The following is a 144,179-nucleotide window of genomic DNA, read 5'->3' on the forward strand; positions in this document are numbered from 1 at the left end:
CTGTATATACTGTTCTATACCATCTACTGCATCTTGCCTATGCCTATCATTCCTCACTTTAAATTACGGCACTTTAATAATGTTTACATATCCTACATTACTTATCTCATATGTATATACTTGTCACGTTCCTGACCTGTTTTCTGTTGTTTGGTATGTGTTTATTGGTCAGGGCGTGAGTTTTGGGTGGGCAGTCTATGTTTTCTGTTTCTATGTTGGTTTTGGGGTTGCCTGGTATGGCTCTCAATTAGAGGCAGGTGTTTGACGTTTCCTCTGATTGAGAGTCATATTAAGGTAGGTTGTTCTCACTGTTTGTTTGTGGGTGATTGTTTCCTGTGTCAGTGTTTGTTGCACCATACGGGACTGTATCGTGAGTTCGTTTTGTTTGTATTCAGTACTTGTTCGTTCGTTCTTCGTTGTATATAAGTTCGTAGTCCAGGTCTGTCTACTTCGTTTGTTGTTTTGTAAAAGTATCAAGTGTTCTTCGTGTGTTTAGTTTCGTCTTGTTAATAAAGTTCATTATGTATTCACAACCCGCTGCACGTTGGTCAAATCCTTGCTACTCCTCTTCGGATGAAGAGAAGGAGGAAGCCCGTTACAATACTGCTCTATACCATCTACTACATCTTGCCTATGCCGCATGGCCATCGCTCATCCATATATTTATATGTACATATTCTTATTCATCCCTTACATTTGTGTGTATAAGGTAGTTGTTGTGAAATTGTTAGATTACTTGTTATTACTGCATTGTCGGAACTAGAAGTACAAGCATTTCGCTACTCTCGCATTAACATCTGCTAACCATGTTTATGTGACCAATAACATTTTATTTGTTTTGAAAGTTTGGTGGAGGAGGAATAATAGTCTGGTTCGGGCTAGGACCCTTAGTTCCATTGAAGGGAAATCTTAATGCTACAGCATACAATGACATTCTAGAACATTGTGCTTCCAACTTTGTGGCAACAGTTTGGGGAAGACCCTTTCCTGTTTTAGCATGTCAATGCCCCCTTGCACAAAGTGAGGTCCATACAGAAATGGTGTGTGTGGAAGAACTTGACTGGCCTGCACAGAGCCCTGACCTCAACTCCAGTGAACGCCTTTAGGATTAATTGGAAAGCCGACTGCGAGCCAGGACTAACCACCCAACATCAGTGCCCGACCTCACTAATGCTCTTGTGGCTGAATGCAAGCAAGTCCCCGCAGCAATGTTCCAACATCTAGTGGAAAGCTTTTCCAAAACAGTGGAGGCTGTTATAGCAGCGAAGGAGGGACCAACTCCTTAGTAATACCCATGATTTTGGAATGAGATGTTGGACGAGCAGGTTTCCACATACTTTTGATCATGTAGTGTACACTATGATCTTGGTTTACATGTGGTACAAGATGAGGGAGCCTTTACAATGTGTCAATGCATGTGTGTCCCAAATTATACCCTATTCCCTATGTAGTGCACTACTTTTGACCAGCGCCCTGATCAAAAGTAGTGCACTACATAGTGAATAGGGTGCCATTTGAGATGCAAAACCTGTCATCTACAAAATTCCTAAACTACTGTATCTAGAATGTGTTTTGTCAGGACAAAGATGAAACGGAGCAGAGGGAGGAATGTGCAGGCAGGAGAAAGGATGACTAGTTTGAAAGATGACAGCTGCAATGATGCCTTAGAAGGAGAAGAAGAGGAAGATATGAATGACAGTGAAGGACTGCTTCTATTAATAAGTAAGCTGCAAAATTGAATTTCACCTTGGTAAATACATATATAATTTTGGTATTGTATGAAGTGTTTGATTTGGTCTGTGTTGGTCCTGTAGACCTGTCTAAGGCAGACAGCCAGGCTCTGACTAACTACGGCAGCAGAGAGGACGAGAATGAGGAAGATGAAGACTTCAGGCTGAGCCTGATGACATCCAGACCTCTCTCCAAGCCAGTAACGACTCTCTCCAAGCCAGTAACGACTCTCTCCAAGCCAGTAACGACTCTCTCCAAGCCAGTAAAGACTCTCTCCAAGCCAGTAACGACTCTCTCCATGCCAGTAAAGACTCTCTCCAAGCCAGTAACGATTCTCTCCATGCCAGTAGACTCTCTCCAAGCCAGTAACGACTCTCTCCATGCCAGTAAAGACTCTCTCCAAGCCAGTAAAGACTCTCTCCAAGCCAGTAAAGACTCTCTCCAAGCCAGTAAAGACTCTCTCCAAGCCAGTAAAGACTCTCTCCAAGCCAGTAAAGACTCTCTCCAAGCCAGGAAAGACTCTCTCCAAGCCAGGAAAGACTCTCTCCAAGCCAGTAACGACTCTCTCCAAGCCAGTAACGACTCTCTCCAAGCCAGTAACGACTCTCTCCAAGCCAGTAACGACTCTCTCCAAGCCAGTAACGACTCTCTCCAAGCCAGTAACGACTCTCTCCAAGCCAGTAACGACTCTCTCCAAGCCAGTAAAGATTCTCCAAGCCAGTAAAGACTCTCTCCAAGCCAGTAAAGACTCTCTCCAAGCCAGTAACGACTCTCTCCAAGCCAGTAACGACTCTCTCCAAGCCAGTAACGACTCTTTCCATGCCAGTAGACTCTCTCCAAGCCAGTAACGACTCTCTCCATGCCAGTAACGACTCTCTCCATGCCAGTAACGACTCTCTCCATGCCAGTAACGACTCTCTCCATGCCAGTAACGACTCTCTCCAAGCCAGGAAAGACTCTCTCCAAGCCAGGAAAGACTCTCTCCTAAAGACTCTCTCCAAGCCAGTAACGACTCTCTCCATGCCAGTAACGACTCTCTCCATGCCAGTAAAGACTCTCTCCATGCCAGTAAAGACTCTCTCCAAGCCAGTAACGACTCTCTCCAAGCCAGTAACGACTCTCTCCAAGCCAGTAAAGACTCTCTCCAAGCCAGTAAAGACTCTCTCTTTAAGCCAGGAAAGACTCTCTCCAAGCCAGTAACGACTCTCTCCAAGCCAGTAACGACTCTCTCCAAGCCAGTAACGACTCTCTCCATGCCAGTAGACTCTCTCCAAGCCAGTAACGACTCTCTCCAAGCCAGTAAAGACTCTCTCCTAAAGACTCTCTCCAAGCCAGTAACGACTCTCTCCAAGCCAGTAACGACTCTCTCCAAGCCAGTAACGACTCTCTCCAAGCCAGTAACGACTCTCTCCAAGCCAGTAACGACTCCCTCCAAGCCAGTAACGACTCTCTCCAAGCCAGTAGACTCTCTCCTAAAGACTCTCTCCAAGACAGCAATGATTCGGCTCTAGAGCTTGAGCAGGGACAGGTACTGTATGGCTTCTGTATACCTGCCCTACACAGGGAAATAGAGCTACCCTTCAGAAGACTTCCTCTTACTTACCTTTTGGCCTCTTCCTGAGATATCCTCTTTTCCTGTGTTGTAGGGAAGTGATATTCTCTTTTCTTGTGTTGTTGGGAAGTGATATCCTAGAATGTGAGCCCACAGTCTTTTCACAGAGGGAAAGCCATGAGACAGCAGCTGCTTCCTCTCCTCTACCTCTCCGTTCAGAAACCATGGAATGTGGGACAGCCACACCCCCTACCTCCGCCCTACAGAGCCCTCTGACCTGCTGCATCCCAGACTCAGACTCCCCTGTCATGGTCAGCGCATAGGTGAGTTATCCTGTAGTGTCTGTCCCGAATGGCACCCTATTCCCTATATAGTATACTACTTTTGACCAGGACCCATACTCCCCTCCTCCCGAGTTGTCAACCCCTGAGTAACCATAATGTGGTCACATGTATTAATTTATCCTTTACAAGAGGGAGGGTCAGGAAATGTAAGTCAAAAGTCAGATGAGGATGTTTTTGTCAAAGTGGAAGATATACCACGCCGCAACATCCTGAAGTAAATGAGGTATTAGCTGATGATGCAAATCACAAATATAGTGTGAATATATTAGCAATGTGACTGACTACTGATGAAGATGGTAATTAACATCGTTGTTGCTTTTTTCATAAAGGAAGAGATTCAAAAATGTGAATCTGAAGATCAGAAAAGCACTTTGTCTAAGATAGTTGATGGAAAAAATGGTATCAACAAGAAATCTCAAGCGTGACTCTGACGGTACAGGACAAATTCACAACAGTTGAATCAATTATTAAAGAAAACAACAATTCTGAAACTGTTAAATCTCTTAAAACTAAATACTAAATACACTTTTTTGAATATTCTTCTTCCCTTGTGAGACAAACGTAGAATGTGATATATTAAACAAACCTGGTATAGTGATAGTAAGACACTTTCATCCATGGGAGTGTCCCTGGCCTGGAGGCATGCCGTTGTCTCAGTCTTATCTTAACTTATGGTTCACAGCATGCATCGGCAAGGAACGTGTTTCCATATCAAAAACAAATCAATACATGATCAAATGTGAAACCTAGTGATTTGTCAGGGGATGGCTGTTTGTTAGAGATAAGGGTGGGTTTGGGACAGACTCTCCCTATATCTCTTCTGTGTCTGCTTTCACATCCACTGTAACCAAGAAGAAAGAACAACTGATTACTCAACCATGTTTCTCATTCAGACACTCAGGGATCAGTTTCTATGGCTACATGAATTCTGATACAGTTAGATATCTTTATCTTAACTAACCATGTTATTTTATGGTGAACTAAATGTATGTAGGCTGCATTGGGATTTAAGTTCACAACATAAGGAAACATTTCCTTCCATGTTTCCTCTGACAGTGCCTGTTTCAAATAATAATAACAATAATAATAACAGAGCCTGTTTCTAGTTCCCAAGTGCCAACTCTGTCTGTTGATGTTGAACTTATTACCTCTATAGGCAATCACTTGTTCAGCAGCCCAGCAACATATGTCATGTGAAGTGGGGCTAGATGGGGGAGAGGGTCCATGTGAAGTGGGGCTAGATGGGGGAGAGGGTCCATGTGAAGTGGGGCTAGATGGGGGAGAGGGTCCATGTGAAGTGGGGCTAGATGGGGGAGAGGGTCCATGTGAAGTGGGGCTAGATGGGGGAGAGGGTCCATGTGAAGTGGGGCTAGATGGGGGAGAGGGTCCATGTGAAGTGGGGCTAGATGGGGGAGAGGGTCCATGTGAAGTGGGGCTAGATGGGGGAGAGGGTCCAGGATGTTTTTCAGTACCTGATAATGTTCACTGCCTGCTGTTGTATTGGGCTGGTGATTGTGAAAGCACTGAGTCAGCCTTTATGGACCTCGAGGACATACTGTCCTGAACCTCTGGTTTAAAATGAACAGCTTTTTAGGACGATATGCATCATTCCCTTAGTTATTCAGCTATACAATTATAAAAGAGCTGTCTCTCACTGGGCTTAGTGAATAATTTATTATTAAATGTATTCTTTTCCCCAAAATGTTCCCCCTTAACTTTGTTTAGTCTATAGTAGACAGAATATGTGCAGTAAAAGAGATGACTCATCCTGATTACTCAGGAAAGTGTAGTCTTGCCCATGTTTAAATGCTATTTTCTTTTTCTTTAACAAGCTTAAATATGTCATACAAAAAGCATTGACATAGCAAACATTAAATAAAACAGTTTTCCTTGTGTGAAGAGAATGTGTAGGAACATACTGTTCTGACGCTTGGTCTTGATGGGCGCTGAATAAGTAGACAACTGCTTCAACAGGGGGCGGCAGGTAGCCTAGTGGTTAGAGCGTTGGACTAGTAACCGAAAGGCTGCCCCTAAACAAGGCAGTTAACCCACTGTACCTAGGCCGTCATTGAAAATAAGAATTTGTTCTTAACTGACTTGCCTAGTTAAATAAAGGTAAAAAAATAAAAATTAAACACTGCAACAGAAATGGTCAGACTAGTCATTTATCTGTCCATAACACCTCTGCCTGCCTTTCTGTTGACTCACAACATAATAATTAATGGTTGCCAGAGGAGAGCGTACAGTAGCAGACAGTACTGTGTTCCAATGTTGGGCTAGTGTGGTGTATTTGATGAATTCCGTCAAGTTTTGCATACTGTCTTGTCTGTATCTAGTTTGTTCACTAGATGTATCTCCATGTCTAATGATTTTCTAGTAGACCAGCCTGTTTCCAATAGTGTTCCAACTGTTTTGGCCTCATCACTTATGAACTCTTCTACTGTAGTTTTCTGGATCGACTCTGTTAATAAAAATGACTGTGCTTAGACTATAAAATGCAATTAACCTGAACAGAAGTGGAATTGGTGCCACTATGTGTTTTTACTGTATACATCATTCAGAACTGTACTCTTTCTTCACCAGACTGAAATAGACACCCCTGCTCTTTGGTCTTTGAATAATTCAAACCTCACCATCCATGAACTGCAAGTTTTGTGAGTCAGAAAAGTGGTTATCGAGTTGTTTTTAGGAGTAACTTGTGATGAGTTGTTTTGCTGAAATGCTTGAGGGAACACATAGACTGGCTGAGATTAAATCAGTGACACAGAGACGCCTCTGATTTTCCTGTTGCTTTGAACAACTGCCTTTAAAGCAATTTATTGGGGTGATAGCCTACCCCAGTCAAACTTAGTACATTTTGAAGTGTACAGTAATGAACTGTACCTGAGACCAAAAACCTACCACAATCCAGAAACAGAATTACTTTCACATTTATGTGAGTTCATTCAATGAGACTCGTGCTTGATAAACCTAAGTAGAGGAAGATATGCAGAAGTTGGAATGTCACATTTCACCACAACAAGAACTCTTATGGAGCTAGATCTGTTAGTTACCTGGCATCACTTCCTTGTTTTGTAAACCGTCTTACATTGTTTCTCCAACAGCTCTGAGACACAGTTTCTCTCCTAGGAATAAAAGGGATGTTATCACTTAGCACCAAGGACTTTGTGTGCGTCTCAAATGTCACCCTATTCCCTATTTACTGCACTACTTTTGACCAGGGCCCTTGCACTCTAGGGAATAGGCTGCCATGTGGGATGCACTTGGATTTATGTTCCTAATAACCAGAGAATCAGCATTAAAGAACAACTGCCTTAAAAAAAAATCACAAATCCCTTTGAAAACAGCCTACAGTGCTTTTGGAAAGTATTCAGACTTTCCAATTAAATTGATTGGACATGATTTGGAAAGGCACACACCTTTCTATATAAAGTCCCACAGTTGACAGTGCATGTCAGAGCAAAAACCAAGCCATGAAGTCAAAGGAATTGTCCGTAGAGCTCCGAGACAGGATTGTGTCGAGGAGGAGATCTGGGGAAGGGTACCAAAAAATGTCTGCAGCATTGAAGGTCCCCAAGAACACAGTGGCCTCTAAGAACACATTGGCCTCCATTAATTTTAAATGGAAGAAGTCTGGATGTCACGATCGTCTTGCTGAGAGAGAGTGGACCAAGGCGCAGCGTGTGCAAAATACATTCTCTTTATTTCGAGAAGGGAAAAACACGCAACGAACACTATAACAAAACGAAACAAAACAACAAACGATCGTGAAGCTATAAACGTAAGTGCACACACAAGCTACAAACGTACAACATAGACAATTACCCACAAAACCCAAATGCCTATGGCTGCCTTAAATATGGCTCTCAATCAGAGACAATAAACCACAGCTGCCTCTAATTGAGAACCAATCTAGGCAGCCATAGACATACAAACACCTAGACAAGACACTGACCCATTAAACGTACAAACCCCTAGACAAACCAAAACACATACATTCCCCATGTCACACCCTGACCTAACTAAAATAATAATGAAAACAAAGATAACTAAGGCCAGGGTGTGACACAGGAACCATCAAGACTCTTCCTCGAGCTGGCCGCCCGTCCAAACTGAGCAATCGGGGGAGAAGGGCCTTGGTCAGGGAGGTGACCAAGAACCCGATGGTCACTCTGACAGAGCTCCAGAGTTCCTATGTGGAGATAGGATAACCTTCCAGAAGGACAACCATCTCTACAGCACCATCAATCAGGCATTTATGGTAGAATGGCCACACGGAAGCCACTCCTCAGTAAAAGGCACATGACAGCCCGCTTGGAGTTTGCCAAAAGGCACCTATAGGACTCTCAGACCATGAGAAACAAGATTCTCTGTGCTGATGAAACCAAGATTGAGGTCTTTAGCCTGAATGTCAAGCGTCACGTCTGGAGGAAACCAGGCACCGATCATCACTTGGCCAATACCATCCCTACAGTGAAGCATGGTGGTGGCAGCTTCATGCTGTGGAGATGTTTTTCAGTGGCAGAGACTGGGAGACTAGTCAGGATCGAGGGAAAGATGAACAGAGCAAAGCACAAAAGGATCCTTGATGAAAACCTGCTCCAGAGCACTCAGGACCTCAGACTGGCGCGAAGGTTCACCTTCCAACAGGACAACGACCCGAAGCACACAGCCAAGACAACGCAAGAGTGGCTTCGGGAAAAGTCTCTGAATGTCCTTGAGTGGCCCAGACAGATTCCGGACTGATTGAACATCTCTGGAGAGACCTGAAAATAGCTGTGCAGCGACGCTCCCCATCCAACCTGACAGAGCTTGAGAGGATCTGTAGAGAAGATTGGGAGAAACTCCCAAAATACAGGCGTGCCAAGCTTGTAGCATCATACCCAAGAAGACTCTAGGCTGTAATCGCTGCCAAAGGTGCTTCAACAAAGTACTGAGTAGAAAAGTGTCTGAATACTTATGTAAATGTGATATTTCTGGAGGGGGGGGGGTTTATACATTTGCAGAAATTTCTAAAAACCTGTTTTTGCTTTGTCATTAGGAGCTATTGTGCGTAGATTTACAAGGGGAAAAAACTATTTGATCCATTTTAGAATAAGGCTGTAACAATGTGTAAAAAGTGAAGGGGTCTGAATACTTTCTGAATGCACTATATGTGGCATCGATATGCGTCAGAAACAATTATTCTCGTGTCAAAATTTACTACAAAGTGTAAATAGGATAATTTTGGTCATAGTCAGTCTCGTCTAAAACGGAGTTTGGAACATCCGTGCATCACAACGGGTAAATGAAGGTTGGGTTTTGATTTGACAATGTCCATTTGCCCACTAACATGGGGTGAACAGCTGCGGTGATTGCTCTCTATCCGATAGCATAGACCAGGAGTCACCAACTGGTCGAAGTCCAAGGCATTCCTAGTCCATCACCAAACATTTCTTTAAAAAACCCAACGATAAAGCCTTGCAATCCTATTTCTTTATTAGTTCCGCACTGTTTGTGGTAGGTGCACTTGATTCAGCTGCCCTAGTGCCGGGAAGGCAGTGTTCCCATTTTCAACAATTTAATGTGTCTGAAGGTAGAACTCCGCCTACCTGGCAGGCCCAGAGAGCTAATACAGATAGCTCAGATCACCATGTCTGCACAGTTTCCTCAAGCTATTGACTGTAAAAAGAAGCCTCGAACTCACAGCAAAGTTGATACTGTGAGATTTAAAATGTTTAAAACCATGAATAGAGAGATACTCAGCGAATACAGCAAAGAGCGGCTGTTTTTATGTGTAAGTTTATGTTTAAGTTGTTATTCAGCACTGTCAACACTTTGTTCAACACTTTTATAAGCCATAAAATGTGTGTTCTCCCTACTTCCACTCACCCTACAACCAGCACTGCAGCTGCAATGAAAGACTACAGCAAAGTGTTCCGATAAGCTTGCGTTGTTATTATTAGCGGCTTGTCTTTTTTAGGAATATTTCATCTTCTCTGGTCATAGGAGTAACAACATGAATTGGTGCATGAGGCAGTGCGACTTGAGTTTCGCCGTCAGCTGGAAGACTGCGTCCCCTTTTCTCAGCAGAGGGAGTGAGAGGCAGCCTCACCGCTTCTCCCTCCCTCCTCTCAAACTGACCATCAGATGCAGGCCATCAGTCCAGTAATACAAAAAATAAGCAAATTATTACGCTCACTCAGCTGTGCCTCACAAGCAATACAACAAATTATATATTATATACCCACATTTTTTCTATATAATTTCAAAATGGTCTGAGAAGAATAACATTGGCATGGCAATTCAAGCATAGCAAATATGCAGTGATGTATTGGGCCAATAGCCTACTGCACAAACCTCATTGCTACAAACTATTTTTAGTTGGACAATGTTGCATAGGCTTACGTTTTTTAAGTAATGTTTAAAAAAAATCTGAGTGTTAGATCTCAGCTTGCATTTTGACTCAAAGTGATCTTGACACAGAAAAGGTTGGTGACCACTGGCATAAGACAGCAGCTCCAACTTTGTTTGCATAAGACAAAACGCCGCACATTTTTTTACTTGAGAAATACTGCACCAAACACCTTAGATGTAGAATTATGCAACTAAAACATAATTTTAGGGGTTTTGAAGAAGTGAAATAGGCTTCCGCGTCTACGGTGTCTTATGGGGGACAAACATCATTAACCAAACGCGGAATCAGTCAGGAAACACTTCCAAGACTGAAATCACATGCGCCAATCGGTGTGTTTAGTGGCTCTTTAATCTCTCACACTCAGATGTTGTTATTAAAGCGGTCACCTGCGGTGTGGAAGTTCATGTTTAAGTTAAAAAACCTCCACAAGTCTAAGAACCTCCATCAATTAGATGTCTCTCAGAACTTGGCTGTGACCGACAGAACTGATCTCCACAGTAGAGTATTTTATTCAACAGACTGAACAACTATTTTCTCATAAAAGTCTTTGGAAGTTCACTTCACTCAGCAAGAACCCTCGCCACCTTGTTCCATATTTACCTCTGGGAGTCTAACTCTAATGTGAGTTTGCAGTGTACTGTGCTTCTACACCTGCATTTCTTGCTGTTTGGGGTTTTAGGCTGGGTTTTTGTACAGCACTTTGAGATATCAGCTGATGTACGAAGGGCTATATAAATAAATTTGATTTGGATTGCTTGATGGAGGGTGTGTCTGTCACTCCAGGCCATCCAGTTACCACGCTGTACAACCCATCTGCTCCTCATTGTTCATTCATAACATGTTTTCTTTCTGTTCTCATTGAAGGATATTGCTGAACACTTGTCAACATTTGATGAGACTAACCATACAAATTCAGCTAAAATGTCAAACATGTATTCTCCCAGGCGGCTCACAGAGTTAACTGAAGAACAGTGGAACATGTTCTGATCTATGTTCTGATCTACTGGCCTCTCTTTAATCCAGGGATAGAGCGCTGGTATAGAGCCCTGTGAACAGCTAGGAGAGATGTCCAGCTGGCCTTTACCGGCCCAAAGCTCGTTAGACTAAGACCCTTTAACCAGCTCAGAAGATGATTTGCGGCTTAGGATAATTACAAACAGGACTAAGAGGTGACTTATTAAAACAATGTCACATGGCATTAGGAGAAAATAGAATTAGATGGTCCCAGGGGGAAGCCCTAATCTTATTTGGATTCCAGTATACCAAGTTAAATCCCACACACAAGTCTGTCACAAGCCATTTACGCTCAGTTGTTCCCTCATTTCAACGTTTTGTCATGACAGGCGTAAGATTCTCTGTGAGAGGGAGGGCATTGAAAGTCAAAGACAGCATGTCTGTGGTTGTCAGTGCATCCAGGGAGAAAGGGAGGACATCTGCTGTCATTCCACGGCTATGAGCCTCATGTTGTGAAGAAGTAGGGGTGGTGACTACAGTAGTGGCCACATAAAGATGGCCTCGCTATAGAAGTGGGCAGCTCAGATACCCCACAGTTCCCAGGAGATGTGGAGAGCACAAAGCTCAATGGAGCTGAAGATGGGAAGTCATCAAACCAGGCCTCATGCCAGCCCATCAGCCCACTCAGAACAGTGTCATAGAGGGGAAGAGGCAGCAATCTGAACAGGATCGTCTGACTGCCTGGAGGGAGCAGCATAATGGACTGTGACTTCGGCGCCCAGGGTTTCTGAGATTGATGTAGGCATATAAAAGTTTGAAATACTTTTGAGAGATACTTTTTCATAATAACAGTATATTGAAGACCGGTTAGCCGTATAACAATTAGTGTTTATTGTGCTTTCATTATGCTTTCATTTTATTAAGTTCATTATGCTTCAATGTGTTTTTTACATTTTTATTCAGTAATGTGGATATGATTCTGAAGTCTACATAAATATACTGTATTTGTATTTATTATGGATCCCCATTAGCTGCTGCCAAGGCAGCTGCTACTCTTCCTGGGGTCCAGCAAAATTAAGGCAGTTATACAACTGTAAGTGATGTTGTTGTTGTTCTCTTAGCCAGGCTTCTTTAACTACAACTTGGTGATTTGCAAAACGTTCCAAAATGATGGGGTAATATGTATCAGCCAGCACTGAGATGCAGAGAGGTTGCAGGCACAGGTGTAGCAGCAATATTGATGTTACTCATATTGATATTACACAGGAAACAGAAACCGCTTGTTTACTACTTGATGTACTGTAGCTACTTGACAACATGCTCAGTAAGGTTCTCCTAACTATATATCTTTGTCTGTCATGACAACAACACAAAGCATATTGAAACAACAGGCTACTGTACAGAATGGTGTATTTCTTCATCATATTCATTAGCCTTTGAGGCAGTAAATGAGGTCTTGTGAGCCCTGCCTGGACACGTCTCTCCTCTGACAGAATTCTCTACCACCTGTCTCTCCACCTTCCCTCTTTGATGGGTGTCTCAGCAATAATAGATACAACATTCTTTCAGATTACATTCTGTGTTCCAGACCTAGGATACTATTCCGTAAGAATGGGTCAATGAGACACCTAGAGGGGAAAAACATATTCTGGTGTGGATTTCAGTTTTCAGTGTGAAAGATAGCATTGCCTAAAGCCCAGAGCATCCTTACCTGGGTCCCCTGGAATGGGTTGGGCTGATATTGCCTTGAACTGCTGTGTGTCTGTCACTCATGGAGTAAGATATGTCCACAGAACTCCCTCTCATGTGAGGTGCCATTGTGTTTTTACAAGGACAGCAGATATAGTCTAGTACCTGGCTATCATACATACTTCTCACTGGAGGGACTGAGAATGACTTTCTTCAGAGAAAGAAGTATCACATTATTATTTTTTCAGCCCATCTTCCTGTGAAAAAAAATGTGGATAGACTGTATGAGGCAATATTGTCATTTAATAAATAATCCTAATTTCATCAGAAGAGCAAAACTTTCCCACGGGAATTATTTAAAATATGTATCATGCTTTTCATGAAGGGAGGTGATACATGACAGCTCTAACACATCCAGAGGTAATTATTCAGGAGAAGAGATAACACAATTTGCATGACCTATTTGGGCTATTGCTTCTGACTAAAAGTTGCAATCGAAAATGTATTCTAAAAGGATAAACATGGGATATCACTTTGTAATTTCATATTAATGAATTGAACATTTGTTCTCATGTTAGAATTGTATTCTTGATTTGAGCAATGCAAAGGGAAACGCCACTACAACATACTGTACTGTGCTGTACTACCACATACTGTACTGTACTACTACATACTGTGCTGTACTACCACATACTGTACTGTACTACTACATACTGTGCTGTACTACTACATACTGTACTACCACATACTGTACTGTACTACTACATACTGTGCTGTACTACTACATACTGTACTACCACATACTGTACTGCACTACTACATACTGTGCTGTACTACCACATACTGTACTGTACTACTACATACTGTGCTGTACTACTACATACTGTACTACCACATACTGTACTGTACTACTACATACTGTGCTGTACTACTACATACTGTACTACCACATACTGTACTGTACTACCACATACTGTACTGTACTACCACATACTGTACTACCACATACTGTACTGCACTACTACATACTGTGCTGTACTACTGCATACTGTACTACCACATACTGTACTACCACATACTGTACTGCACTACCACATAGTGTCCTGTACTACTACGTACTGTACTGTACTACTACATACTGTACTACAACATACTGTACTGTACTACAACATACTGTACTGCACTACCACATACTGTACTGTACTACAACATACTGTACTGCACTACCACATACTGTACTGTACTACAACATACTGTACTGTACTACTACATACTGTACTACAACATACTGTACTGTACTACCACATACTGTACTGCACTACCACATACTGTACTGTACTACAACATACTGTACTACCACATGCTGTACTGTACAACCACATACTGTACTGTACTACCACATAATATACTGTACTACTACATAAATCAAATCAAATTTGATTTGTCACATACACATGGTTAGCAGATGTTAATGCGAGTGTAGCGAAATGCTTGTGCTTCTAGTTCCGACCGTGCAGTAATAACCAACGAGTAATCTAACCTAACAATTTCACAACAGCTACCTTATACACACAAGTGTAAAGGGATGAAGAATATGTACATAAAGATATATGAATGAGTGATGGTACAGAACGGCATAGGCAAGATGCAGTAGTTGGTATCGAGTACTGTATATACATATGAGATGAGTAATGTAGGGTATGTAAACAAAGTGGCATAGTTTAAAGTGGCTAGTGATACATGTATTACATAAAGATGCAGTAGATGATTGAGAGTACAGTATATACATATACATATGAGATGAGTAATGTAGGGTATGTAAACATTATATTAAGTAGCATTGTTTAAAGTGGCTAATGATATATTTTTACATCTATTTCCATCAATTTCCATTATAAAAGTGGCTGGAGTTGAGTCAGTATGTTGGCAGCAGCCACTGAATGTTAGTGGTGGCTGTTTAACAGTCTGATGGCCTTGAGATAGAAGATGTTTTTCAGTCTCTCGGTCCCTGCTTTGATGCACCTGTACTGACCTCGCCTTCTGGATGATAGCGGGGTGAACAGGCAGTGGCTCGGGTGGTTGTTGTCCTTGATGATCTTTATGGCCTTCCTGTGACATCGGGTGGTGTAGGTGTCCTGGAGGGCAGGTAGTTTGCCCCCGGTGATGCGTTGTGCAGACCTCACTACCCTCTGGAGAGCCTTACGGTTGTGGGCGGAGCAGTTGCCGTACCAGGCGGTGATACAGCCCGACAGGATGCTCTTGATTGTGCATCTGTAGAAGTTTGTGAGTGTTTTTGGTGACAAGCCGAATTTCTTCAGCCTCCTGAGGTTGAAGAGGCGCTGCTGCGCCTTCTTCACAACGCTGTCTGTGTGGGTGGACCAATTCAGTTTGTCCGTAATGTGTACGCCGAGGAACTTAAAACTTACTACCCTCTCCACTACTGTCCCGTCGATGTGGATAGGGGGGTGCTCCCTCTGCTGTTTCCTGAAGTCCACAATCATCTCCTTTGTTTTGTTGACGTTGAGTGTGAGGTTATTTTCCTGACACCACACTCCGAGGGCCCTCACCTCCTCCCTGTAGGCCGTCTCGTCGTTGTTGGTAATCAAGCCTACCACTGTAGTGTCGTCCGCAAACTTGATGATTGAGTTGGAGGCGTGCATGGCCACGCAGTCGTGGGTGAACAGGGAGTACAGGAGAGGGCTCAGAACGCACCCTTGTGGGGCCCCAGTGTTGAGGATCAGCGGGGTGGAGATGTTGTTACCTACCCTCACCACCTGGGGGTGGCCCGTCAGGAAGTCCAGTACACAGTTGCACAGGGCGGGGTCGAGACCCAGGGTCTCGAGCTTGATGACGAGTTTGGAGGGTACTATGGTGTTAAATGCTGAGCTGTAGTCGATGAACAGCATTCTCACATAGGTATTCCTCTTGTCTAGATGGGTTAGGGCAGTGTGCAGTGTGGTTGCGATTGCGTCGTCTGTGGACCTATTTGGGCGGTAAGCAAATTGGAGTGGGTCTAGGGTGTCAGGTAGGGTGGAGGTAATATGGTCCTTGACTAGTCTCTCAAAGCACTTCATGATGACGGAAGTGAGTGCTACGGGGCGGTAGTCATTTAGTTCAGTTACCTTAGCTTTCTTGGGAACAGGGACAATGGTGGCCTTCTTGAAGCATGTGGGAACAGCAGACTGGGATAAGGATTGATTGAATATATCCGTAAACACACCAGCCAGCTGGTCTGCGCATGCTCTGAGGACGCGGCTGGGGATGCCGTCTGGGCCTGCAGCCTTGCGAGGGTTAACACGTTTAAATGTTTTACTCATGTCGGCTGCAGTGAAGGAGTCCGCAGGTTTTGGTAGCGGGCCGTGTCAGTGGCACTGTATTGTCCTCAAAGCGGGCAAAAAAGTTATTTAGTCTGTCTGGGAGCAAGACATCCTGGTCCGTGACGGGGCTGGTTTTCTTTTTGTAATCCGTGATTGACTGTAGACCCTGCCACATACCTCTTGTGTCTGAGCCGTTGAATTGCGACTCTACTTTGTCTCTATACTGACGCTTAGCTTGTTTGATTGCCTTGCGGAGGGAATAGCTACACTGTTTGTATTCGGTCATGTTTCCGGTCACCTTGCCCTGGTTAAAAGCAGTGGTTCGCGCTTTCAGTTTGCGCGAATGCTGCCATCAATCCACGGTTTGTGGATACATACTGTACTGTACTACAACAAACTGTACTGCACTACCACATACTGCACTACCACATACTGTACTGTACTACTACATACTGTGCTGTACTACTACATACTGTACTACCACATACTGTGCTGTACTACTACATACTGTACTACCACATACTGTACTGTACTACTACATACTGTGCTGTACTACTACATACTGTACTACCACATACTGTGCTGTACTACTACATACTGTACTACCACATACTGTACTGTACTACTACATACTGTGTTGTACTACTACATACTGTACTACTACATGCTGTGCTGTACTACTACATACTGTACTACCACATACTGTACTACTACATACTGTGCTGTACTACTACATACTGTACTACCACATACTGTACTGTACTACCACATACTGTACTGTACTACCACATACTGTACTGTACTACTACATGCTGTACTGTACTACCACATACTGTAATGTACTACTACATACTGTGCTGTACTACTACATACTGTACTACCACATACTGTACTACCACGTACTGCACTACCACATACTGTACTGTACTACTACATACTGTACTGCACTACCACATGCTGTACTGTACTACAACATACTGTACTACTACATATTGTACTGTACTACAACATACTGTACTGTACTACATCATACTGTACTGTACTACTACATACTGTACTACACCATACTGTACTGCACTACCACATACTGCACTGTACTACAACATGCTGTACTACCACATGCTGTACTGTACTACCACATAATGCACTACTATATACTGTACTGTACTACTACATAATGGACTGTACTACAACATACTGTACTGCACTACCACATACTGTACTGTACTACAACATACTGTACTACCACATGCTGTACTGTACTACCACATACTGTACTGTACTACCACATACTGTACTACCACATACTGTACTATACTACTACATAATGTGTAAACTTACTTACTTACTTCCAAAAGAGCTTTATCCAGGGGATCACACAGATCAAGGCATGACACAGCCTAATTATATTAGTACATGTTTAACCACATTCTATAAGTCACTGTCCAAAATTACAACAAATTATATCTGACAGTCAGGGATCATCATTAACCTTCCTTAGATGTGGGCCAAATAGACACAAATTGTATGTGTTGATGAAGAACAGTTCAATCTGAGACCAAACGTTGTGAGGATATAGTAGACTAAGTCCTTTATGGTGTACTATACAGTTCTCACCAAGATCCTCATTAGAAATTGTCTTGAGGTTGGAGGAGATTGACAGCATGCATTCATCTCCCTTTGAAAAGCTTCCTATTTTATTGCTCTTATATACAGCATCAGCTATGGCTATTTTATTCATAATACCTGATACAATATTTTACTTTTTACTGAAAATCAGTTAATTGTGGTAAAAAATCTTATTTTTGTGGGTATTTTTTATGCAAAAAACACAAATGGGTGTCTGCCGTTCGCCTTGACACCGATAAAATACAAAGGAAGGGAAAGTCGAACCTGGCTGGCCGTCTGTAAATATCAAATAGCTTGATAACATTACCAGTGCACGCTCATAGGTGGGTGTCGGGCAAGATTTCATTTTCAAAAGTTCTGTGCTGTATTGCCAACTCCATCCATTGTCTGACATTCGTATTACATCACTGCTGTAAGGATTCTTTTCAGACAGGAACGAGCGCTCGAGTTTGAAATACGTCACTTCTTTCAGTGCACGCGTATCCCACTCTGCCGCTGCGCTCGAGCCGCTCATTCAGAGTGAGGAGCCAACAATTGGATTGTAATCTCTGACTCATTAACGACTTCGAAATACACTCTTCCTTTAGATATCAAAGAATAAAACATGACTTCAGATAAATTCAGTTTGCAGTATCCCTGTTCAAAATCGTCTTGTTTTGGCAACAAGGAATATTGGCAACTACTTGAGTAGCAGAAAGTTGTGAGAAGGTGAGTTTCCATGTAGGGCTGTCTGTAGGCTAATTACCCAGCAATCGTTTTCAGAGTATTGATGTTAATTTGCACATTCTGTTATAAATTATGCATTTGCTTAAAAATCTTACTTGAGAAGTGAATTAATTGAATAAGCCTATTGACAATAATTTACAGTAGGCTATTTATAGTCTTCCTCTCAAATGATTGCAAGTGTAGCTTGCAACAGGACAATTATAGTTTACTTGTTTTATGCCTGTTAGAGTGCCTGCGTGTGAGAGTGCTCTATTATCCTACATTTTGACATTTTTGCCATTTAGCAGACGGATCTTACGCAGAGCGATTTACAGTCGGCCGTGGGATTTATTTAAGATACTCTTGAAATGTTTAATTGGATTTTGGGATTTGGTTTAAGTTGGCAGCATACCTAAGCATAGTAGTTCTCAAAACATACATCCAACTGCAATTTATTCACACTTGAGTCATTATTTTTTATTTTTTCAGGAACTATGTTGATATACGATGCCAACATGGGAAAGCTCTTCACAGCAATTGTTATGCAGATCTTATGGAGTTGCTCAGGACTACCTGGACAGCAGACATCACCATTTCAATTTACACAAACAGTATACAATACCACTATATATGAAAACTCAGCTGCTAAAAGCTATGTAGAATGCCCAATTAAAATGGGAATATACATCACAGACCCATCCTGGGACATTCAATACAAAATAGAATCTGGAGATGGAGAGGTTTTATTCAAGGCTGAAGAATATGTACTGGGAGACTTCAGTTTCCTGCGAATTAGGACCAAAGGAGGCAGCTCTGCTATACTCAACAGGGAAGTGAAGGAGCTCTACTCACTGAGAGTCAAAGCACTAAAATGGAGCACCAACGCTGTCGCTCAAACAAGAGTTCAAGTGCGAGTTCTGGACACCAATGATCTCCGGCCTCTTTTCTCACCAACCTCCTACACTGTTTCCGTGCCTGAAAACGCTGCCATCAGAACTAGCATCGTGAGAGTCACCGCCACCGATGCCGACGTCGGCTCAAATGCAGAGTACTATTTCAGCTTGGGAGGAGAACACACCGATATGTTTGCCATTCATCCCACCAGTGGGGTGATTACTCTCATGGCCAGGCTGGATTACGCTGAGCGGAGGCTGTTTGAGATGGATGTCTTGGCTGTAGATCGGGGCATGAAACTCTATGGGAGCAGTGGCTTCAGCAGCACAGCCAAGCTGACGGTCAGGGTACTGCAGGCCAATGAGCACGCTCCCGTCCTCACAGCTGTTCTCTTAGCTCCATCAGCTACAGACACTGACCCTACATATGCTCTAGTAACTGTGGAAGACAATGATCAAGGGCTTAATGGTGAGATAGCATCACTGAGTATAGTCGCTGGGGACCCACTCCAGCAGTTTAGGGCAGTGAAAACGAGTCCTGGTGGAAAAGAATACAGGGTCAAAGCCATTAAGGATGTGGACTGGGATAGTTGTCAGTTTGGATGCAATCTTACACTACAGGCCGAGGATAAAGGTAGCCCACCACAGTTCTCCTCCGCTGAAGTCATTAGAGTGAGATCCCCACGTGTTGATGTAAGGGCTCCTACATTTGAAAAAAACATTTACAGAGTCAACCTGACAGAATTTGCCCCGCCCAACACTTCTGTTGTAATGGTGAGAGCTATGCCAAATCACCCCATGTTGAAATACTCCATCAAATACCCCAAGATCCAACAGATCACTCATCCTTTCACTATTAATTCAAACACAGGCTTGATAACAACAACTGCAGGTATCCAAGCCGACCGTGCCAGCAAGTATGACTTTGAGGTGATTATTAATAACCAAGAACAAGCATCAACCAGGGTGGTCATCAACGTGATTGATGTGAATAATAACGCACCAGTTTTTCAGCAACTGTCCTACAAAGGCAATGTCAATGAAAATGTACCAGTGGGGACCAGCATCCTCACGGTCAGTGCCAGCGACATGGATGAAGGAGAGAATGGTTACGTTACTTACACCATCGCCAATGTAAACCCACCACAGCCTTTTACCATAGATTACTTCACAGGTGTCATCAGCACTGCCAGGGAATTGGACTATGAAAAGATGCCAAGGGTTTACAACCTCCGAGTCAGAGCTTCAGATTGGGGCTCTCCTTTCCGTCGTGAAGTGGAGACTCCAATTTCTATTACACTCAACAACCTTAATGACAATGAGCCCTTATTTGAGAAGGTTGACTGTGAAGTGAGCTTACCAAGATACTACAGGGTGGGTGAGCAGATAGTCGCGGTGTCTGCTATCGATGCAGATGACATGGAAGGGGTTCAGCATGTAGTCATAGATGGTAACAGCCTTGGTCTTTTTGACTTGACACCAGACACTGGGCTGTTATCACTCAAGTTGCCCTTAAATGACGGCGAGGCTGCAAGGTTGTCCTTCCACTCCTTACAAATTAGTGCCAACGATGGGGAGACATCAAGTAAGCCAATGTTTGTGAACATCACAGTCCTGTCTGGTTCAGGAGCCGTCTTCGAAAAGTGTGTGGATACAGGAGTGGTTGGGCGTATGGCTGAGAAGCTGCTTCTTGGCACCATGCCCCACTCTCAAAGGGAAGATCATTTTGAGGACATTCATTCAATCAATAATTATTCTCCTCACTTTGTGGACTCTACTCCTAAGGTCATTGAGGTTAAAGAGGACCTACAAGTTGGGATGAGCATAGCTCATCTAAGTGCCATAGACGCAGACAGTGGCTTCAGTGGAACATTGATGTTTGTGATATCTGGAGGAGATGTTGAGAGTCGTTTCATGATTGAAATGGACACTGGTTGGCTAAAGATTATGGAGCCGTTAGACAGAGAAATAACGGATCAATATACTCTCAACATCACTGTGTATGATCTGGGAATACCACAGCGGTCAGCGTCACATGTCTTACAGATCAATGTCCTGGATTCAAATGACAACAGCCCAAACTTCCTCCAGAATAGCTACTCTGTATCGATAAGGGAGGATACAGACGTAGGAACAGCTGTCATTCAGGTTGATGCCACAGATAAAGATTCAGGGGCCAACAGAATCATCAGGTATTCATTGATGGCTGAGTCCGATCACTTTGTCATAGATGACCAGACGGGAGTGGTGAAGGTTAAAAGTCCATTGGACCGGGAGCTACACCCAACTATTATCCTAAAAGTTGTGGCCTGTGATCAGGCAGTTGATGAACCTCAGATGATTTCTACAGTATCTCTGAAGATAGTGTTAGAGGATGTCAATGACAACCCTCCTAGGTTTTTCCCCCTCCACCAGCGCGTGAAGGTGCGGGAGGACCTCCCGCTAGCGGCGGTGGTGATCTGGCTACAGGCCCATGACCCTGACCAAGGTCAGTCTGGACAGGTCCGTTTCAGCCTGCTGGACAATGGAGATGGAGACTTTGATGTTGATAAAACAAACGGTGCTGTTCGTATATTAAGGACCCTGGACTTTGAGAGGAGACAGGTGTATAACCTGACAGCCAGAGCCAAGGATAAAGGGAAACCTGAGTCGTTGTCCTGCACATGTTTTATTGAAGTCTACGTAGTAGATGTGGATGAGAATCTGCACCAGCCTCGGTTTGCCTCTTTTGTGGATAAGGGAAGTGTGAGAGAAGATGCTCCTATTGGCACAAATATAATGACAGTTACAGCACAAGACAATGACCACGGTAGAGATGGAGAAATACGCTATTCTATAAGGGACGGATCAGGCCTCGGAGTATTCACCATAGATGAAGAGAGTGGTAAGAGATTTCTTCTTTTTATAATGATTTTCCCACAAAAATGATAACCTTTAACCCTAACCCTGCTATAGCATTGAAATGTACTATATATTGCATGTTGTAACCAGGTGGATTGCAAAATGGTCTTCATATATTTTCTTGTTTGGCCAAAACATTTGTCCCTTTAGGCCAACACAACCCTTTATCACTGAGGTATTTAAAACCTGGTTATTCTTGAACGTACTTTGCATTTTCAATTATGTTTTTGTCTTATATCTGGACTTTCAGCCTGTAATGTTTGCTATGTAAAGTAGAGAGCACAGAGCTGGGATCTCGAGCCATGTGAGAGACCAGAGTTCCGTGATGCCTTGCTCAGTGGAAGCTCAGCCCAAACTGTGACTGACATGAAACATGCTTCTTCTCTTTCTCCTCACAGGTGTCATACAGACACAGGAGCTTTTAGACCATGAGACCACCAATCGTTACTGGCTGACTATCTATGGCACCGACCTAGCTGTGGTGCCTCAGTCGTCCTTTATGGAGGTCTACATTGAGGTTAGTTTATTGTTGGATTGTTATTTTTTGTCCATGTCCCTCTTTTTATTTATCTTAATGCACATGTAGCACTTTGCGATTGTTTTTCAATGACATCTGTGTTCCAAATCAAATGTATGATTATTTATTATTCAGGTTGAAGATGTCAACGACAACGCACCACAGACCTCCGAGCCAGTTTATTACCCTGAGGTCATGGAGAATTCCCCCAAGGATGTATCTGTTTTCCAGGTCCATACTTCTAGACGTACTTTTAAAGAAGCACTTTTATAAACTTCCACTGTCCTCCGAGAGTTGCTGAGTGTTCTCTCCCCTTCTGTTATCCAGGTGGAGGCGGTGGACCCTGACTCTGGAAACAGTGACCAGTTCTACTATAAGATAACCAGCGGGAACCCACAGGGATTCTTCAGCATCGACCACCAGACAGGTGCAATCCTAAACACTATTCATGCATTTTTACAGTGGTTCTTCTTTTAAAAGTTGCGGCGTACTACAGCACAGATAGCGGAGTGCCGCAGAATTCTGTGCCTCAGAGTTCACGTTATTTAAGTGTCAGCCATTGTTGCCAGAATGACGCAATTTACCACAATCTGCCACCATCTACCACAAACGGTCGTGGCATAAGCTCAAAACTTTTAAAGGAAGATCCTCACTATGCTTTGTATTGTTACACACTGAACTTTGTGTGGGACTGTCCTATTGCGTCATCATGTTTAACTGATTTTAGAAAAGTGTTGTACTTTTTGTAATACTGTAAACCATTTGATGTCATAACAAGCACAACATCCCTGAAAAGTTTTGCACAGTACGCTAATTTAAACATGAACATTTTCAGTTTGCATAGACATCACACTCAGTACGAACTCTTCTCATGGAAGCGCTCCTGTTATGCAAAGTTTTATGGCAGCACTCCCTGTAAAGTAAATCTAACATTGCTAGTCCAGTGTAGAGATAGTGTTGCTGCCTGTCCAGCATATATCTCTGTGTTTCATGTCAGTGTCATCTGGGTGAGCCTGGTCCCATATCTGTATGTGCTTGTTTAGCCAAGTCCTTGTAATGTCATGAAACAGTCAGAGGACTTGGCTAATGCAAATACAGATCTGGGATCAGGCTAGAGCTTGATGGCCACACCATGTCATTTAGTTTATTTCTAACACTAGACTGTTTTCTGTTGTGTCCATGAGAAAGCCTCTGTGCACCCAGCCAACAGGGTTTACTGACCATGAAAAAGCCTGTGTGCACCCAGCCAATAGGGTTTACTGACTATGAGAAAGCCCTTGTGCACCCAGCCAACAGGGTTTACTGACCATGAAAAAGCCTGTGTGCACCCAGCCAATAGGGTTTACTGACTATGAGAAAGCCCTTGTGCACCCAGCCAACAGGGTTTACTGACCATGAAAAAGCCCTTGTGCACCCAGCCAACAGGGTTTACTGACCATGAAAAAGCCCTTGTGCACCCAGCCAACAGGGTTTACTGACCATGAAAAAGCCTGTGTGCACCCAGCCAATAGGGTTTACTGACTATGAGAAAGCCCTTGTGCACCCAGCCAACAGGGTTTACTGACCATGAAAAAGCCTGTGTGCACCCAGCCAATAGGGTTTACTGACTATGAGAAAGCCCTTGTGCACCCAGCCAACAGGGTTTACTGACCATGAAAAAGCCCTTGTGCACCCAGCCAACAGGGTTTACTGACCATGAAAAAGCCCTTGTGCACCCAGCCAACAGGGTTTACTGACCATGAAAAAGCCTGTGTGCACCCAGCCAATAGGGTTTACTGACTATTTGAAAGCCCTTGTGCACCCAGCCAACAGGGTTTACTGACCATGAAAAAGCCTGTGTGCACCCAGCCAATAGGGTTTACTGACTATGAGAAAGCCCTTGTGCACCCAGCCAACAGGGTTTACTGACCATGAAAAAGCCCTTGTGCACCCAGCCAACAGGGTTTACTGACCATGAAAAAGCCCTTGTGCACCCAGCCAACAGGGTTTACTGACCATGAAAAAGCCCTTGTGCACCCAGCCAATAGGGTTTACTGACCATGAAAAAGCCCTTGTGCACCCAGCCAATAGGGTTTACTGACCATGAGAAAGCCCTTGTGTACCCAGCCAACAGGGTTTACTGACCATGAAAAAGCCCTTGTGCACCCAGCCAACAGGTTTTACTGACCATGAAAAAGCCCTTGTGCACCCAGCCAACAGGGTTTACTGATCATGAAAAAGCCCTTGTGCACCCAGCCAACAGGGTTTACTGACCATGAAAAAGCCCTTGTGCACCCAGCCAATAGGGTTTACTGACTATGAGAAAGCCCTTGTGCATCCAGCCAGCAGGGTTTACTGTCCATGAGAAAGCCCTTTCACTGTAAATCAACCAACTTCATACCGCTGCACACACTTCCAGTGTCTGCATCGCCAATGTCACCCTATTCCCTATATCGTGCACTTACTTTTGGCCAGAGCTCTGATCAAAAGGAGTGCACTATGTAGGTAATAGGGTGCCATTTGGGACAGGGACTATATCAGGTTTTAGCTACCAATTCTCTGAAGAGAACAATGTCGGCGTTTTTACAAAAAAAGACCCTGTGGAGAACAGATCCAGCCAAGTAGGAAATGGATTCCTTCTCTAACAACTTCCAGACATTGCTACTGTAGTCTGTAGACCTATAACAGGTTACCTATCCTTAGCTACAGTATTAGAATATATTTTCCCTCTGATACAGTAAATCTTGGCTTGTTTCTTTATACTATAACTGTTGAGAAGAATAAGTTACTTCCATTATGTCATTCTTTAGTTACTTCATTGTTAATTCAAGTAGCAATCAAGAACCTTCCCAGCCCTATGTTGTGGTGGACTTTCCCCCTGCATAACTAACATAATGCTATGCTATCAACAGGCTTGGCTTACAATATATATTTTTTTCCACTGCTAATCATACATAGCACACAAAACAGCCATTGTTTATGTGGTTTCAATGGGCAAGTGGACTCCACATTTAACCTAACAAGCATCCCGTTAAGTCTTGGGAAAAAATAGTTTTCCTTTCCTCAGAATATGGCACAAACTTGTTGTAATGGAAGTGGTTAATTTCTTTGGGCTTATGTGCATGAATTTGTGTATAAAACCTGTGTTTATGGCCCAGTGTTTAAGGACCATATATAAAGTAGAACATGTCTGAAGGTCTATTCCAGCTCCTCAGAGCTGGGTGGAGCTACATGTACTGGGTACAAGACAGAAACATTCTACAGTATGCCTCTGAAACATACCCATGTTAATTTGCCTTTGAATAACATTAACCCACATTATCAGTGATGCAAATGGGAGTTTTGCAAGAACACAGGAGTATCTTACATGTAGATCCTGACTGTATTAATACAGTCTGTGTTTGATGTCTGACCTGACAGGTTTGGTGACAACCACTTCCAGAAAACTGGACAGAGAGCAGCAAGAGGAACATACACTGGAGGTGAACCATCTTTTATACGTAGGGTCATCCTATTGGACGTTCTGGAAATCAATATCCAATTAATCAAAATATGAATATCTAACAAACTGTAAAAGTGACACCTAATGCTTGCTTGACCCTTCCCCTCCTTCCTCACTCCCAGATCACAGTAACAGACAAGGGCGTCCCAGCCAGGTCCACAGCTGTCCGGGTGGTGGTGAGGGTGCAGGATGAGAACGACAACACCCCACAGTTCCTGGAGAAGATCTATAAGGTCCAGCTCCCAGAGAGGGACAGGGACAGGTCAGAGAGGGACAGGGACAGGTCAGATGGAGACAGGGAGAGACCAACAGAGAGGAGGGGGGTTGCTAAGAGAGAGCCCATCTACAGAGTGATCGCCTCTGACAGAGACACGGGCCCCAACGCTGAGGTGTCCTACAGCATCGAGGGGGGAGACGAGCAGGGGAGGTTCTTCATCGAACCCCAAACTGGCCATGTGTTCTCCAGAGAGGCTGTCTCGGCAGGACAGCATGCCATCCTTACAGTAAGTCTGTACAGCTTGTTGCAGTAGCTACTGTGGTATTACATCTGTTTAGCAATGAAATGTATTCAGTTATCTATCATATCTATATATCCATTCAGCACCAGCCTGCAGCTTCAAACTTTGTGTTTAAATATGAACTAGTTAAAGACATGCAATATGTCTGCTCAACATGTGTATTAAGTCTGCTCAGCATGCTACTGATGTATAACATGTGTATTAAGTCTGCCAACATGCTACTGATGTATAACGTGTATTAAGTCTGCTCAACATGCTACTGATGTATAACGTGTATTAAGTCTGCTCAACATGCTACTGATGTATAACGTGTGTTAAGTCTGCCAAGATGCTACTGATGTACAGTATAACATGTATTAAGTCTGCTCAGCATGCTACTGATGAATAACATGTGTACTAAGTCTGCTCAACATGCTACTGATGAATAACATGTGTACTAAGTCTGCTCAACATGCTACTGATGAATAACATGTGTACTAAGTCTGCTCAACATGCTACTGATGTATAACATGTGTACTAAGTCTGCTCACCATGCTACTGATGTATAACATGTGTATTAAGTCTGCTCAACATGCTTCTGATGTACTGTATAACGTGTATTAAGTCTGCTCAGCATGCTACTGATGTATAACATGTGTATTAAGTCTGCTCAACATGCTACTGATGTACAGTATAACGTGTATTAAGTCTGCTCAACATGCTACTGATGTATAACATGTGTACTAAGTCTGCTCACCATGCTACTGATGTATAACATGTGTATTAAGTCTGCTCAACATGCTTCTGATGTACTGTATAACGTGTATTAAGTCTGCTCAGCATGCTACTGATGTATAACATGTGTATTCAGTCTGCTCAGCATGCTACTGATGTATAACATGTGTATTAAGTCTGCTCAACATGCTACTGATGTATAACGTGTATTAAGTCTGCCAACATGCTACTGATGTATAACATGTGTATTAAGTCTGCCAACATGCTACTGATGTATAATGTGTATTAAAGTCTGCCAACATGCTACTGATGTACAGTATAATGTGTATTAAGTCTGCTCAGCATGCTACTGATATATAACATGTGTACTAAGTCTGCTCACCATGCTACTGATGAATAACATGTGTACTAAGTCTGCTCAACATGCTACTGATATATAACATGTGTACTAAGTCTGCTCACCATGCTACTGATGTATAACATGTGTATTAAGTCTGCTCAACATGCTTCTGATGTACTGTATAACGTGTATTAAGTCTGCTCACCATGCTACTGATGTATAACATGTGTATTAAGTCTGCTCAACATGCTTCTGATGTACAGTATAACATGTATTAAGTCTGCTCAGCATGCTACTGATGTATAACATGTGTATTAAGTCTGCTCAACATGCTTCTGATGTACTGTATAACGTGTATTAAGTCTGCTCAGCATGCTACTGATGTATAACGTGTATTAAGTCTGCCAACATGCTACTGATGTATAACATGTGTATTAAGTCTGCCAACATGCTACTGATGTATAATGTGTATTAAAGTCTGCCAACATGCTACTGATGTACAGTATAACGTGTATTCAGTCTGCTCAGCATGCTACTTATGAATAACATGTGTATTAAGTCTGCCAACATGCTACTGATGTATAACATGTGTATTCAGTCTGCCAACATGCTACTGATGTATAACATGTGTATTCAGTCTGCTCAGCATGCTACTGATGAATAACATGTGTATTAAGTCTGCTCAGCATGCTACTGATGTATAACATGTGTATTAAGTCTGCCAACATGCTACTGATGTATAACGTGTATTAAGTCTGCCAACATGCTACTGATGTACAGTATAACATGTATTAAGTCTGCTCAGCATGCTACTGATGAATAACATGTGTATTAAGTCTGCTCAACATGCTACTGATGTATAACATGTGTATTACGTCTGCTCACCATGCTACTGATGTATAACATGTGTATTAAGTCTGCTCACCATGCTACTGATGTATAACATGTGTATTAAGTCTGCCAACATGCTACTGATGTATAACGTGTATTAAGTCTGCCAACATGCTACTGATGTACAGTATAACATGTATTAAGTCTGCTCAGCATGCTACTGATGAATAACATGTGTATTAAGTCTGCTCAACATGCTACTGATGTATAACATGTGTATTACGTCTGCTCACCATGCTACTGATGTATAACATGTGTATTAAGTCTGCTCACCATGCTACTGATGTATAACATGTGTATTAAGTCTGCTCAACATGCTACTGATGTATAACATGTGTATTAAGTCTGCTCACCATGCTACTGATGTATAACATGTGTATTAAGTCTGCTCACCATGCTACTGATGTATAACATGTGTATTAATTCTGCTCAACGTGCTACTGATGTATAACGTGTATTAAGTCCATTTAGCACAAGGCAGCACCTTAAGTATTTCTGTTAATAACCCAGTTATTATCCCTTGCTCTCCCATGTTGTGCCGTTGCCCAGATTAAAGTGGTGGACAACGGGAGACCCCAAAGGTCCTCTACCTGTCGGCTGCACATTGAGTGGATCGTGAGGCCTGAGCCCTCCTCTGAGCCCTTGGTGTTTGAAGAGACCTCCCTCGTCTTCTCTGTCATGGAGACTGACCCAGTGGCTCACATGGTGGGGGTCATCTCCACCCAACCCATAGACGCACCTGTCTGGTTCCAAATTACAGGTAACCAGTAACACACATTTGTTTTTCCAGACTCACCTGTCTGCATCGAAATTACAGGAACCCAGCACATTAATCCTTTCCCTGGCAGAAAATGTGTGAATGTGGGTTACTATTGTTATCACCATTATTCTGTAAAAACTTGAGCTGCTATGTTGAAGTCTTTAGGCTAAATTTCACAGCCCCTGTCAGAAATAAGGCTTGCTAGATAACAACCCCTGTTAAACGTAAGGCTTGCTAGGTAACAACCCCTGTTAGACGTCGTTCACTTTTCTTTCTCTTTACCTCTTCTCCTGCACTAATTAACTGTCCTACAACTGACAACTTGATCTCTCTTCTGTTCTGCTCCTCCGTTCCAACTCTTTCTCTCACCCTCTGCGGATTTCTCTTTAATTGGCAAGGAGACATGCACGCTAAAGAAGTGTTTCACATCGCTCAAATGGCTTGCGACTTGACGTGTACTACAGAAGGTATCTGCTGCAGAGATTACCCAGATCTTGTTATCTACCTCCTGTTCTTTGTTAGGCTTTGTGATGCTTTCTCAGAATGCCCAACTTGTACAGATTTCATAGAAAAATGTAACATCGTTGATTAAATCAAATTGTGTATGTCTATTTTTGACATTTTTCCACTCTTGTGGTGTTGTTATCAAATAGAATAAGATTAAATAGGATTATATGGGTTTACTCTTAAGCATAGAAGACAATGCATCCAAAAAAAGCTCTATGTCTCCTGTTGAGAGAAAGGGAAACGTTAATTTAATCCACTGTCACTTCTCATTACGCTGATAACAGGTGGCAACGCTGACAGCCGCTTCGATGTAGGCAAGGGCAGTGGAACCGTCATTTTAGCCAAACCCCTCCATGCAGAACCAAAATCAAATTACAGCCTGACAGTGGAGGCAACAGATGGAAACAGATACATCAGCACCCAGGTAATTCACGACACTGAAAAACACAGGACTGAATAGATTTTTTTCCAGATAACTCCTGCCATATGGGTGCCATGCTAGCATCCAGGGAATGCCGTTGTCTTGTCACACTGCCGAATGACAAATGAGTTGGCTGTTGGATTTTTATGTACATCTTCCAACGTATTTTAAATGATTCAGAGATATTGTAAAGCAGGGGTTGGCAACAGGCCCGTAAAGGGATTATTTAGGGGAAATGTTTTTAGTAAAATATTTATTTAGAAAAAAAGTATTCCAATGAATAAATAAAGAGAGGTGATCGTGTTTAATGTAATTAAGGTATGAAATGATTATTTTCAAATAAAAACTATTTTTGGGCTTAGTTGTGGTCAATTTGCAGTGTACAAATTATTATAATTATGTTGCGTCCCCCCGACCATCTGCCCACGGCTGAGTCTATACAAAAATACACTGCTCAAAAAAATAAAGGGAACACTAAAATAACACATCCTAGATCTGAATGAATGAAATATTCTTATTAAATACTTTTTTCTTTACATAGTTGAATGTGCTGACAACAAAATCACACAAAAATTATCAATGGAAATCAAATTTATCAACCCATGGAGGTCTGGATTTGGAGTCACACTCAAAATTAAAGTGGAAAACCACACTACAGGCTGATCCAACTTTGATGTAATGTCCTTAAAACAAGTCAAAATGAGGCTCAGTAGTGTGCGTGGCCTCCACGTGCCTGTATGACCTCCCTACAACGCCTGGGCATGCTCCTGATGAGGTGGCGGATGGTCTCCTGAGGGATCTCCTCCCAGACCTGGACTAAAGCATCCGCCAACTCCTGGACAGTCTGTGGTGCAACGTGGCGTTGGTGGATGGAGCGAGACATGATGTCCCAGATGTGCTCAATTGGATTCAGGTCTGGGGAACTGGCGGGCCAGTCCATAGCATCAATGCCTTCCTCTTGCAGGAACTGCTGACACACTCCAGCCACATGAGGTCTAGCATTGTCTTGCATTAGGAGGAACCCAGGGCCAACCGCACCAGCATATGGTCTCACAAGGGGTCTGAGGATCTCATCTCGGTACCTAATGGCAGTCAGGCTACCTCTGGCGAGCACATGGCCCCCCAAAGAAATGCCACCCCACACCATGACTGACCCACCGCCAAACCGGTCATGCTGGAGGATGTTGCAGGCAGCAGAACGTTCTCCACGGCGTCTCCAGACTCTGTCACGTCTGTCACGTCTGTCACGTGCTCAGTGTGAACCTGCTTTCATCTGTGAAGAGCACAGGGCACCAGTGGCGAATTTGCCAATCTTGGTGTTCTCTGGCAAATGCCAAACGTCCTGCACGGTGTCCCCACCTGTGGACGTCGGGCCCTCATACCACCCTCATGGAGTCTGTTTCTGACCGTTTGAGCAGACACATGCACAGTTGTGGCCTGCTGGAGGTCATTTTGCAGGGCTCTGGCAGTGCTCCTCCTGCTCCTCCTTGCACAAAGGCGGAGGTAGCGGTCCTGCTGCTGGGTTGTTGCCCTCCTACGGCCTCCTCCACGTCTCCTAATGTACTGGCCTGTCTCCTGGTAGCGCCTCCATGCTCTGGACACTACGCTGACAGACACAGCAAACCTTCTTGCCACAGCTCGCATTGATGTGCCATCCTGGATGAGCTGCACTACCTGAGCCACTTGTGTGGGTTGTAGACTCCGTCTCATGCTACCACTAGAGTGAAAGCACCGCCAGCATTCAAAAGTGACCAAAACATCAGCCAGGAAGCATAGGAACTGAGAAGTGGTCTGTGGTCACCCCTGCAGAACCACTCCTTTATTGGGGGTGTCTTGCTAATTGCCTATAATTTCCACCTGTTGTCTATTCCATTTGCACAACAGCATGTGAAATTTATTGTCAATCAGTGTTGCTTCCTAAGTGGACAGTTTTGATTTCACAGAAGTGTGATTGACTTGGAGTTACATTGTGTTGTTTAAGTGTTCCCTTTATTTTTTTGAGCAGTGTATAAACGCAGCAGGCAACAATTTCAAATATTTTACTGAGTTATCAGTCAATTCAAATAAATTCATTAGGTCCTAATCTATGGATTTCACTTGACTAGGCAGGGGTGCAGCCATTGGTAGGCCTGGGAGGGCATAGGCCCACCTACTTGGGTCCGGGTGCCTGGTCTCAGACGATCCCGCAGGTGAAGCCGGATGTGGAGGTCCTGGGCTGGCGTGGTTCCGTGTGGTTGTGAGGCCGGGTGTACATACTGCCAAATTCTCTAAAATTACATTGGGAGGCGGCTTATGGTAGAGAAATTAACATTACATTCTCTGGCAACAGCTCTGGTGGACATTCCTGCATTCAGCATGCCAATTGCACGCTCCTTCAAACCTTGAGTCATTGATGGCATTGTGTTGTGTGACAAAACTGAACATTTTAGAGTGGCCTTTTATTGTCCCCAGCGTAAGGTGCACCTGTATAATGATCATGCTGTTTAATCAGCTTCTTGATATGCCACACCTGTCAGGTGGATGGATTATCTTGGCAAAGGAGAAATTCTCACAAACAGGGATGTAAACAAATTTGTGCGCAAAATGTTAGAGAAATAAGCTTTTTGTGCATAGGAACATTTCTGGGATCTTTTATTTCAGCTAATGAAACATGGGACCAACACTACATGTTGCGTTTATATTTTTGTTCAGGATAGTTGTAAAATGTTAAATGCAATACATCGGTGATGACTGACATTAGGGAATCAAAAAGAAGAAGCACTAGCTATAATGTTGTGGGCCTTAGGCTGCGACCTTGTAAGACATTTCATATACTGCACACATTACCTTGAGACCAAGGCAATTTTATCTAGGTATAGTTTGTGTTGAGTGATCTGCACCAAATACATATACCTCCTTGTTCCTATAGCCACAACATCCTCAGGCCGTCCATGTGTGCTTGTTGTTGGTGGAGGATTTGTAGGTGTGTGTGCACATAAATGGCATGCATCACCATGACCAACTGCCTGGGGTGAAGCGATTGGTTAGACAGGGAATGACATTCACTGTTTTGTTATGGTTCAGTTTCAGTCTCAGTTTCAGTGTCTCTGGTTCCAGAGAAATTCCACCATGAAATGATAATCATGAGCTGTATACTAAATCGAACCCTATTCCTTATATAGTAGTGCACTACATTAGGGATAGGCTGTCATCTGGGACGCACCCATGGCCTTCATATGGTTTTAAAGGTCCAGGTTTAGAGAATTGTTTACCCAAGCTGTTTTATTGCCATCTAGACATCTGCCGAACACCCAATCATTTTCTTCATTTGTTTGTTTGTAGCAACTTTTTCTCTAAAAAGCACATTTATTTATGGCAATTTCTACCTCAGTATAACACTACCATATGTTCCTGCACATAATGCTGTTGAGTCACATCTCTTTCCCCTCTTATGTGGGTTTATGAAGTATGGAACTAATGTTGAAAATAGCTACAGTACCAAAATATTGGACATTCAAACAGGATCTTAGAAGTGAACACTTTTAGTGCTGATTCCACTCAGGAAACAAGGGAAGACTATGTTAAATATAAAAGTGTAATGCATGACAGCAATGAAGATGTCCGCACTTAAAGCTTACAGTTAAGTTCATTTGCAAGATATTGGAAATCGGTGCAACAAATACTTACACAGCAATGCATGACAGCAATTAATATGCAATGCATACTGTTATTTTCATTTGCATACTGTTGTAACTAAATGCATTTTGAAACAAACAGCCTCTTTTCAATTTGCAGTATGTTGGAAATTGGTGCAACAAATACACAGCCTCTGTCTTCATTTACCTAGGTGTTCATCAAAGTGATTGACACCAACAACCACCAGCCCCAGTTCTCTCAGCCCCAGTATGAGATCAGCATCCCAGAGGACACAGCACCAGAAACAGGCATTCTGCAGCTCAGTGCCACAGACAGAGACCAGAGGACCAAGCTAACCTTCACTCTGCTGAGCAGCACTGATCTCTTCAGCCAGAGGAGGTTCAGGCTGGACCCTGGGACGGGACAGCTCTACACCACAGAACCGCTGGACCACGAGGTCATGAACAAACACACCCTCACTGTCATGGTAAGACGACATGAGGGATCTACCGCCACACCCTCACTGTCATGGTAAGACGACATGAGGGATCTACCGCCACACCCTCACTGTCATGGTAAGACGACATGAGGGATCTACCGCCACGCCCTCACTGTCATGGTAAGACAACATGAGGGATCTACCGCCACACCCTCACTGTCATGGTAAGACAACATGAGGGATCTACCGCCACACCCTCACTGTCATGGTAAGACGACATGAGGGATCTACCACCACGCCCTCACTGTCATGGTAAGACAACACTAGGTATTTAACGTGGCTGTGTACCAGATGGCACCCTATTCCCTTTATAGTGCACTACTTTTGACCATGGCCCACAAAAGTTGTGCACTATATAGGGAGGAGGGTGCTATTATTTGGAACGCACAATGAGTCATGTATCACTCATAACACGCAAATCAAGCTGATAAACAAGCCTTTCCAATCAGATCAAATCAAGATGACAAACAAGCCTTTCAAATCAGATCAAATCAAGCTGATAAACAAGCCTTTCAAATCAGATCAAATCAAGATGACAAACAAGCCTTTCAAATCAGATCAAATCAAGATGACAAACAAGCCTTTCAAATCAGATCAAATCAAGATGACAAACAAGCCTTTCAAATCAGATCAAATCAAGCTGCTAAACAAGCCTTTCAAATCAGATCAAATCAAGATGACAAACAAGCCTTTCAGATAAAATCAAGCGTATAAACAAAACTTTCAATTCAAGCGGATTAACAGGCCTTTCTTTGTCTGTGTGGATGTCTTGGTTGATGTTTTGTTTGAGAAACAGGCCTGTAGGAATAACTGGTACAGTGTAGCACCTACCCATGTGTGATATAATGTCTTATATGAGTACTGTGATCCATGTGTTTTCCAGGTGTGTGATGATTGTGTGCCTGTAAAGCGTAACCTGGTCAGAGTGATAGTTAACGTGGAGGACACCAATGATAACACCCCCTGGTTCACCAGCCCCCGGTACTCAGGCCAGGTGTTTGAGTCAGCTGCTGTGGGATCGGCTGTACTTCAAGTTACGGCTCAGGACCGAGACAGAGGAAGCAATGCAGAGATCAGCTACATCATAGAGTCAGGTACAGTACTGTTCCTACCACACTGTTGAAACCATGACTCTCTGTGTACCATGACTTTTTAGTCTTTGACTATTAATTAATAACTACAGTACACCAGACTGTAGAATAACAATCCATGCTGTTACTAATATCTTTGGTTTTTACTCTCTTTTGCTGTTTTCCCTTCAAGGGAACGAGGACAACTCGTTTGCTATCGACCTAGTCCTGGGGACCATTACAGTGGCTAAGGAGCTAGATCGTGACGACAAGAGTCAGTTTGAGCTGGCTGTAAAGGCGTCAGACAGAGGAGCGCCTCCACTGAGTGCGGTGACAACAGTACGTATAGCTGTCACTGTGCCGGATAACGCCAGGCCCAGGTTCCCTGAGGAGGAGATCTCAGCTGTTATCAGTGAGACAGCCCCTGTAGGGAGCTTAGTTACTCTGGTCTCTGCCTCCAGTCACTCTTCTGTCCTCTACCAGATCAGAGAGGGAAATGTCAACAACGCCTTTGATATCAATCCAACCTCTGGGGTTGTTGTCACTCAGAGGCTGTTGGACTATGAGAGTGTGTCTTCATATAGACTGACAGTGCAGGCCACCAACATGGCAGAGATGGTGAACTATGTTACAGTCCTTATTCACCTCAGAGATGAGAATGACAACAGTCCAGTGTTCACACAGACAGAGTTCAGAGGAGTTGTCAGTGAGTCCGCCCCTGTTAACAGTGTGGTGCTAACCAATGGAAAGTCTCCTCTGGTTATCCAAGCCACTGATGCTGACAGTGATCTGAATGGCAGGCTGGTCTACCAGATTGTAGAGCCCTATGCCCTTGAATACTTCGCCATTGACTCCAGCACCGGAGCCATTCGCACTGTCACTGGCCTGGATTATGAGCAGAGGTCAGAGTTCAACTTCACTGTGCAGGTCCATGACAGTGGAAAGCCACAACTTTTCTCTGAGATCATAGCCTATGTCACCATCCACATCACTGATGTCAATGATTGCCCCCCAACATTCAGCCAAGACGTGTTTGAGACGTCTGTCATAGTGCCAACCTACAGTGGAGTGAAGGTGATTTCTATAAACGCCACTGATCTGGATTCAGGAGCTGGTTCCAAACTACTGTTCTCTATCTCAGATGGAAACATAGGAGGTCAATTCATGATTGATCCCAAGTCAGGCGTTATTTCTGTTTTGAATCCAGCCCAGTTACGAAATGGGTACGAGTTGACAGTCAGAGTGTCTGATGGGAAGTTCACCAAGACTGCCATGGTCAAAATTAACATAAGAGAGAATCAGAACAAAGATCTGGCATTTGCCAAGGACCTGTATACTGTCTCTCTACCAGAGAACTCATCTGAGAGGAAAACTCTGGCTGTGGTGACTGCTGCGAGAAAAAGGTTAAACGAACCTCTGTTTTACACCATCCTGAACCCACAGGGGAGGTTTGAAATTGGACACACCTCTGGTGTGCTGTTTACGACTGGAGTACCTTTCGATCGAGAGGAACAGGATACATTTAAGATCGTTGTGGAGGTGACGAAGGAACACAGATCCTCAGGGGTGGCTCATGCTCTTGTGGTGGTGACCATTGAAGATGTAAATGACAATGAGCCTGTGTTCGTGGGACTCCCCTACTCAGCCCTGGTGCAGTTAGATTCAGCAGTGGGTCAGGTTGTCAGGCAGATAACCACAGTGGATAAAGACATTGGTAGGAATGCTGAGATCAAATACCAGCTGAAAGAAGACTGGGGATATTTTCAGATCAGCCCCTCAGGGGAAATCTCACTCAAAAGGACCATTCACCCAAAAGACGTTGACACTAAGTTTGCAATCAGCGTCATCGCTAAAGACAGAGGGGACCCATCTCACTCGGCAACAGTGGAGGTGGCGGTGGCAGTGGTGAGCAAAGCCGTACCTGTGTTTGAAAAATCATCCTATGACATAGTTATACCAGAGGATGTTCCATTAGACACCTCCATTGTAAAGATCCAGGCCAATGCTTCAGAGGGACCAAGGACTGTCTATAGCATATCAAAGGGAGACCCTTTAGGTCAGTTCTCCATTAGTTTCATCACTGGTGTCTTGCATGTTGTACAGCCGTTGGACTACGAGACCCACCCAGCATACAGACTTAGTATCCGAGCCTCAGACTCACTTACAGGGGCTCACTCTGAGGTTTTCCTTGACATTATCTTGGAGGACGTCAATGATAATGCTCCGACTTTCAAAGAGAGGTTATATGAGGCTAGTGTGTCTGAGTTGGCTGACATTGACTCGTCAGTGTTACAGGTGTCTGCCACAGACTCAGACTCGGGCAACAACAAAGTGCTGTTTTACCAGTTAGTGGAGGAGGGGGGTGGCTCAGATTACTTCACCATTGACCAAGACAGTGGGGTGATCATGACCTCTGGCCTGTTAGACTTTGAGGTGGGACCACAACATAGGTTGGTGGTCAGAGCTGTGGATGGGGGTGTCCCTGCCCAATCCAGTGAGGTCCCAGTCATCATCTCAGTGACAGACATCAATGACAACCCACCAGTCTTCACACAGCATCTGTATAAGGCTATGGTTAGCCAGCTGGCCCAAAGGGGTCATTTTGTAGCCTGTGTGAGGACCTCTGATGCTGACCTGTCAGACAGTGACTGCCTGGAGTACTCCCTACTCTCTGGCAATGAGGACTCCAGCTTCACCATAGACGGAAGGAGTGGAGAGATTGTCATATCGAAATACCGCAAGCTGAACAGGGAGACACTCTATAACCTCAGTGTGTCTGTGTCTGATGGGCTTTATAGTAGTGTATGTAACGTACAGGTCACAGTGGTCACTTCTAACCTCCACAGCCCCTCTTTCTCCCACACTGACTCTGTTGTAGAGCTGTTGGAGAACTCACCTGTTGGCACGTTGGTCACTCAAGTCACAGCTACCGATAAAGATCTTGGAGTGTATGGCAAGGTGACATATTACATAGTGAATGATGTCGCAAAGGACAAATTCACTATCAATGAAAATGGGGAGATTTTTACTGTGGAAAGCTTAGACAGAGAGAATGTAATCAGTAACCTAATCTCTATTAGTCTGATGGCTAAAGATGGAGGGGGAAAGCTAGGCTTCACCTCTGTCAACGTGATCCTGACTGATGTTAACGATAACGCTCCTCAGTTCAGGGCAGCAGAATACAAAGCCAATATTCCCAGGGATGTCTCTGAAGGAACTGTCATAGTCAGAGTTACTGCTGTGGACGCAGATGAAGGCAGCAATGCTGACATCACTTACATTGTACAATCTGAGGTGGGAGGTTTTGACATACATCCTCTCAATGGTGATATAATTGCCAAAAACAATTTTACAGCTTATAAAAATGACCTCTTTTCCTTTTATGTGAGTGCTAAAGACGCTGGAGATCCACCGAAAAAAACTTTGGTGCCAGTATACATCAGACTACTGCCCAAGGAGGTGACCGTGCCAAAACTAGTTGAGTTACAGAAGAGATGGTCAGTCAGTGAGGGTCTTCCTATAGGTTCTGAGATTGATGTCATCCAAGAGAGTGAGCAGCTTTTGATATACAACCTTGTTAAAGGCAGCACCCCTGAGAGCAACCAAGACCAAGTCTTCGTTGTCAACACAGACACAGGGAAGCTCAAACTAGCCAAACGTCTTGACTTTGAAACCACTAAATGGTACCTGCTGACTCTGCAGGCACAGGGCGACCTAGAGGACATTGATGTGATTACTACTGCCCAACTCCATATTCAGGTACAGGACGTCAACGATAACAGTCCACAGTTTGAATCGGACTCTTACAGATCATTTGTTGTTGAGAACCTACCTAAAGGGACCTCAGTGATTCAGGTGAAAGCTACTGATCTAGACTCAGGAGTGAACGGCCAGGTTACCTACAGTCTGGACCAGTATCAAAACTCTGTAGAGGTCCTGGGGATGTTTGCTGTGGATGGAGAGTCAGGGTGGGTCACAACCCTGAAGGAGCTGGACCGGGAGCAGCAGGATTGGTACTCAGTAGCAGTACTAGCTACAGACAGAGGGCATGACGGGAGGCTGAATACCGCTGCCACAGTGGAGGTGACGGTGGTAGATGTGAATGACAATCCTATGCGCTTCATGGCGGAGGTGTTCAGGGCCAGCGTCAGTGAGGACATCCCCGTTCCTAGCAGGGCCATAGCAGTCCTGAGGACCACCGACAGAGACTCTGAAGACCTCAACAAGCCAATCTGCTGTTTCATCACAGGTACTCTAGCTGGCTTGAGTAAACAGATTGTCTTTGAATTACAGAATGTTATAGGGATGTTTCAGTTGCTTTGGATAATTTTGCAAGATTGTTTGTTACCCTGAATGTGAAATGTATTTTGCCTTTCCCAGGAGGTGATCCACGGGCTCAGTTTGACCTGGAGCACTCTCAGGGGGAGTGGAGGGTGGTGGTGAGGAGAGCTCTGGACAGGGAGGAGAGGGACAGTTACCTCCTGAACGTCACTGCTTCCGACGGAACGTCTGTGACCACAGCCACTGTGGAGATCAGTGTCCTCGACGCAAACGACAACAGTCCTGTCTGTGAGAGGGTAAGGGTTGGGCAGTACAAAACGACAACAGTCCTGTCTGTGAGAGGGTAAGGGTTGGGCAGTACAAAACGACAACAGTCCTGTCTGTGAGAGGGTACGGTTTGGGCAGTGCAAAACGACAACAGTCCTGTCTGTGAGAGGGTACGGGTTGGGCAGTGCAAAACGACAACAGTCCTGTCTGTGAGAGGGTAAGGGTTGGGCAGTACAAAACGACAACAGTCCTGTCTGTGAGAGGGTACGGTTTGGGCAGTGCAAAACGACAACAGTCCTGTCTGTGAGAGGGTACCGGTTGGGCAGTGCAAAACGACAACAGCCCTGTCTGTGAGAGGGTACGGGTTGGGCAGTGCAAAACGACAACAGTCCTGTCTGTGAGAGGGTACGGGTTGGGCAGTGCAAAACGACAACAGTATTGTCTGTGAGAGGGTACGGGTTGGGCAGTGCAAAACGACAACAGTCCTGTCTGTGAGAGGGTAAGGGTTGGGCAGTGCAAAACGACAACAGTCCTGTCTGTGAGAGGGTAAGGGTTGGACAGTACAAAGGCACTTAGAGAACATACTGTAACAGAGTGAAAGTACTTTTAAACAAAATGACCCTACGAAGTTTCTATGTAATATGAAGTCCTATGAAGTTTCTTTATAATATGACGTTTCTATGTAATACGAAGTCCAAAAGTTTCTATTTATTTTGTTGAGTTTCTTACAGAGTTGTTTACGTCATGTAACGTCCATGACTCCTCTACAGGCTCTCTATGCCCAGACAGTCCCTGAGGACACTCCTGAAGGGAGGCTGGTCCTGCAAGTCTCTGCCATTGATGCAGACATCCAATCCAACGCTCAGATCTCATACACTCTCTCTGGAGATGGAGCTGATTACTTTAGCATTGAATCAGACACAGGTACTGTATATCAATCAAACATATAATCATCATGTTTGGTGAAAATTGTTCACCAAATGTTACTAGTAAATGTTCTAGGAGTGGAGCCTGTAGAACCTAAGACGTAGTTGTCTGTGCTGTGTGTTTTCTGAAGGCCGGCTGAGAACCCTGTTGCCGTTGGACCGTGAGGAGAGGGATGTGTACAGTCTATTGGTGCAAGCGGAGGACGGAGGACAGCGTTACTGCCAGGCTAATGTGGTGATAACAGTGGGAGATGTCAACGATAACGCTCCTGAGTTCACAGCTGACCCCTACCCTGTCACTGTCTTTGAGAACACTGAGATAAACGCGTATGTGGCACGGCTACAGGCCACTGATCTGGATGCAGGTAAGAGGCATTAACTTGCCAAAAAGTATTCATGTTATGATAAGATATATCCTGTTATTAGACAGAGCTAATGTAATAAATGTGCGGCAATATCACGATTTACGGATCAATTAGAATAGATATGCTGATGTAATGAATAAAGAGCCTTGAGAAAAGTCCTAATTCACATTCATAATAAATGGTTGGTGTGGTATACCTTTTGAAGTTAGCCTTGCAGAAGTTTCCAAAGTCATAATGAAAGTGTAAGCAAGCGCTGGTTGCTCTTTGTTGCAAGTAATCAATTATGTAGTAAGACAGAGATATGAGGTCTGTGCTTTATCCTGGTATTAACGGAAGACACACACACATAGAAACACAAATTAACACGACCCAGGCTGATCGAAATATTCAACTGGAAAAAGATTGCTTTGATGATAAACTGACAATGTTATTTAGTCTGTTATTGACAGTAGTCCTTTCCTCTTAACAGTTAACAGTCAAGCCCAAATATTCCTCGAAATCCAATTAAACACTGGCAAGCTGTGTAAATAATATTTCCTCTCCAACCAACCAAGCAACAGGAAAACGACACAAAAGAATGAAAGACTTCCTCTATATGGACTTAATGCAGTGAGTGATTGATACGGACAGTGCTTTTGTCCATTGGTCCTCAGCAATACGAGTATAAAGAGATGGTATCCACTATACATTAGGTAGTTTGCTTCAGTCAACAGCCCTAACCAGGGTGAAAACACACTCACACATGGTCAATATATATATATACAGTATATATTTTGAAACACTTGCTAGTATGAAATTACAAGTGCATCTACTTTGCTGATTACTACTTTGAGGGAAAATGTACTTACTATGACTGTGAAATGTGGTTCTCTCACCTAGCTATCTTAAGATGAATGCACTGACTTAAGTCACGCTGGATATGACACTCTGTTTATTCCCTATTTAGTTCACTACTTTTGACCAGGGCCCATAAGGGTTTGGCCAAAAGTAGAGTATTATGTAGTAGGGAGTATGCCATTTGGGACGCAGGTTCTGTTCCCAGTAGAAAGAGTTTACTGTATGAGGATGTAGTTGGGCAACAACAGTGTTGTTGTGTGGATTTACAACACATTGTAGCTGTTTGTTCCAATATACCTCTAATTGACCTCTTACTGGTGCTTTTCAGCACTTCATATTGAGAAAATATTGCTTTCCTTGGAGCCATTTTTTATTTCGCCTAGATATTTCTCCTTGGACTCCTACCTTGGACTTTCCGTATCTCCACTGGTGCCTGCTGTGATAGAGAGCCAGACAGACTTTAATCTGTGATAAGAGTTGAGTTATGCAGCATACTCCTCTCTTTCTTTGGTTGCATCATAAATGGTCCTTGGGTTTAATTTGAGTTGGGTTTAATTTGTGATGCCTGCCTGGCTGTATTCATTAGGGTCTGTTGTTGTGAGGCAGTCGTGTCGTGCCCCAGCTGGGCCTCTATCATAAACAACCCTAATGTGTACACTAATCACAGACCTAAACACAGACCTGCCCAGAGGATGTCCATGTCATCACAGACAGACTCACTCTCCCTGGCCTCAATAACGTGCATCGTTCAGGATCAGTTAATGAAATGCCTTGTCATCTGATGGCCGGAGGTCGTTGAGATCATGGAGAGATTTGGCCCCAATTCACTCAGCTGCCGTGCAGTTATCCTAACAAATGACTGTGGTCAGATATAGTATGCTGGATATGCTTGGGCTGGGCAAGCTCTGGTCAAAACGCCATTGACCTCCCATTTCATCTGGATTGTTCATGTAGGATAGAGTGGAGATGGCTGTGCGTTTATGGGTTAAACTCTCTGTCCCTCTCTCTAGGAAACAACAGCAGGATCCTGTATTCCTTTGAGGACTCAGCCGATGGCCGGTTCTCCATCCAGCAGCATTCAGGGCTGGTCCGTGTGGAGCGACCCCTGGTGAGGACCCAGGCTGGGTACACGCTGCGTGTCCGGGCCACAGACCAGGGCTCACCCAGAAGACTGTCCTCTGTCTGCTCCGTGCTGGTCTCTGTGCTCAGCGTCAACGACAGACCCCCGGCCTTCCAAAACAGGGACTATGGCGTCACGGTGTCAGAGGACGTCACCTTGGGGACCCAGGTGGTCAGGGTGTTTGCAGCTAGCGGAGACCCCAAGGCCACCGCTGACATCACCTACTCCATCGTCAATGGCAACGAGCATGGGATGTTCAGCATGGACTCACACACCGGTAGCTATACTATAAATGTGAACTTTATTGTTTATGACATAAAATGAGGATTGCCATTGAAAAGGCTGTCCTAGTCATGTGAGTTTAGTGTCCCTTTACTGAGCGTATGTATGTGTGTCTACAGGTGACATATTTGTGACCAAGGCTCTGGATTATGAAGCGTCCCATGAGCACTATTTGACAGTACAGGCCTCGGACAAAGGCAGGACGAGCCAAGGTGACATTGCCACGGTAACCATCTACTTGACAGATGTCAATGACAACTCTCCTGTCTTCAGCCAGGAGGTGTACTCTGCTGTGATCAGTGAAGATACCGACATGGGCCTGACCATGTTGACGGTGAGTGTCCAGTGGTATGAAGACTCCAATCACTATAAATGAAACATTTTCAAGCTTTGATTTGTACTCAAATGCTCTGTAGAAAGAAAGGGAAATCCTGCAGTGTCATTTTACTAGAAAACGTCTGATGCACTATTGTTACTATTGTTAACATGTCCATTCATGCACTCTGTTCTTTGTTGTTAAGGTGATGGCTGATGACATCGATGGTCCCTCCAACAATCACATCCACTTTTCAATCGTCAAGGGCAACCAAGCCGGGCCCTTCACCATAGACACGGTCAGCGGTGAGGTGAAGGTTGTTTGCCCCTTAGACCGAGAAAAGGTAGCGAACTAACTTTCCACATTCTTCCCATGTTCCTCTCATTCAACAGAGCAAAATTAACACTCCAATTGTCACAGTTTGAAGCAGACAAGTATTGGCAATGTTACAAGCCTCAATTGTTTTTAATTGCTCACAAAGTCTAGAGCTGATTTTTTCCCCCACCCCTTTACTCTGTGTTAAACTAGGTGCCTGCGTACACTCTGACGGTACTGGCATCAGACAGTGGGAGTCCATCCAGATCCAGCAGTGCCCTGGTCAACATTGACGTGTCGGATGTGAATGATAATGCGCCCGTGTTCTCTGAGGCTGACTACAGCCTTGTCATCCAGGTAAGACAGACAGGTCAGAGGTAGACATGCCACAGAGATGAGATAGAGATTAAATCCAACAACACTGACTACACTTCTTAAATGAAGTGAGGTTTACCTGGAGGGTGCAAGTTAACTGAAGTTAAGACGCCTCAGAAACGTTATTGGGTGCCATAGAGTTGCACTTGAAGCAGATGAGTGTAAGGAATAGTGTGAGGTACAGATACAGGATGTATAGCTGAGAATAGAAAGGATAAACGAGGGAGCTTCATTAAGCCTCTGAACAGTAGCTCCTGAATCAACATCGAAAGGCATGGATATGGAATCTCTCTCCCTCTCTCTCTCCCCCTCCCTCTGTCTCTCTCTCCCTCGCTCTCCCTCCCTCTTTCTCTCCCCCCCCCCCCCCCCCCCCCCCTCTGTCCCCCTCCCTCTGTCTCGCTCTCCCTCCCTCTTTCTTCCCCCCCCCCTCTCTACCCCAGGAGAGTGTCCCAGTAGGGAGCAGTGTTCTCAAGCTGACTGTAACAGATAGGGATGCCTCCCACAACGGCCCCCCATTCTCCTTCATCATCCTTGGGGGAGATGAGGGAGGCTCCTTCCTAATAGACCCCCAGGGAACCCTCAGGACCACCACACTGCTGGACCGCACAGTAAAGGACCACTACATACTACATGCTCAGGTTGGACTACATTCACAAAATGCTAATTAGGCTAACAGTAGTATTACACTTTTCTGAAATGTGTTTTGTACTTGATACAGTAAATGAATAGTAATAGATCAACCATTGAGGTGACTGAAGGGTGGTATATCTGCTGTCTGTATCAGGGAGCACCAGTAGGTTCACTGGACACGGCCATAAGCAAACAGGGAAACGCTCATCCTAGTGGCCGGGGACTTTAATGCAGGGAAACTTAAATCAGTTTTACCTCGGCCAGGTCGCAGTTGCAAATGAGAACTTGTTCTCAACTAGCCTACCTGGTTAAATAAAGGTGAAATAAAATACAATTTCTACCAGCATGTTAAATGTGCAACCAGAGGGAAAAAAACTTGAGACCACCTTTACTCCACACACAGAGATGCGTACAAAGATCTCCCTCGCCCTCCATTTGGCAAATCTGACCGTAATTCTATCCTCCTGCCCAGTGAGACGAGCCTACCAGACGAGCTAAATTACTTTTATGCTCGCTTCGAAGCAAGTAACACTGAAACATGCATGAGAGCATCAGCTGTTCCGGACGACTGTGTGATCACGCTCTCCATAGCCTATGTGAGTAAGACCTTTAAACAGGTCAACATTGACAAGGCCGCAGGGCCAGATGGATTTCCAGGATGTGTACTACGAGCATGCGCTGACCAACTGGCAAGTGTCTTCACTGACATTTTCAACATGTCCCTGACTGAGTCTGTAATACCTAATACCTAATGTTTGAAGCACACAACCATAGTCCCTGTGCCCAAAAACACAAAGGTAACCTGACTAAATGACTACCGACCCGTAGCACACACGTCTGTAGCCATGAAGTGCTTTGAAAGGCTGGTCATGGCTCACATCAACATCATTATCCCAGAAACCCTTGACCCACTCCAATTTGCATACTGCTTCAACAGATCCACAGATGATGCAATCTCTATTGCACTCAACACTGCCATTTCCCACCTGGACAAAAGGAACACCAACGTGAGAATGCTATTCATCAATTACAGCTCAGTGTCCAACACCATAGTGTCCTCAAAGCTCATCACTAAGCTAAGGACCCTGGGACTAAACACCTCCCTCTGCAACTGGATCCTGGACTTCCTGACAGGCCACCCCCAGGTGGTAAGGGTAGGTAACAACAGATCTGCCATGCTGATCCTCAACACGGGGGCCCCTCAGGGGCTGCGTGCTTAGTCCCCTCCTGTACTTCCTGTTCACTACAGGAAAAGGAGGACCGAGCACTGCCCCATTCTCATTGACAGGGCTGTAGTGGAGCAGGTTGAGAGCTGCAAGTTCCTTGGTGTCCACATCAACAACAAACTATCATATACCAAACACACCAAGACGTCGTGAAGAGGGCACAACAATGCCTATTCCCCCTCAGGAGACTGAAAAGATTTGGCATGGGTTCTCAGATCCTCAAAGTTATACAGCTGCACCATTGAGAGCATCCTGACTGCATCCCTGCCTGGTATGGCAATTGCTCGGCCTCCGACCGCAAGGCACTACAGAGGGTAGTCCGTACGGCCCAGTACATCACTGGGGCCAAGCTTCCTGCCATCCAGGACCTCTATACCAGGCGGTGTCAGAGGAAGGACCTAAAAATGGTCAAATACATCCTAGTCATAGACTGTTCTCTCTGCTACCGCACGGCAAGCGGTACCGGAGCGCCAAGTCTAGGCCCAAAAGGCTTCTTAACAGCTTCTACCCCCAAGCCATAAGACTCCTGAACAGCTAATCAAATGGCTCCCCATGTTCACTGGAAACACAGGAATGGTTGAAGGGTTGTATACCTGCTGTCTGTATCAGGGAGCACCAGTAGGTTCACCGGAAATACAGGAATGGTTGAAAGGGAAAGGGTGATACCTAGTCAGCTGTACAACTGAATGCATTCAACTGAAATGTGTCTTCCGCATTTAACCCAACCCCTCTGAATCAGAGAGTTGCGGGGGGCTGCCTTAATCGACATCCACTTAATCGGCACCCAGGGAATAGTGGAAGGGTAGTATACCTGCTGTCTGTATCAGGGAGCACCAGTAGGTTCACTGGAGACACAGGAATGATTGTAAACTTATGTGATCATAACAGAGTTTGTACAGATTGCTCTAATTCCAGTATTGATTCTCTCCTTTAATCCCAGAGTTTGTACAAGTTGCCCTCATTCCAGTATTGATTCCCTCCTTTAATATCAGAGTAGGTACAGATTGCCCTCATTCCAGTATTGATTCCCTCCTTTAATATCAGAGTAGGTACAGATTGCCCTCATTCCAGTATTGATTTTCTCCTTTAATCCCAGAGTTTGTACAGATTGCCCTCATTCCAGTATTGATTCTGTCCTTTATCCCAGAAGCAGCAGTGACCACCAGTCCACCAACACCAAATCAATGGCACTTACAAGCCTGTTATTTTATCCTCTTAACCTGAAGTGAGGAATTCAAGCACTGGGTAGTGATTATAGTGATAGGTTGTAATAATGATGTAATGGTTGTGGTTCTGTTGTGTTATGTTTCCTCAGGTGCTAGACAGTGGCAGACCACCAATCCTGGCCTCCACAGTGATCAATATCAGGGTGATCCAAGAGAGCCTCCACCCCCCTGCTATCCTCCCCCTGGAGGTACTCATCTCCACCCCAGGAGAGGCCTATCCGGGCGGGGTGCTGGGTCAGATCCGAGCCACTGACCAGGACCTCTATGACTCCCTGACCTACAACCTCCAGCCCAATTTAGCCAATACGCTACTGTTCTCCCTGTCCCCTTCAGATGGCCGTCTGGTGACCCGGCCGGGTCACGTCCTCAAGCTGGGCCACTACCTGCTCAACGTCACCGTTACTGACGGACGCTTCACCACGGCAACCGGTGTCAGTGTGCACGTCCACCAGGTGACCAAGCGCATGCTGGAGAGCTCCGTGGCCGTCCGTCTGGCTGGGGTGGGCCCCGAGGAGTTCGTAGGGGAGCACTGGAGGGGCTTCCTGAGGGCGCTGCGCATGGTGGCAGGGATCAAGAGGAGTGATGTCCAGCTGGTCAGTCTGCAGCCCTGTGAGCCCCCTGGTAGCCTGGATGTCCTGCTGGCTCTGGAGCGGTCACCTCCCGGTAGCCCCCTGACCACTACCAAGGACGGGATCCTCCTTCGTAAGCTCAATGCCTCTGTGGGTGCAATCCAGGAGGTTACAGGCCTCCGCGTGGTCAGGGTGTTCAGGAAGCTATGTGCAGGCTTGGACTGTCCTGCCATGCTCTGTAGTGAGGTGGTCACCCTGGACCAGAACTTCCTGACCACCTACAGCACGGCTAGACTCAGCCTCATCACCCCGCCACATCACAGATCTGCTGTGTGCCTCTGTAAAGGTACATCACGCATCACACGCATCACACACAACACCACACATCACACCTCACACCTCACACCTCACACACCACACACCACACACAACCACACATCACACACCACACCACCACACACACAACCACACCACCACACCTCACACACCACCACACCACCACACACCACATAACACACCAAACATCACACACCACCACACATCACACACCACCACACATCACACACCACATAACACATCACACACCACATAACACATCACATAACACATCACACACCACATAACACATCACACACCACATCACACACCACATCACACACTACCACAACACACCACACACCAACACACATCACATATCGTCAAGTTATTGATAAAACAATAGAAGTCGTCCAATACACTACATTTCGGCCGCATCCCAAATGGCACTTTTTTCCCTACAAAAAGTAGTGCATTGTATAGGGAATGGAGTGCCGTTTAGGATGTGTCCTCTCCCTCATTGTAATGATTTGATATGTTCGGTACTAGGTGGTGAGTGTCCTGTGTTGAAGCTCTGTGAGGAGAAGCCCTGTCCTGAGGGATGTGTGTCCAACCAAAGAGAGGGACCATACAGCTGTGTCTGTCCACCTGACCAACAGGGAGGCTGCTCAGGTACTGTCTGTCACTCAAACAACCAAACAGATCATCAACCAAGATAGTGTTTCAATGACTGTTTCTTTAGTCTAACTTTGCTAGACATTATTCTCACATTCAAGATGAATAGAATGGCTCCTGTTTCTTCAGATCCGATATAACCATTACTTCAGTCACCAGCAAAACCGATATTAGTAACAGAGATGGAAGATGTCACATAACTGATCCGTCTACATGTTATTTTTAAACCACAGGAGGTCAGTCTCTATGGTTCAGTGGGAAGGGTTACATCAGGTACCGTCTGATGGAGAACCGCTATAGAGAGGAGATGAAACTGTCTCTCAGACTGAGAACCTTGTCCCACCATGCCACTCTCCTGTTTGCCAGAGGAACAGACTACTGCATTCTAGAGGTAGGTCTATAGATAAGTCCCAGATGGCACCTATTCCCTATATAGGGCTCTGGTCAATAGTAGTGCACTATAAAGTAGTAGGGGATAGGTCACAAGTTGCTGTTGGTTGTTCAGTTAGGAAAATCAATAATTACATTTTAATAAAACAGGCCATAAACTCAGGATTTAAACTTTGAGAAGAAATGACAGTGAATACAGTCACTACAACACTATACTGTACACATGTAGAGACACTCACATGCTTCATTGGAAAATAGTATGTGTTTAGTCAGTATTCTCTAACATCACATTGTCTTGTGTTCAAAATGGCACCCTACTCCATCTACACAATTGATTAGGTACACCAATCTAGTACCGGGTCGGACCCCCTGTGTCCATGAAGGGGTGCACCTGGTCAGCAACAATGTTCAGTTACGCTGTGTAGTTCAAATGTTGCTCAATTGGTATGAAGGGACCTAACGTGTGCCAGGAAAACATTCCCTACGCCATTACACCACTGCCACCAGCCTGCACCGTTGACACCAGGCAGGATGGGGCCATGAACTAATGCTGCTTACGCCAAATCCTGACTCTGCCGTCAGCATGACGCAACAGGAACCGGGATTCGTCAGACCAGGCAACGTTCTTCCACTCCTCAGTTGTCCAGTGCTGGTGAGGGCGTGCTTCTTCTTGTTTTTAGCTGATAGGAGTGGAACCCGCTGTGGTCGTCTGCTGCAATAGTACGTCTGTGACAAAGACTGACGAGTTGTGCATTCTGAGATGCCGTTCTACACACCACTGTGGTAATGCGCTGTTATTTGTCCACCTGTTAGCTTGCACAATACTTACTATTCTCCTTCAACCTCTCTCATCAACAAGCTGTTTTCGCCCACAGGACTGCCGCTGAATGGATGTTTTTTGTTTGTCGCACCATTGTCAGTAAACCCTAGAAACCATTTTCGTGAATGGGGTGGTGTACCTAATAAACTGGCCCCTGAGTGCACTATATAGGGAATAGGGTGCAATTTGAGACATACCCATTTGTGATGAGTAAAAACTTAATCCAATATATCATATAGTTTTGACAATATTGAAAAAAAAAAAATTGCTGCTCTAGTTGACTGTACCTGTTCCAAAGTTCCAGTATTTTTCCTTCATAGCTTCTTCTCCATCTTCTTTTTAAATAGGGAGGCAATTTCTTTTCAGCACTTTTATGTCTGATCAAAACTTGTTTTCGCATGGCTTTCTTGTCCCTCTGCAACAGAGATATGGTGCGCAGTATGTGTGGAACATCGAATCGCAAAAAAATCACAGTATCGAATTTCAATATACACTACATCACCAAAAGTATGTGGACACCTGCTCGTCGAACATCTCATTCCAAAATCACGGGCATTAATATGGAGTTGGTCCCCCTTTGCTGCTATAACAGCCTCCACTCTTCTGGGAATGCGTTCCATTTGATGTTGGAACATTGCTGCAGGGACTTGCTTCCATTCAGCCACAAGAGCATTAGTGAGGTTGGGGACAGATGTTGGGTAATTAGGCCTGGCTCGCAGTCTGCGTTCCAATTCATCCCAAAGGTGTTCGATGGGGTTGAGGTCGGGGCTCTATGCAGACCAGTCAAGTTCTTCCACACCGATCTCGACAAACCATTTCTGTATGAACCTCGCTTTGTGCACAGAGGCATTGTCATGCTGAAACAAGAAAGGGCCTTCCCCAAACTGCTGCCACAAAGTTGGAAGCACAGAATCGTCTAGAATGTCATTGTATGCTGTAGCATTAAGATTTCCCTTCACTGGAACTAAGGGGCCTAGCCCAAACCATGAAAAACATTCCTCCTCCACCAAACTTTACAGTTGGCACTGTGCATTCGGGCAGGTGGTTCTCCTGGTATCCGCCAAACACAGATTTGTCCGTCAGACTGCCAGATGGTGAAGCGCAAATCATCACTCCAGAGAATGCGTTTCCACTGCTCCAGAGTCCAATGGCGGCAAGCTTTACACCACTCTAGCCAACGTTTTGCGTTGCGCATGGTTATCTTAGGATTGTGTGCGGTTGCTTAGTAATGGAAACCCATTTCATGAAGTTCCCGGTGAACAGTTCTTGTGCTGACGTTTCTTCCAGAGGCAGTTTGGAACTCGGAAGTGAGTGTTGCAACTAAGGACAGAAGATTTTTACGTGCTATGCACTTCAGCACTCGGCGGTCCTGTTCTGTGAGCTTGTGTGGCCTACCACTTCACGGCTGAGCTGTGTTGCTCCTAGACGTTTCCACTTCTCAATAACAGCACATACAGTTGACCGGGACTGACTTGTTGGAAAAGTGCCATTCTATGACGGTGCCATGTTGAAAAGTCTCTTAGCTTTTCAGTAAGGCCATTCTACTGCCAATGTTTGTATATGGAGATTACATGGCTGTGTGCTCAATTTTATACACTTGTCAGCAACGGGTGTGGCTGAAATAGCCGAATCCACTAATTTGAAGGGTTGTCCACATACTTTTGTATATATAGTGTATATAGAATAGTGAGAATCGCAATACATATCGAATCGGTACCAAAGTATCGTGATAATATCGTATCGTGAGGTCCCTGGCAATTCCCAGGCCTAACAGCCATTTCCTATCTTTATGTACCCACTCCTGCCCCCAGATAGTGGACGGTAGGCTGCAGTACCAGTTTGACTGCGGCAGTGGCCCAGGCATCGTCTCTATCCACAGTGCCCAGGTCAGTGATGGCCAGTGGCACACCGTATCCCTTGAGGTAAACGGCAACCACGCCATGCTGGTTCTGGATCAGCTCTACACGGCCTCGGGCACGGCACCAGGCACACTCCGCTCCCTCAACCTGGACGGAAGCCTGTTCCTGGGTGGTGTTTCTGAATCCGACCAGCAGAGGGCAGCAAAGACAGCCTCACAGCGTTTGCCAGTCTCTCACAGTCGTGATCTACAGGGTTGTATGGAGGCAGTCAGGTATTTGATGTTTCCCTCCCTTTTATCAACCTTTTTGTTAAAAAATATATTTTTGTAACGTGATTTGTGACAAACTTGCTTGTGAAATGACTAAATAACTGTTGATTTTATTTTGTCAGGTTTAATGGCTATGATCTGAACCTGGACAGTGAGGCCCAGGCCCATGTTCTAGTAGAGAAGGTGGTGGGGGTGACACCAGGCTGTGGGGCCCTCCCTGTCCCAGACTGCTCCTCTCAGCCCTGTGTGAATGGAGGAACCTGCTCCACTCTGCCTCATGGAGGTAGGAGACAGACACCATTTATTGACATAGATAAATCACCATACAGTCCTATTCACAGTCTATACAGAACATATTGGTCTCAAACATCTTGTTATCCTATATATATTATTTTGTACATTATACACTTGTTTCTATTGCAGGTTACTTCTGTAAATGCAGTGACTTGTTCATGGGGTCTCACTGTGAGGTGACAGCTAGCCCCTGTTCCTCCAACCCCTGTCTGTATGGAGGAACCTGTGTGCTGGACAACCAGGACTTTTACTGCCAGTGTAGAGGACAGTACTCAGGACCACGGTACATAGAGCAGTTACCCATTATGAACTGAAATTTGGAATAATGTGTCCCAATTGGCACCCTATTCCTTTGTAGTGCACTACTTTTGACCAGGACCCTTAGGGTTCTGGTTGAAAGTAGTGCACTGTATAGGGAACAGGGTGACAGTTGGGACATAACCAATCGTGACCTTGAGATTCTATTTGACATCTTGGTAAAAAATTAGTTATTCACATAGAGTTGCTCATTAGGTGGTCCTTTACATGTGAGATCTGTCAGATTTGTTCTAAAGTAAATTTACAATGAAAAAAAATGAAAAATCTGAATGTTCTTTGTGCGCAAACACCTTTTAACTTGATGCCTTAAGGTTATATCTGCAATCCAATCACATAATGTTGGGCTGCCAATCAAAATTAACTGTATGTAAGGTCATATACTTATTGAGTCATGAAAGAGGAAGACATCACAAAATAGTTCTGGGACTTGAAAAATACTCATTAACTCCGTACTATACATTTTACAGGTAGAACCTTGTAGTTCCAAGTTCTTGATTATTCATATCATGGGTTCTAGTCCCAGGTCTTCGATTATTCATATCATGGGTTCTAGTCCCAAGTCCTTGTTTATTCATATCATAGGTTCTGGTCCTCTTTTTCCCAGCACTTAATACATACAGGTGCCTTAGGGCATGTTTAAGGCCCTTAGGAGAGGCATTGCTGCTTTTGTCTTGTTCTATATCAATACGAAAACCTCCAAGGAAGAGGTATTTCACAAAAATGTCAAACTTGCCACATTTGATTTATAACTAGCAAGTAGTTTACTGACTTTGGGTGTCAGAGACCAGACACACATATCAGTTTACTCATCCAGAGCTAAGCTTTAGCAATGCTGCTAGTTATCCATAGGATATAGTGTATTTGTCATTTTCGAGAGCTATCGCTTTAAGAAATGTGTGATGAACATGAATTAATATATTTGATGTGATTAGAAAGAAGGAAGGCTATTCTCTTTATTTAATCATTAAATGTCTGTACTTCTCTATGGAAATGTGAATTATTTTAACATTCCGTGCCAGATATAACCTTCCCTCTGGGCACAGACCTCAGTTCAACACAGAAATATCTCATTTACATAAGTATTCACACCCCTGAGTCAATACTTTGTAGAAGCCCCTTTGGCAGCGATTACAGCTGTGAATTTTTCTTGGTAAGTCTTTCCACACCGGAATTGTACAACATTTTGCCATTTATTCATTTCAACATTCTTCAAACTGTCACATTGGTAGTTGATATTTTTATTTATTTTTATTTCACCTTTATTTAACCAAGTAGGACAATTGAGACCTAGTTCTCATTTACAACTGCGACCTGGTCAAGAAAAAGCAAAGCAGTGCGACACAAACAACAACACAGAGTTACACATGGAATAAACAAACGTACAGTCAATAACACAATAGAAAAAATCTATATACAGTGTGGGAAAATGAGGTAAGATTAGGGAGGTAAGGCAATACATAGGCCGTAGTGGCGAAGTAATTACAATTTAGCAATTAACACTGGAGCGATAGGTGTGCAGAAGATGAATGTGCAAGTCGAGATACTGGGGTGCAAAGGAGCAAAAAAATTCAAAACAATATGGGGATGAGGTAGTTGGATGGGCTATTTACAGATGCAATGATCTGTGTGCTGCTCTGACAGCTGATGCTTTAAGTTAGAGAGGGAGATATGGGTCTCCAGCTTCAGTGATTTTTGCAATTCGTTCCAGTCATTGGCAGCAGAGAACTGAAAGGAAAGGCCAAAGAAGGAATTGGCTTTGGGGGTGACCAGTGAAATATACCTGCTGGAGCGCATGCTACGGGTGGGTGCTGCTATGGTGACCAGTGAGCTGAGATAAGGCGTAGCTTTACCTAGTAAAGACTTATAGATGACCTGGAGCCAGTGGGTTTGGCGACGAATATGAAGCGAGGGCCAGCCAACGAGAGCATACAGGTCGCAGTGGTGGGTAGTATATGGGGCTTTGGTGACAAAACGGATGGCACTGTGATAGACTGCATCCAATTTGCTGAGTAGAGTGCTGGAGGCTATTTTGTAAATGGCATCGCCGAAGTCGGGGATCGGTAAGATAGTCAGTTTTACGAGGATATGTTTGGCAGCATGAGTGAGGGATGCTTTGTTGTGAAATAGGAAGCCCTTTCTAGATTTAATTTTGGATTGGAGATGCTTAATGTGAGTCTGGAAGGAGAGTTTACAGTCTAACCAGACACCTAGGTATTTGTAGTTGTCCACATATTCTAAGTCAGAACCGTCCAGAGTAGTGTTGCTAGATGGGCGGGCAGGTGCGGGCAGCGATCGGTTGAAGAGCATGCATTTAGTTTTACTTGCATTTAAGAGCAGTTGGAGGCCACAGAAGGAGAGTTGTATGGCATTGAAGCTTGTCTGGAGGTTAGTTAACACAGTGTCCAAAGAAGGGCCAGAAGTATACAGAATGGTGTCGTCTGCGTAGAGGTGGATCAGAGAATCACCAGCAGCAAGAGCGACATCATTGATGTATACAGAGAAAAGAGTTGGCCCGAGAATTGAACCCTGTGGCACCTCCATAGAGACTGCCAGAGGTCCGGACAACAATTGCTGAACATACATTTTCAGTCTTGCCATACAAGTATATTTAAGTCAAAACTGTAACTAGGCCACTCAGGAACATTCACTGTCTTCTTGGTAAACAACTCCAATGTAGATTTGGCCTTGTGTTTTAGGTTATTGTCCTGCTGAAAGGTGATTGCACACAGAGTGAGCCCATGCAACTTGTTATGTGACTTGTTAAGCACATTTTTACTCCTGAACTTATTTAGGCTTGCAATAACAAAGGGGTTAAATACTTATTGACTCAAGATATTTCAGCTTTTCATTTTTCGAAAAACATAATTCCACGTTATGGGGTATTGTACACTGCTCAAAAAAATAAAGGGAACACTTAAACAACACAATGTAACTCCAAGTCAATCACACTTCTGTGAAATCAAACTGTCCACTTAGGAAGCAACACTGATTGACAATAAATTTCACATGCTGTTGTGCAAATGGAATAGACAAAAGGTGGAAATTATAGGCAATTAGTAAGACACCCCCAATAAAGGAATGGTTCTGCAGGTGGTGACCACAGACCACTTCTCAGTTCCTATGCTTCCTGGCTGATGTTTTGGTCACTTTTGAATGCTGGCGGTGCTTTCACTCTAGTGGTAGCATGAGACGGAGTCTACAACCCACACAAGTGGCTCAGGTAGTGCAGTTCATCCAGGATGGCACATCAATGCGAGCTGTGGCAAAAAGGTTTGCTGTGTCTGTCAGCGTAGTGTCCAGAGCATGGAGGCGCTACCAGGAGACAGGCCAGTACATCAGGAGACGTGGAGGAGGCCGTAGGAGGGCAACAACCCAGCAGCAGGACCGCTACCTCCGCCTTTGTGCAAGGAGGTGCACTGCCAGAGCCCTGCAAAATGACCTCCAGCGGGCCACAAATGTGCATGTGTCAGCATATGGTCTCACAAAGGGGTCTGAGGATCTCATCTCGGTACCTAATGGCAGTCAGGCTACCTCTGGCGAGCACATGGAGGGCTGTGCGGCCCCACAAAGAAATGCCACCCCACACCATGACTGACCCACCGCCAAACCGGTCATGCTGGAGGATGTTGCAGGCAGCAGAACGTTCTCCACGGCGTCTCCAGACTCTATCACGTCTGTCACATGTGCTCATGTGCTCAGTGTGAACCTGCTTTCATCTGTGAAGAGCACAGGGCGCCAGTGGCGAATTTGCCAATCTTGGTGTTCTCTGGCAAATGCCAAACGTCCTGCACGGTGTTGGGCTGTAAGCACAACCCCCACCTGTGGAAGTCGGGCCCTCATACCACCCTCATGGAGTCTGTTTCTGACCGTTTGAGCAGACACATGCACATTTGTGGCCTGCTGGAGGTCATTTTGCAGGGCTTTGGCAGTGCACCTCCTTGCACAAAGGCGGAGGTAGCGGTCCTGCTGCTGGGTTGTTGCCCTCCTACGGCCTCCTCCACGTCTCCTGATGTACTGGCCTGTCTCCTGGTAGCGCCTCCATGCTCTGGACACTACGCTGACAGACACAGCAAACCTTTTTGCCACAGCTCGCATTGATGTGCCATCCTGGATGAACTGCACTACCTGAGCCACTTGTGTGGGTTGTAGACTCCGTCTCATGCTACCACTAGAGTGAAAGCACCGCCAGCATTCAAAAGTGAACAAAACATCAGCCAGGAAGCATAGGAACTGAGAAGTGGTCTGTGGTCACCACCTGCAGAACCATTCCTTTATTGGGGGTGTCTTGCTAATTGCCTATAATTTCCACCTTTTGTCTATTCCATTTGCACAACAGCATGTGAAATTTATTGTCAATCAGTGTTGCTTCCTAAGTGGACAGTTTGATTTCACAGAAGTGTGATTGACTTGGAGTTACATTGTGTTGTTTAAGTGTTCCCTTTATTTTTTTGAGCAGTGTATATAGGCCAGTGGTTCAAATATGGCTGTAACACAACAATATGTGTAAAAAGTCAAGGGGTGTGAATACTTTCTGAAAGCACTGTACCTTTATGGTGAGGACCTTAATGGGTTATGAAAGAAGAAATCACTACAAAACAGTTCTGAGACTTTAATGCTCATTTTCTCTGAACTATGCTTTGCGCAGATAGAACCTTATAGTGTTAGTCACATGTCTGCTATCCCGTGGGGTTGGACGTTTCTCATAGCATTGTTGTTGTTGGTGAAAAATTGAAGAAAATAGATGATGTATGGGAAGTTAAAAAGCGTGTTTATGTTCCAGGTGTGCGGTTGGTCCGTACTGCAAAGATAACCCCTGCAGAAACAGTGGACATTGTATCGACAGTCTGGATGGGGCTGTGTGTGAGTGTGAGCCGGGTTTTCAGGGAGAACGGTAAGCAGAAACATCCATTACTCTCACTAACCCGCTTTCTTCCACTCCGGGTTTGGTTTGACACATCCATGATGTCACACTGTGCCAGAGCTGCAATATATACTGTATATAGGTTCTGGATATATGCATCCCAAATGGCACCCTATTCCCTACATAGTGCACTACAGAGCTCTGGTCAAAAGTAGTGCACTATATTGGGACCATTTGGAACACACTCCATATAGATGCTGTATGTGAATGTGACTCTGGACGGTGTTCTTCTGCCCAGGTGCCTTGGGGATGTAAATGAGTGTATGCAGACAGAGAGCCTCTGCTCTAACGGAGGTGTGTGTGTAAACACCTACGGCTCCTTCAACTGTAGCTGCGTGGTGGGGTTCGCTGGGCGGCAGTGTGAGCTCGAGGTGTTGGTCAGGAACGAGCTGCTGTTCACCAGCTGGTCCATCGGCCTGGAGGAACTCCTGGGACTGGCCTTGTTCCTGGTCACCATCTTCGGCCTGTCTCTGCTCTTTGTAGCCGTCCGGAAGAGGGCCAAACAGGACGGATCTAAGGAATATGAGGTATCATATCTGTTGTCAGTAAGTGATTGATTGTATTTTTGAATATATGACAAATAATTGTGACGTTCGAAATTTGAACCTTAAGGATGAAGATGGTAAAGAGTTCTTTGGGAGAGCTTACCTGGAGGTCAAGTCCAGCCGGGGAGTCCCAGTCTACTTGGACGTTCCACCACAGATCCCAGTTAGACCCATCTCCTACACCCCTAGTTACCCCAGCAACTCACGCCACAACCTGAACAAGGGTTCCTGCGAAGGCCTTGGGTTGGTGGAACCCACAGAGCACAGCACCCCTGACCCAGACCCCGTGCACATGCTGAGGAGAGGGGTGGCAGTGTGCAGTGTGGCTCCCACCCTGCCACGCCGCCTGCATTCCAACACCCCTTCAGAGACGGAGTCCATCCAGAAACCCTGCTGGGACTACCATTATGATGGTGAGAGAGCAGATGACTGGAGGCTGGGAGCAGGAAATGAGAAGACACTGTTTTGTCATTCATAGTTTTCACATTTTGACCTATCAGCTTTACTTTGATAACGTGCATGTATTTTTATTGTAAACAACAAAATTAAATTGCACATTTGATGTGGCTTTACATATAGTACAGTATGATAGCTTTGTGTTTATGGTGAATCAAACAATCTTGTCTTCATTAGCAAGGTCATAAGGATGAATAAGTGATTTGTATCTTTGTCTCCCCCAGAAGAGGTAGTGGAGCTGGATCCGGTCTCCACTCAGAGATCTAGGAAAGACCTGGAAAACCGTGGCAGTGCCTCAGAGTCACTCTGTTCCTACCAGTCAGGATCAGGAGATGAGAACGGTAGGTTTCGTTACTCGTCCAAGATGACAGGGTGAGACATCAGTGTAAGTGCTGGAATCCAGGCTAATGCATGTTATTAGGCAACACCTTCTACCTGTAATGATACCTCCGAATGAGTGTTCTCTCTTATGTCACTTGTCCTTCTTCCTCTCCTTTTCTCTAGTCTCAACTCCAGTTTGGATTAAATCTATGCACAGCCCCAGGTCAGGGTTTAACAGGGGACACAGTGTAAGTTGTCATTTACATTGACGTTGTGGGAAGTAGCCCAATAGTCTCCTGATAGTCTTACAATCTCTTGGTAGTCTCCTGATAGTCTGGCAATCTACATGTACAGTACTGATAGTTTGACAGTCTCCTGATAGTCTCCTGATGTAAGTGTAATATCACATCCTTGTGTTGTCTTGAACTCTTGTGTTAAGTGTAGTTTGTGGCTTCTGTGGTTCCAATCCATACCATTAGCATTTGTTTATTCTGAAACATATGGTTAAATTCCCATCTATTTATTTCCACCTCCATTACTCAATGGAGTATTAACCCTATGTAGTTTTTGGTACATTTATTGTGTGCTAATGTTAGATTTCTCTTGTTACTCCCTCCTTAGCCCTCATAGGACTTCAATCACACAGTATTTACTGTGGAAAATAAGGTATCATTCCTATCTTATACTACACTAGTTGTTTCAGGAGATAGTTGTGTTCAGGGAGGCAGGAGATAGTTGTGTTCAGGGAGGCAGGAGATACAATGCCTTGCAAAAGTATTCATCCCCCTTTGCGTTTTTTCCTATTTTGTTGCATTACAACCTGTAATTTAAATTGATTTTTATTTGGATTTCATGTAATTGACATACACAAAATAGGCCAAATTGGTGAAGTGAAATATATATATATTTTTTTAAACGGAAAAGGGGTGCATGCATATGTAATCACCCCCTTTACTGTGAAGCCACCAAATAAGATCTGGTGCAACCAATTACCTTCAGAAGTCACATAATTAGTTAAATAAAGTCCACCTGTGTGCAATCTAAGTGTCACATGATCTCAGTACGTATTCACCTGTTCCGAACGGCCCCAGAGTCTGCAACACCACTAAGCAAGGCGCACCACCAAGCAAGCAGCACCATGAAGTCCATGGAGCTCTCCAAACAGGTCAGGGAGAAAGTTGTGGATAAGTACAGATCAGGGTTGGGTTATAAAAAAATATCCAAAACTTTGAACATCCCACGGAGCACCATTAAATTCATTATTAAAAAATATAAATAATGTGGCACCACAACAAACCTGTCAAGAGAGGGCTGCCCACCAAAACTCACGGACCAGGCAAGGAGGGCATTAATCAGAGAGGCAACAAAGAGACCAAAGATAACCCTGAAGGAGCTGCAAAGCTCCACACCGGAGATTGGAGTATATGTCCATAGGACCACTTTAAGCCATACACTCCACAGAGCTGGGCTTTATGGAAGAGTGGCCATAAAAAAAGTAATTGCTGAAAGAAAAAAATAAGCAAACATGTTTGCTGTTCGCCAAAAGGCATGTGGGAGACTCCCCAAACATATGGAAGAAGGTACTCTGGGTCAGATGAGACTAAAATTGAGCTTTTTGGCCGTCGAGGAAAACACTGTCTGGAGCAAATCCAACACCTCTCATCACCCCGAGAATACCATCCCCACAGTGAAGCATGGTGGTGGCAGCATCATGCTGTGGGTATGTTTTTCATCGGCAGGGACTGGGAAACTGGTCAGAATTGAAGGAATGCTGGATGGCGCTAAATACAAGGAAATTCTTGAGGGAAACCTGTTTCAGTCTTCCAGAGATTTGGACGGAGGTTCACCTTCCAGCAGGACAATGACCCACTGAGACAACACAGTGTAAGTGCTGGAATCCAGGCTAATGCATGTTATTAGGAAACACCTTCTACCTGTCTTCCAGAGATTTGAGATTGGGACGGAGGTTCACCTTCCAGCAGGACAATGACCCAAAGTATATTGCTAAAGCAACACTCCAGTGGTTTAAGGGGAAACATTTAAATGTCTTGGAATGGCCTAGTCAAAGCCCAGACCTCAATCCAATTGAGAACCTGTGGTATGACTTAAAGATTGCTGTACACCAGCGGAACCCATCCAACTTGAAGGAGCTGGAGCAGTTTTGCCTTGAAGAATGGGCAACAATCCCAGTGGCTAGATGTGCCAAGCTTATAGAGACGTACCCCAAGAGACTTGCAGCTGTAATTGCTACAAGGTATTGACTTTGATGGGGTGAATAGTTATGCACGCTCAAGTTATGTTTTTTTGTGTTATTTGTTTGTTTCACAATAAAACACATTTTGCATCTTCAAAGTGGTAGGCATGTTGTGTAAATCAAATGATACAAACCCCCAAAAAATCCAGATTGTAAGGCAACAAAATCAGAAAAGTGCCAAGGGGGTGAATACTTTTGCAAGCCACTGCAGTTGTGTTTAGGGAGTCAGTAGATGAGGTAATGTTGGCTGTAATTGGTTCTGGCTCGAGGTCCCAGTGGTTCTGGCTCGAGGTCCCAGTGGTTCTGGCTCGAGGTCCCAGTGGGTCTGGCTCGAGGTCCCAGTGGTTCTGACTAGGTCTCAGTGGTTCTGTCTATATCCTTACATGCAGTATATGCTCTTCAGTAGGCATCAGTCCAATACACTGACTACCATGGGTGTTAATTTGGCTCTTTGTAGTATAAACTCTTGATTTTAAACTTGAAATATTTTATTTCTCTCTCAGCTGTCATTACTAGGCTTGTGATCTTCAAAACACCAGAGGTGATGTGCTTGTCTTCTCTCCTCTCATGCTCTGTTAGCTTACCGTAGCGAATGCAGAATGGTACTCCGAAAGGACCGTTTAACAATGTGCTGGCTTGTAAATAAACCCTCTATAACATCTTACCGTTGAATGTGCTGCTGAAGGCCTGCGGGTGTCTAATCTGATTTAATACAGAGGAGATTTCACAATGATGTTGTGAAATCACTAATTATTAGGTGTCCGCCCACTCTGCACAGAGTGGGTGAAAACGTGTTTGGTGATGGAATTTCACCAAGACAAATATGATTGTTCATGTTCTGAATCACTCCGTGAGGTCTTTCTCTAACATATCATTAACATTGTATCCTAAAAGTTGGATTTTGTAACGTAATACATCCAATAATACGTACCAAGAGCTTCTCACAGTGACTTTTGAGGATTTTATATGCTGTGGTTGTCTGCAAAGTTTTTTCTGTGGGTCGCTTAATTATACAACGGGTGGGTCTAATACTTGATGCTGATTGGTTAAAAATGCATTCCAGACAGTGTCTATTCCACAAGTTACCATCGGCTAAATCTATGACGTTAAAATGCCTATTTACTCTGTTCCGTCTGACTGCGCAATCCACAGTCTCATCAGCTAAGACAGGCATTTTATATACTAGATCTACATTCTAAAAAGTATCTAGACATTATCTCCCATTTCTTTTAGACTCGCATTTGTTTTTCAACCGCGGAGATGTGTAATAACCTTGCTGTTTGTTTCAATATTGAAATTCAGTCTCCAGCTGTTCTATGGTAATGAATGTGGTGCCGCGACGAAACAGACAGGCTGGCAGCTTTTCTCAGCCAGTCGAAATCATGAATCAGCATTTTATGGATATATACAAAGAAATGTCAATAGAAAAACACAAAATGCAGCTAGTTTGTTGTCATTCCAACTTCAGTTTGAAATAAATCAAATCAAATTTTATTTGTCACATACACATGGTTAGCAGATGTTAATGCGAGTGTAGTGAAATGCTTGTGCTTCTAGTTCCGACAATGCAGTAATAACCAATGAGTAATCTAACCTAACAATTCCACAACTACTACCTTATACACACAAGTGTAAAGGGATAAAGAATATGTACATAAAGATATATGAATGAGTGATGGTACAGAACGGCATAGGCAAGATGCAGTAGATGGTATAGAGTACAGTATATACATATGAGATGAGTAATGTAGGGTATATAAACATAAAGTGGCATAGTTTAAAGTGGCTAGTGATACATGTATTACATAAGATGGCAAGATGCAGTAGATTATATAGAGTACAGTATATACATATACATATGAGATGAGTAATGTAGGGTATGTAAACATTATATTAAGTGGCATTGTTTAAAGTGGCTAGTGATACATTTTTACATAAATTTCCATCAATTCCCATTATTAAAGTGGCTGGAGTTGAGTCAGTATGTTGGCAGCAGCCACTAAATGTTAGTGGTGGCTGTTTAACAGTCTGATGGCCTTGAGATAGAAGCTGTTTTTCAGTCTCTCGGTCCCTGCTTTGATGCACCTGTACTGACCTCGCCTTCTGGATGATAGCGGGGTGAACAGGCAGTGGCTCGGGTGGTTGTTGTCCTTGATGATCTTTATGGCCTTCCTGTGACATCGGGTGGTGTAGGTGTCCTGGAGGGCACTACCCTCTGGAGAGCCTTACGGTTGTGGGCGGAGCAGTTGCCGTACCAGGCGGTGATACAGCCCGACAGGATGCTCTCGATTGTGCATCTGTAGAAGTTTGTGAGTGCTTTTGGTGACAAGCCGAATTTCTTCAGCCTCCTGAGGTTGAAGAGGCGCTACTGCGCCTTCTTCACCACGCTGTCTGTGTGGGTGGACCAATTCAGTTTGTCCGTGATGTGTACACCGAGGAACTTAAAACTTACTACCCTCTCCACTACTGTCCCGTCGATGTGGATAGGGGGGTGCTCCCTCTGCTGTTTCCTGAAGTCCACAATCATCTCCTTTTGTTTTGTTGACATTGAAATAATGTTTTTAATGAAATTGTCTATCAATCATTATTTGAATATGTTGGAAATTAAATGAAATGTAAAAGACTTTGAAAATAAATAGCTTGCGGTACGCTCAGTGCTTCGTTGACATTTCATAGAGATACACTTGTTTTTTTGAGAAATGTATCATTAATAGCGTATACTAAAAAAAGCGTATATTAAAATGTCATGTCTCAAAATGTATATCTACAGTGGAAGTCGGAAGTTTACATACACTTATGTTGGAGTCATTAAAACTCGTTTTTCAACCACTCCACAAATTTCTTGTTAACCTTTCTAGCGCAGGCGTTCCGCTAGCGGAACCCCTCGACAACATTCCGCTGAAAAGGCAGCGCGCGAAATTCAAAAATATTTTTTATAAATATGTAACTTTCACACATTAACAAGTCCAATACAGCAAATGAAAGAAACTTATTGTTAATCTACCCATCTGTCCGATTTCAAAAAGGCTTTACAGCTAAAGCACAACATATGATTATGTTAGGTCAGAGCCAAGTCAAAAAAACACACAGCCATTTTTCCAGCCAAAGATAGGAGTCACAAAAAGCAGAAATATAGATAAAATTAATCACTAACCTTTGATGAGCTTCATCAGATGACACTCATAGAACAACATGTTACACAATACATGTATGTTTTGTTCGATAATGTGCATATTTGTATCCAAAAATCTGTTTACATTGGCGCGTTACGTGCAGTAATGTTTTGATTCCAAAACATCAGGTGATTTTGCAGATAGCCACATCAAATCCCAGAAATACCCCATAATAAACATTGATAAAAGATACAAGTGTTATTCACAGAATTAAAGATAGACTTCTCCTTAACGCAACCGCTGTGTCAGATGTTTAAAAAAAATAATTGCGGAAAAGGCATAATCTGAGTATGGCGCTCAATCCAGCCAAAGAAATATCCGCCATGTTGGAGTCAACAGAAGTTAGAAATAACATTATAAATATTCACTAGGATTAAATGTCAGGAATTGTGAAAAACTGAGTTTAAATGTATTTGGCTAAGGTGTATGTAAACGTCCGACTTCAACTGTGTCTTACCTCTATGTTGTTTTATGTCCTACTGATTGGAGAAGACAGATGATGAGTTTAGTTACTGTGACCCTAATCTTGGCCATCCTACAAGGGTAAACTTTTTAACAGATTATGATGGAGACATTGGTTTTCTTAGTGGAGAGTCTACACATTATTTTACCTATTGTTTTTTAGATTGGACACCCTATAATTATCCACAGTTTATATTCTCCAAACCTCTTATCAGACTATTCTCCAACAATGGTCACAGTAACAGACTACTGAGATGATCTATGCATGTCTGTATTTGTGTGTAAGGGGAGACAGACACTTTGAGAGAATCTAATTGTGTACTAATTATAAAGCTAAATCACATCTCATTCACAGCGAAGCACAGCTTATTTGTGCCAAAATATGAACCATTGTTACATAGTTGTGATGCTTGTTTTTCACTGATAACATTTTCGCCCTGAATAGGCTATCACTGGGACACATCTGATTGGATGCCGAGTGCTCAGCGTCCCGTAGACCAGGAACTGTTGCAGTGTATATGTATAGAAAAGCCTGCCCCCTCCTGCACTGACTCTGACCCTGAGCTCCTCAACCTTGACTGCTATGTAGGAGGTATAGACATTGAGAGTGACTCCACCAACTGATTTCCTTTCTCTGGATCTGGATGATGTCCACCTACCTGTTAGGCCTCAGGGCCAGTTATGATGACTCCATCCAGACACATACTTCACCTGTAGCCAGCAGGGGGAAAGCATTTACCAGCACCAGCAGCACCACCTCTACCCTACAGACCCCACTATATAGGGACACAAAGTGACCCCTTGGACATGAGCTGTGGATAGGAGCTCAGCGGCAGTGTGCCCGTCTCCCATGCCTCCAGCTCTGACCTGTCAGGCTTGGGTGAAGGGTCAGAGTGACCAGCAGGCATGTTTGGTTATCTCACACCCTAACCTCTGGACACAAGGCCTCTGACAGGCGACTAAAACTATAAACTTAATTTAGAGAATTCAGAGATAGACCCTGATGATCAGAGCGTTAGCGCTCTATTGGAAATATGTCTTGGTAGTCTTAATCAAATCTACTTGAAACAAAAGTATACATCTCATACACATGGTTATGGGCTTTAAAAAAAGAAGACACCTTTACCATGTCAGATATAGAGTTAAAATGTATTACACTTTGAGTTTGCATCCCAATATTATACTTTATATACTTCACAGAAGACTGAAATATAACATAACCGTGAGATTTTTGGTGTGTTGTAAAATAATGTTTATTAGTTATGAAATTCTAAAAAATATTAATAACATTCCACCCATGAGGCCACTAGAGGGCAATTTGGTCATTTGACTGCAGGAAAGGTGTAGTGAATGTTATGTAATTTTAGAAGAAAAAGCTCACACCTTACGTCCATCTGTAATGGCTAATACTGTAAATACCATACATGTCTGCATATTCTCATCAGTGACATTGCATTGCATGAAGCTTATGTTAGGTTTATACTGATTATATATTAATTAGCTATTTAATTGTACTGTACAATAAACATTTATATGAATGATTCTGTCATTGAATCATTGCTGTTACGTTTGTTTTAATAAATGAATACAGATCAGTCAGCAGAAGGGACAGCAAAACAGTTTTAGCATTAGCTATCCTGTTGTCCTGCCATACCCTGCTATCATCAGTAAGGAAAGAGGAAGAGGATGAGAGGAAAGTCCTCTCTTCAACCTCAAGCTCATTCTTTTAAAAAGGGGGTAACAGTTTCTAACTTCTACTTCGGACTGATATGTTTAAAGTTGGACTGAATAGGACTTTCACCAAAGAATGAAGAATTTTACTTTGGAACACTTTCAAAAAACGTAATTTACTCCAGTTTAACTTGTGAGATGTAAAAGAGCTGTGTTCTTCCCAAATGGCACCCTATTCCCTATGTAGTGCACTACTTTTGACCAAATCCCATACGGGTGTAATGCACCATGTAGGGAATAGGGTGCCATTTGGGATGCATTCTTGGGCTTCAAAGGAAGACTGCTGCTCGTCCCCTCACCAGATGCACTTGACTTGGTGGTCATCTAGCCTGTTGATAGTACGGTCACCTCTACTTCTTATGCAGTTTCCATTGGAGGAAAATCATTTTAGAAGCTGTTGTTTATGTTTCATGTTTCTCAAGGAAAATATAGCTCTTTTCACAAGGTTAACCCTCTGTGAGAAATAGAATGGCAGATACTTCTGTTTCCATAGGATCTTATCACACTACAGCAAGTCAGAGATACACAACAAATATATTGTATCCATTCTGTTCAGTCCTGTATACATGAGCTCAATATGATGTAAAACAAAAGATATACAGTACCAGTCAAAAGTTTGGACACACCTACTCATTCCTGGGTTTTTCTTTATTTTTACTATTTTCTACAATGTAGAATAATAGTGAAGACATCAAAACTATGAAATAACACATATGGAGTCATGTAGTAACCATAAAAGTATTAAACAAGACTAAATGTATTTTATATTTGAGATTCTTCAAAGTAGCCATCCTTTGCCTTGATGACAACTTTGCACACTCTTAGCATTGTAATGGTTGATGTTGATGTAGTTAGATTTTTTTGAGCACATGTCAAACTCTAGGCCTATTTACTCAAACCATCCAGCCCGCGGGTGGTTTGAGTAAAATGTCCTAAAAAAAGAATAGAGCAAAAACTCAATTGACATTGAAATGACTGAAACCATTTTCGAAAACGGTGTAGAAATGATAATGGACCTATATTTATAGTCTCTTCACTCTGTCCAGCTTGCTAACAGTTTTCGAAAGGAAAGCTAGACAGTCAGGAAGCATTGAAAATTCCAAACGCGATGGATAAATAATTTTTTTGCAAATTTTGACAGCTAGGATTAATAATCTATTTTAAGTGCGGCCCTCCAGACCTCGTGAAGATGGAATGCGGCCCACAGGGAAAGTGAGTTTGACGCCCCTGTTTTAGAGTAGGTTCTTTATAGTGAGAGCTAAAGATGTTCATTGCATAGCACAAGATGGCAGTATAACCCCAGAAAGCTTTTCTTGAATGGTGTGGATTAGACACCATAAGTAACCTGGATTCATGTGGTCTAGCTCAGATGTCAATGTTACTCTGAATGGATGTGTCAGACTTCATCACATTATCAAACCAGAAAGGAGGGAGGGCATTACCAACTACAGGATGGTATTATTAAGCAATAATACACGAGGGGGTGTGGTATTTGGCCAATACACCACAGCCCTTAGCCGGGTATATTGATCATATACCACAAACCCCTGAGGTGCCTTATTGTTATTATAAACTGGTTACCAACATAATTAGAGCAGTAAAAATAAATGTCATACCCGTGGTATACGGTCTGATATACCACGGCTGTCAGCCAATCAGCATTCAGGGCTGGAACCACCCAGTTTATAATTTGGATTAAACAGGTCTACTTCTGGCCTACATGTAGCACAAATCTTTGTCAGACAGTGACAAATTCTGTGACATGTAGTGGGTGGGCCTTAGGGGAGAGGAGCAGAGCCTTGTGTGTAACGTGATGTGGCAGCCTGCTTCACCTTGACTGACTGACTGACAAACAGGAACATGTGACACAGGCACACACACATGTAAATCCCTGGGCAGAACACATGCATGCACACACACACAAACACACAGTTATTCTCACACACAATGACCCAAATACTCCCCACCACACACACACTCTCTCACATGCACACAGACTCAGAAACACTCTTCTCGCCACACACACACACACACTTTCTCTCACACACAAATAAATAAACAAAAATGTATTCATGTTAATGAGGAGCCCAGGTGGTAATAACCATATTTAACATATTAATTGTCCCTTGCAGTCTCCTCACACCTGGCCTCATAGAGCAGAAAACCAATGCTGTGTCCCCAGGTCAGCCCTGGCCCAGTCATAGAGAGGTAAACTAACACTGTCCCCAGGTCAGCCCTGGCCCAGTCATAGAGAGGTAAACTAACACTGTCCCCAGGTCAGCCCTGGCCCAGTCATAGAGAGGTAAACCAACACTGTGTCCCCAGGTCAACCCTGACCCAGTCAGAGCAGTAAACCAACGCTGTGTCCCCAGGTCAACCCTGGCCCAGTCATAGAGAGGTAAACCAACGCTGTGTCCCCAGGTCAGCCCTGGCCCAGTCATAGAGAGGTAAACCAACGCTGTGTCCCCAGGTCAGCCCTGGCCCAGTCATAGAGAGGTAAACCAACACTGTGTCCCCAGGTCAGCCCTGGCCCAGTCATAGAGAGGTAAACCAACGCTGTGTCCCCAGGTCAGCCTTGGCCCAGTCATAGAGAGGTAAACCAACGCTGTGTCCCCAGGTCAGCCCTGGCCCAGTCATAGAGAGGTAAACCAACACTGTGTCCCCAGGTCAGCCCTGGCCCAGTCATAGAGAGGTAAACCAACGCTGTGTCCCCAGGTCAGCCCTGGCCCAGTCATAGAGAGGTAAACCAACACTGTGTCCCCAGGTCAGCCCTGGCCCAGTCATAGAGAGGTAAACTAACACTGTCCCCAGGTCAGCCCTGGCCCAGTCATAGAGAGGTAAACTAACACTGTCCCCAGGTCAGCCCTGGCCCAGTCATAGAGAGGTAAACCAACACTGTGTCCCCAGGTCAACCCTGACCCAGTCAGAGCAGTAAACCAACGCTGTGTCCCCAGGTCAACCCTGGCCCAGTCATAGAGAGGTAAACCAACGCTGTGTCCCCAGGTCAGCCCTGGCCCAGTCATAGAGAGGTAAACCAACGCTGTGTCCCCAGGTCAGCCCTGGCCCAGTCATAGAGAGGTAAACCAACACTGTGTCCCCAGGTCAGCCCTGGCCCAGTCATAGAGAGGTAAACCAACGCTGTGTCCCCAGGTCAGCCTTGGCCCAGTCATAGAGAGGTAAACCAACACTGTGTCCCCAGGTCAGCCCTGGCCCAGTCATAGAGAGGTAAACCAACACTGTGTCCCCAGGTCAGCCCTGGCCCAGTCATAGAGAGGTAAACCAACGCTGTGTCCCCAGGTCAGCCCTGGCCCAGTCATAGAGAGGTAAACCAACACTGTGTCCCCAGGTCAGCCCTGGCCCAGTCATAGAGAGGTAAACCAACACTGTGTCCCCAGGTCAGCCCTGGCCCAGTCATAGAGAGGTAAACCAACACTGTGTCCCCAGGTCAGCCCTGGCCCAGTCATAGAGAGGTAAACCAACGCTGTGTCCCCAGGTCAGCCCTGGCCCAGTCATAGAGAGGTAAACCAACGCTGTGTCCCCAGGTCAGCCCTGGCCCAGTCATAGAGAGGTAAACCAACACTGTGTCCCCAGGTCAGCCCTGGCCCAGTCATAGAGAGGTAAACCAACGCTGTGTCCCCAGGTCAGCCCTGGCCCAGTCATAGAGAGGTAAACCAACACTGTGTCCCCAGGTCAGCCCTGGCCCAGTCATAGAGAGGTAAACCAACGCTGTGTCCCCAGGTCAGCCCTGGCCCAGTCATAGAGAGGTAAACTAACACTGTCCCCAGGTCAGCCCTGGCCCAGTCATAGAGAGGTAAACCAACGCTGTGTCCCCAGGTCAGCCCTGGCCCAGTCATAGAGAGGTAAACCAACGCTGTGTCCCCAGGTCAGCCCTGGCCCAGTCATAGAGAGGTAAACCAACACTGTGTCCCCAGGTCAGCCCTGGCCCAGTCATAGAGAGGTAAACCAACGCTGTGTCCCCAGGTCAGCCCTGGCCCAGTCATAGAGAGGTAAACCAACGCTGTGTCCCCAGGTCAGCCCTGGCCCAGTCATAGAGAGGTAAACCAACACTGTGTCCTCAGGTCAACCCTGACCCAGTCAGAGCAGTAAACCAACGCTATGTCCCCAGGTCAGCCCTGACCCAGTCATAGTAAACCAACGCTGTGTCCCCAGGTCAGCCCTGGCCCAGTCATAGAGAGGTAAACCAACGCTGTGTCCCCAGGTCAGCCCTGGCCCAGTCATAGAGAGGTAAACTAACACTGTCCCCAGGTCAGCCCTGGCCCAGTCATAGAGAGGTAAACCAACACTGTGTCCCCAGGTCAACCCTGACCCAGTCAGAACAGTAAACCAACGCTGTGTCCCCAGGTCAACCCTGGCCCAGTCAGAGCAGTAAACCAACGCTGTCTCCCCAGGTCAACCCTGACCCAGTCACTTTAGCAGACCGTTTCACAACAATCACATGGATGCCTAACTCTCACAAAAACTCTTCTTAGCTTACTCCCCGCACTGAGTGCTTATTGTCCATTCAGAAGAGACCGCATTCATTCATTCATTCATTCATGGTTTGTACCATTGCCTATACAAATTTTAAAGGGGATGTTTAGGTGAATAAAAGAGAAGAGCAGATATAGTCAATCGTAAATCAACAGGGTGACACAGAACAGAAACAAACCTCTTGGAGACGTGCCCTTTATATTCTAATCAGACTGTACCAAACGTTCTCTGAACATCAGCTCAAGAGGCTTGTAGGAAGTCACAACATCAGCTGGTACAGAGTCAAACAGGTTCACAGATACATTATAAGTGTGTCTCCGGCACAGAATAGAGCCAAACTTTAACCATACCATTCAACACTGGCAGACATTTGATACTGGCAGTTTCACAGGTCAAAGGTAGGAACATAAGTAATTAGTATGAGTGTCACAAATAGTACACTGGAAATCATGTGTATTACAGAAACTGAAAACATCAATATGCTATGCATTGTGTTAATCACTGGAAAACTTTATTCATCTTAGATTTCCCCATTACACACATGCATTTGTGTCACAAAATAATATAGATATTTTACTCACGGCATAATCTGGCAATGAACAGAGATATTGTAGGTGCAACAGCGCCTCTTCTCCCTCAGGAGGCTGAAGAGATTTGGCATAGCCTCAGATCCTCAAGAACTTCTACAGATGCATTATTGAGAGCACTGCCCTCGGCCCCAAGGCTCTACAGAGGGTGGTGCAGACGGTCAAGTACATCACAGGGGGCGAGCTCCCAGCCACCCAGGATATTTATACCAGGCGGTGTCTGAGGAAAATTGCCAAAGATTTATGCCACCCCACCCATGGACTGTTATCTCCACCACCGTCTGGCAAGCGCTACCAGAGCATCAGGTCTCAGACTAACAGGCTCAGAGGCAGCTTCTAAACTCAGCAAGTTTATTTTCAGCAAACTTATTTTCAGCAATCTTAACATGTGTAAATATTTGTATGAACATAAGATTCAACAACTGAGACATAAACTGAACAAGTTCCACAGACATGTGACTAACAGAAATGTGTCCCTGAACAAAGGGGGGGGTCAAAATCAAAAGTAACAGTCAGTATCTGGTATGGCCACCAGCTGCATTAAGTACTGCAGTGCATCTCCTCTGGACTGCACCTTATTTGACAGTTATTGCTGTGAGATGTCACCCCACTCTTCCACCAAGGCACATGCAAGTTCCTGGACATTTCTGGGGTGAATGGCCCTAGCCCTCACCCTCCGATCCAACAGGTCTTAGACGTACTCAATGGGATTGAGATCCAGGCTCTTCGCTGGCCATGGCAGAACACTGACATTCCTGTCTTGCAGGAAATCACGCACAGAACGAGCAGTATGGCTGGTGGCATTGTCATGCTGGAGGGTCATGTCAGGATGTGCCTGCAGGAAGGGTACCACATGAGGGAGGAGGATATCTTCCCTGTAACGCACAGCGTTGAGATTGCCTGCAATGACAACAAGCTCAGTCCGATGATGTTGTGACACACCGCCACAGACCATGACGGACCCTCCAACTCCAAATCGATCCCGCTCCAGAGTACAGGCCTCGGTGTAACGCTCATTCCTTCGACGATAAACGCGAGTCCGACCATCACCCCTGGTGAGACAAAACCGCGACTTGTCAGTGAAGAGCACTTTTTGCCAGTCCTGTTTGGTCCAGCGACGGTGGGTTTGTGCCCATAGGCGACGTCGTTGCCGGTGATGCTGGTGAGGACCTGCCTTACGACAGGCCTACAAGCCCTCAGTCCAGCCTCTCTCAGCCTATTGTGGACAGTTTGAGCACTGATGGAGGGATTGTGCGTTCCTGGTGTAACTCGGGCAGTTGTTGTTGCCATCCTGTACCTGTCCCGCAGGTGTGATGTTCGGATGTACCGATCCTGTGCAGATGTTGTTACACGTGGTCTGCCACTGCGAGGACAGTCAGCTGTCCTTCCTGTCTCCCTGTAGCGCTGTCTTAGGCATCTCACAGTACGGACATTGCAATTTATTTCCCTGGCCACATCTGCAGTCCTCATGCCTCCTTGCAGCATGCCTAAGGCATGTTCACGCAGATGAGCAGGGACCCTGGGCATCTTTCTTTTGGTGTTTTCCAGAGTCAGTAGAAAGGCCTCTTTAGTGTCCTAAGTTTTCATAACTGTGACCTTAATTGCCTACCGTCTGTAAGCTGTTAGTGTCTTAACAACCGTTCCACAGGTGCATGTTCATTAATTGTTTATGGTTCATAAACCCTTTACAATGAAGATTTGTGACGTTAATTGGATTTTTAAGAATTATTTTTGAAAGACAGGGTCCTGAAAAAGGGACGTTTCTTTTTTTGCTGAGTTTATCTCCAAGCAATAAGACTGAACAGCTAATCAATGGCTGCCCACCCTCACCCTTGGACTATCTGCACTGACTCTATGCACACTCACAGGTCTCTATCCACACATAAATCTGGAGGCAAAAGAAATGCACACCTGTTTAGGCGAGGTGCTGGCTAGCGGAGTAGAACACTTGAAAAAGAAAAGGAGATCCGCACACTAGGAGCTCAGATGCAATAATTTAATAACCTAATAACCAAGGTTTGGACAGACAAACTGTCCTCTTCATGGTATAATGACAAACACTGCGGGTCACTAGTTTATATAGTGTCAAAGGACACACACAGGTGTCTGTAATCATGGCCGGGTGTGGCTTGATATCATTGGTTAATTTACAGATATAAATAGAACATATTTTTAAAAAAACAAATGGATAGCATACGATCATAGATACAATTTGGCTACATAGGCCTACAAACATGTACAATGAATAGCAAAATCACAAGAATGGCTTCAGATCAAAGTCTACGTTGAGACCGAAGGGAGCAAGGGTTTTTAAATTTAAGATCCAGGCAGCCTCTCATTTTAACAATAAATTGTCGAGGTCACCCCCTCTCCTAGGGAGGGTGATGTGTTCAATGCCGATATAACGCACGTACACCCAAACACAGGTACACACAATGACACATGCATACACACATTCACCTTTTACACTGCTCCTACTATTTATTATTATTTGCTGCCCAGTCACTATTATCCCTGACCTCAACTACCACCAGTAACCCTGCTCTACCTACACTAACACCAGTATCCCTGATCTACCTCTACTACCACCAGTATTCCTGATCTACCTCTACTACCACCAGTATCCCTGATCTACCTCTACTACCACCAGTATCCCTGATCTACCTCTACTACCACCAGTATCCCTGATCTACCTCTACTACCACCAGTATCCCTGATCTACCTCTACTACTACCAGTATCCCTGATCTACCTCTACTACCACCAGTATCCCTGATCTACCTCTACTACCACCAGTATCCCTGATCTACCTCTACTACCACCAGTATCCCTGATCTACCTCTACTACCACCAGTATCCCTGATCTACCTCTACTACCACCAGTATTCCTGATCTACCTCTACTACCACCAGTATCCCTGATCTACCTCTACTACCACCAGTATCCCTGATCTACCTCTACTACCACCAGTATCCCTGATCTACCTCTACTACTACCAGTATCCCTGATCTACCTCTACTACTACCAGTATTCCTGATCTACCTCTACTACCACCAGTATCCCTGATCTACCTCTACTACCACCAGTATCCCTGATCTACTTCTACTACCACCAGTATCCCTGATCTACTTCTACTACCACCAGTATCCCTGATCTACCTCTACTACCACCAGTATCCCTGATCTACCTCTACTACCACCAGTATCCCTGATCTACCTCTACTACCACCAGTATCCCTGATCTACTTCTACTACCACCAGTATCCCTGATCTACCTCTACTACCACCAGTATCCCTGATCTACCTCTACTACCACCAGTATCCCTGATCTACCTCTACTACCACCAGTATCCCTGATCTACTTCTACTACCACCAGTATCCCTGATCTACCTCTACTACCACCAGTATCCCTGATCTACCTCTACTACCACCAGTATCCCTGATCTACCTCTACTACTACCAGTATCCCTGATCTACCTCTACTACCACCAGTATCCCTGATCTACCTCTACTACTACCAGTATCCCTGATCTACCTCTACTACCACCAGTATCCCTGATCTACCTCTACTACCACCAGTATCCCTGATCTACCTCTACTACTACCAGTATCCCTGATCTACCTCTACTACCACCAGTATCCCTGATCTACCTCTACTACTACCAGTATTCCTGATCTACCTCTACTACCACCAGTATCCCTGATCTACCTCTACTACCACCAGTATCCCTGATCTACTTCTACTACCACCAGTATCCCTGATCTACCTCTACTACCACCAGTATCCCTGATCTACTTCTACTACCACCAGTATCCCTGATCTACCTCTACTACCACCAGTATCCCTGATCTACCTCTACTACCACCAGTATCCCTGATCTACTTCTACTACCACCAGTATCCCTGATCTACTTCTACTACCACCAGTATCCCTGATCTACCTCTACTACTACCAGTATCCCTGATCTACTTCTACTACCACCAGTATCCCTGATCTACCTCTACTACCACCAGTATCCCTGATCTACTTCTACTACCACCAGTATCCCTGATCTACTTCTACTACCACCAGTATCCCTGATCTACCTCTACTACCACCAGTATCCCTGATCTACCTCTACTACCACCAGTATCCCTGATCTACCTCTACTACCACCAGTATCCCTGATCTACCTCTACTACCACCAGTATCCCTGATCTACCTCTACTACCACCAGTATCCCTGATCTACCTCTACTACCACCAGTATCCCTGATCTACTTCTACTACCACCAGTATCCCTGATCTACCTCTACTACCACCAGTATCCCTGATCTACCTCTACTACTACCAGTAACCCTGCTCTACCTATACTAACACCAGTATTCCTGATCTACCTACACTAACACCAGTATCCCTGATCTACCTCTACTACCACCAGTATCCCTGATCTACCTCTACTACTACCAGTATCCCTGATCTACCTCTACTACCACCAGTATCCCGGCACATTGATCTGGTACTGACCCTGTATATTGCATTCATTCTTATGTATTTTTATTTGATCTGACCTAGCCCACTGGGCACAGACATCAGTTCAACGTCAAGTTTTGATTTACATTTGGTTGATTCAATGTCATCACATACATTTTTTGGGTTGATATGACATGGAAACACTGTTGATTCAACCAGTTTTTGCCCAGTGGGAGTATTTATTCTGTGCTCCTTTTTTAGTTTATATTATGTATTTTCTATTCCTTTACCTTTCATACTGCATACTGCATTAAGGAAAAACTTCCAAGTAAGCATTTCACTATACTGTTTACACCTGTTGGATCCTGTGCATGTGACAAATAAACTTTGATTTGATTTGACACACTATCTCCAACTAGATGTTGACACATCACAGTTGTTAAACATCTGTCTCAGTATGGAATTAGTAGAATGGGAAGAATAAAACATGGAATAACATGTGGGAAGAAGCATAGCAGCTCAATATAAACCAAATACAGGGGTCCAGCCAAACATTGTCATATACAATACATCAGAATACATTTTCTACCCAGACTGCACTGCTTTCTCTCTATTCTCAGCTGACTCTATTCTCTCTGACTGTCTACTCACATCACTAGATCCAAGATTTCTCCTCCATCCATCCTCTCTGCTGTAGCCTGTTTCATCTGCCCCCTCCATGGCTGCCCCGCTATATGTCCCTAATCTCAGCAACTAGGAACCAAATCTCGCTGGCCTCTACAGTCTTAATGTATTGTCTGTCCACCAGAGACTAGTCTGTTTCTGGCCTCTACAGTCTTAATGTTTTGTCTGTCCACCAGAGACTAGTCTGTTTCTGGCCTCTACAGTCTTAATGTTTTGTCTGTCCACCAGAGACTAGTCTGTTTCTGGCCTCTACAGTCTTAATGTTTTGTCTGTCCACCAGAGACTAGTCTGTTTCTGGCCTCTACAGTCTTAATGTTTTGTCTGTCCACCAGAGACTAGTCTGTTTCTGGCCTCTGTTACCACAATGTTCCCTTGGTCTTTATTGTCTCACTCCCCTGCCTTGTTCTTCTGGTCCATGCCTTTAACTCTGAGGAGTGACTCTCTTAAATTGATGTACACTTAGAAAAGAAGGTGCTATCTAGAACCTAAAAGGGTCCTTCGGCTGTCCCCATAGGACAGTGGTCACCTACCTTTTCTGAGTCAACATAGCTTTCTGAGTCAAAATGCAAGGCAAGATCTACTGCTCTACTGCACAGATGAAATATGACTTAAAAAATGTAAGCCTATGCAACATTAACCTATTAAAAAAAGTTCTGTAGCAATGAGATTTGTCATAGGCTATAGGCCCAATACATTAACACTGCATATTGGCTATGCTTGAATTGCCCTGCCAGTGTTGTTCTGAGACCATTATGAAATTATATTTCAAAATTTTAGGTAGCCTATATGATCACACTTGTAATAGATACTTTGTTGTATTACTTTTGAGGCACAACTAAGTGAGCAGAATCATTAGCAATGTTTTTATTTTACTGGACTGATGGCTTGTCCCTGATGGTCAGTCAGGGGAGCGAGAGAACCGACTCACCGCTCACCCTCCCTTTGCGGGGAAAAGGGGACACTGTCTTCCAGCTGATGGCGAAATTCAAGTTGCACTGCATTATTGCTGCCTCAGGCACAAATTCATGTTGTTAATCCGATGTCCAGTGAAATATTACTCGATATAAAAAAGAGACAAGCTGCTAATAACAACTCATTCATTGCAGCTGCAGAGCTGGTTGTATCGCATTTTATGGCTTATAAAAATGTTGAACAACGTGTTGACAGTGATGAATAACAACTTAAATATGAACTCACTCAGAAAAACAGCAGTGTTTTGCTGTATTCGTTGAGTATCTCTAGTCATGGTTTAAACGTTTTGAAATATCACAGTATCAATTTAGCTGTGCGCTCAACGCTTAATTTGACAGTCTATGGCTCAAGGAACCTGCAGACACGTTGATCTGAGCTATCTGATTGGCCAGCAGTAGGCCTATAACTGAACTTGATTTGCTCTCTGGCAGTGTTGCTATATTCTTGGTTTTTCAGAAAAATCGGGCCACTTTGAAGACGACGTGAAAATGTATTGGTCGCGGGTGGCAGCTTTTTGGGCTACTTCTAAATTGCACCGCGGCCGCCATGTAATTTCTCTTTAAAAATATATATTTCACTGTGACCTGCTGCTGACTATCAGGTAGTGAGCAGGCTGTTACTGAGCGAATGAGTGGTGGAGAGGGGGAGGGTCGGAGGGGTGTGTGTGCTTTAACAGCACTCGTTGAGAGAGCGCAGCAGCAGAGGCATCTGAGTCACTGAGACAGAGCAACACGCGCGCACGTCGTGATAACATTTGACCAGTTGTAGGTAGGCTATTTAGATTGGTCATTATCGAGACACGCTTTTTCCATTAAACATATTAACGCGCTAGAACTGATATAACGACCGCAACGCGTTGGGAAACGGTGTTAGGCGCACTAGAGCTCTTTAGATGAATTCGCTCAGAGTAAACTGAATTCTAATGTCGACTTTTCTTATGAATAACAGGATCAAGCGAGTGGTTTTACTCATGCTCAGTTCTAGGGTCTGGAGCGCTGCGCGATTGAACATTTGAAATGGAAGTTATAGAACTCTCATGCTTGTTATGGGAAAAAGGTCCACAATGAAAATTACATTAAATGTGGAGAATGATAGGCTACATTTGCATCTGTTGGCCATCAAGTAGTCTATTAATTTATTTTCCATTGCAGGCTACTGGAGCCTACTATTTGATACAATAAATATATTGAAATGACGATATCACTGGAGTCATTGCAAATCAATTTGTGCCACTTGTGTAGCCTGCCAGGGGCTGGCAAATGGATTTAATAAATAAACTATAACTCAGCTTGTTGTCGTGGCCTCGTGTTATTACGCAAATATTAATGGCCATGTTTAGTTCATTCAATTGGAAGTTATAAATTGTGATCATGGTCTCAGCTCTATCGCAAATGTATCAATTATTCTCCAAATGTAATATCAGTTTCATTGTGGACTTTTCCATGTTGACATGTTGGCCTATTAGGGCCTATAGGCTACCTGCATAGTTCATCAAACCATGGTAAAGTTGAATTGCAATTATAAACCCAGATTTTAGTCAGTAGCCTATGCCTATTGAAATAACAAGTCAATCTCGCAATTAGGGCATTTATAACGGTTAACATCTGGCACAATTGCCAGAAAATCGCGACATTCGATTTTTGAAGTTCGTCCAAGTGTTTCTTGCACAGAGATTGAGATCCTCTATCCAACTTTCATCACTCAAACTCTCCTATTGAATTTATCTATAGTTATGCACATGCGCAAACAGGATTTATTTACAATTATAAACTGGGTGGTTTGAGCCCTGGAGGCTGATTGGTTGAAACCCATGGTATATCAGACGAGTGGTTGACACGGGAATGACAAAAAATATATATTTTTCTGTTCTAATTACTTTGGTAACCAGTTTAAAATAGCAATAAGGCACCTTAGGGGTTTGTGGTATATATAGCCATATACCACACCTGTTCGGGCCGTATTGCTTAATCATAGCAGTAAAAACAAGTTAAATCGACATCCATTGATGGGAAATGATCTGGAGAGTTTAATAAAGGCGATTTATCTTTTCTCTTGCTACATATTCTTAAACTTGCAATAATTATTATTTTGATGGAAAACCACATTTTTTTTCTTAGCCTACGTTGTTAAAAATGCTGTTGATATTCCTTCTTAATTTGCTCGATAACGTTATGGAAAAAGGGTCAAATAAATGTGGCAACTCCTCTCTTGATGCAACATTTACATTTTTTGGGGGGCTAATTTTCAGGCCTTGTGGGTGGGTTTTCAGGGGTCATTGGCCTAGAAATTTTAGCTAGACCTGGTAACCCTGCTCCCTGGGCCTGGCGGTTAGGCGGAGTTCAACCTTCAGACACATGGATGGTTCAAAATGGGAACACTTTGACTTCCCGGCACTAGGGCTGTTGAATCAAGTGCACCTACCGCCAACAGCATGAAACAATTAAAGAGAATAGGATCGCAAGGCTTAATCTATTGGGTTTTTTACAGAAATGTTTGGTGATCAACTAGGAATGCATTGGAGATCGACCAGTCGACGGTTGGTGACCACTGCCATAGGATAACCCTTTTAAGAACCCTTTGTTGTTCCAGTTAGAACCTGTTTGGTACAACCCACTGGGCACAGACGTCAGTTCAATGTCTAGTTTTGATTTACATTTGAGTTTTCAACTAATGTGAATTTCAATGATTCAACATCATCACATTGATTCTTTTGTTTAAAATATCTTTGAAACAATGTTGATTCAACCAGTGTTTGCCCAGTGGTAACCCTGGGTTCTACCTGGAACCAAAAAGGGTTCTACTATAGGGACACCCAAAGAACCCCTATGGAACTATTTTTTTCTGAGAGGGTAGATCTGTTGGGATAGAGGCACCGCAATAACCTCTAGTAAAGTTATTGCTTCCTAGAGCGCTGCACTGCTGTTTGTTGTCCTGTGGGGAACATCTTATTCCTATTTTGTAATGATCAAACCTATCACTTGAGTTGCCACTTCCAGGAGAACAACCATGCCTGGTAGGGCACTATGGCCACCGTCAAAGTCTATATTGGAATGAATTGATGCTACCTGCTCTTGCATTTGAAAATAGCCTGTGCCTGCTGAGTGACACATGGAGGCCCTTTGGATGCCAGTGTGATAAAGAGGGCTCCATATTCAACTCCTTCCAAACACTCTAACCTTGCTACTAAGTGCTTGGCACAATGGACGGTGTCCTGCTAGGTCCAATATAGGCTGGATAAATTTAATTTGTGGATCAACTGGCCAGGACATACACCAGCTGTACAATTTGAGAGGCCAGGCCATAGTTTATTATGCAAGCATTTTGTTGCACATTTCTGTTCAACCTGAAGTAAAACTGGACTGTGTCTTTGTGGTGTGTTTCCAGTCTGTAACTGAATGAGAGGAACTCCCACTCAGACTGAACTGGCTGTAGCCAAGGAGCTTCAATGGTTTATTATTAAAGCCTGTAGTCTTTTATCTGCTTTCTCACAGTCTCTTTTGTAGAGAGCAAGGTTCACACCCTGCTGACAGCTGTCTGAGGACAGCCAACCCCCCCACTCCTTACAGCGCCTGTCAACCAACCCACACGCCTCACAGCGCCCGTCAACCAACCCACACGCCTCACAGCGGCCGTCAACCAACCCACACGCCTCACAGCGCCCGTCAACCAACCCACACGCCTCACAGCGCCCGTCAACCAACCCACACGCCTCACAGCGCCCGTCAACCAACCCACACTCCCCACAGCGCCCGTCAACCAACCCACACTCCCCACAGCGCCCGTCAACCAACCCACACACCTCACAGTGCCCGTCAACCAACCCCCACTCCTTACAGCGCACGTCAACCAACCCACACTCCCCACAGCGCCCGTCAACCAACCCACACTCCCCACAGCGCCCGTCAACCAACCCACACTCCTCACAGTGCCCGTCAACCAACCCACACGCCTCACAGCGCACGTCAACCAACCCCCACTCCTTCCAGCGCACGTCAACCAACCCACACTCCCCACAGCGCCCGTCAACCAACCCACACACCTCACAGTGCCCGTCAACCAACCCCCATTCCTTACAGCGCACGTCAACCAACCCACACTCCCCACAGCGCACGTCAACCAACCCACACTCCTCACAGCGCCCGTCAACCAACCCACACGCCTCACAGCGCACGTCAACCAACCCCCACTCCTTCCAGCGCACGTCAACCAACCCACACTCCCCACAGCGCCCGTCAACCAACCCACACGCCTCACAGCGCACGTCAACCAACCCCCACTCCTTACAGTGCACGTCAACCAACCCACACTCCCCACAGCACCCATCAACCAACCCACACTCCCCACAGCGCCCGTCAACCAACCCACACGCCTCACAGCGCCCGTCAACCAACCCACATGCCTCACAGCGCCCGTCAACCAACAGACACTCCCCACAGCGCCCGTCAACCAACCCACACTCCCCACAGCACCCGTCAACCAACCCACATGCCTCACAGCGCCCGTCAACCAACCCCCACTCCTTACAGCGCACGTAAACCAACCCACACGCCTCACAGCGCCCGTCAACCAACCCACACTCCTTACAGCGCACGTCAACCAACCCACACTCCTCACAGCGCACATCAACCAAGACTCCTCACAGCGCCCGTCAACCAACCCACACTCCTCACAGCGCCCTTCAACCAACCCACATGCCTCACAGCGCCCGTCAACCAACCCACACGCCTCACAGCGCCCGTCAACCAACCCACACGCTTCACAGCGCACGTCAACCAACCCACACTCCTCACAGCGCACGTCAACCAACCCCCACTCCTCACAGCGCACGTCAACCAACCCCCACTCCTTACAGCGCCCGTCAACCAACCCCCACTCCTTACAGCGCACGTCAACCAACCCCCACTCCTCACAGCGCCCTTCAAACAACCCAGACTCCTGAGCAGTGAGCAACAGGGGGGGAGAATGGAGAAGCACAACCCCATATCAATACTCTTGTCAATAAAACATATCTCTTGATTTTTTCAATCGTTTATGTTTCCCGTGAAACACAGTTGCTACGCTCTAAGAGAGTTGGTATCAACTTGTCATCTATTAACACAGAACAGATCATTTATAACCTACACATGAACTCATCAGCCAGCAGCGTTGTCACTTTGAAAACAATCTGAATTGCACGCTCTACATCAGGGATCATGAACTAGATTCAGCTGCGGGATGTTTTTTTCTTGAGCAAGAAGCCCAAACAGATATAATATTTGACTAAAACAATCATTTCAAACCTTGCTTGCATTTATATATGATCACGTGTCTCTCTATTATGCATGGCAATACTTGGGAACAGAGTTCCAAAATTAAAATAATTTGGAGCTGATTTACTGGTGTTTTGACAGTCTTTTATGCCCAACAATTACATTTTGTTTTGCTCAGAAAACTTGGGGGGCCAAGTTTTTCCAACCGCAGGCTGCCATTTGTGTGTGTGTGTGTGTGTGTGTGTGTGTGTGTGTGTGTGTGTGTGTGTGTGTGTGTGTGTGTGTGTGTGTGTGTGTGAATGGTGCAAATCTCTTCCTAATCATGCTCCATCACATTAAGCTCTTGTCTGTTTACTCACATCACAAGAATAACAATCAGAGATACCCCTTCCGTACATTATACTGATGGCATCAGATCTTTATGGGGATGATGATGTGTTTTAGGAGAAGGGAGAAGGTTAAAGAAGGATTTTTAAGCCTTGAGACAATCGAGACGGATTGTGTGTGTGCGCCATTCAGAGGGTGAATGGGCAAGACAAAATATTGAAGTGCCTTTGAATTTGGTATGGTAGTATGTGCCAGGCAAACTGGTTTGAAGGAAGGTGTTCCTAGTGTTTAGTATACTCTGTGTATATAGATACAGATATACAGACTTGTAGATACACACAGTGATGAAAACCATTACTAAGGCTTGCTGAGGTCAAGTAGGAGGGGAAATCAATATGTGGGGTGGGACATTATCTTGATAAATGACCAAATGCAAAGTCGCATTGAATTCTTCTTCATTAGATTGTTGGCTCATTTATCTGCAGGTAAGAACCCTGGTAACAAAAAACACACTTTTCTGTTCCTTTTTCCCAAAAATCTCACTGTACAACCGTTGGTTATAAACAGAGTTGCAACAATAAGAAACGGACTGTAAGATATTTGTATAGCTGCAATATTGAGGACCTTGGTTTTAAAGACATGGTCATGAAACCTACTTTAGATGACTTTGTATTGAAAACTTTTACATTTTTTAAAATAGGAAATATCTGTTTTTCTACTCTGCCTTTAAAGGGGCAATCTGTGATTACATTTCTTTACTTTTAAATGAACACTGAGTGTCCGAAACATTAGGCACACCTTCCTAATATTGAGTTGCACCCCCTTTCGCCCTCCAAACAGCCTCAATTCGTCAGGGCATGGTCTCTACAAGGTGTCGAAAGCGTTCCACAGGGATGCTGGCCCATGTTGACTCCAATGCTTCCCACAGTTGTGTCAAGTTGGCTGGATGTCCTTTGGGTGGTGGACCACTCTTGAAACTGTTGAGCGTAAAAAAACAGCAGTGATGCAGTTCTTGACACACTCAAACTGGTGCGCCTGGCACATACTAACATACCGCGTTTAATCTTTAGTCTTGCCCATTCACCCTCTGAATGGCACACATACACAATCCATGTCTCAATTGTCACAAAGCATAAAAACCTTCTTTAACATGTCCCCTACCCTTCAACTACACTGATTGAAGTGGATTTAACAAGTGACATCAATAAGGGATTATAGCTTTCACCTGGATTCGCCAGGTCAGTCCATGTCATGGAAAGAGGTGTTCATAATGTTATGTACACTGTGTTCTGTATAGCCATTGATTCTTCAAGAATATAACTTAACCTCATGAGATCAGTTCAACTGTCTTACCCCATCAGAACCCAACATATAAACTTGTTTTATTATTTTGTTTGTAAGCAATGTTATTGTAATGTAAACCATCACTGTATACCCACAAAACACGGTTAAAACTATAATTGTAATGTAATGGATGGTCAGTCCTTGCATCCATAGCGCTGTCTATGAATTGGATAAGGGGTTACGTTTCTCCAGCCCTATTCCTCAGCTGTTTACCGAAACAGTGGCGAGGTAAAATAAAATAAAGGGTCACTACAGATTACAGAAGGAAACAATAGTATAAATACAGTGTAATACACTCTTCTAATAAAATCTATGGTTTGGTATAAATAAAGCATGAATGACTGACAGTAATGAATGAACACATTAATAAATTATAGACCGGTGCGAGTGAAAAGCGTCGTGAAGACTTGATATGAATTGAGCACCAGCAGTCAAACATGGAGTGGAGAAGTGCTTACCACGTTCGGCCACTAGGTGTCAGTATTTTCACCACTTAGGCTACAGTTTAGTCTTGGAATCCGGCACTGAAGTTGCCGTGGAATGTGACAGACGCGCAAAGTGATGGAAGACGATGCAGGGCTATAAAAGTGTAACTGCGTGTAGTGGCAGAATAATTCAACTTGGGCACTCAGAAGAGGACCAAGCTACAGCAGGTGAAATAGAAGTTTCAGTTTATCAAAGACGGCTAATATGGAGCGCAAACCTGAGATGTATTACGAGACTGGGAGAAGGTGAAGAGATACGATAAAATGATAAGAAATGAAAGCGGTCTGACGAACGGTTCTTCAGTGGCCCCCCACGACACTACCCTGAATCGCCCTCCATGGGTTGCGACAACTTTGGGATGCTTTCTGATTTTCACCATTGTCGTTGATATTTTGGGCAACCTCTTGGTCATTATCTCCGTGTACAGAAACAAAAAACTCAGAAACGCAGGTAAGTCAAAGTAGCCTAACCCAATAAAACGTATGTATTTTGAAAAGCATACTGCCATTTGCTGTAGTCTTTTACAACAAAAGGAAACTTATTTGTCTATCTTCATTTCTTAGTTGTATCACCCTGTTGCAGGAGAACTTTCCAGTAATGCAGGAAATTAAAAACTTGTTGTGTATTTAAGGTTTAAAAAGGCTTCTGAAGTTTGTAATTTCCACTTTGATATTTCAGACATGATGTTCTCTTACGAAAAATGTAGCAACCCCAACAAAAAAGTAAATTCATTATAATTCACATAACTCACACTTCCTGTTGCTGCAGGATTATTTTCTTGCTTTAGCAAACTGGCTCAAATTAAGATCCTACATCTGTATTCTGCATAAGTACAAGCTTATGAGAGCATTGCTGGGCATTGCCCTGGGCATAAGCGACATAGGCGGTCGCAGAGGGCCCTCGTCAGACCCTCACTTAGGAACTCAGTCGGGGTCTGTTGAACTGTTGAGCGTTAGAATAGTAGAATACACAAGGTGCAATTTCATCAGCAGTGTTCCTCTTGTTATGTCAGTCACTGACAGTCACTCAATTAGCCATGTCAGCAAAAATAAATTAGATTGGTAAATTAGTCTACCCAGCTATCTAAACTTGTAGTAATCATGGCCAAATTTCTGACCGGGCGTGTATCACAGTACTCTAAGTGTGATAGGACCAAGTGTGTACCTTGGTGTGTACCTCCTTTACGTTCTAAAATTAATTTCCTGCAATGCTACACATTTTACAATGGGGTGTAGAGAAAATGTTGCAGTTTTAAAGCAACTTTTCTCAAATTCTACACATTTTGCCATGGCTTATGCCATGTTAATATGATATCTGATTCAGAGTGATCTTTCATTCTCTTCTCATTATTGTAACCTCATTCTGTTCAGCATCACATAGTAGATCTATCCTCATTACTGTAACCCAATTCTGTTCAGCATCACAGAGTAGATCTATCCTCATTACTGTAACCTCATTCTGTTCAGCATCACAGAGAATATCTATCCTTATTACTGTAACCTCATTCTGTTCAGCATCACAGAGAATATCTATCCTCATTACTGTAACCTCATTCTGTTCAGCATCACAGAGAAAATCTATCCTCATTACTGTAACCTCATTCTGTTCAGCATCACAGACAATGTTCCCTCAAAAAAATGTTGGTACTGAGAAAATGTTAGGTCTGCTGAGCGCAAACTTGAACCTTGTGAAAGTTCTGTGCAACTTCCAGCATGCGTTTACTTAGAACACTGAAGCTGTACCCGCTTTAAGTTCCAGTTTGAACAGTGGTCAAGTAGGCTACTGTAGCTATTTTATCATAATGTAGGCCTACCAGAGTGGCTGGTAGGCCTACAATGGAGAACATGCATCCCATAACATTTTAACATGTAAATAGCTGTTATATCAGTCAGGTAACATTCCATGAGACTTTTGGGAAAAAAACATACAGGGCTTGAGATTAACCGGTTTATCCACTTGTTCTTCAGATAAGGAGGTGACTGAAAATGTTGTTCTGTTGTTTGATGCAAAAAACACTTTACAAAATAAAATGCATTATTATTCCCATACCATTATTACAGAGAATCAGATAAATTATGCTACCCTCTGCCTATTGGCTACTTAGCTTATTCAAGCCTCTCTCAAAATACTAAGACAAAAAAAAACTCTTTACCTGACTCGCATTTCAAAGATGTCTAGAAGTGTACATGTTTTGTGCTCTTGAAGGAGCAATCACTCCCCCATTGCTGATTACAAATGATCTATAACTGGGCTAATAACTCACTATCTAGCAAAGGATATGAACAAATGTGCACACCTGGCTACATGCAGCTCTTATGCTTATGCTGTAAACACAGTCCAGTTCAAAGTGAATGGCCACAGATCCATATATGGCAATGGTCTATTTGCATATATGCCTCCTGCAGCTTTGATTGGTTATGGCATTTTGTTTTTGTATGTTGCATTGAAAGTGGCTAATATTGCGTTGAATCGATCACAATTCCCACAGTAAAAGGAAACATTGATAGTGCTAACTAATGGGGAAAACTCTAGAAAGTTAAGTGAAGTTCAATCTCATGATTCTCTGTGCAGGCTGATATTTCTTCTGCGCGGCAGTCCCGGGGGAGCTGTGCGCCCGTGTGCGCAGCTTAGAGGGAACATTGATCACAGAGTAGATTTATCCTCATTACTGTAACCTTATTCTGTTCTACATCACAGAGAAGATATGAATGATGTGTGAAACAGGCTAGCTGCGGTGTACGGTCACACTGCATTATACAGAGAGGTGTGTGTTGTTGTGGGGGCTCAAGTGGCAACTTAATGATCCTCTAGATTAAAAATCACTTTACAAAAGAGCAACATTGACTGGTATTGGTGCAGGTACTGTAGTGCTGTAAGTGTCATGATTAGGGTTGCAAAATTCCGAGAACTTTCAATAAATTCCCTGGTTTTTCAGAAATCTTGGTTGGGGGATAAAGTTCCTGAAAGATTGCAACCCTAGTTGTAAAACCAACATTTATTCTGTAGAGCTGCTGTTATTTTAATTCCATGAAGTCCTTTTCATTTGAGTTAACCTTCATTGTTGGAACCTTAGGTTACCACATGAGTGGAACACAATCATATTGCTGCTTAGGCCATTATTTTTAGCAGCAGCAGGTAATTGGCTCCTTATCAAACAGATCAATCCAATCTAAATGTATTGGTCGCATACACATGTTATTGCAGGTGCAGCGAAATGTTTATGTTTGTAGCTCCAACAGTCAGCAATACAATAACAATACACGCATAATAGAAAAAAAGAAAAAGGGATAAAGACCTCCGAACGAGCAACATCTTAACGAGCAACATCTTAACAAGCAACATCTTAACGAGCAACATCTTAACGAGCAACATCTTAACGAGCAACATCTTAACAAGCAACATCTTAACGAGCAACATCTTAACGAGCAACATCTTAACGAGCAACATCTTAACGAGCAACATCTTAACAAGCAACATCTTAACAAGCAACATCTTAACGAGCAACATCTTAACGAGCAACATCTTAACAAGCAACATCTTAACGAGCAACATCTTAACGAGCAACATCTTAACAAGCAACATCTTAACGAGCAACATCTTAACAAGCAACATTGGACCCAGCCGATAGTTTCTCTTGTGTCATGTTCGTGGAGGGGTTATCGCTGGTGCTACCACCAAACCTTCTGGTACCCTCCTCCTCTGCCAGTTAGACAGGATGTCTGGCCTGGGGAATCACCTTTGCTACAAAGTACAGTCACAGTTTAATCTATAAATGTATTCATATTGCATTCTTTAATCTGCACCAAAGAGGGAATGGCAGCCACCAGATTATTCATGAGTGCTTTATAACATAACGTTTAGATATAAATATAGTCACTTTATGGTTTATTTATTCAGGAGAATATACAGTATATGTGCATAATGCATTCTAGAGCCTACATGCTGTTAACTCTGACTGTGACTCCTGGACACTGAGTGGACAATGCATTAGAAACACCAGCTCTCTCCATGACATAGACTGACCAGGTGAGTCCAGTTCAATGCTATGATCCCTAATATATATGCAACCAAAGCTTATACAGTACTTACCTGGACTGAATATAAATTGTTGCCAATTACCATAAAGTTAAGTGCTTAAATATAACGTACTGATAAGCACGGAGCAAATTGAATTGCCCTTTTAAAGTCAGCTAAATATTTTCTGATATTGTAAAAATTATTGTCAGCAATTTTAGAAGTGTTTGTAAATTTAGTGCAGTAGTAGCCTCATGTTTAAAAAAAACTTTGCTTTGGAAATTAAATTATTGCAAATGTCTCTCTCTCCACCTCTCTCTCTCCTCCATGTCTCTCTCTCCCACGTCTCTCCCTCTCTCTTTTTTCACGCCTCTCTCTCTCCCCCATGCCTCTCTCCCTCCCCCGCGCCTCGCTCTCTCACCCCATGCCTCGCTCTTTCTCCCAATGTCTCCCTCTCTCTCTCCCTCTCTCTGCCTCCCACGCCTCGCTCTCTCTCTGCCTCCCACGCATCGCTCTCTCTCTTCCCACGCCTCGCTCTCTCTCTTCCCACGCATCGCTCTCTCTCTTCCCACGCCTCGCTCTCTCTCTTCCAACACCTCGCTCTCTCTCTTCCCACACCTCGCTCTCTCTCTTCCCACGCCTCGCTCTCTCTCTTCCCACACCTCGCTCTCTCTCTTCCCACGCCTCGCTCTCTCTCTTCCCACACCTCGCTCTCTCTCTTCCCACACCTCGCTCTCTCTCTTCCCACACCTCGCTCTCTCTCTTCCCACGCATCGCTCTCTCTCTTCCCACACCTCGCTCTCTCTCTTCCCACGCCTCGCTCTCTCTCTTCCCACGCCTCGCTCTCTCTCTTCCAATGTCTCCCTCTCTCTCTCCCTCTCTCTGCCTCCCACGCCTCGCTCTCTCTCTGCCTCCCACGCCTCGCTCTCTCTCTGCCTCCCACGCCTCGCTCTCTCTCTTCCCACGCCTCGCTCTCTCTCTTCCCACACCTCGCTCTCTCTCCCCACGCCTCGCTCTCTCTTCCCACGCCTCGCTCTCTCTCTGCCTCCCACGCCTCGCTCTCTCTCTTCCCACGCCTCGCTCTCTCTCTGCCTCCCACGCCTCGCTCTCTCTCTGCCTCCCACGGCTCGCTCTCTCTCTGCCTCCCACGCCTCGCTCTCTCTCTTCCCACGCCTCGCTCTCTCTCTTCCCACACCTCGCTCTCTCTACCCACGTCTCGGTCTCTCCCCACGCCTCGCTCTCTCTCCCCACGCCTCTCTCTCTCTCTCTCCTCTCTCCCCCACGCCTCGTCCTCTCTCTCCCCATGCCTCGGTCTCTCTCCCCACGCCTCTCTCTCTCCCCCACGCCTCGCTCTCTCTCCCCATGCCTCGCTTTCTCTCCCAATGCTTCCCTCTCGCTCTCCTTCTCTCTCCCCCACGCCTCGCTCTCTCTCCCAATGCCTCCCTCTCTCTGCCTCCCACACCTCGCTCTCTCTCTCTCTGCCTCCCACGCCTCTCTCTCTCTCTCCCCACGCCTCGCTCTCTCTCCCCACGCCTCACTCTCTCTCTCCCCCATGCCTCGCTCGCTCTCTGCCTCCCACGCCTCTCTCTCCCCACGCCTCGGTCTCTCTCCCCACGCCTCGCTCTCCCCCCCACGCCTTGCTCTCCCTCTCTGTCTGTCTGTCTCCCTCGCTCTCTCTCTGTCTCCCATACCTCTCCTTTTTCTGTCTCTGTCTGTCTGTCTCTCTATCACTCTCTCTCTGTCTCCCATACCTCTCACTCTCTCTTTTACTCTTTCGCTCTCCCTCTCTCTTTCTAGCCCCCCCCCCTCACCTGAATATATGCAGTTTAAGGAACAAAATACATGAAATATGCTGTCTAGTGCAGTCAAACAATATTCATGTATTGGCAATATGAGAGACTCACATGGACTCTTCTTTTGAGGATGCTGAGATCTCTATACATGGAGACAATCTGTTCAGGAGGGACCGAAATAGATGTGTGGGTGGAGTTTACATCCAGAATCATATTCCAGCAAAACAACGTAAGGACTTAATGTTGAATAGATTATAGGCGCTATGGGTACAGGTGCATTGACCACATTTGAAACCAATACTAGTTGGTTGCTGCTATAGGCCACCTAGTGCTGATGTGAAATATCTTGATGTACTTTGTGAAATGTTGGATAAGGTATCTGATGAAAATAGGGAAATATATTTTTGGGGAGATATGAATATGGATTTTTTTAACACCAACTGTCCAATGACAATAAACGTATTTCTGTTGCCAATGTATGTAACCTGACCCAAGTTATGACATCACCAACCAGAACGTTCACTAATAGGTCCGGTATCACATCATCAACTTGTATCGATCACATTTTAACCAACATGGCTGAACATTGTTCTAAAGCTGTATCAGTGGCACTAGGTTGCAGTGATCATAACTTGGTTGCACTCACTAGGAAAACTAAAATACCCAAGGCTGGCCCTAAGGTAATTTACCGCAGGTCCTACAGAGGGTTCAATCAGGACTCACTCACTAGGAAAACTAAAATACCCAAGGCTGGCCCTAAGGTAATATACCGCAGGTCCTACAGAGGGTTCAATCAGGACTCACTCACTAGGAAAACTAAAATACCCAAGGCTGGCCCTAAGGTAATATACCGCAGGTCCTACAGAGGGTTCAATCAGGACTCACTCACTAGGAAAACTAAAATACCCAAGGCTGGCCCTAAGGTAATTTACCGCAGGTCCTACAGAGGGTTCAATCAGGACTCACTCACTAGGAAAACTAAAATACCCAAGGCTGGCCCTAAGGTAATTTACCGCAGGTCCTACAGAGGGTTCAATCAGGACTCACTCACTAGGAAAACTAAAATACCCAAGGCTGGCCCTAAGGTAATATACCGCAGGTCCTACAGAGGGTTCAATCAGGACTCACTCCCTAGGAAAACTAAAATACCCAAGGCTGGCCCTAAGGTAATCTACCGCAGGTCCTACAGAGGGTTCAATCAGGACTCATTTGTGGATGAGATTAAGAATGTGCAATGGTTAGAAGTGTGTAGTAAGGATGATCCTGAAATGTCACTAAGTTTGTTTAAAAATGTATGAAGTAAAGGGTGATGAAAATAACTGTGGAGAACGTTGAACGTGATTATGGGTAGGAATTCGAACATGTCCAGCTCTTTTGTTGAATCAGAGGCTATATTTATTACAAAATCAAACGACATCGCAAACTACTTTAATTCATATTTTACAGGCAAAGTGGAAAGTCCAGGAATGCTATGATTCCAGCTGATGGCTCCATGTCATATACCCTTATAACAGATTGTATCATGAAGGAGAGGCAATGCATGTTAGAATTTCACCAAGTAGAACAGGAAGAGGTAGAAAGGATGCTGTTGTCTCTGTCGGATGACAAGTCACCTGGTACAGATCATCTGGACGCCAAATTGCTTACAGTTACAGCTAACCAAATATCTATATTTTTAATAAGTGCTTCATGTATGGGGTGTGCCCAGAAGTCTGGAAAGAGTCAAAGGTTATTCTACTACCTAAGGATAAAAAATCTGCATTCACTGGTCCTAATAGTCGTCCTATAAGCTTGCTGCCTGTGTTCAGTAAATTATTGGAAAAGATTTTATCTGTACAAATCAAGGATTATTTCTCATGTAATGATCTGATAACGGGTTTCCAGCATGCAAAGAAGAGCATTCTACGAGTACGGCCTCAGCACAAATGACAGATGATTGGTTAAAGAGTATGGATGACAGGAAGTTAGTTGGTGCAGTGTTGCTAGATTTCAGTGCTGCTTTTGATGTAATTGATCATGAACTGTCACTAGATAAACTCAAACGTTATGGTTTTAAGTCTGCAGCTCTATCCTGGATGGAAATCTATCTATCCAGGAGAAGGCAAAAGTGTTCTTTAATGGTAGCTTTTCAAAAAGTAAAGATATACGCTGTGGTGTTCCTCAAGGAAGCTGCCTAGGCCCACTTCTCTACTCTATCTTTACTAATGATTTACTTTCAGCAATGAACAAAGCAAGAGGTTTAATGTATGCTGATGACTCTACAATGTATAGCGCAGCATCCGAATCTAATGCGCTACACGATGTACTGAGTAGTGAACTAAGAATGGTGGGTTGATATGAACAAATTGGTGTTGAACATTTCTAAAACTAAATGTATTGTATTTGGTTCAAGATATATGCTTGCTGATGATCCCCAATTGAATTTGTTGATGAATAGAATGCATGTAGAGCAAGGGGGGAAAACGAAACTACTAGTCGTCATGTTGGACGCAGCTTTATCATGGTCAGAACACATAGATAATATTGTTATTAAGATGGGTAAGGGAATTGCTGTTACAAGAAAATGTTCAGAGTATGTAACATCTAGCACTCTGAATCAGGTGATTCAATCCCTGGTCCTATCACACTTAAGAGTACTGTCTGTAAGGTTATATGGTCAATCCCTGGTCCTATCACACCTAGAGTACTGTCCAGTTATATGGTCAATCCCTGGTCCTATCACACTTAGAGCACTGTCCAGTTATATGGTCAATCCCTGGTCCTATCACACCTAGAATACTGTCCAGTTATATGGTCAATCCCGGGTCCTATCACACTTAGAGCACTGTCCAGTTATATGGTCAATCCCTGGTCCTATCACACCTAGAGTACTGTCCAGTTATATGGTCAATCCTTGGTCTTATCACACCTAGAGTACTGTCCAGTTATATGGTCAATCCCTGGTCCTATCACACCTAGAGTACTGTCCAGTTATATGGTCAATCCCTGGTCCTATCACACTTAGAGCACTGTCCAGTTATATGGTCAATCCCTGGTCCTATCACACTTAGAGTACTGTCCAGTTATATGGTCAATCCCTGGTCCTATCACACTTAGAGTACTGTCCAGTTATATGGTCAATCCCTGGTCCTATCACACTTAGAGCACTGTCCAGTTATATGGTCAATCCCTGGTCCTATCACACTTAGAGTACTGTCCAGTTATATGGTCAATCCCTGGTCCTATCACACTTAGAGTACTGTCCAGTTATATGGTCAATCCCTGGTCCTATCACACTTAGAGCACTGTCCAGTTATATGGTCAATCCCTGGTCCTATCACACTTAGAGTACTGTCCAGTTATATGGTCAATCCCTGGTCCTATCACACTTAAAGTACTGTCCAGTTATATGGTCAATCCCTGGTCCTATCACACTTAGAGTACTGTCCAGTTATATGGTCAATCCCTGGTCCTATCACACTTAGAGTACTGTCCAGTTATATGGTCAATCCCTGGTCCTATCACACTTAGAGCACTGTCCAGTTATATGGTCAATCCCTGGTCCTATCACACTTAGAGTACTGTCCAGTTATATGGTCAATCCCTGGTCCTATCACACTTAGAGTACTGTCCAGTTATATGGTCAATCCCTGGTCCTATCACACTTAGAGCACTGTCCAGTTATATGGTCAATCCCTGGTCCTATCACACTTAGAGTACTGTCCAGTTATATGGTCAATCCCTGGTCCTATCACACTTAGAGCACTGTCCAGTTATATGGTCAATCCCTGGTCCTATCACACTTAGAGTACTGTCCAGTTATATGGTCAATCCCTGGTCCTATCACACTTAGAGTACTGTCCAGTTATATGGTCAATCCCTGGTCCTATCACACTTAGAGTACTGTCCAGTTATATGGTCATCTGCAGCAAATATTTTTTTTAAAGCTCAAAATCACCCAAAACAGGGCTGCCAGATTAGCTCTTCATTGCTCTATCTGTATAAAGGTTAAATAAAAAAAATTAACATGCATAACCACCAAACTAGACAGGTAAATTCAGGGCATCTAAGACAACCCAAGCCAAGGACAAATCGTCTTAAATCTACAGTTTTATATAGAGCCATAGCTGAATGGAACTCTTTACCAATCCATATTTCTCAGGCAAAAAGCAAATCCACCCTCAAGAAAAAAATAAAAGAACGTCTAATGAGATAGACCATATGACTGGACAGGAAATAGAAAGTATCAACTGAATGTTAAATGTGTTTCCTGTCAGGTATTTTAATTGTCTGTATTGTCTACTTGTTAAATGTTTGTAAAGTCATCATTTGTAATTGTTTGTAATGTCTTGTTAATTGGTGTTGGACCCCAGGACGATTAGCTAGCGTTACGGCGTTAGCTAATGGGGATCCTAATAAATATTCACAAATTCTCTCTCTTTCTCTGCATATGAGAGACAAGGAGTGGTAGAGGTCATTATGGTTTTGTTCTTGTGTCTTTGCATGTATTTCATTGATTCATTCATCAATCCCGTGGCCATGTGACATTAGATCTGGAGGTAAGGTCCAGCAGTATTTCCCATCTGGACAGCTACACTTCATTAACTGAATGAGACCTTATAAGACAATGTTATTTTCTCAGGATGAGTAGGTCTTTGTTTTGGGTTTTTTAGGCACTTTCTTTACTTTGGCCTGTGATGTTTCATTCTAAAGATACACCATATAAGGTAGTTGGTATGTACCGCTATCGTCTCCACCACCATCTCTTCCTCCAGTATCTACTGTATGTTCTGGGGCCTCCCCCCTACCCACCTACACTCCCATTAGCCTCCTGTTCATTCTGTTTGTCCAGTGTGCTGTGAAACTGTCCCCCTGGTCCACAGAGGAATACGTAATGACCAGAGCAGACACTCCCTCCCACTAGACTCAAAACACACACCCTGCCACAGCCACATCTCCAACAAAGCCCCAACCAAGCATGTATTTAGAACCTAATTGCACTCTCATTGTTCCTGAATGACACGCCACAGTCGCTCCTCTCGCTGTCTCTTTTTTCTATTAAACAAATGCAGCTCGTGAGACTCTGTATACTGTGCCACCACTGTCTGTTTGCATTAGTCAGCATGGGCTGCTTGGTAAGAATGATCTTAACACCCTGGGTAACTACAGCGTCACTCTGCCAATAACCAATGCATCAGCTCACCTCACCCACCGTCCGCTTATGGAACTAATATGCAGCTTAAGGTTCTGCTGTTCCCCTGTATACAACGCCACAACCAAGGGAGAGACCTTGGAAATGTTACATGTCATTTGAGATCAAGTTAGCAGAACTGAGCATCTGTTTTTTTTGCACTGAGCAAAACAACAAAACACAAAAGTATCTGAGTAGAGCAGAGAAAAGTAGAGCAGAGTAGTGTAGAGTAGAGCAGAGAAAAGTAGAGTAGTGTAGTGTAGAGCAGAGAAAAGTAGAGTAGTGTAGTGTAGAGCAGAATAGAGTAGAGCAGAGTAGTGTAAACAGAGCAGAGTAGTGTAGTGTAGAGCAGAATAGAGTAGAGTAGTGTAGAGCAGAGTAGAGCAGAGTAGTGTAGTGTAGAGCAGAGAAAAGTAGAGTAGTGTAGTGTAGAGCAGAGAAAAGTAGAGTAGTGTAGAGCAGAGAAAAGTAGAGTAGTGTAGTGTAGAGCAGAGTAGTGTAAACAGAGCAGAGTAGTGTAGAGCAGAGTAGAGTAAAGTACAGCAGAGCAGAGTAGTGTAGAGTACAGCAGAGTATTGTAGAGTAAAGTACAGCGGAGTAGAGCAGAGTAGTGTAGAGTATAGCATAGAGTAGTGTAGAGCAGAGTAGTGTAGAGTATAACAGAGTCGTGTAGAGTAAAGTACAGCAGAGTAGAGTATAGCATAGAGTAGTGTAGAGCAGAGTAGTGTAGAGTATAACAGAGTCGAGTAGAGCAGAGTAGACTATAGCATAGAGTAGTGTAGAGTATAGCATAGAGTAATGTAGAGTAGAGCAGAGTAGTGCAGAGCAGAGTAGAGCAGAGCAGTGTAGTGTAGAGTATAGCAGCGTAGTATAGAGCAGAGCAGAGTAGTGTAGAGTATAGCATGGAGTAGTGTAGATCAGAGTAGTGTAGAGCAGAGTAGAGTAGAGTAGAGCAGAGTACAGCAGAGCAGTGTAGAGCAGAGTAGTGTAGAGCAGAGTAGAGTAGTGTAGAGCAGAGTAGTGTAGAGTATAGCATGGAGTAGTGTAGATCAGAGTAGTGTAGAGCAGAGTAGAGTAGAGTAGAGTAGTGTAGAGCAGAGCGTAGTAGAGTAGAGCAGAGTAGTGTAGAGCATAGTAGTGTAGAGCAGATCAGAGTAGTGTAGAGCAGAGCAGTGTAGAGTAGAGCAGAGCGTAGTAGTGTAGAGCAGAGTAGTGTAGAGTAGTGTAGAGCATAGTAGTGTAGAGCAGATCAGAGTAGTGTAGAGCAGAGCAGTGTAGAGTAGAGCAGAGCGTAGTAGTGTAGAGCATAGTAGTGTAGAGCAGATCAGAGTAGTGTAGAGCAGAGCAGTGTAGAGTAGAGCAGAGCGTAGTAGTGTAGAGCAGAGTAGTGTAGAGCAGATCAGAGTAGTGTAGAGCAGAGCAGTGTAGAGTAGAGCAGAGCGTAGTAGTGTAGAGCAGAGTAGTGTAGAGTAGTGTAGAGCATAGTAGTGTAGAGCAGATCAGAGTAGTGTAGAGCAGAGCAGTGTAGTGTAGAGTAGAGCTGTTCTCTGCTGCTTTCTTCTGTCCCAGTCTCTCTTAGTGGGTCTGATGTGAATTGGGTGCCTGGGGCAGTCATATCAACTGAAGCTCACTACTCATTCAAGGGGAACTCTGTTACACATTACACATCTACAGTTTATGTTAAATAGAGTGGGACTCCAGCACCACTCCGCCTCTATTCCAGTGGAGGACCTAGAATCCTTGTTTCCATTCCACACTCACATGGCCTGTTGAGCTCTCTGTCAAACTGTTGCATCTTATTCGGTATGATTATTATAGATTATAGTTTTTGTCCCACTACTATTGATTTCTTATTATTGTTCCTGTTTTTTTATGCAAATTGACCAAAAAACGTATAATGACTATAATCTATGAACTATCTTGTCTCCGCAGTACAAGAAGAACAAGGAAGTAGTTAAGTACAGTATATGTGATGCATCTGTTAGGGATACAATGCATTATGATTAGTCTGGCAGGCCTGCAGTGTCCTGGGGCCAAAACTGTTGAGGCTGACATGCTGATCAGACTGCTCGTGCGCGTGCGTCCACGTGCATGTTTATTTTGTCCACCCACACCAGATGTGATCAGGACACACATGTTGAAATATCAAAACGAACTCTGAACCAATTGTATTAATTTGCGGACAGGTCGAAAAGCATTAAAAATGTATTGCAATTTAGCTAGCTAGCTTGCTGTTGCTAGCTAATTTGTCCTGGGATATAAACATTGGGTTGTTATTTTACCTGAAATGCACAAGGTCCTCTACGCCGACAATTAATCCACAGATAAGAGGGTAAACCGAGTTAGTTTCTAGTAATCTCTCCTCCTTCAGGCTTCTTCTTCTGACTTCATATGGCGGTTAGCAACCAACTTTAAGGTGCATTACTACCATCAACTGGACTGAGTGTGAACCTCACTTCATCTTTCAATCACCCACGTGGGTATATGCTCCTAAAACCCAATGAGAAGATGGCACGTTGGTATATGCTCCTAAAAACCAATGAGGAGATGGGAGAGGCGGGACTTGCAGCGCGTCAAGCTTCACAAAAAGAACCAAGTTCTATTTTGGTGCCTGGCTACGCAGATGCTCGTTGACGTGCGCGGGCAGTGTAGGTGCAATGATTGAATAACATGTACAGTACCAGTCAAAAGTTTGGACACACCTACTCATTCAAGGGTTTTTCTTTATTTTTACTATTTTCTACATTGTAGAATAATAGTGAAGACATCAAAACTATGAAATAACACATATGGAATCATGTAGTAACCAAAAAAGTGTTAAACAAATCAAAATATATTTTATATATTGAGATTCTTCAAAGTAGCCACCCTTTGCCTTGATGACAGCTTTGCACACTCTTGGCATAAAGAAAACCCTGGAATGAGTAGGTGTGTCCAAACATTTGACTGGTACTGTATTTCTAAATGAATGATTTAGGCTCTGCTGAATGTTGAGAGTGATTGTTATGTTGACGAGATTACTGCTGTTCCGCTGGACATCTTCTAAGACCCTCACGAACTTCTACAGATCCTGTAGCACCGCATGGTACGGCAACTGCACCACACGCAACCGCAGGGCTCTCCAGGGGGTGGTGCGGTCACAACCAATGCATCACCGGGGGGCTCACTGCCTAACTACAGCACCCAATGTCACAGGAAGGCCAAGAAGATCATCAAGGACCTCAGCCAGCAGAGCCATGGCCTGTTCACCTCGTTACCATCTAGAAGGTGGAGACAGTACAGGTGCATCAAATCTGGGACCAAGAGACTGATAAACAGCTTCTATCTCCAGGCCATCAGACTGTTAATAAATAGTCATCACTAGCAGCACCCTGCCCTGAACCTTAGACACTGTTGCTAGCACCAGGTACTCTACCATGTACCTTAGAGACTGCTGCCCTATGTACATAGTCATGGAAAACTGGTCACTTTAATAATGTTTACATACTGTTTTACCCACTTCATATGTATATACTGTATTCTAGTCAAGGCTCATCCTATATAACTACTGCTGTAAACACCCTTTCTATTCACATAGTGCCCGTACTGTCCATACACACCATTCACATATTTACAGTGCATTCAGAAAGTATTCAGACCCCTTCCCCTTTTCCAAATTTTGTTACTTTACAGCCTTATTCTAAAATTGATTAATAAATAAAGAATTTTACTCAACAATCTACACACAATACCCCATAATGACAAAGCAAAAACAGTAATTTTTTGGCAAATTCATTACAAATAAAAAACAGAAATACCTTATTTACATAAGTATTCAGACCCTTTGCTATGACACTCGAAATTGAGCTCAGGTGCATCCTGTTCCCATTGATCATCCTTGAAATGTTTCTACAACTTGATTGGAGTCCACCGGTGGTAAATTCAATTGATTGGACATGATTTGGAAAGTCTCACACCAGTCTATATAAGGTCCCACAGTTCACAGTGCATGTCAGAGCAAAAAACAAGCAATGAGGTTGAAGGTATAGCTCCGAGACAGGGTTGTGTTGAGGCACAGATCTGGGGAAGGGTACCAAAAACTTCTGCAGCATTGAAGGTCCCCAAGAACACAGTGGCCTTCTTCATTCTTAAATGGAGGACGTTTGGAACCACCAAGACTCTTCCTAGAGCTGGCTGCCTGGCCAAACTGAGCAATCAGGGAGAGAAGGGCCTTGGTCAGGGAGGTGACCAGGAACCCGATGGTCACTCTGACAGCGCTCCAGAGTTCCTTTGTGGTGATGGGAGAACCTTCCAGAAGGACAACCATCTCTGAAGCACTCCACCAATCAGGCCTTTATGGTAAAGTGGCCAGACAGAAGACACTCCTCAGTAAAAGGAACATGACAGCCAGCTTGGAGTTAGCCAAAAGGCACCTAAAGGACTTTCAGACCATGAGAAACAAGATTCTCTGGTCTGATGAAACCAAGATTGAACTCTTTGGCCTGGATGCCAAGCGGTAGGTCTGGAGGAAACCTGGCACCATCCCTAAGGTGAAGCATGGTGGTGGCAGCATCATGCTGTGGGGATGTTTTTCAGCAGCCGGAACTGGGAGACTAGTCAGGATCGAGGGAAAGATGAACAGAGCAAAGTAAAGAGTTTTTTTATGAAAACTTGCTCCAGAGCTCTTAGGACCTCAGACTGGGGTGTTGGAAGGTTCACCTTCCGTAAGGACAAACACCCTAAGCACATAGCCAAGACAACGCAGGAGCGACTTTGGAACAAGTCTCTGAATGTCTTTCAGTGGCCCAGCCAGAGCCTGGACTTGAACCCGATCGAACATTTCTGGAGAGACCTGAAAATAGCTGTGCAGCGACATGCCCCATCCAGCCTGACAGAGCTTTAGAGGATCTACAGAGAAGAATGGGAGAAACCCACCAAATACAGGTGTGCCAAGCTTGTAGCGTCATACCCAAGAAGACTCAAGGCTGTAATCGCTGCCAAATGTGCTTCAACAAAGTACTGAGTAAAGGGTCTGAATACTTATGTAAATGTAAAATTTCTGTTTTCTTTTTTTTATGAATGTGCAAACATTTATGAAAAACTGTTTTTGCTTTGTTATTATGGGTGTTAATTTCTTGCAATTCCATCATTTTTGCCATTGGATTTTGTACTGTGTATATAAATACTGTTTCCAACATTTCTTCGTTTTTATTTCTATATATTTTTGTTATGTTTGTTTATTCGCGTTAAAGCTCGATTTAAATGTAAAGGCAATGATCCCACGTTCGCGGAGACTGCTATCACAGTAAACGCTGCATATGTCGACTTAATCAGAAATTACCATTACATTTTAATGCAGATCTTAAGCGATACTTCCGCGGTACAGATTGAACCCAGCCCTAAGCCTCTCTTTCACTCACTTTCCCTGCAGCGTCAAAAAGAGGTTGTCAAATGAGGAAAACTGATCATTAAATCCAAGTTATATCATTTATCATGAAGATGTAAAACATTTAAGGATTCTTTCCAAAGTAATGTATCAAAAAGACATAAAACATTGAATGATTATTTCCAAAGTAATGTATCATAAAGATGTCAAATATTTTATGATTATTTCCAAACAAAACAATCCCTCATGAATTTGAGGGAAAATACATCTAGAATGTCTCCGGAGGAGGTTCGAAGACATCATATTCTGTATCATGGCACTTGTTTAATCATGTTGTAGAAATGTTTTGTTATATACTGTATCTGTAGCAAAGCAACTGCAGAGTTATAGCATGGTATCTGTTTTCGGTCTGTTGATGTTTGAGAGTATGAGTCTTCTTCATCATGGTAGAGCATGAAGCAGAGATGACCAGTAGTTCAAATTATGTGTGTATACACTATACAAAAGTATGTGGACACACCTTCAAATTAGTGGATTCGGCTATTTCAGCCACACCCGTTGCTGACAGGTGTATAAAATTGAGCACACAGCCATGCAATTTCCATAGACAAACATTGGCAATAGAATTGCCTTACTGAAGAGCTCAGTGACTTTCAACGTGGCACTGTCATAGGATGCAACCTTTCCAACAAGTCAGTTCAGGGGTTGATGTTGGGGAGGTTGATGGGTGGTTGATGAGGGGGCTGAGGTGGGGGGATTGATGTGGGGGGTTGATTTGGGGGGGGTTGATGTGGGGGATTGATGTTGGGGGGGTTATGTGGGGGTGTTGATATGGAGTGGTTGATGTAGCAGGGTTGATATGTGGGGGTGATGTGGGGGGGTTGATGTGGGGGGTTAGATGAGGGGGCTGACGTGGGGGGTTGACGTGGGGGTGTTGATGTGGGGGGGTTTATGTTGGGGGGTTTTATGCTGGGGGTTTTATGTGGGGGGCTGATATGGAGTGGTCGATGTAGCAGGGTTGATGTGGGGAGGTGATGTGGGGGTTGATGTGGGGAGGTGGATGGGGAGTGGTAGATGTAGCAGGGGTGATGTGGGGGGATTGATGTGGGGGTTGATGTGGGGAGGTTGATGGGGAGTGGTAGATGTAGCAGGGTTGATGTGGGGGGATAATGTGGGGGGTTGATGTGGTGGTTAATGTGGAGGTTGATGTGGGGGGGTTGATGTGGGGGGGTTGATGAGGGGGCTGAGGTGGGGGGGTTGATGTGAGGGGGTGATGTGGGGGGTTGATGTGAGGGGTTGATGTGGGGGGTTGATGTGAGGGGTTGATGTGGGGGAGTTGATGTGGGGGGGGGGTTGATGTTGGGGCTTTTATGTGGTGGGGTTGATATGGAGTGGTTGATGTAGCAGGGTTGATGTGGGGGGTGATGTGGGGGTATTGATGTGGGGGGGTCGATGTGGGGGGCGTTGATGTGGGGGAGTTGATGTGGGAGGGTTGATGTGGGGGGGTTGATATGGTGGTTGGTGTGGTTGATGTTGGGGGCATTTATGTGGAGGGGTTGATGTGGGGGCTGAGGTGGGGGGATTGATGTGGGGGGTTGATTTGAGGGGGTTGGTGAGGGGGAGTTGATATGGGGGGTTGATGTTGGGGGGATTGATGTGAGGGGTTGATGTGGGGGGGTTGATGTTTTTTTTATGTGGGGGTGTTGATGTGAGGGGGTTGATGTGGAGGTTGATGTTGGGGGCGTTTATGTAGAGGGGTTGATGCGGGGGTTTGATGAGGGGGCTGATGTGGGGGGTTGATGAGGGGGCTGAGGTGGGGGGGTGATGTGGAGAAGGTTGATGTGGGGGTTGTTGTGAAGGGGCTTGATGTGGAGAGGGTTGATGTGGGGGTTGATGTGGGAGTGTTTATTTGGGGGGTTGATGTGTGGGTTGATGTAGTGGGGTTAATTTGGAGAGGTTGATGTGGGGGTGGGTGTGGGGTGTTTGATTTGGGGAATTGATTTGGGGATTGATGTTGGGGGGTTGATGTGGGGGGCTTGATGTTGGAGGGGGGATTTGGGGGTTGATGTGGGCGTTGATGTGGGGGGATTATTTGGGGGTTGATGTGGGGGCTGATGTAGACGGGTTGATAGGGGGTTGATGTGGAGGGGTTGATGTGGGGGGGTTGATGTGGGGACGGTTTATGTAGGGGGTTGATATGGGGGTTGATGTTTAGTGGTTGATATGGGGGTTGATATGTGGAGCTTTGATGTCAATGTGGGGGTTGATGTCTGGGGTTGATATGTGAGTTGATGTGGGGGGTTAATTTGGGGGTTGATGTGGGTGTTGATTGGGGAAATTGATATGGGGCTTGATATGTGGAGCTTTGATGTCGATGTGAGGGGGTTTATATGGAGGGGGTTGATGTTGGGGGTTGTTTGGGGGTTGATGTGGGGATTGATGTGGGGGTTTATGTGGGGGGCTTGCTGTGGGGTTTGATGGGAGGGGGGTTGATGTGGGCGGGTTGAAGTGGGAGGTTTGATGTGGGATGGTTGATGTACGTGTTGATGTGGGTGGGTGAATGTGGTGGTTGATGGTGACGCTCTAAACATGCACAAATTCACATAGGAAGAGCAATTTTAAAAGTGCAAGGCCTGTCCAACATGCCATGCCTTTATTTGTCATCTTACAGGAATGATATACACATGAGGAGAAAGCTGAAGTACCTATTCTACCTATCCATTGATGTAAATATATCCCCCAACTGATTCCCAGATCGTCCACTAGATGGCAAAAGGTGATCACATGACATTTCTTACCACTAGAAACCAGTTGAGTGTGGTTTGGGTAGTGAGTCAATGTGCCAAAATGGCTGAATGAATTTTCAAGCCTGACATATTCAAATTATTTTAGAGATCAGGGCTTTCAAGTTATGGAGTAAAAAAAAAAGCAAAAACAACAGACAGGTCAGGAAACTTCCAACTCCTTTTCCCATTTACTTTTCCAATTGTAAATGATGAGCTAGCTCAATGGCGCATATGGAGGATGCATGCAAGGTAATGTAGATGGAGAAGGAAATGCATTGCTTTACAATGACCATCAGGGTGGACCCTTTCCAGCATACTAAATGTTTGCATTTTTGGTAACTTGACCTACATTGCACATTCTATAAATATAACCATAGTGCATGGATTTATGGCCTTTATGGGGGGCGGTGGTGGGGAAGATTCTTATGACATTGCCAGCAGTAACATTTGAGTTCGATTTCCAAAAATGTCATATTCTTATATCATATGTTGTAGGTTGGAGATCTAGTTACTCCTACTTGAACAAATTAACATTGTTGTTTTTGAAACCACAATGAATAAGTGGAGTTGTTCAAAGAGACATTCCTGTAAGCTGGTCACCACAGGCTGGTCACCACAGACTGGTCACCACAGACTGGTCATAACAGTTCTCAACACTATGAAGACTAGCTAGTACAGTAGCTATATTAAGACTAGTAATTCTGCAACAGAGCCAATAGTCTGAGCCAAGACTAGCCAGGGGTATTCAACTCTTACCCTACTAGGTCCGGAGCCTGCTGGTTTTCTGTTCTACCTGATAATTAATTGCACCCACCTGGTGTCCCAGGTCTAAATCAGTCCCTGATTTGAAGGGAACAATTAAAAAAGGCAGTGGAACTGGCTTCGAGATCCAGAGTTGAGTTTAAGGGGACTAGGGCATAGCTCACATTTTGGGACCTTTTATAAATGTATTCCCCACAGTGCGTCATGGTTCCAAACCATTGCTAACAGAGAGGCACACTGTCACCCAGGATTAGCATGAATGAGTTTAGACATAGCAAAACAAGTTCCAGTCCAGGTCACCAGTGGACAGGTTATAATATGGTGGCGTCCAAAATGGCGCCCTATTCCCTATATAGTGCACTATAGTGCACTACCATAAAGAATAGGGTACAGGAAATATGGTGCCATTTATGACATAGCCTAAGACATTTATTTGATCATAATAGCTCGAATGACGTGTGTGTGTGTGTGTGTGTGTGTGTGTGTGTGTGTGTGTGTGTGTGTGTGTGTGTGTGTGTGTGTGTGTGTGTGTGTGTGTGTGTGTGTGTGTGTGTGTGTGTGTGTGTTTGTGTGGAGGGGGGGGCAAGCAGGAGATCAACTTTTCCCAGAGATTCAGCACCATGTGTGGTTAAATCCCCTCTAAGAGAGAGAGAGCAGTAAAGGTCATTCCATTTCAGTCAACCTTTTATTATTGGGGAATATAGACTGGGGAATATGATCCATTGATTTATTTTTTATGTCATTTCAAATCCTAAATGAAAGCGTTGGGAATCAACATGCACTTGTACACAGCTGAAATATCAAAACAGTACTGGTTTCGAGGGGTATAAGATGTTGATCCTTTCAGATAAGGATATTAGGATATTATAAATAAACAGAGCGTTCCTTTGTTTTCCAGGCAACGTGTTTGTGGTGAGCCTGGCTGTAGCAGACCTGGTGGTGGCCTTCTACCCCTACCCTCTGGTCCTCTCCTCCATCTTCAACAACGGCTGGAACCTGGGCTTCATTCACTGTCAGGTTAGCGGCTTCCTTATGGGACTCAGCGTCATCGGCTCCATCTTCAATATCACCGGCATCGCAATCAACCGCTACTGCTATATATGTCACAGTCTTAAATACCACAAGCTGTACAGTGACAAGAACTCCCTGTGTTATGTCCTGCTCATCTGGCTGTTGACTGTGGTGGCCCTGGTGCCCAACTTCTTTGTGGGCTCGCTGCAGTACGATCCCAGGGTGTATTCATGTACGTTCGTCCAGTCGGCCAATTCAGCGTACACCATCGCCGTGGTCTTCTTCCACTTCATCCTGCCCATCATGATCGTCACCTACTGCTACCTGAGGATCTGGATCCTGGTTATCCAGGTGAGGCGGAGGGTGAAGCCCGAGTTCAGGCCTAGGCTCACGCCGCATGACGTGAGGAACTTTGTCACCATGTTTGTGGTGTTCGTCCTGTTTGCTGTGTGCTGGGCACCGCTGAACTTCATCGGACTGGCAGTGGCCGTCAACCCCGCCGCAGTAATACCCATGATTCCAGAGTGGCTGTTCGTGTTCAGCTATTTCATGGCCTACTTCAACAGCTGCCTTAATGCCATCGTCTATGGACTGCTCAACCAGAACTTCCGGAGGGAGTACAAACGGATAGTTGTCTCGCTTTGCACTGTGACGTTGTTGTTCCCTGACAGTTCCAACGACGCTGCAGAGAGAGTCAAGCCATCCCCTTTAATAACCAACAACAACCAAGTGAAAGTAGACTGCGTGTGAGAGGTCATAAAGGGAGCACTGTGAACAAAGACATACTAAAAACACATCTCTACTGCTTCCAGACTGCAGGCTTATTAATGATGTATATGTACTGAACTGAAGCCAATGACTCTAACAGCGTGTATGCAGTTTTTAAACAGATTCTTCTCAGTCAAGGTGCATTACAGTAGCTGTATGTTCCCCTCTGTTTAAATGTTTACAATAATGAACTATAGATGTATGTATTTATTTTATATTGACAATGGATAGTATGGCATCATTTCACAGAATAGAGCTGAAAGGGTTTCTTACATTATGCTATCTTTACCAGTCTACAGTACTTTATCTGTATCTGTATGAGAAATAACATAGTAATGATTGTTACTTCTGACTATAACATCAAAGTTGTATTACATACCGTAGGTTGCTGATGTAAAGTAAATTCAGAAGCTTGAAAAGCAATATGTTTGTTGTGAAGTGTTTCATATGCACTGTGAAATGTGACACAAACATGGTAACATGCACATTCCACAGATGGGCTCGGCTCTAGTCATGGCTATATGAAGAAAAACTCCAAATAAACCATTGCCACAAGACCAATCATTTAAATAGTGTTAACACATTGTTTACAACAAAAGTGTTTGCTTGTTTAATTTTAGAGTAGTGAAATGTGACTAGTCTGTACTGAAATAAATAAGGAAGTAAATAATATGTGCTGCAGGTGGGTTTCAAGAAGTCAGGGCCATATAATATAAACTGTCAATCTCCTTACTGTAATTGTCATATACGGCTATCTGAGGTGATGTGCTGTAGATCTGTGTGTAAAAGACATTTAAAGTCCAAATCATATATTTTATACTATATATACTTATATGTATAATAGCACTGTACAGTATGTTTCAGTCTACATCTATATACTGTGCTATTTCTAAAACAGTATGTATTTAGTCTCAAAAACTGATGACAAACAATCCTAAGATAAAAGGCAGCTTGAACATCATTGGCATATAAATGCATTAAGACTGATATCCATAACTTCTGCAGTGCAGCAGAAATGTTTGATGCTTTAAATACTGGACACATTCCCATACATACATGTTTTATATTGTGACTCATACATTTTGATAATATACAGTCGTGGCCAAAGGTTTTGAGAATGACACAAATATTAATTTCCACAAAGTTTTCTGCTTCAGTGTCTTTAGATATTTTTGTCAGATGTTACTATGGAATACTGAAGTATAATTACAAGCATTTCATACTGAGCAAGCTCTGTACTGGTGGTGCCCCGATCCCGCATCCCGCAGCTGAATCAACTTTAGGAGATGGTCCTGGCGCTTGCTGGACTTTCTTGGGCACCCTGAAGCCTTCTTCACAACAATTGAACCGTTCTCCTTGAAGTTCTTGATGATCCGATAAATGGTTGATTTAGGTGCAATCTTACTGGCAGCAATATCCTTGCCTGTGAAGACCTTTTTGTGCAAAGCAATGATGACGGCACGTGTTTCCTTGGAGGTAACCATGGATGACAGAGGAAGAACAATGATTCCAAGCACCACCCTCCTTTTGAAGCTTCCAGTCTGTTATTCAAACTCAATCAGCATGACAGAGTGATCTCCAGCCTTGTCCTCGTCAATACTCACACCTGTGTTAACGAGAGAATCACTGACATGATGTTAGCTGGTCCTTTTGTGGCAGGGCTGAAATGCAGTGGAAATGTTTTTGGGGGATTCAGTTCATTTGCATGGCAAAGAGGGACTTTGCAATTAATTGCAATTCATCTGATCACTCTTCATAACATTCTGGAGTATATGCAAATTGCCATCATACAAACTGAGGCAGCAGACTTTGTGAAAATGAATATTTGTGTCATTCTCAAAACTTTTGGCCACGACTGTACACAGCTTGTACAATTCCGTTGTGCTATATTTAAATACAACACGTTGCAGTGGTTCTATAGATTGAACTGTTTCCATGCCCACAATTGGTTATTTCTGGATTTTCAGATGAAAAGGTGTTGCAAAGAGCTGAGTAGGCTGCAGTAATTGTGTTTGTCTCTTCTAAAATGGCTTTACAAAGGATCATGGCTATTCGGGGGAACTAGCAGCCACCCCTCTCTATAACTAGCTGGCTGTAGTGAGTGTGTTTTTTTAATGAACTTGAATAGGAGGATGATATATACAGTGAAACCTTCCTCCGTCACAGGCAACCCCAGGATGTCCGGTGTAGACCTGTATTGTGGAGCAGCTAGGCTGTTTTCTGTTTCTTTTTTTCCTTGATAGAGTGATGATGAAAGCAATCGAATCATGAACATCTCTACTGTAATGTAGGAAGGATAATTGTTCCACTAAAGCAACTCTATCTTCCAGTACTATCCTCATCCACATCAGACAGGGTCCTTTCTCTACGATGCTGCATCTCCTATTGGTAAAAACCTAACGCTATGAGAATGGACGCTTTGTAGAAATGAGCCAAACAAATTGACACTAACTCACTCTGGGACAAGATGGCCCATCGTTGTACTACATACACCCTGAACCATTGGATTGCAACCATGTTACGTAAGCCTGCTGCGTCCATGTCAGAACAGCACACAGCTGACGAGCTGTGAATGTTATCGATCACCATGGCAACACATGTAGAGAAGCATCATTCCAGAAGACCTACTCATGCATGGGCAATGTGCTCTCTAGGTTTGGTCATATGGGGTTTCTCTGGTCAATTGGTGGGGTATGGTGTGTGTGTGTGTGCGTGTGTGTGCGTGTGTGTGCGTGTGTGTGTGTGTGTGTGTGTGTGTGTGTGCGTGTGTGCGTGTGTGCGTGTGCGTGTGCGTGTGCGTGTGCGTGTGTGTGTGTGTGTGTGTGTGTGTGTGTGTGTGTGTGTGTGTGTGTGTGTGTGTGTGTGTGTGTGTGCGTGTTTTGAGACAGGAACTTGCCACTTTCAACAACTTTCCCTCTGAGCAGGAGCCATACCACAACACTCAGAACAATGGTTTTCCTTTATGAGTCCTGGAAAACGTTATCAGCCCAGTAATCAGGCTGACTAATATTTACATGTTCTTTTTGTCTAGCTAGGAAAACAGTGTCATGAGAGGTTCAGTTATCTTAGTTTACTAGCTACTAAAATTATACCCATTGTTTTTCCAACCCTGAGACATAGATATCATCTGTCATTGGGAATGTGTAACAAACTTTGGTGGTATTCAATAACCCTTCTTGTATTATTTGTCTGTCATATAAATCGGTGACATTTCCTCCTGAAATACTCTTTATTTGTCGAGCACACACGGGGCTTCTTTTACTTAGTTGGTTCATTCATTAAACAATGCAAATGTTAACAGGCCTTCTTTGTACTGTCACCCAGCCAACCCTTAACTTGGCATTGTCTGTTACAAAATGTTATAACATTTGGGTTTCACAAAATGTTATTACATTTGGGTTTCACAAAATGTTATTACATTTGGGTTTCACAAAATGTTATTACATTTGGGTTTCACAAAATGTTATTACATTTGGGTTTCACAAAATGTTATTCAAGTTGGAAAACAAACATGATTACAAATTCCCTGTGCGCTTTAGTCAGGCTTAACATTTCTATAATAAATGATCACTCAGAACAAAATGCTCAAAGGGGAATGTGCATTCAATTGTTCTAAGAAACATATATTATATTAGCACATAATTCATATTTTGATTATGACCTACACTTAAGTTACTAAAAGTATGTTATGCACATGCCTTATGTAGACTGGCTCTATGTAGACTGGCCCTATGTAGACTGGTCTTATGTAGACTGACCTTATGTAGACTGGCCATATGTAGACTGGCCATATATAGATTAACCCTATGTAGAATTGCCGTATGTAGACTGGCCTTATGTAAACTGGCCCTATGTAGACTGGCCTAATGTAAACTGGCCTTATGTAGACTGGCCCTATGCAGACTGGCCTTATGTAGACTGGCCCTATGTAGACTGGCGTTAATAAGACTGACCTTATGTACAGTATATTGGCCCTATGTAGGCCTACCCTATGTAGACTGGCCTCATGTAGTCTGGCCCTATGTAGACTGGCCATATGTAGACTGGCCCTATGTACAGTAGATTGGCCCTATAGACTGTACTTATAGACTGCCCATATGTATACTGGGCCTATGTAGACTGGCCCTATGTAGATCTGCCTTATGTAGACTTGGCCCTATGTAGACTGGCCCTATGTAGACTGGCGTTAATAAGACTGACCTTATGTACAGTAGATTGGCCCTATGTAGGCCTACCCTATGTAGACTTGCCCTATGTAGACTTGCCCTATGTAGACTGGCCCTATGTAGACTGGCCCTATGTAGACTGGCCCTATGTAGACTGGCCCTATGTAGACTTGCCCTATGTAGACTGGCCCTATGTAGACTGGCCCTATGTAGACTGACCCTATGTAGACTTGCCCTATGTAGACTGGCCCTATGTAGACTGGCCCTATGTAGACTTGCCCTATTTAGACTGGCCATATGTAGACTGGCCATATGTATGGGTTTTTTAGTCACCCTTCTAGATAGGGGGGGAGGTATTGAAAGCAAAAGTGTTACTTTTATCACAATTTGTATAATGTTCTAATATTAAACAACATCCATACCAAAAGGTCACCTCACAATTTTACAACGATGCATCCAATCTTTTCCCCAAATTCTACTTTAAGCTTCATGTTGAGCGTGTGGAACCATCTCCATTCGAACCCCTCTTGGAGGCATTAATGTTCAGCAGAGGCCTGTTTGCCCTGAGAGTGGAGTTGCTCTGTGGCCTCGGGGAGACTGGAAATAACTGAGGTGTTGGAGCCATTATGTCCCCAGGGGCTGACATTAAACATTACCTGTGCTTGCTGTGCCTGCCTTCACGGCATCGCTTGGCGTTGTGGAGCCGTTTGGAACATCATAGTCATCCAGAGTATACGGGCACAAGCGCTATTAGCTATAAAATTATCCATAAGGACATCTTTATACCTTTATGTTACAGCTCTGGTAGATACATAGATTATGTCCCAATTGGCACCATATTCCCTTTATAGGTCACTCCTTTTGACAAGGAACCATAGGGCTCTGGTCAAAAGTAGTACACTATATAGGGGATAGAGTGTCATTTGGGACATAACATGAAACTGGAAGACTATGACCAAATGAGACTATGCGTAAAGGTTGAGCCTAGCCTGCTCTGTCTGATTACTACCACGAACACACATTGTTGGCAGCCTGTACTGTTCTTTTCTGAGTCAGTCAGTCAGTACACTACACTACACCCTGTACCGTCCTTTGATGAGTCAGTCAGTTAGGACACTACACTATACCCAGTACTGTCCTTTGATGAGTCAGTCAGTTAGTCAGTCAGTCAGAACACTACACCCAGTACTGTCCTTTGATGAGTCAGTCAGTTAGTCAGTCAGTCAGAACACTACACCCAGTACTGTCCTTTGATGAGTCAGTCAGTCACTACACTACACTACACCCAGTACTGTTCATTGCTGAGTCAGTCAGTCAGTCAGTCAGAACACTATACCCAGTACTGTCCTTTGATGAGTCAGTCAGTCAGTCAGTCAGTCAGTCAGTCAGAACACTACACCCAGTACTGTCCTTTGATGAGTCAGTCAGTCACTACACTACACTACACCCAGTACTGTTCATTGCTGAGTCAGTCAGTCAGTCAGTCAGAACACTATACCCAGTACTGTCCTTTGATGAGTCAGTCAGTTAGTCAGTCAGTCAGAACACTACACCCAGTACTGTTCATTGCTGAGTCAGTCAGTCAGTCAGTCAGTCAGTCAGTCAGTCAGAACACTATACCCAGTACTGTCCTTTGATGAGTCAGTCAGTTAGTCAGTCAGTCAGAACACTACACCCAGTACTGTTCATTGCTGAGTCAGTCAGTCAGTCAGTCAGAACACTACACCCAGTACTGTTCATTGCTGAGTCAGTCAGTCAGTCAGTCAGAACACTACACCCAGTACTGTCCTTTGATGAGTCAGTCAGTCACTACACTACACTACACCCAGTACTGTCCTTTGATGAGTCAGTCAGTCAGTACACTACACTACACCCAGTACTGTCCATTGCTGTGACAGTCAGTCAGTTGTTTTTGTGGTTTAGCATTGATATAAATGTGATCTCCAATCCTGGACATTGCATTATTTACAATCAGCCGCAGTCATTGTTCTTTTAACAGAGGCGGTAACTACTCTATGTTTAGTCTGTGGAGTGCTTGCATGGAAGGTTAATTGGGAGGTGTAGGATGGAATGTTACGTCATCTATATGATATGGACCTTCATTCCCTCTCTATGATAATATCAAACACCCTTCAATACAAATGGCTTTCTTGACTGAAATGGAAATGAAATGTAATGCGTATGAAACTATGAAGCATGAACATAAGGTCCCCTGGCCCAAGGACAAATATAATTGTATACAGTATACTGTGTATGGTGGTATTTAGAGATTTATTTACCCTTTATAATTGGGATGTGACTTTACCATAACTGGAACTAGTACCATAGTTACAAAAAATAGCATCAACAATGGCGTAGCAGCGACATACTGTAAGCTCTGTCAGGTTGGATGGGGAACGTTACTGCACAGCTATTTTCATGTCTCTCCAGAGATGTTCGATCGGGTTCAAGTCCGGGCTCTGGCTGGGCCACTCAAGGATATTCCGAGACTTGTCCCGAAGCCACTCTTGGGCTGTCTTGGCTGTGTGATTAGGGTTGTTGTCGTGTTGGAAGGTGAACCTTTATCCCAGTCTGAGGTCCTAAGCGCTCTGGAGCAGGTTTTCATCGAGGATCTCTCTGTACTTTGCTCTGTTCATCTTTCCCTTGATCCTGACTAGTTTTCCGGTCCCTGCTGCTGAAAAACATCCCCACAGCATGGTGCTGCCACCACCGTGCTTCTCAGTAGGGATGGTGCCAGGTTTCCTCAAGGAGTTTTCCTAAAGGCACCTAAAGGACTCTCAGACCATGAAAAACAAGATTATCTGGTCTGATGAAGCCAAGATTGAACTCTGAAGCCTGAATGCCTGAATGCCAAGCGTCACGTCTGGAGGAAACCTGGCACCATCCCTACGGTGAAGCATGGTGGTGGCAGCATCATGCTGTGGGGATGTTTTTCAAGCGGCAGAGACTGGGAGACAAGTCAGGATGAGGAAAAGATGAACAGCGCAAAGCACAGAGAGATCCTTGATGAAAACCTGCTCCAGAACGCCCAGGACCTCAGACACGGGGGGAAGGTTCACCTTCCATAAGGACAATGACCCTAATCACACAGCCAAGACAACGCAGGAGTGGCTTCGGGACAAGTCTCTGAATGTCCTGGAGTCGCCCAGCCAGAGCCCAGACATGAACCCGATCTAACATCTCTGGAGAGACCTGAAAATAGCTGTGCAGCGATGCTCCCCATCCAACTTAACAGAGCTTGAGAGGATCTGCAGAGAAGAATGGGAGAAACTCCCCGAATACAGGTGTGCCAAGCTTGTAGTGTCATGTCCAAGAAGAATTGAGGCTGTAATTGCTGCCAAAGGTGCTTCAACAAAGTACTGAGTAAAGGGTCTGAATACTTATGTAATTGTGATATTTAATTTTTATTTGTAATAAATTTGCAAACATTTCTAAAAACCTGTTTTTGCTTTGTCCTTATGGTGTATTGTGTGTAGATTGATGAGGGGAAAAAACTATTTAATCCATTTTATAATAAGGCAGTAATGTAACAAAATGTGGAAAAAGTGAAGGGGTCTGAATACTTTCCCAATGCACTGTACATGTAATACTTTCTCATGCTTTACATTCGACCGTGGTCTGCTCCTCATCATACTCTTTTCAGCCCTCCTCTTTAACCCTCATCTGTTTCACTTCTCAAGTAATATACAGGTGTTATCTTTCTCCTCTACGCTAGACTGGTCTTTCCTTCACAACTGGTGCGCAGCTACATTAGCTATAATTCCGTCCGCACTCTCCAGCAACTAGGTCATGCTCCGCCTACACCTCATATGATAGGCCCAATCTATTTGCCATCCTCTCAGCAATGGCCCCTTTACCATAGCTATCAATAGTTACATTAGTTGGCGAGGTTCCAATGACACTCAAGCGTGTGGCGGTCATTCATTATTACACCTGGTTTTGGGTCAGACACTCCTTGGCATGTGTCCCTATTGCTTCCTTACCGCATGCATGACTGGGTTTGAAGCAGCAAATGTCTCATATTTTACTGATCGCATGACTGCATGAGTGGTTGGGCTCTACTTACAAGCATGCGTAACATTTCATCTCAACACATCAGTGTAACAATGTGAGGCACTCTGCAGGTCAACATTGGGCCGGGACATGGACAGGTGCCCACATCTTCCCGCATTTCGGCATACACTGTTTGGTTCAACGCTCACTTAGTGTTCCAGGTCAATCATATATCATACTCAGGATTTTCATCCTGCGCCTAGCACACCTTGCAGTAATAAACATTCCATAGAATACTTTTCATTACATCATAACCACTTGTGTTCTATTCTTCGCATGCATCTCTTTTACATCTAGTTATCTTGTCTTCAATCTTTAGATCCAACCATTGCTCCCTTCTCCCTGGTGAGTGACTTATTTATTTTTTTGAAGGGGGGGGGGGGGGGGGGGGGGGTCGATGCCAGCTGCCCTGCATAGGGCAACCTGTCATCAGCATCTGGGTCTGAGGAGCATACCGCAGAGACGAGGCCCCCACCAAGCGATTCAAGAAAATTCAATTAATTTTTTTATTTCACCTTTATTTAACCAGGTAGGCCAGTTGAGAACAAGTTCTCATTTACAACTGCGACCTGGTCAAGACAAAGCAAAGCAGTGCGACTCAAAAAACAACACAGAGTTACACATCGGATAAACAAACGTACAGTCAATAACACAATAGAAAAATCTATATACAGTGTGTGCAAATGTAGTAAGATTAGGGAGGTAAGGCAATAAATAGGCCATAGTGGCGAAATAATTACAATTTAGCATTAACACTGGAGTGATGTGCAGATGATGATGTGCAAGTAGAGATACTGGGGTGCAAAAGAGCAAAAATAAGTAACAATATGGGGATGAGGTATTTACAGATGGGTTGTGTACAGGTGCAGTGATCGGTAAGCTGCTCTGACAGCTGATGCTTAAAGTTAGTGAGGGAGATATAAGTCTCCAGCTTCAGTGATTTTTGCAATTCGTTCCAGTCATTGGCAGCAGAGAACTGGAAGGAAAGGCGGCCAAATGAGGAGTTGGCTTTGGGGGTGACCAGTGAAATATACCTGCTGGAGCGCATGCTACGGGTGGGTGCTGCTATGGTGCCACGGAAGGACTGTTGTATGGCATTAAAGCTTGTCTGGAGGTTTGTTAACACAGTGTCCAAAGAAGGGCCAGAAGTATACAGAATGGTGTCGTCTGCGTAGAGGTGGATCAGAGAATCACCAGCAGCAAGAGCGACATCGTTGTTATATATAGAGAAAAGAGACGGCCCGAGAATTGAACCCTGTGGCACCCCCATAGAGACTGCCAGACTGTAACATTGCATCTGTTGTCATTCAGTTAATCCTGTACTCGATTGAACTATAGTTGGTTACTTAAACGATAAGGCACAAGGGAGTGTGGTATACGGCCAATATACCAAGGCTAAGGGATGTTCTTACAGTATGTAGGACGCAACATAGAGTACCTGGATACAGCCCTTAGCCGTGGTATATTGGCCATATACCACAAACCCACATGGTGCCTTATTGCTATTATTGACTGGTTTCCAACGTAATTAGAGAAGTAAAAATAAATGTTTTGTCATACCCATGGTACACGGTCTGATATACCACGGCTGTCAGCCAATCAGCATTCAGGGCTCGAACCACCCAATTTACAATAGACACTTAAATCATTAGAGAAGGGCGTTATTTTTTCCTCAGCCTCTCCTCTCTTCCTCTCCTCTACAGCCTGGCTTAATTAATTACTGGTTAGTTACTTCCACTGTTACACTTAGCATGAGACCAGCATCAACCAAGATCAGCCAAGATGGGTCTATTTTGTATTTAGATTTCCATGGACTGTTCATGTAGTTCAGAGGGGTGTATTATGACGCTAGATCTACTCAGGAATTTATAAAGCTAGCCAGCTTCAGTTAGTTTCACATTCCAGCTCATACTTCCACTTCCATGTTACAAAGGTGGAAATTGGTCCTCCCCCTGCTGTTAATTCCAGCCAGGCTTGTAACTACGCTTGCATGTCGCACGTGAATAAGCCCAGCGAGTCGAACGCCGAACTCTTCATTTAGACAATGCTGAACACCCATCCATGGGTGAGTCAGTGCAACATTTACATTTTTGCCTAAATCAAAAGTTATCTTGCAAATTCAGCAGGGTATTGTGTGAACTAGAATGTCTTTCAGTCATTAGGTATTGTTCATGCCATCGTTGGTGTGCTTATCAATACACAAGCACATTTTTTCCTACTCCTATCGATAAAATAATGTAGTTCTTTTTTTTTTACTGTGCGTGGTTTCAAATTCATCCTGTCATTACTAAATGTGTAATGTGATAGGTAAAACTATAATATAAAAATAACACAAACATTTGACGAATAAAATATATAATCAGTAGTCTTTCTCCAATGAATGGGATGATGCAATCTTTGCAAGAGGGTGGGAATCATCACTTCCTTCAGGAGTTAGCCTGCCCTGGAGCATGTTAGAGCTGAAAGATTCATTGCCAAAGAAATTGACCTGGCTAAAAGGTGAGACACCTTCACTTGTGTTGAACAGAAGTGACCCAAGTAACACTATACTGTATATACAAAAGAATGTGGACACCCATTCAAATTAGTGGATTCGTCTATTTCAGCCACACCCGTTGCTGACAGGTGTATAAAATCGAGCACACAGCCATGCAATCTCCATAGACAAACATTGGCAGTAGAATGGTTTTACTGAAGCGCTCAGTGACTTTGAACGTGGCACCGTCATAGGATGCCACCTTTCCAACAAGTCAGTTCGTCAAATGTCTTCCCTACTAGAGCTGCCCTGGTCAACTGTAAGTGCTGTGATTGTGAAGTGGAAACGTCTAAGAGCAACAACGGCTCAGCCGTGAAGTGGTAGGCCACACAAGCTCACAGAACGGGACTGCCGAGTGCTGAAGCGAGTAACGTGTAAAAATCGTCTTTCCTCGGTTTTACATTTTTTATTTAACTTGGCAAGTCAGTTAAGAACAAATTCTTATTTACAAAGACAGCCTACCGGGGAACAGTGGGTTAACTGCTTTGTTCAGGGGCAAAAATACAGATTTGATCCAACAACCTTACGGTTGGCCCAGCTGGCCCAACGCTCTAACCACTAGGCTACCTGCAACACTCACTACTGAGTTCCAAACTGCCTCAGGAAGCAACGTCAGCACAATAACTGTTCGTCGGGAGCTTCATGAAATGGTTTTCAATGGCCGAGCAGCCGCACACAAGCCTAAGATCACAATGTGCAATGTCAAGCGTTGGCTGGAGTGGTGTAAAGCTCGCCGCCATTGGACTCTGGAGCAGTGGAAACGTGTTCTCTGGAATGATGGATCACGCTTCACCATCTGGCAGTCCGATGGATGAATCTGGGTTTGGCGGATGCAGATGCATTTTAGGGGTTGGGAGGGAGGGGTTGAGAGGGAGGGAGGGGTTGAGAGGGAGGGAGGGGTTGGAAGGGAGGGAGGGAGGGGTTGGAAGGGAGGGAGGGAGGGGTTGGGAGGGAGGGAGTAGGAGCGGTTTTGAGGGAAGGGAGTGAGGGAGGATGTCCCAGGCTTTGACCCTGAAGAGCTGTTCCTCTGTCCTTCCTTCTCTTTCTCCTCCAGACCAGCTGTAATGAGTGGAGCCAGCCTAGTGCTGCATCTCAAATGGCACCCTATTCCCTATATAGTTCACTACTTTTGACCAGAGCCATGACATGTGCCATTTGGGACGCAGCCCAGGATTTGGCACTATGAGGAACACACAGCACTTAAAGCAGCAGAGGAGACCTGTGAGTAGAGAGAGCCGCTCTGCCCAATTACCACTAACTGAGACACAGCCTCTCTCCATCCACTAACTGACACACAGCCTCTCTCCATCCACTAACTGAGACACAGCCTCTCTCCATCCACTAACTGAGACACAGCCTCACTCCATCCACTAACTGAGACACAGCCTCTCTCCATCCACTAACTGAGACACAGCCTCTCTCCATCCACTAACTGAGACACAGCCTCTCTCCATCCACTAACTGAGACACAGCCTCACTCCATCCACTAACTGAGACACAGCCTCTCTCCATCCACTAACTGAGACACAGCCTCTCTCTATCCACTAACTGCCTCTCTCCATCCAGTAACTGAGACACAGACTCACTCCATCCACTAACTGAGACACAGCCTCTCTCCATCCACTAACTGAGACACAGCCTCTCTCCATCCACTAACTGAGACACAGCCTCACTCCATCCACTAACTGAGACACAGCCTCACTCCATCCACTAACTGAGACACAGCCTCTCTCCATCCACTAACTAAGACACAGCCTCACTCCATCCACTAACTGAGACACAGCCTCTCTCCATCCACTAACTGAGACACAGCCTCTCTCCATCCACTAACTGAGACACAGCCTCTCTCTATCCACTAACTGAGACACAGCCTCTCTCCATCCAGTAACTGAGACACAGCCTCTCTCCATCCACTAACTGAGACACAACCTCTCTCCATCCATTAACTGAGACACAGCCTCTCTCTATCCACTAACTGCCTCTCTCCATCCACTAACTGAGACACAGCCTCACTCCATCCACTAACTGAGACACAGCCTCTCTCCATCCACTAACTGAGACACAGCCTCTCTCCATCCACTAACTGAGACACAGCCTCTCTCTATCCACTAACTGCCTCTCTCCATCCACTAACTGAGACACAGCCTCACTCCATCCACTAACTGAGACACAGCCTCTCTCCATCCACTAACTGAGACACAGCCTCTCTCTATCCACTAACTGCCTCTCTCCATCCACTAACTGAGACACAGCCTCTCTCCATCCACTAACTGAGACACAGCCTCTCTCCATCCACTAACTGAGACACAGCCTCTCTCTATCCACTAACTGCCTCTCTCCATCCACTAAATGAGACACAGCCTCTCTCCATCCAGTAACTGAGACACAGCGTCACTCCATCCACTAACTGAGACACAGCCTCTCTCCATCCACTAACTGAGACACAGCCTCTCTCCATCCACTAACTGAGACACAGCCTCTCTCCATCCACTAACTGAGACACAGCCTCTCTCCATCCACTAACTGAGACACAGCCTCACTCTATCCACTAACTGAGACACAGCCTCTCTCCATCCACTAATTGAGACACAGCCTCTCTCCATCCACCAACTGAGACACAGCCTCTCTCCATCCACTAACTGAGACACAGCCTCTCTCTATCCACTAACTGAGACACAGCCTCTCTCCATCTGCTGGCCGCTGGGATGGCAAATTAAGTTGGTGTGCATTTAATGAGGAGCGGATACCACAGTCATTCTTCCCTCCTGCCTTATATCGACACGTTTATTTCCACCTGTTGCAAAGTCAACTGCTGCTTATTAATATATTTAGGTTAAGTGTGTGACTGAAAAATTATATGGGGATCCAGATAGACGTGATGCAGGGTGGGTGAGGTTCATTGCTATCATCCATCTAAGGGAGGGAACCCATACCTGTACCTGTCCAGTCCCACAATGCACTTCTATACCTTTCAGAGATCAGAGGATGGACAAACTGTTAACAGTGTGGGAGAGGAGTGGCAGGCGGTGTGATTCTCTGAAATGTCAATTCTTTGATTTTGGCCTTGTAGGAGGAGGGGACCAGAACTGAAGAGGTTTGTACTTTGTGGGCTATACTGATATACTGTAGATACCTTCCATTGCACTGAATTTATTTACTGTATAGCACACTGTAGATGTCTCAATAAATCATTGCCCATCACTTTTCAGTCACTTGAATCTAAATAAATCACGGTTCATGACTGCAGGTTAGGGCACTATGGGACATTATTCCCTCCCACAGAGAATTAACTTTTCCACTGTGGTTACAAAACACTCATCCATGCAAGCTGATCCAGCAGCCAGCGTACTGCCCCCTGCTGCAATCTGGCTCCCAGGCAGGTTAACCCTCAGAACAATTAGCACAAATTAAGATTTTAAAATATACATTTTTTGTTAAAAACAGCTTTTAGTGGGTAAAGTGATAAAACCAATTATATGATGGGTGTCTGTTGAAGTGCAACATTCCCTGATTGGATAAAGACCCTTATTTGAGAAATAGAACCCCCACCACCCCTCATCCCTAGCAACCAAACCAATGGTGTAGCTGAGCTCATATTCCAACAATCCAACATCATAACATACAATTTACAGGTAACTGCCAAAATCATGGAAATACTTGAGTAAATGAGGGGTACAAAGTATATTGAAATCAGGTGCTTCCACACAGGTGTGTTTCCTGAGCTAATTAAGCAATTAACATCCCATCATGCTTAGTGTCATGTATAGAATGCTGGGCAGGACATTATTTTGGCTTCCATGGCTATGGGATGACAATGACCCATCCACAGGGCATGAAGTGGTCACTGATTGGTTTGATGAGCATGAAAACTATGTAAGCCTTCCAGTGTCTGCCATGGCCGTCTCAATCACCAGATCTCTCGCCAATTGAACACTTATGAGAGATTCTGGAGCGGCACCTGAGACAGTGTTTCCCACCCATCATCAACAAAACACCAAATGATGGAATTTCTCATGGAAGAATGGTGTCTCATCCCTCCAATAGAGTTCCAGACACTTGTAGAATCTATGCCAATGTGCATTGAAGCTGTTCTGGCTCATGGTGGCCCAACAGCCTATTAAGACACTTCATTTTGCTGTTTCCTTTGCTTTGGCAGTTAGTTGTACATGGGTGTGTACTGTACTTCTGTTCAAACCACAATGGGCATCAGTAAATATAGATGAAAAGCTAGTAGATAAGAAACTGTTACAGATTCACATTCTTTGATGAATTCCGAATAGAAATATGATTCATTTTATGTGAGAACCTATTCACATCCACAAGTATGCGTTCTCATCTTCTCTCATCCCTTGCATCTCTCTGCTCATCATGATCTGCAGTCTCTCTCTCTAATTAATGTTGGAGAATAGACTCCAGTGTCTGTCAGGTTTCCCCTAATAGTTTCAGAAGCCCCTGAGGCAGTTACACTTCCTGTTGCGCCTGCCTATGTTGCTCCCCGCCCTCCTCCCTCCCAGTTCACGGGTGTCCTTAAACCTGTCACAAATGATTACCTTTCATCCGAATAAACATGTACTGCCATTCAATCAGCTTGTATGTATTGTAGGCAAGCCAGCCAGGGATGTGCAGATTTGCTACAGGCAAGAGAGGAGAGCAAACTGATTCATATAAATGTATAAATGTATGAATGTGAGGTCTAAAAATAGCCTTGTTTTTCCTTTCCTATAACCCATTCATCTGAGACATGCTCTTTTCAATGGGAGGTATATATATATAGAGAGAGGAGCCTCCTAGTTCACAGGGGACTGCTTCTCTTCTCCACAGCAGAGGCTTGCTTTAATTCAATATTTCTTGTTTTATGTAATACCGGTACCAATGCTGCAATGTGTGAAAATCCCAAACAGTGTTTGATTATGTTTCAGTACAAATAGTTAGATATGAAAGATTTGTTTGAGGAAATTCAAGGAATTGAAGCCGAAATATCTGGTAAACAAGTTTTTGCAGTAGTGTCTCTGTGGAACCTCATAATAAAGCATGCTGTTGTTCTATCATGTCTAACGGTGTTGTTGTGAGACAGCTGTTTCCTTGTGTTGATATCATGTCCATCCTCATCACTGTTCTCTTCAACACACAAACGCACACGCACTCTCCCACTGCATTCTGAGACAGGATTACTCCAGTAACGTCACCCCTGATTTCTGCTCTTCATAGTCGATGAGTAAAATTATCAGATCCCCGTACAACAAACTATGGCATGTGTAAGTAGTTTTATTGGTCAGGTCACATGGGAAGGTGTCACGGCCGTCAAAAGAAGTGGACCAAAGTGCAGCGTTGTGAGCGTACATATTCCTTTTATTTTAGTAAATGACACCAACAAAACAACAAACGAAGAAACAACAGTGAAGCTTACAGGGCTAAGTGCCACTAACAAAGATAACTACCCACAATCCCAAAAGGAAAAATGGCTGCCTAAGTATGATTCCCAATCAGAGACAACGATAGACAGCTGTCCCTGATTGAGAACCATACCCGGCCAAAACATAGAAACACAAATCATAGAAATAAAGAACATAGAATGTCCACCCAAATCACACCCTGACCAAACCAAATAGAGACATAAAAAGGCTCTCTACGGTCAGGGCATGACAGCAGGTCACATGGTCCTGTATATATCGTGTTTAGTCTTTAAAAAATATATATATTTCAGTCCCGTTTACAACTCTTGTTGCAAATCAAATTAAATCATGAAGTGACAGCTACAAACACTTTTAATTACTCAAATTATTTCATATTTATTTCTCCCTCCTTGTAATGTTAAGAATGAGGTTACAATATCTGACATTCACTTAATTTGATTACATAAATGTCTATTATATGCTGAATTTATAATAATACCTTTTGCCATTTCTAATACATTTTCCAAATTATAAACTGGATATATTCCCCAATTGCCTTCAAATGCGGAGCCTCCTTAAAGTTGATTTACTCTCTTGTTAACAAATGTTCCTCTTAAACTTTGTGTTGTAGATGTAGGAAGTTGGGGTAACTGTATATATGTGGAAAGACAGATAGGGCTGAGGGACTGAGCTAAAGTTGTTTTTATTTTACCTTCATTTTAACGGAGTCATATTGAAACCAAGGTCTCTTTTGCAAGGGAGTCCTGCATGCACACAATTTAGAAAATACTATAAAATACAAATATACACAATTACAAACACACTCAAGAAAAATAATTACATTCCTCAGCAAAGAAGTCCCGTGTTTGCGTGTTTTCAGAGGATCCTATACCTGTCTCACGGCAATAAAGGAAATAAGATGTAGCCTGGACACCTGCTGCAAGAGGTCATCTTACAGACCCATTTTTCAAAATTAACAATATTGATTAGTTTCTTCCTTGTTTTGTAATTCCATTACCAGGGGCCAGTCTTCCAAAAGGCCATGGGGAGCCCGCGGTTGAGTCCCAAATGGCCCCCTATATATTGGACATCATTTGACCAGGGCCCATAGGGTAGTGCGCTATATATGTAATAGGGTGCCATTTGTGAAGCAGACAACGGCCACCTAAAATGGGATCAGGAAATGGAGTCCAATATTGTTGTCAGGGACGCGGGGAGCCAGATGAGGTCAATCTGAAGAAATGTAAGGGATCCAATTAGATTCCATCCCATTCCACAACCATCATGGTCTGAGGTATGCAGAGGTTCGGAAGAGACAGAGACTATAAGGATACACTGTAAAGACTATTGTCTTGAGCATGTAAAATAGCATGATAATCAATTCTGAATTACATAGAGAGGAGGTAGTTTACATCATCATCATCCACGGTAGGAAAAAGCTTGGATATACAGTACCAGTCAAAAGTTTCGACACACCTACTCATTCCAGGGTTTTTCATTATTTATACTATTTTCTACATTGTATATGTAAAATCTACATTTCAAAACTATGAAATAACACATCATGTTGTAACCAAAAAAGCGTTAAACAAATCAAAATGTATGTTATATATTGAGATTCCTCAAAGTAGCCACGCTTTGCCTTGATGACAGCTTTGCACACTCTTGTCATTCTCTCAACCAGCTTCATGAGGATGGAACCTGGAATGCATTTCAATTAACAGATGTGCCTTGTTAAAAGTTAATTTGTGGAATTTGTGGAATTTCTTTCCTTCTTAATGCGTTTGAGCCAGTCAGTTGGGTTGTGACAAGGTAGGGGTGGTATACAGAAGATAGACCTATTTGGTAAAAGACCAAGTCCATATTATGGCAAGAACAGATCAAATAAGCAAAGAGAAATGACAGTCCATCATTACTTTAAGACATGAAGGTCAGTCAATTTTCAAGAACTTTGAAAGTTTCTTCATGTGCAGTTGCAAAAACCATCAAGCCATATGATAAAACTGTCTCTCATGAGGACCGCCACAGGAAAGGAAGATTCAGAGTTACTCTGCTGCAGAGGATAAGTTCATTAGAGTTACCAGCCTCAGATTGCAGCCCAAATAAATGCTTCACAGATTTCAGGTAACAGATACATCTCAACATCAATTGTTCAGAGGAGACTACATGAATCAGGCCTTTATGGTCAAATTGCTGCAAAGAAACCACTACTAAAGGACACCAATAAGAAGAAGAGACTTGCTGTGCCAAGAAACACGAGCAATGGACATTAGACCAGTGGAAATCTGTCCTTTGGTCTGATGAGTCCAAATTTGAGATTTTTGGTTCCAACTGCCTTGTCTTTGTGAGATGCAGAGTAGGTGAACGGATAATCTCCGCATGTGTGGTTCCCACGTGAAGCATGGAGGAGGAGGTGTGATGTGTGGGGGTGCTTTGCTGGTGACACTGTCTGTGATTTATTTTGAATTCAAGGCACACTTAACCAGCAAAGCGACCACATCATCCTGCAGCAATACGCCATCCCATTTGGTTTGCGACTATCATTTGTTTTTCAACAGGACAATGACTCAAGACACACCTCCAGGCTGTGTAAGGGTTATTTGACCAAGAAGGAGAGTGATGGAGTGCTGCATCAGATGACCTGGCCTCCACAATCACCCGACCTCAACCCAATTGAGATGGTCTGGGATGGGTTGGACCGCAGAGTGAAGGAAAAGCAGCCAACAATTGCTCAGCATATGTGGGAACTCCTTCAAGACTGTTGGAAAAGCATTCCTCATGAAGCTTGTTGAGAGAATGTCAAGAATGTGCAAAGTCATCAATGCAAAAGGTGGCTACTTTGAAGAATCTAAAATCGAAAATATATTTTGATTTGTTTAACTATTTTTAGGTAACTACAGATGGCATCCCTAGCCGCGTCCTCAGAGCATGCGCAGACCAGCTGGAGTGTTTACGGACGTATTCAATCTCTCCCTATCCCAGTCTGCTGTCCCCACATGCTTTAAATGTCCACCCATGTTCCTGTACCCAAGAAAACAAAGGTAACTGAACTAAATTACTATTGCCCCGTAGCACTCAACTTCTGTCATCATGAAGTGCTTTGAGAGACTAGTAAAGGATCTACCCTACCTGACATCCTAGACCCACTTCAATTTGCTTACCGCCCCAATAGATCCACAGACGATGTAATCGCCATCGCACAGCACACTGCCCTATCCCATCTGGACAACAGGAATTCCTATGTAAGAATGCTGTTCATTGACTATAGCTCAGCATTCAACACCATTGTACACTCCAAGTTCATCATTCCCCAAGTGAGGATGATTTCACTTCAGCAGTAATAAATTAATGAACTTCTTTGAGGAAAAGATCATGATCATTAGAAAGCAAATTACGGACTCCTCTTTAAATCTGCGTATTCCTACAAAGCTCAGCTGTCCTGAGTCTGTACAACTGCCAGGACCTAGGATCAAGAGAGACACTCAAGTGTTTTAATACTATATCTCTTGACACAATGATGAAAATAATCATGGCCTCTAAACCTTCAAGCTGCATACTGGACCCTATTCCAACTAAACTACTGAAACAGCTGCTTCCTGTGCTTGGCCCTCCTATGTCGAACATAATAAACGGCTCTCTATCCACCGGATGTGTACCAAACTCACTAAAAGTGGCAGTAATAAAGCCTCTCTTGAAAAAGCCAAACCTTGACCCAGAAAATATAAAAAACTATCGGCCTATATCGAATCTTCCATTCCTCTCAAAAAAAATGAAAAAGCTGTTGCGCAGCAACTCACTGCCTTCTTGAAGACAAACAATGTATACGAAATGCTTCAGTCTGGTTTTAGACCCCATCATAGCACTGAGACTGCACTCGTGAAGATGGTAAAAAACCTTTTAATGGCGTCAGACCGAGGCTCTGCATCTGTCCTCGTGCTCCTAGACCTTAGCGCTGCCTTTGATACCAACGATCACCACATTCTTTTGGAGAGATTGGAAATCCAAATTGGTCTACACGGACAAGTTCTGGCCTGGTTTAGATCTTATCTGTCGGAAAGATATCAGTTTGTCTCTGTGAATGGTTTGTCCTCTGACAAATCAACTGTACATTTCGGTGTTCCTCAAGGTTCCGTTTTAGGACCACTATTGTTTTCACTATATATTTTACCTCTTGGGGATGTCATTCGAAAACATAATGTTAACTTTCACTGCTATGTGGATGACACACAGCTGTACATTTCAACGAAACATGGTGAAGCCCCAAATTTGCCCTCGCTAGAAGCCTGTGTTTCAGACATAAGGAAGTGGATGGCTGAAAACGTTCTACTTTTAAACTCGGACAAAACAGAGATGCTTGGTCTAGGTCCCAAGAAACAAAGAGATCTTCTGTTGAATCTGACAATTAATCTTGATGGTTGTAAAGTCGTCTCAAATAAAACTGTGAAGGACCTTGGCGTTACTCTGGACCCTGATCTCTCTTTTGACGAACATATCAAGACTGTTTCAAGGACAGCTTTTTTCCTTCTACGTAACATTGCAAAAATCAGAAACTTTCTGTCCAAAAATGATGCAGAAAAATGAATCCATGCTTTTGTTACTTCTAGGTTAGACTACTGCGATGCTCTACTTTCCGGCTACCCGGATAAAGCACTAAATAAACTTCAGTTAGTGCTAAATACGGCTGCTAGAATCCTGACTAGAACCCCCAAATTTGATCATATTACTCCAGTGCTAGCCTCCCTACACTGGCTTCCTGTTAAGGCAAGGGCTGATTTCAAGGTTTTACTGCTAACCTACAAAGTATTACATGGGCTTGCTCCTACCTATCTTTCCGATTTGGTCCTGCCGTACATACCTACACGTACGCTACGGTCACAAGACGCAGGCCTCCTAATTGTCCCTAGAATTTCTAAGCAAACAGCTGGAGGCAGGGCTTTCTCCTATAGATCTCAATTTTTATGGAATGGTCTGCCTACCCATGTGAGAGACGCAGACTCGGTCTCAACTTTTAAGACTCATCTCTTCAGTGGGTCATATGATTGAGTGTAGTCTGGCCCAGGAGTGTGAAGGTGAACGGAAAGGCTCTGGAGCAACGAACCGCCCTTGCTGTCTCTGCCTGGCCGGTTCCCCTCTCTCCACTGGGATTCTCTGCCTCTAACCCTATTACAGGGGCTGAGTCACTGGCTTACTGGTGCTCTTTCATGCCTTCCCTAGGAGGGGTGCGTCACTTGAGTGGGTTGAGTCACTGACGTGGTCTTCCTGTCTGGGTTGGCGCCCCCCCTTGGGTTGTGCCGTGGCGGAGATCTTTGTGGGCTATACTCGGCCTTGTCTCAGGATGATAAGTTGGTGGTTGAAGGTATCCCTCTAGTGGTGTGGGGGCTGTGCTTTGGCAAAGTGGGTGGGGTTATATCCTTCCTGTTTGGCCCTGTCCGGGGGTATCATCGGATGGGGCCACAGTGTCTCCTGACCCCTCCTGTCTCAGCCTCCAGTATTTATGCTGCAGTAGTTTATGTGTCGGGGGGCTAGGGTCAGTTTGTTATATCTGGAGTACTTCTCCTGTCTTATCCGGTGTCCTGTGTGAATTTAAGTATACTCTCTCTAATTCTCTCTTTCCTTCTCTCAGAGGAGGACCTGAGCCCTAGGACCATGCCTCAGGACTACCTGGCATGATGACTCCTTGCTGTCCCCAGTCCACCTGGCCGTGCTGCTGCTCCAGTTTCAACTGTTCTGCCTGCGGCTATGGATCCCTGACCTGTTCACCGGACGTGCTACCTGTCCCAGACCTGCTGTTTTCAACTCTCTAGAGACTGCAGGAGCGGTAGAGATACTCTTAATGATCGGCTATGAAAAGCCAACTGACATTTACTCCTGAGGTGCTGACTTGCTGCACCCTCGACAACTACTGTGATTATTATTATTTGACCATGCTGGTCATTTATGAACATTTGAACATCTTGGCCATGTTCTGTTATAATCTCCACCCGGCACAGCCAGAAGAGGACTGGCCACCCCTCATAGCCTGGTTCCTCTCTAGGTTTCTTCCTAGGTTTTGGCCTTTCTAGGGAGTTTATCCTAGCCACCGTGCTTCTACACCTGCATTGCTTGCTGTTTGGGGTTTTAGGCTGGGTTTCTGTACAGCACTTTGAGATATTAGCTGATGTAAGAGGGCTATATAAATACATTTGATTTGATTTGATCATTAAGCTTGAGGCCCTGGGTCTGAACCCCGCCCTGTGTAACTGGGTCCTGGACATCCTGACGGGCCTGAACCCCGCCCTGTGCAACTGGGTCCTGGACTTCCTGACGGGCCACCCCAAGGTGGTGAAGGCAGAAAACAACACCTCCACTTCTCTGATCCTCAACACTGGGGCCCCACAAAGATGCATGCTCATTCCCCTAATGTACTCCCTGTTCACCCATGACTGCGTGGCCACGCACTCCTCCAACTCAATCATTAAGTTTGCAGATGACACAACAGTCGTAGGCCTGATTACCAACAATGACGAGACAGCCTACAGGGAGGAGGTGAGGGCCCTGGGAGTGTGGTGCCAGGAAAATAACCTCTCACCCAACGTCAACAAAACAAAGGAGCTGATCGTGGACTTCAGGAAACAGCAGAGGGCGCACCGCCCTATCCACATCGACAGGACCACAGTGGAGAAGGTGGAAAGCTTCAAGTTCCTGGGCGTACACATCACTGACAAATTGAAATGGTCTACTCACAAAGACAGTGTGGTGAAGAAGGCACAACAGCGCCTCTTCAAACTCAGGAGGCTGAAGAAATTAGGCTTGTCACCTAAAACCTTGACACACTTTTACAGATGCACATTTGAGAGCATCCTGTCGGGCTGTATCACCGCCTGGTACGGCAACTGCACCGCCCACCATCGCAGGGCTCTCCAGAGGGTGATGCTGGCTGCCCAACGCATCACCGGGGGCAAACTACCTGACCTCCAGGACACCTACAGCACCCGATGTCACAGGAAAGCCAAAAATATCATCAAGGACAACAACCACCCGAGCCACTGCCTGTTCATCCCGCTATCATCCAGAAGGTGAGGTCAGTACAGGTGCATCAAAGCTGGGACCGAGAGACTGAAAAACAGCTTCTATCTCAAGGCCATCAGACTGTTAAACAGCCATCAGTAGCACATTAGAGGCTGCTTGAAATCACTGGCCACTTTAATAATGAAACACTAGTCACTTTAATAATGTTTACATATTTTGCATTATTCATCTCATATGCATATACTGTATTCTATCCTATTCTACTGTATCTTGGTCTATGCCGCTCTGACACTGCTCACCCAAATATGCATATATTCCTAATTCCATTCCTTTACTTTAGATTTGTGTGTATTGTGTGTATTGTGTGTATTGTTGTGATAATGTTAGATATTACTTGTTAGAAATTACGGCACTGTTGGAGCTAGAAACACAAGCATTTCACTACACCTGCAGTAACATCTGCTAAACAAGTTTATGTGACAAATACAATCTTATTTGATTGTTCACTATTATTCTACAATGTAGAAAATAGTAAAAACAAAGAAAAACCCTTGAATGAACCCTTGAATGAATAGGTGTGTCCAACATTTGACTTCTACTGTATACTAAACAAAAATATAAACACAACATGTAAAGTGTTGGTCCCATGTTTCATGAGCTGAAATAAAAAGATCCCAGAAATGTTCCACATAAACAAAAAGCTTATTTCTTTGCAATTTTGTGCACAAATTTGTTTACATCCCTGTTAGTAAGCATTTCTCCTTTGCCAAGATAATCCATCCACCTGACAGGTGTGGCATATCAAGAAGCAGATTAAACAGCATGATCATTACACAGGTCCACCTTGTGCTGGGGACAATAAAAGGCCACTAAAATATGCAGTTTTGTCAAACAGCACAAAGTGGACAGCTGGTGAAACCAAATATTATTTCTGTCCGTAATAAAGCCCTTTTGTGGGGAAAAACTCATTCTGATTGGCTGGGCCTGGCTCCCCAGTGAATGGCCCCCAAGTGTGTGGGCCTATGTCCTCACTGGCCCATCCATGGTTGCACCCCTGCCAATTCATGTGAAATCCATAGATTAAGGCCTAATACATTTGTTTAAATTGACTGATTTCCTTATATGAGCTGTAACTCGTTGAAATTGTTGCATTTTGTATATATTTTTTTTTTCAATATATACACTATATGACCAAAAGTATGTGGACACCTGCTTGTCGAACATCTCATTCCAAAATAATGGGCATTACTATGGAGTTTGTCTCCCCTTTGCTGCTATAACAGCCTCCACTCCAATGGGAAGGTTTTCCACTAGATGTTGGAAAATTGCTGTGGGGACTTGCTTCCATTCAGTCACAAGAACCTTAGTGAGGTTGGGCACTGATGTTGGGAAATTAGTCCTGGCTCTCAGTCTGTGTTCCAATTCATCCCAAAGGTGTTTGATGGGGTTGAGGTCAGGGCTCTGTGTGTAGGCCAGTTAAGTTCTTCCACACCAATCTCGACAAACCATTTCTGTATGGACCTCACTTTGTGCACGGGGGCATTGTCATGCTGAAACAGGAAAGGGCCTACCTCAAACTGTTTCCACAAAGTTGGAAGCACAGAATCGTCTAGAATTTCATTATATGCTGTAGCATTAAGATTTCCCTTCACTGGAATTAAGGGGCCTAGCCCGAACCATGAAAAACAGCCCCAGACCATTATTCCTCCACCAAACTTTACAGTGGGCACTATGCATTCTGGCAGGTAGTGTTCTCCTGGCATCCGCCAAACTCAGATTTGTCAGTCGGACTGCCAGATGGTGAAATGTGATTCATCACTGCTCCAGAGTCCAATGGCGGCGAGCTTTACACCACTCCAGCATTTGGCATTGTGCATGGTGATTTTGGGCTTGTGTACGGTTGCTCGGCCATGGAAACCCGTTTCATGAAGGTCCCAACGAATGGTAGATGATTTTTACAGGCTACGCACTTCATCACTCGGAGGTCCTGTTTTATGAGTTTGTGTGGCCTATCATTTCGTGAATGAGCCGTTGGTGCTCCTAGACATTTCCACTTCACAATGACCGGGGCAGCTGTAGCAGGGCAGAAATTTGACGAACTGACTTGTTGGAATGGTGTCATCCTATGACAGTACCACGTTGAAAGTTACTGAGCTCTTCAGTAAGAGCATTCTACTGCCAATGTTTTCCATGGAGATTGCATGGCTGTGTGCTCGATTTTATACACCTGTCAGCAACGGGAGTGGCTGAAATAGCTGAATCCACTAATTTGAAGGGGTGTCCACACACAAAGTGTTCAGATCCTTGACTTTTTCCACATTTTGTTACGTTACAGCCTTATTCTAAAGCGGATTAAACAAGTCAAGGGGTCTGAATCCTTTCCGAATGCACCGTACAGTGTGTGTATATATATATATATATATATATATATATATATATATATAGCTCCTCATCAACACAGACACACTATATATATAGCTAGCTAGTAGAAGGGGACTTCCCACACACCCTTTGTGAATGTCACGCTCTATTCATAGCCTCTGACTGAAGACTAAAAATATGAGCAGGGTTTCTATTTCGGTTAAATTATTCACTCAAAATGTGCTGCTTCAAGGCATCATAGTTCCTCATCAACACAGACACAATATCTTTTGGTACACAATTTGAATTCTCACGGGCCAAACTGTCAAAACAGGTATAACGAATTCACATTGAGATCCAGGTAAACACATCTGCATGGCAAAGACTTTGAACCTCCTGACCAACCAATGGAGACAGTTAGTTTACTAACACAATTGCTCAGATAAACAGATTTTGTTTTAACAAGTACAACAAATATATTATATATATTGGCACCCCTGTTTTCATGTCCTCTAACAAATGTAAACGTCTGGATTTTGCTAAACAGCATTGGCATTTGGATTGGAAGTGGTGCTTTGGTCAGATGACATGAAATTAAAGTTATTTGGCCACACACACCAGCAGAGAATTAGCAGAAAATAACCCATACCTACTGTAAAATATGATGGTGGATCTTTGATGTTATGGCACTATTTTGCTTCCACTGGTCCTGAGGCCCGTGTTAAGGTCAACGGCATCATGAACTTACCCAGTACGACAATATTTTAGCCTATAACCCTCTGCCAGATGGATGAAACTTGGCCGCAAGTGGATCTTCGACAAGACAATAACTCCAATCACACATAAAAATCCACAAAAACATGATTAATTGACCACAAAATCAACATTTTGCAATGGCCATTAAAGTCTCCGGCCCTGTGGTTTGAGTTGATGAGGGGAGTCAATAAGCGCAGATGAAGAATTTCAAGGATCTGGAAGGTTTCTGTATGTAGGAATGGTCCCTCTCAAAGTGTTTTCCATCTCATAAAACATTTTAGAAAAAGGCTCAGTGCTGTTATCCTCGCAAGGTGAGGTATTGAAAGGTATTGAAAGGCATTATATATAATATCATTTCAATATAGCTCAGTGTTTTAATTATTTATTTTATGCAGTTATTTTTGCTAATCTTTATCAAGCATGTCAATGATTTCAGACACCAATGTATATATCAATGTAGCTAGCTAGTAGAAGGAGATTATCCACACTTCCTTTACCCTTTGGGAATACCACGCTCTATTCATAGCCTCTGACTGAAGGTCTCAAAATATGAACAGGGTTTCTATTTCAGTTAAATTATTCACTCAAAATGTGCTGCCTCAAGGTGTCATACAGATGTAGGATTTTAATTTGAGCCAATTTGCTACAGCAGGAAAATAATCCTGCAGCAACAGGAAATGTGAATTATTATGTGGATTATAATTAATGGACATATGGAAATGTGTGGTTCATTAGGGCAAATCAAGCAAATCAAGTCTAACATTTTAAAGTATAAATTACAAACTTTAATAGCATTTTTAAACCTGGAATATACTACAAGTTTGCAAATCAAGTCTGACATTTTAAAGTGGAAATTACAAACGTTAGAAGTCTTTTCAAACCTCGAATACACTACAAGTTTGCATTTCCTCAGCAACAAAAGAGTGATCAAATTAAGATCCTACATCAGTATGGTTCCAATGCATGGCAGAAATGTCAACAAAACAATATAGCATTTGAAACAGATTAGTTGGAGTTGTGAAAGGATTTAAATGAATTTCAACATACTCCTCGTATGTGCAATACAAAATGTGTTTTGTTTATGGAAAATATAAGCCTTATTGAAGCTATTTTAAATTAATTTGATACAATGATACATTTTCCCTTACAAATGAAGTGAATTGATCAGAAGCTCATGATTCAGGACTACAATTACATGCCTTATACCCTGACATATTGTTATCTCCTAACAACACATTACTGATACTGAGATATTGGTCATGCTTTGGATATATGTTTAGCAAATATGACAATTCACCATGACACATTGGGTTTTGTTTGTTGACTGTTGGGGAGCCTATGTACAGAATATGTGCTTATTTCTGTAACAATACCTAGTTTATCAAATTGCAATGTATTAAATACATTCATTCATATCCTATTGTGCTTAGAGATGACGTTCAATGATAGAAACCTAGTGTAAGAAGAGTGAAACCTGAAATTTCCCACTTGTGCCAGTGAATAGCTAGCTTTTTGCTTGACGTCGACTGGTAAGAAGCTTCAGGAAGGCGGTCAAGTGTGCTAGCAAGGCAGAGGTCCTGGGTTTGAAACTCTGTGTGTGCCGAATCAGGAGGAAGTGGTGCTCGCTAATCAAGCAGCACGATGTCCTTTACACTAGCTGTTACCTAACATGTAGCCTCAGTCAGTGCTCTCTGAAAGCCTTAACCCTGGGCTCACACATACAAGTTCTATTGGCTACATGATTCTATGGCCAGTCTCAGTTGTGGTCCACTGTACTGTACAAGGCTCCTCTCTGTTCTGGAGAATTTAGTCGCAGTTCATATTAAGGAGTATCATCACTGACTCCCTGGGATGGACATAACAATGGTGTCCCAAATGGTACCCTATTCCCTGTTCCCATTGGGTTTTGGTCAAAATGAGTGCACTATATAGGGAATAGGGTGCAATTTGGGATGCAAACCCATGCTTTAAGATGCAACCTCTAATCCCCTTTATGCAACTCAAATCAGCTCTCCCTCAGGCCCACTCCTCTTCTCTGCCAGCGCTTTATGTTGGTGAGATGAGTACACACTTTGGCAGGGACACAGAGGATACGAAAGTAGCACTGTGAGGGGGCGGAGCCAAAATAAGCTGGTTTTCCTCAGATTTCAGGTCGAGCAGGATATATTTAAGCTCCATTCAATAGACAGTGCCTCGTGTAGTGATGATTAAGGGACAGTACACCACCCACTCTGTAACCCACCTACCTATGCCAACAGACTGAAACACTGTAGACATAGTACAAATGTTCATCTACTGGTATTTCTCAAGTGGGAATATTGAATTCCATATTAGGATGATGGCGCCGGAGGGGATGGCTGCTGTCTTATCGGCTCTTAACCAATCATGCTATTTTGTTCCCCAAGCCATAAGACTCCTGAACAGCTAATCAAAAGGCTACCCAGACTATTTGCATTGCCCTCCCCCCTCCCCGCTTCTACGCTGCTGCTACTCTCTGTTATTATCTATGCATAGTCACTTTAATAACTCTACCTACATGTACATATTACCTCAATTACCTCAACACCAGTGCCCCCGCACATTGACTCTGTACCGGTACACCCTGTATATAGCCTCCACATTGACTCTGTACCGGTCCCCCCTGTATATAGCCTCCACATTGACTCTGTACCGGTACCCCCTGTATATAGCCTCCACATTGACTCTGTACCGGTACCCCCTGTATATAGCCTCCACATTGACTCTGTACCGGTACCCCCTGTATATAGCCTCCACATTGACTCTGTACCGGTACCCCCCTGTATATAGCCTCCACATTGACTCTGTACCGGTACCCCCTGTATATAGCCTCCACATTGACTCTGTACCGGTACCCCCTGTATATAGCCTCCACATTGACTCTGTACCGGTACCCCCTGTATATAGCCTCCACATTGACTCTGTACCGGTACCCCCTGTATATAGCCCCGCTGTTGTTATTTACTGTTGCTCTTTAATTATTTGTTATTCTTATCTCTTACTTTTTTTGAGGTATTTTCTTAAAACTGCATTGTTTGGTTAAGGGCTTGTAAGTAAGCATTTCACTGTAAGGTCTACTACACCTGTTGTATTCGGCGCATGTGACAAATAACATTTGATTAATTTGAATCAATGTGACGGATATGTTGCACCTTAATGGTAAATGTTAATTTACAAGGATACACCGTGTTAAGGAGTCCCTTCAACCAGTCAGCCACACTAACTAGTAGGCCTTATGACCGCAAGGAAGGAAACATAGTCCAGTGATGTCACTACATGTGTAAATAGTTGTTATATGGACTGTAGTGTGCAAACCAAACCTCAGAAACCTATTCAAATGGCTTAGACCTTAATTAAGCTTTCTTGACCTTTTTGTCACTTAAGATGCACGTTTTTCCTCAATCAAACTACTTTGTAAGCAGATACTATGTTGACATGACAAACTCAGACTGCATCACGTAAATGTTTGACGCCATGAAAGGTTTTTAGGACTATTAGTGGTAGGATGTTCACTAAGAGGTGAGACACACCAAGAACACTGACGGACGATAGCTACTGTTTAATTGTGGGCATTGGAGAGCAGGACGTCAGTGTAACTGTAAAACCAGATGTCGTCATTGAAGATTATGTGTAATGCAAGCAGACTTTCAGCAATTAGTCTGCAGTTTTGGCAACATGCTGTACTAAAGTTGAGCACAATCTAGCAAAATAACCATCAGAGGGAATAAGATGCGTTTTAGAAATTCCCCTATGGCAAGTAGAATTTTCTCAACTGCAACAGAAAATAGTTGATTTTGTTTTTTGTTGTAATCTACAGTTACAAGTGTAATCTACGATTCCTTTACGGCATTTGAAGTCTCCGGTCTTCCAACAGATGGTACAGCTCTGTGGCTGATGTATCTGCCTCTCAACATTCAATGGAAATGTTTAATCCACAATGAACATTTAACATATTTTATATTTCATTCAAAACCTTTTAACATCTTTAGGGATGGTTTCCCAGACACCAATTAAACCTAGTCCAGGACTAAGATGCACTTTTAATGGAGAATCTCTATTGAACATGCTTTTAAATCCAGGACTATTTTAAACCTATGTCCGGGAAACTGGCCCTTGATGTCTGTGAACAATGTTTGAGATAATCATCTGTAAAGCTCAAATGTGAATTATGCCATGTCACTCCTTAATTAGATTCTAGATGAATCCCTAATAGGCTTCTGACTATGTCCCTAGTAACAGCCAAGAAACATTTTTTTCCAAGAACCTGCTATAATAGAATAAATCTGGATGTTTTTAATTAAGTGACATACTTAGATCAGGTCAACATGGTGTCAATCCAATTTCTCTCCACTAAAAGAGTCTGGCTATTTCTGTCTAATGTGACCTGGTTTCTACCTGTGGAACCTTTTTCCCACACCTTATCAAAAAAATTAACAAAATGACTTTATATTCAGTCCTTTGACCCTCTGGTCAGCTTCAGGCTGTCCCAAATGGCACCCTATTTAGGGAATAGGGTGTCATTTGGAAACCAGACAATCAGCCAAAATGAACTAATCAGTGTGATAACTCTGACAGTCTATAGAACATTGAATTATGGACTCTTTCAGGTTAAGCATCTTGGAAGGATGAGATGGGAGGACCTCTCACTTACAGAAGACCTTAAAGTGGTCTTCATGGATCCCAAATGGATCACATAACATTAAGACCCCTGTCCAGGACCATACAATGTGATTCAGTGTTGATAGCTTCGAAATGATAGCATGAAACACATTTACACTCACACACAGGAAATCCCTGACCAGTTCATTCTCACAGTTTTCCAAGGAAATAGGTGAAAAGCCCCAGAGGGAGCCTGCAGCTTCATAGTTTTCTGAAATGTTGGTAGAATATACAGTAAGATTAGGGAGGTAAGGCAATAAATAGGCCATAGTGGCGAAATAATTACAATTTAGCATTAACACTGGAGTGATGTGCAGATGATGATGTGCAAGTAGAGATACTGGGGTGCAAAAGAGCAAAAATAAGTAACAATATGGGGATGAGGTATTTACAGATGGGCTGTGTACAGGTGCAGTGACAGCTGATGCTTAAAGTTAGTGAGGGAGATATAAGTCTCCAGCTTCAGTGATTTTTGCAATTCGTTCCAGTCATTGGCAGCAAAGAACTGGAAGGAAAGGCGGCCAAAGGAGGAGTTGAATTTAGGGATGACCAGTGAAATATACCTGCTGGAGCACGTGCTACGGGTGGGAATCTATGTTGCATGTTTTGGAAAATTACCCTCAGCCTACTGTACCAGCCCACTGTAAATGAGATAAGGATTGTATGTACACCTACATGAAATAAGTCGTGTATGTAACCCCAGATGAGATAAGGAGTGTATGTAAACCTACTTTAGATAAGGAGTGTATGTAAACCTACATTAGATAAGGAGTGTATGTAAACCTACATTATGTAAGGAGTGTATGTAAACCTACATTATGTAAGGAGTGTATGTAAACCTACATTATGTAAGGAATGTATGTAAACCTACATTATGTAAGGAGTGTATGTTTGATTTCTCTGGTATAAAGGTGTACAGTATCATTGTGACATTGATACAGTTGATCATCATTTAGAAGAAATAAAGAGGTGAACTGGTAGAGGAAAGGTGAACTGGTAGAGGAAAGGTGAACTGGTAGAGGAAAGGTGAACTGGTAGAGGAAAGGTGAACTGGTGAACTGGTAGAGGAAATGTGAACTGGTAGAGGAAAGGTGAACTGGTAGAGGAAAGGTGAACTGGTAGAGGAAAGGTGAACTGGTAGAGGAAAGGTGAACTGGTGAACTGGTAGAGGAAAGGTGAACTGGTAGAGGAAAGGTGAACTGGTAGAGGAAAGGTGAATTGATAAAAGAATGGTGAATTTGTACAGGAAAGGTTAATTAGTACAGGGAAGTTGAATCGGTACAAGAATGGCAAATTTGTACAGGAAAGGTGAATTGGTACAGGAAAGGTGAATTGGTACAGGAAAGGTGAATTGGTACAGGAAAGGTGAATTTGTACAGGAAAGGTGAATTGGTACAGGAAAGGTGAATTGGTACAGGAAAGGTGAATTGGTACAGGAAAGGTGAATTGGTACAGGAAAATAAACTATTTTTTCTTCTTTCTTTATCTTGTGTTTCATTGAGTCTTCTGAACAAACATCCAATCCATTTCCACAATTTTAGATCTCTGTCTCTATGGTGCTGTCTCTATGGTGTTGACAGTATATTATGCAATGCAGGCAATGGACCCAGCCTGTCTGTGTGTGCTGAGATCCTTTATAGCAGAGCTGAGAGTAGAGGAGAGAAGAGGGTTTAAAAGGACAGATCCTCCTCATCAGGAGGATCTGCGCATGCGTGTGTGTGGGTTTGTGTGTGTCTCTTCGTTGTGCCGTGAGAAGTTGTTTTATCCGTTTTTTAAAATCTGATTTTACTGCTCGCTAGAGTTACTTGATGTGGAAGAGACTTCCATGTAGTCATGGCTCTATGTGGTACTGTGCGCTTCCCATAGTTGCTTCTGGACTTGGGTACTTTGAAGAGACCCTGGTGGCAAGTCTTGTGGGGTATGTATGGGTGTCTGTGCTGTGTGTTAGCTGTTTGAACAGACAGTTTGGCTCTGTCAACACGTCAATATCTCTCACAAAGACAAGCTGTGATGCAGACGATCTCTCCTCTACTTTGAGCTAGGAGAGATTGACATGCATGTTATTGATATTAGTTCTCTCTGTACATTTAAGGGCCTGCCACACTGCTCTGTTCTGGGCCTCTTTGCAGCACGTGACCCTATTACTGGGCAGTAGTCCAGGTGTGATAAAACTAGGGCCTGTAGGACTTGCTTAGTTGATTGTGATGTCAAGAAAGCAGAGCAGGGCTTTATTATGGACAGACCTCTCCCTACCTTAGGTACCGTTGCATCAACATGTTTTGACCATGACAGTTTACAATCCAGGGTTACTCCAAGCAGTTCAGTCACCTCAATTTTCTCAATCACTATATTATTCATTAGAAGATGAGGTACAGTGTTTAATGAATGACTTGTCCCAAACACAATGCGTTTAGTTTTTTATATATATTTAGGACTAGCTTATTACTTGCCACCCATTCTGAAACTGACTGCAACTCTTTGATAAATGTTGCTGGTATTTCCCTTACTTCGGTAGCTGACGTGTATAATGTTGAGTCATAAGTCCACATACTGTAGACACACAGTCTGTACTCAAGGATAGTGGTAGGTCATTAGTAAAAATAGAAAAAAGCAAGGGGCCAAGACAACTGCCTTGAGGTTTGGCAGACTACCTGGTTTAAAGAACACCCTCTGTGTTCTGTTAGACAGGATACTCTTTATCCACAATATAGCAGAAGATGTAAAGCCAAAACACATGTTTTCCACCAACAGACTATGATCAATAATGTCAAAAGCTGCACTGAATTCTAACAAAATAGCTCCCACAATCTTCTTATTGTACATTTGTTTGTTAGTGCCGTACACGTTGAGTGCCCTTCCCTATGAGCGTGCTGTCAGTTGTTCATTTGTTTACTGTGAAATAGTATTGTATCTAGTCAAACAATTTGTTTTACAAAAGTTTACTAAGAGTCAGGCTGATTGGACCAGCTAAGGATTATTTCCTATTCTTGGGTAGCGGAATTACTTTTGCTTCCCTCCAGGCCTGAGGGTGCACACTTTCCTGTAGGCTTACATTGAAGAGATGGCAAAAAGGAGAATCAAAATAGTCCACTATCATACTCAGTCATTTCCATCCAAGTTGTCAGAGCCAGGTGGTTTGATAGACAACAATACTTGTTTCACCACTTCCACACTCACTTCACAGAAATTAAAATTACAACGCTTGACTTTTAGAATTTGGTCAGTTATGCATGGATGTGAAGGTTGAGAGTTTGTTTCTGACATGTTTTGCCTACGTTTGCTAATCTTGCAAATGAAAAAGTTATTAAAGTAATTGGCAATATCAGAGGGGTTTGTGATTAATGAGTCATCTGATTCAATGAAGGATGGAGCCGATTTTCTTTCACGTTCTCCAAAGCTTTTTACTATCATTCTATATTTAATTTATATTTGTTTCATATTGCAGTGTCTTCTTCTTTTAGTTTAGTTTAGTCACATGATTTCTCAATTTACAGTACGTTTGCCAATCGGCTGTGCAGCCAGACTTACTGTACACTGCTTATACCAAACATGAACACCTTCCTAATATTGAATTGCACCCCCCCCCCCCCCCCTTTTCCATCAGAGCAGCCTCAATTCGTCAGGGCATGGACTCTACAAGGTGTCGAAAGCGTTCCACAGGGATGCTGGCCCATGTTGACTCCAATGCTTCCCACAGTTGTGTCAAGTTGGCTGGATGTCCTTATGGTGGTGGACCATTCTTGATACACACGGGAAACTGTTGAGCTTGAAAAACCCAGCAGTGTTGCATTTCTTGACACAAACCGGTGCGCCTGGAACTTACTACCATACCCCTTTCAAAGGCACTTAAATATTTTGTCTCGCCCATTCACTCTCTAAATGGCACACATACACAATCCATGCCTCAATTGTCTCAAGGCTTAAAAATCCTTCTTTAACCGGAAGTGGATTTATCAATTGACAAGTGACATCAATAAGGGATCATAGCTTTCCCCTGGATTCACCTGCTCAGTCTATGTCATGAACATATTAATGTTTTCTAAACTCAGTGTATTTCCCATTCCTTTTGCCTCATCTCTCTCAACCATAACATTCTTCAATTCATCATCAATCCACAGGGAATTAGCCATTTGTTACAGTCATTTAATGGGTGCGTGCTTATTAGTAACTGGAAGAAGAAATTTCATAAATGCGTCAAGGGTAGCAACAATTAAACACATCTTCAACATAGGAATTACTACTCACCTCTTGTATGATCTCTTATACACTATTTTATGCACAGCCTTTGAAACTTTGGTTCCTATTAGGGCAAACCGCCTCAGTGCTAACAGTATAACTCGCTGTTCATAGGCACATGATTACTGATGACAATAGATGTCGGATTGACAGAGGCATTCTGGGGAGTTAAAGGAACATACATTAGGTTACTAACATTATGACTGACAACACCCCTGGTAAAATGTAGCAGCACGACGACAACTCTGCAACACAATGGTAGGGATTACCTGAGAAGGGCCGCTGAGAAGTCAATGTCTCAATGCAGCCTTGAAATGCGAGGACAGGGTGTCCACCACATCCACTCACCCCTGTCCCTGTATACAGTTCTTCCTGGTCTTCCAGATGGCTAGCTTGGCTACTCCTGACAGAAAGTTTAGCAGGACTACCCCGCCCCTGTACCTGAAACTGTACTTCGATCCTGGAATGAACAGCCTGGAAGAGAAAACCTCCCCTAAGGCGGTTTGTTTGCAGAGTAAACTTCCCTACCAGTCTTGGACACTGTATAATGAGATGAGGAGAGAGAGAGGAGAGGAGGGGATCGTTGAGGAGGGAGAGGAGTTGTAAAGAGGGAGAGGAGAGCAGAGGAACAGAGAGCAGGGGAGAGGAGAGGAGGGAGAGAAGAGAAGAGGAGAGGAGCGGTGAGGAGGGAGAGGATAGGAGAGCAGAGGGAGAGGAATGGAGAGGTGACAAGGGAGAGGATTGTAAGAAGGGAAAGGAGAGCAGAGGATGGAGAGAAGAGGAGAGGAGGGTGTTACGCGGAGTGGAACCGGGGAACCCAAGAGCAGACTCAGATGAGGAAACTGGGATGAAGTAACCAAGGTATTTATTGAAACACGGGGGGATGGAGTGCAGGTCAGGGGAAGCTCGGCGGGTTGCTGGAAACCAGGTGCGGAGGCTGAGGCTGTAGCGAGAGGGGTTGAGACAGGGTAAGCAGGTCCGGAGGGGAATCCAAGGGAGTAGTAGAGTGGGGAATCCAGGACAGAGTAGCAGGATGAGGAGACGTGGGACTGGAGACAGGGACCAGAGTCAGAGCAGGCAGAACTGTAGCGGAGAGGAAAACAGCGTAAGGCAAGGAAAGCAGGCATAACAGGATCTGAATAGTAACAAACAGCTAGAAACGTAGACTGACTGAGCAGAGATTACGATCTGGCAGTGTGGAAGTGGCAGGACTGAGTATTTGTAGAGGTCTTGATTATGGAACAGGTTGCAGCTGGTGGGGATCTGCTCTGACTCCAGCACACCTGTCTCCGCCCACACAATCACACACACACACACACACAGAGAGAGAGAGAGAGAGAGAGAGTGAGGGAGAGGGAGAGAGTACTGGGGGAGTGGCGGCAGGTCAAGGAGACACAGGATGAGCAGTAGAGGGCGTTGCAGGAGCAGATGTGACAGAGGGAGAGGAGAGCAGAGGAGGGAGAGGAGCGGAGAGGACGAAGAGAAGAGGAGAGGAGGGAGAGAAGAGGAGTGGAGAGGAGGGAGAGGAACGTAGAGGAGGGAGAGGAGAGCAGAGATGGGGAGGCTCTGCCTGCCACTGTAGCACACGTGGAGCTCTGGCATTTATCATATGCATGCTGACCTCCTGTGTGTTAGCCCTCGGGAACACACTCTTGGAATCACACTGAACTGCTCTCTTTCTATTCTCCTTTTTCCTCTCTCTCTCTCTCTCTCTCTCTCCCTCTCTCTCTCTCTCTCTGACTCTCTCGCT

The 144,179-nt window shown here is 44.0% G+C and overlaps 3 protein-coding genes across 3 annotated transcripts; all 3 read left to right on the plus strand.

Annotated features, from left to right (window-relative positions):
* The first annotated feature begins 18,812 nt into the window (after positions 1–18,812).
* Positions 18,813–65,876, plus strand: LOC120062156 (protocadherin Fat 1-like). Its single transcript, XM_039011962.1, has 31 exons — positions 18,813–22,095; positions 22,511–22,629; positions 22,765–22,860; positions 22,957–23,056; positions 26,029–26,090; positions 26,233–26,393; positions 26,445–26,613; positions 29,123–29,333; positions 30,125–30,264; positions 34,088–34,363; positions 35,259–35,469; positions 35,639–39,694; positions 39,826–40,022; positions 40,764–40,917; positions 41,051–41,284; positions 43,132–43,518; positions 43,643–43,857; positions 44,045–44,182; positions 44,368–44,511; positions 44,970–45,167; positions 47,701–48,526; positions 49,045–49,167; positions 49,404–49,561; positions 52,192–52,511; positions 52,631–52,791; positions 52,932–53,085; positions 57,901–58,011; positions 58,280–58,568; positions 58,654–58,999; positions 59,267–59,383; positions 65,698–65,876. Exons 1-31 carry the CDS (start codon positions 18,813–18,815, stop codon positions 65,874–65,876), a joined length of 13,335 nt encoding a protein of 4,444 aa, XP_038867890.1.
* A 2,296-nt stretch (positions 65,877–68,172) lies between these two features.
* LOC120062157 (repetitive proline-rich cell wall protein 2-like) lies at positions 68,173–83,107 on the plus strand. Its single transcript, XM_039011964.1, has 3 exons — positions 68,173–68,195; positions 69,116–69,165; positions 81,735–83,107. The coding sequence occupies exons 1-3, from the start codon at positions 68,173–68,175 to the stop codon at positions 83,105–83,107; spliced, it is 1,446 nt and encodes a 481-aa protein (XP_038867892.1).
* A 2,730-nt stretch (positions 83,108–85,837) lies between these two features.
* Positions 85,838–107,225, plus strand: mtnr1ab (melatonin receptor 1A b). The gene is made up of 2 exons (XM_039011868.1): positions 85,838–86,024; positions 106,363–107,225. The coding sequence occupies exons 1-2, from the start codon at positions 85,838–85,840 to the stop codon at positions 107,223–107,225; spliced, it is 1,050 nt and encodes a 349-aa protein (XP_038867796.1).
* Positions 107,226–144,179: the final 36,954 nt, after the last annotated feature.

The sequence above is a fragment of the Salvelinus namaycush genome, chromosome 17, assembly GCF_016432855.1.
Source record: "Salvelinus namaycush isolate Seneca chromosome 17, SaNama_1.0, whole genome shotgun sequence".
Classification (NCBI taxonomy): Eukaryota; Metazoa; Chordata; class Actinopteri; order Salmoniformes; family Salmonidae; genus Salvelinus; species Salvelinus namaycush.

Bases quoted from the DNA above. Each gene is read 5' to 3' on its own strand.
- LOC120062157 (XM_039011964.1), top strand. From the start codon at position 68,173: ATGGAATGCGGCCCACAGGGAAA. The intron at 68,196-69,115 runs GTGAGTTTGACG...TGTCCCTTGCAG, and splicing joins GAATGCGGCCCACAGGGAAA to TCTCCTCACACCTGGCCTCA. The intron at 69,166-81,734 runs GTCAGCCCTGGC...CACTCCTTACAG, and splicing joins AACCAATGCTGTGTCCCCAG to CGCCTGTCAACCAACCCACA.
- LOC120062156 (XM_039011962.1), top strand. From the start codon at position 18,813: ATGTTGATATACGATGCCAACATGGGAAAGCTCTTCACAGCAATTGTT. The intron at 58,569-58,653 runs GTATCATATCTG...TTGAACCTTAAG, and splicing joins ACGGATCTAAGGAATATGAG to GATGAAGATGGTAAAGAGTT. The intron at 59,384-65,697 runs GTAGGTTTCGTT...CGCCCTGAATAG, and splicing joins AGGATCAGGAGATGAGAACG to GCTATCACTGGGACACATCT.
- mtnr1ab (XM_039011868.1), top strand. From the start codon at position 85,838: ATGATAAGAAATGAAAGCGGTCTGACGAACGGTTCTTCAGTGGCCCCC. The intron at 86,025-106,362 runs GTAAGTCAAAGT...TTTGTTTTCCAG, and splicing joins CAAAAAACTCAGAAACGCAG to GCAACGTGTTTGTGGTGAGC.